This window comes from Melospiza melodia, chromosome 2, assembly GCF_035770615.1.
Source record: "Melospiza melodia melodia isolate bMelMel2 chromosome 2, bMelMel2.pri, whole genome shotgun sequence".
In the NCBI taxonomy this organism is placed as follows: domain Eukaryota; kingdom Metazoa; phylum Chordata; class Aves; order Passeriformes; family Passerellidae; genus Melospiza; species Melospiza melodia.
In genome coordinates, this window is record NC_086195.1 from 76,153,711 (window position 1) to 76,297,889 (window position 144,179).

General features: G+C 38.2%; 1 protein-coding gene across 1 annotated transcript; it reads right to left on the reverse strand.

The window, feature by feature from the left end:
- Positions 1-6,227: 6,227 nt before the first annotated feature.
- Positions 6,228-84,304, reverse strand: TRPC6 (transient receptor potential cation channel subfamily C member 6). The gene is made up of 12 exons (XM_063148902.1): positions 84,162-84,304; positions 36,479-37,253; positions 28,359-28,544; positions 26,313-26,477; positions 24,296-24,509; positions 22,318-22,545; positions 20,327-20,591; positions 19,302-19,497; positions 17,926-18,129; positions 12,288-12,371; positions 9,856-9,931; positions 6,228-9,085 (listed from the first exon to the last, which is right to left on the reverse strand). Exons 1-12 carry the CDS (start codon positions 84,302-84,304, stop codon positions 8,934-8,936), a joined length of 2,688 nt encoding a protein of 895 aa, XP_063004972.1. The 3' UTR covers positions 6,228-8,933.
- Positions 84,305-144,179: the final 59,875 nt, after the last annotated feature.

Sequence of the window (144,179 nt, forward strand, 5' to 3'; positions counted from 1 at the left end):
TTTTGTGTTTCCTCCTGGTTTTGTAGAAAGATTTCTGAAAACCTGATGCAGTAAATTCAATTAGTCATAACTTAATAAATGTACTGCAGAAAGATAGATAGCTTATATTATAATCATTACTGATTGAATTAATCTATTTCCCAATTATTCATTCAAACCTCTGGCCACAGTAGAGAGTTTATGTTTGCCAAGGCACTGCTGTGGGACAGTATTGTTTTCAAGCTCACTTAGAAGTTGTTATTAAGAAAAAGGGTAGAAGGAATGAGGAAATATGGTTGGAAAATAAAATGTTAAAATGTTTGCTTTATTGGAAAGAGGAGGATACTTCATGCATATACATATATATATATATATATATATATATAGCCAGTTAAGACATTTACAGGGATGGACTTAGCAGAAGGCAGAGTTTAATGGGACTGCTGCAGACAGTGAGTGTGCAGCAAGAGGGAATGTAATTCTCATAAACTGAAGAAAATGTGGCTGATATACTTCTGGACTATAGCAAACTTTCTCATTGGTCCACACAGTAGTTACATTTATTTTGCATAGTACTACAAAAAAACAAACAAACAAACAAACAAAAAAACAAAAACAAAAACAAAAAAAACGAAAAACAAAAACAAAAAACCAAAACCAAAAACCAAAACCAAAAACAAAAACAAAAACAAAAAACCAAAAACAAAAACAAAAAAACAAAAACAAAAACAAAAAACTCCCAAAACTAAACAAAAAAAAAAGCATTGTTTCATTGTTTCAACACAGTGGGCAGCTTTTTGTCAAGGAAATAATAATGTGTTCAACTCTCCTGGAATGTCTTGCCTCAGGAGTTGCTAGAAGCTGTTTTTCAGAAAGTCACTGCTACATCAGTTCTATTGGAACTATTCTTAGATTTTGTTTTACAATTTTTGGGCCTAGAAACTATCAATAGTCACTGAACTTTCTCATTAGAGATTCCAGGCAGGTTCTTGCAGGGCTCTAGGAGCCTACCCACAGTCCTGCAGGGACTTCAATCTAACTCAATCCCCATTGTTACAGCTCCCTCTTGCTCCCCCTTACCTACCAAGTCACCTGAACCAAGAAGCACCTGAGGTTTCATTTGCAGACTAACTTCTCCAGGTTGTTTTCACCTTTGCTATTAGACAGAGTTTACTTTAGACAAGAAACTACAGGCCTGTATCATGCAGAAAAGGGTGCATACAAATATTTTTCAGTCCCATTATAAAGTTAATTAAAATTGTTTAGGTGTACAGGAAGGAAAATTCACTCTAAGTCACTGGAATGGATTAATTTGAGAGTCTCTGCAATGTATCTTGTGAATGCAAACACAACTTCCAGGAATTCCAGTTTCTCTTTGCTATAGTCTATTAAAAAAGATGGATATCTAATACCATCTTTCATCTTCTGATCTGCATCCTGGGGTCTGCAGGTACACAGACAACTTTACTTTTTGCTGCATCAACTGATGATCTTCATTATGCATAGAGGAATCCCAGGATGACAAACTCTTGGCTAGGAGCTGTTGGCTATACTAGAACACCACCATGAAATTTATGCACATTGAAAATGATGACTTGAAATACATTTATTGTATTTAAAGTTGAATTCCTGCCTAAAACAACTATGTAAACCAATAAACCTAAAAATAAATGGGTAACCTTAATAATTTACTTTTCAAAATAAGTGTTAGATGAAAGGAAGGGATAAGTAAGCAGAAACAGTTTATTGGGAGGCATGTACATGGTGACCTTGCAGTTCCTAAGACTGCTTCCAAATTTTTCAATTTATTTTTTTTCCCAGAAGAGCTAGAATTATTTGCACCAGAGCTACTGTAGTACAGTGACTGCTGTTCTGCAGCTCAGGTACTCCTCTCTGCATAAAATCAACCAAAAGGAACACATGCATTTGAAGTAATTTCAAGCCTGACAGCTGGAGCATCTGTTAAAATAAATTTCCATTCTTTTCAATTATGTGTAACTTTATTGGCCTATCAAGCTCCTAAGGTAACCCCTAAGGACCATGGCATGCCAGCATCCTATGAGATGATGTTGGAGCAGGGAGATGAGGATACCTCACTGGGAACATCAACATGGATCCTGTTCCCTAAACAATCTCCTTCATATTAAATTTTGGCTGGTGATTGGAAAATTCACCCACATTAGATAAAAATATCTCAGTGTTTGCCTAATGCAACAATTAAATTTCAGGTTTAATGAATAAGAATTTTGCAAGCTGTTAAATCTACTGGAATGACTGCACTTTACAGTCTAAAGACAAGTGTTATGGGGGTTAATTTTTAATATTCACAGATTATTTAAAATCTGAGTTTTACAAAAGTACTCTGTTTGAAGCTGTGAAAACTTCTGCAGAGAAGAGCACTTGGCATATTTTTATGTGCAATTGCCAGCAATTCTTGTTAGCTAAATACTCCATGGAGACCTCGTTGTTGACCCAATAAGGGATTTACATTTTCTCAAGATATTGAACTGCAACAGCTTGGGCCAAGGCTGTGCCTCCATTTAAAGTAAATATGTACCTCTGACACAACATTCAGAGTTTTCAGAGACTAGGAGGGCAGCCTAGATGTCTTACTGCAATGTGTGCTGTGGATGTTGAATCAGAAGGGACAAAATCTGCAGACACATGGAACATTCATGAGTGAATACAGGCTATCTTGCAACATTAGAAGACCCCTAGACACTTTGGGAATGATTTTGTCTTAATTTCTTTCCGGGTAGATTCTGAGAAATATTTCTTGGTATAGCCAGGGCTGTTTTTTAACACTCTTGATGGTACTAGGTCAGTGGCCTTCTGTCGGGTAAGAGAGAAGCCTCTGCTGAAGGATTACAGCCACTGATATTGCTGCACCAGGCCGTTTAGTTTCCTCAAATAAAGTATGATGTCCACTTCAGAGAGAAGCAACTCACAGAATTCTAAAATTATTCTGACAGATTGACGCACAAAGTAATTTCTAGAAGAAACAGTTTCTTTTGAGAAACAAAATGAACATGTCAGGAGAGACCACATGTGCTCTAGCACAGCCACATAAAGTAATCTCTTGAATCTTTTACTGCCAACAGCATTTGATAGCAACCTGATACTGTACCTACCTTACCTTGGGTTCACCAGAAAGATTTGCCCCTGCTGTATGCATTTTAAAAAATTCACTGTGTCACTGATATTTCTGCATTCAAAAGAGGATGTTGTGACCCAGCTGCAGAGCCTCAGTTTACCATTAGGAGATGGGGGGGACTGAATAAATTGGGCTACAGACAGGACAAATTCAGTCTCAATTGGAACTTTTAGAACAGCAGTTCTAAAGAACAAACCCATAGCAGTGCAGTGAAGACATTAATCCATGAAATCTCATGGGTTTTCTCTGCTGAAGTTGATTACATCATTGGAGTTCTGCTAAAGTTACACAAAATCTTCTATGAAAACAATAAAAGTACTCCCTTTGAGAAAGAATGGAAGTTTTCTCTTCAGTTCATGAAATTACTTATTTGAGCATGTTGACATCAATTAGTATCACTTTCTCCCAGCATAAATGAAGAAGCTGAAGAACAGAGACTTGAGCTGGCTTAACAAGGGTCATAGGAAAATACATTTTTTTGTATTTGAGAGTGAGTAGGTTTTGCCTACTAACAAAAAGCTTTTGGACTGTTTGTCACTTTATTTACGCCCTTTTTTCCTTTGCAAACCTACTAGAATATACTTGTTTATAAAGTATAATTAAATATCAGAATGGTATAAAAATGTTCATATATAAAAGGGCATAAACTATTGCTATTAACATTGATAACGATTTATCTGCTACATTTTACTTTGAATGCATTATGAACTGATCTTTTTCAAGTACTTTGATTGGAGTTCCATTGGAGCAAAGTGTAAATGTCAAGGAGCTAAGCACAGAATATTCAAAATCTTAAAACCAAAAACTACGAAAACGCATCTCCTTGGACAGAGAAATCACTGAAAATTTGTACTTTTTGAACCCTACTGCACTGTCATATGGTGACAAGAACAGAAAGAGGAACAGGAAACGTGGCTTCTTGCAAAAATTGAAACAAGAGAATAAATGAAATATTTTGAGGTACTGATGGTAACCAGGGAACAACAGAACAAATGAAACGTTTTGAGGTTACTCATACACAAGGAAAGAACAGTGCATGGGATTCCTTGGCCTTCTAAGAGCATGGAGCTTAAGGTACATACCTCAGCCTCAATTAACTTCTCTTTTGAGATGAGCTTCTGAAGCACAAGTAGTTTTCCAAGCACAAACTTTGTGAATTCTATTTTCCACAAGCCAAAATAAAATTTAAGCAGGAACCTAAGTACTTAGATTATTCACACCAAGCAGCTTCCAACAAATTTTAAAAAGCGTTAAATATTTACATGAAAAACTAGCAATTCACACTGTAAGAACAATTTCTTCTGTTCTGCAAATGAGTACAGTTTCAGATTATGTGGTTTGTAATGTATTAATTACAGTGTTCACATAGAAATTTCAAGCCTGAGGGAAATCTCTAAGAAGCAAATGCAAGATTTTGTTGTACTAAACTGCATTTTGGGACACAGAAGTCATGAGAACATGTTCTTAGTAAATTACAGGATACAGCTGCTATAGCTGAAGTACTGCCAAGATCAAGCTATGGTATTTTAAGCTTTGAAAATATATTATTGAAAATATATGCTCACCCCAATGTACTAGAACATGAGACATAAACTTCTCTTTGTCATAAAGGTCCTGGTTTGGCAGCAAGAACTTAGTTGCCTTGTGCTCTGTAACAGAGTTTTTCTCACATTTGTGATAGATTTGGTTAATGGGTGGTTTTGTTTATGCTGACCCACAGCAACACTAATGAAGAAGGAAAAATGAAAATATTGGTGCAAAGAAGAACCCAACTCACCCATCATCCCTGGGGAATGGGATGGGTTCTCGGGATGGCAAGTTAGATCCTGCCCCTCTCAGTGACTGTCCCCATCAGTTCAAGCCCTTCCAATGAGACGATCATTTGTGATGGCTCGTTGGCCTTGCAGCGTTCACGAGCCGAGTGCTGATTTCTGACAAGCTGGGACTTCTCACACTTTAACAGAAATGTTGCCAACAGCCAGAGTGGCTTCTTCAGAGTAACAGGAGATAAATGGTCACTTCTACTATATGACTTACCTGGAATACTTGTCTACCTTAAGATGACACAAAATCATAACTTTAACCATTTCTATCCACTGAACACAAAGAAAGACTAGACAAGCTCAGTTGCTTGTCTTCATGGCTTTCATCTAAAATCAGATGATGAAATCTGTAGATGCCTCTTCTAAAACCAGCAGCATTCATTGGCTTGTCCTGTCAGTGCTCTAAATATGGTGTAATGCAGCAGATTTTCACCTGGAATGTCAGAACTTTAATTTGAAATCCCATTGCTTTTTCTCAGCATCTATCACTGTAAATCTTGGGTACCTTAGGCTTGTGTTGCACAATTGGTCTCTAATAAAATTTCCATTCCTCTATGACGTATAAAGCTTTCTCTCAGTATTTAGATGTGATTCTGTTTCATCTAGAATAGTGTGAGAAAACCTTGCACAGACATTGATTTGGGGATTTTCTTACTCCATTGCCTTCTCTTCAGAAGTTCCCAAATCCTTCCATACCTTTTAGTGAAATTTGGGTGAAACAGAAAGGAGATTCTCTAAGGGATGATGAAATCTACTCACCACATTTCATAATTGAAGTTTAAGAAATACTCAGGGGGAAAAATGTATATAAAGACAATACTTCATAGCAGGTCTGGTTTTAGCAGGTCTGGTTTAGATGTGGAAGCTGCTGCTAAAGAAAGAGAATTACTGAACTCAAGTAATTAACAAGATTTAAAGATACAATTAAGTAGGCAGCAAGACTATCTTGTTATCCTAATAATTCACAAACAAATATGGAAATACTTTCTGATCAAATTATTGTTTTATTAGAAACCAAAAGGAGAACTATGTAAGGTGAAAATTATGTTACTGCAGATGTTCTGAAACATCTAGCATCAGGCACAGTCAAAGGAGACAAAATATTTGGCCTTGAGTCTAATTAAGTATGAAAATACTTCTTTGAAATGTTTTTTTTTAATATTAGTGTTGTTCGGAAATCCAAGTTTTTTACCGTATCAGTCTTCCAAGCAGGAGCAGCCGAATTTCCAAAGTGAAATACCAAAATGTTCATACAATGGATCACAAAGGCATTTTTAGTTTGGTACATTTAATTTTTTTTTAATCAGCATAATATATTTGGTATTGTGCTCATTTAAAATACTACATTGCTTGTCACACTACATTTGGCAATAGACCTCTTCAAATATATTTAACAAATTGTTCCATGAGTAATAACTACATATAAAATATCTTCAATGATTAAAAAAATCCATATGTATTTTCTTCATGAAATACAATATATACATTATGATCTTATAGTTTTAAGGTACATCAAATTTTGGGTTTAAACAAATTCACAGTGTACATTTTACCTCTGTAATAAAAATCTTCACTTTAAAAGTGCCTGGATCTCAACCTGTGTATATGTATTTCCTCTCTCTGGGTTTATGGAGAGTGAGGGTTTACCATCAATGAGCACTACAGCAGATCCAAATTGTGTATTACAATGACCAAAAATTAAGACTTCTGATTACTGAAAGTGAACGCTGGCTGCCCCTCTTACCTCTGATCCTGACCAACAGATTTTCTGAAGAGCTTTCCTCAGATGGAAGATGTGCTTTGAGCAGCATGGCCTCTAACACAGCCCTTCGGTGGGGCTGAAGGAACTGCCCACTGTTTCAGAAAACCAGGTCCAAAATACTCAGGGGGAACTTCAACTCAGAGGCCAGTCCTGGCCAAGAGAGATGGCCAGGAACCATCCAGGAGCCAGAACACAGTGAAGTTACCATCACACTGCCTTCCAGCCTAAGGTCACACCAGCTGCCTGTTGAATCCTGCCCCTACCTTGGAATCCTCACTTTCCTCCTTCTCCCTCAGATGAAGAAGGCTTAGAAGTTTCCAAACCCTGAGTTCATTGCACCTGAAGCCCACAGGACACACATTGCTCCCCACACACCATTTGTGGCTAAACTTTCCTGCCAAGCTCTTCCTCCAAAGCACGAAACACAGTCACAGGGCAAGCTGACCTCAGTCCCCTACCTCCACCTGATTTCAAAGTCTCCAAGTGATTTCAAAACCCATTCTAGTATGTCTTTTTTCCCTGAAAATACACAGTGATTCCATCAATATTTTTTTAAAAAGAACTATCAATAAAAATTCAGCTGGAAACTAATCTAGACCCCATAAAAATAATCTCCAGCCTGAAAGGGAAAGGCAGAAACATTCTAATACATTCCACAGTAAATAAATTTCACAAAGCTAATTTTAAAGCAATTACTGACAAGCCTTTTTTAGTCTTGTTTCATACAAGTCTTTTACAGGTGTGTTATACACCTGGATGCCATATTATAATTTTTCACAGCCCTTTCACTAATCTCAAAAAAAAAAAAGCTTAAAGAGAAGCAGAGATGCCCAATGTAATGTATGTTTATAACACCTCCATAATTAGTGGCTGTCCAAAGAGAGAAACACAAATTATTATATTAACCAAGGGAAAAATTATGGAATGGAATTTATGCTGTTTCTATCTGGAAAGACAGAAACCATCTGACTGTCCTGCATGGACATTGTTACACAACAAACAGCCAGACAGAGCATGAGATAGCTCATCTGCAGTTTAACAGAAACAGATTTTAACTATTGCAGTGGGCAGGGTGAAAATGTTGGAGCTTTCTTTACCACATGGAGTGAAGATTCTTCATTAAAAGAGTCCTAAAGAATACAGCACAAGAGCTGAGCTGTCACCAGTGGAAAAAAGGACGAGGGATGCAAATCCAGAGAAGAAAAGATTTCATTGTGTTTTGCAACAAGATAGTTTTGTTTGCTATCTATGTCTGCAGAAAATTTAATCATTTAAACAGGTTTAACATAGAGAAAGATGGTCCCCCATGCATGACATTCCCAGAATTCAAAGAGAGGTTTGGACCTAACACTTTGGTATCTTCCACCTCAAATAAAAATGTTGCATTCAAACCCCTAACCTGCAGTTTGGGATGTTCAGTTCAAGACATAAAAGCCAGAGAACTTGGGAATTCTGAAACAGATTGGAACATCATGGGTTAATTATTTTGGGTTAAAGAACGTTTTCTTCTAGCCTCCCAGGCTCAGAAATAGCTTTTCAATAAACTTGGTGAAAAATATTTCTTTCTTAATGCACTAACTCCCACTGGAACCTAGGTATCTCAAAGGATAGCCCAGTGCTGACAGGGATCAGTAGGGGAAAAGACAACACAGTGCTCTGAGTGTCCTGGTATTTACCTCTACATGGAAACATTCATAGGTTTATTTTCATATCCTACATATTCTTAAGAAAGAGAGTTAGCTTTTTTTCCTTTTTTTGCAAGTTGGGAATGCTGGAAAAATTAAACAGCTTTTGATATATGTATATATATATATAAAAGCCTGGATTTTTCTCTTTTGCTTCACTAAAATACATGTAAGAATGGTTACAAAGGGAAATTTGCAAAAAACAAACAGTTAACATAGGAAAAGTTTTGATCTATGCTTTTAATCTTTCGTGACTGAGCTCATCAACACTCCACTGGAATTCTAGACAGTAAATTGAGTACTTAAATTATCTCAGATCAACTACTCTTTAGCAGGTAAAGAATAAATATCTTTACTGAAGTGGTATGGTCTCCCTACTGTAGACCTAGAGGATTTGCAACTGTGTTCTTTCAACAGAATTGGAATGATTTAATTTCTGAATCTTTTTTAGAAATGTGAGCTAGACTTGAGGAAAACAGAAATATGGCTTTAAGTGAATTGTTAACATTCTGTTGCATATCTTATTTTGGTTATCTCTTGCTTTCTTCTTCCTTAGAGTCAAGTGACAGTTTTTCCCCAAGTTTCCTTATAAGTTCTGCCAGATCTTCAGAATTCTGAGATTTTTCCTCAAGGAGTTCATACCGGAGACTTGAGATGTCCTGTTTAATTTCCTTCAATTCACCTGTAACAGATTTTAAAGGATCACAATATTAACAAAAGAAAAAAACAGCATACCCAAATATCTCAAAATTATGTTTTTTTCCTGTATTTCTTTGTTGAAACAGAAGAAGTAGATATTCTGCTGCCCACTGGTGAATCATAGGATATTCTGAGTTGGAGGGGACCCACAATGACCATTGAGTCCAGCTTTAAGTGAATGGTCCAAGTGGGGATTAAACCCAAAATCTTGTTGTTATTAGCACCATGCTCTGACCAGCTGAGCAAACCTCAGTGGAATGGTGTCTTGGAGACAGGAATATGCAGTTCAGGAATCAAACAAATCTGAAGGCAAAAGTGTGAGAGACCGTGAGTTCACAAAACTCACATGATCTATTTGATGGAGGATGCTGTTCTGCTGCAAGAGAGATCACAGAATCACAGTCACAGAATCACTTAGGTTGGAAAAGACCTCTAAAATCACTGAATCCAATCATTAACCCATCACCGCCCAGACCACCAGATCTTTAAAGAACCATATGATCTTGAAGGGCTCTTCTAAACCAAACTATTCTATGATTCTATTATTTCTAAATGTAGCAACACATTTTAACACTTGTCAGATCAGTGACAGTTTCTGATGGGGGAGGAGAGACATAAATCCCATCTCTTCAACAGCATGTTAATTTTACCTCTTGCACTTGTAAAGATGTGAAATGGATTAAGTATTTTGGAAATATATAATCACTTTAGTTTGATTCTCTGATGAAACACACAATTCATCAACATACTCACCTTCATTGACTTCATCACTTTCCTTATCGATCTGAGCTTTCAACACGTATCTTTTAATAAGACGCTTCATTATTTTCTGCAGAGAAGAAACAAAGAAAGGAAAGGGGAGTTTTCTTAGTTGGACTAGTATTGTTATGACTTTTCAAAGTAAGAGCTCTCGTCCTGATTTCAGCTGGGACAGAGTTCATTTTCCTTTTAGCTTGTACAGTGTGAGTTTGGGCTAGTATGAGAATAGTGTTGATAACACACTGGTGTTTTAGTTGTTGCTGAGCAGTGATTACCCAAAGGCAAGGACTCTTCAATGCCTCATGCTCTGTTGCTGAGCAGGGGCACAGGAAGCTGGGAGGGAGAATGGTTGGGACAGCTGAACCAAGCTGGCCAGAGGAATATTTCATACCACAGAGTATCATGCTCAATGTAGACACTGGGGAGGCTTGGCCTTGAGGGGTGATCACTGCTCCTTTATGTCTCCTTCTCATTACTACCAGTACTACTACTTTTTTTTTTCTTTATTTAAATTAGTGAAGTATCATTATCTGAACTCACAGGTTTTACCTTTTATGATTCTCCTCCTCATCGCATGAACTTGGAAGGCGCAGTGTGGGGGCAGTGAGTAAGCAACTGTGTGGTACTTAGTTGACACACAGGTTAAATTATGACACCTCTCTTACCTTCTATTGCATTCTGATACTTCAGTGTAGAACTTGACAAGTTAAAGAAACTTAATGTAAAAAACTTCATGATTCTGCATATATATATATATATATATTTGAAAGTTAGAGAACTAAACATAATCTTATGAATGCTATAATTCATAAGCTTTAACCTACTACTGGAGGCTGTACGAGCTATTAATAGAGTTGCATCTTTGATCTCCAAGTAGATGAAGCCATCTGGCCTTTATTGCCACCCAAAGATGGTAATGACCCTGCTTAGCATTGCTAGTTGTAAATCCTTTAGTTTGTTAGTTTATTTGAACCTATTTTGATATATTTGCTAAGTCATGTTTTCCCAGTGTAGGGCTTGCTTAGAGAAAATGGGATCCAAAATTCTAAGTCATTTAAGTGTCTCAGCTGGGACTCATATAACCAAAGACAGATACTTTCTAAGGTAAATATATGTATTATTTCCTTCTATGGATAAAAGGAGCAAACCTGAGATCACAGCTCATCTGAGACAACTAAAACTGATCAAATAGCTTATATCATGAGAATGACCAACCTCTCTGCTTAATAAGGGGAATCTAGGCCAGCAAATTTATTGTAAATTTTACCTTTCCAGGAAAAAAATTAATTCTGGCCCTGATTCTCCCAACAGTTCAAATTACTTAAAAAAGAACAAGGTATCCAAGTACGTTTTTGGATATGTATTTCTGCCTTTAGGTTTAATATTTTCATAGGGTGTAGTCCATGACAACGTAATACTTTTTCTTTCCCAGCTTAAGATAGAAAACATTCATAGATTTATATTTCTACTTTTGTCTCCACAATAATAGAGCTGGTTTTGAGGTGAGTCATGCCAGATTAGTGGTCCCAGGCCATCACTGTGGTCACGCCTGCAAGGTCAGCAGCTGTACTGTTTATTACAATGATCCAAGAATCTTTCAAATACAAAGCCACACTACATGTTTATGGCATAGATTTTTAATCTTAGTATCTACCCCTGCATCATAATGAAATTGGCTGTGAAAAAGTGAGGGAGTTTTGGAACAGACTCCTGTAGACACTGCATCACATAAAAGTGGAGCTGAGCTAGCCTGCCCAAGGGAAAATCTCTCTTGTGATCAATTAACTATACTCATTTTCTGTACCTTTTTTCATTCAGATTGTATTTTTATATTACCCAGGCAGCTCTTGCTTCTTCCTTTCCACCCACTTTGCAGTATTACAAGAAGGAAAGAAGCAGTCTCTGGACCAGAATAGCTGAGATTTATGAGGACTGTGCTGGGTCTCTTTATACTTAACTGCACAAAGGCTCACTGCAGTTGTTTAGGAGGCAAAGGAAAACCAGACTGCATTGATAGGATAAAGGCTGACAGATACTCGCAGTGCTTGAGGCATTTGTATGTAGAGATGTGCCACAATAAGCTGATCTGCTTCAGCAAATGGAACAGAAAGATTTGGGGTTTATTTTTGGATTTCTCAGTTCACATTGTGCAGTTGAGGACTCAATCTAAAATTAAGAACATTTTTCTAGAACACATAAATAAATTGCACTGTAAGGGTGTCATTTAAGAAACAAAGAGTAGTGAAAAACACCCTCAAAATTTTACTGCAAATACCTAAACCATTTCATTTATTTCTGAAATATACAAGGTTTGTGGATTTATCCTTGACTCATGTTACTTAGCATAAATTCAAAACTGTCCTCATGCCATCAGTCTGCCAGTTCTACTATTTCTTGATTTTATTTAAAAATAAACTGTTTTTTACCTGGTATTGTCTTGGAGGATTGTTTAAACTGTTCAAGTGAATTTCATCTGAGCTTCTTATACTCGATTGCTTCCTTTGATCAAGCTGAAACAGAATCATTATTTATAGTACAAAATAAATAGAAGATCAATATGTATATCTCATGTATATATCCTATGACAGAAAACCTAAGGCATCACAAAATGGTGAACTGGAACTCAAGCTGAACAACTGGGCTGCAGTAACAGTGAACAGAAACTGCAAAACCAAATGGCATTGCTTTAGATAAAAAGCGGGGCCAGGTCAACAAATAGCAGTGCAAGAAATATAAGTCATGGTGGATCTGGATGAGGAATAAGTGGGACTACCACTAAAAATTCAGTCCCCTGAAATTATACATGGTCCAACCAAATTTTTACTCTTTCAAAGGATGGGACCATCAGAGCAGTGTCTCAAATCCCATTAGATGTTTTGTACTTCCATTGAACCTCTCTATGTTGTGCCCTAATATATCAAGCATCTACTGATAAGCAGACTGGGGCACTTTGAATCCTGTTAAAGATCTGTGGGATATGCTGGGATACAATTTGTTGACAAAAATGGGGCAGGATTTGCTGCTTACACAGCTGTACACCGGGAATAATTTAAATACTATTAGATTTTGTTCAGCATTCCATAGAATCACAGAATGGTTTGTGTTGGAAGGGACATCTAAAAACAGGTAGTGCAATGCCCCTGCAGTTGGCAGGGACACCTTCTATTAGATCAGGCTTGCATTTTGATACAAAAATTGATTAAATCTATTGGTAAAATACATTCATTAGCAATCAATATAAAGTGTACACTGAATTTGGGAATTTTTGGTTCTTCAGAAAGATTCACAAATCTATTTGTCCATACTTAAAAAAAAAACATTATTTATCTATTTAGTCTATGTTTACTTGACTAAGCAAAAGTAATTATAAAAGATAAATAATGTAAAACATATAAAACAATTAATATTTCTCTTATATATTAATCTACATGTGCACAGACCTGTATAGAAAGGGCAAGTTATTATTTTTTCATGCTTGAATAAAGCTACTTCAGATATTTTGAATATATCTTAAAAAGTATAATCTTATCAAAATGTTTTAAACCTACCTTAAACTAGGTATCTGATTTATAATAACAAATAATGACTAGTGAGTTTACACAATCACTACAAAATCGCTATGTTTTTCAGGATTTTAGAACTAATTATACTTTCTTGGGCCTCATCTACAATACTGGGTTAAAAGAGAAAAACAATCTTCCTGCTATTCCAGCTCCTGGATTTCTCATGCACCACTTTTTGAAAAAGTGTAAGATCACGCTTCCTCTGCAGCAGTAGAGGGAAGTTGCCTTGGGTATTTACTATGTATTTTATTACATATTTTAAAAGCAAAGTGTCATGCTGGTTACCAGTTTCAAACTTACGTTACATTGTTTCACCTCAAAAGTTAATCTACCTCTCAATTACAATTTGATTTTCACTTGAAATAGCAAAATTGGAAATATGTGATGACATGAGTTATGACACTGCAAACTTGTAAAACCAGGCACACTGTAATGCCTTTATGTTAAACTTCACCCTCCAGCACAGTTTTTAGGATAATAATTTACTTTTAATTAGATCTTATGTGTACCAGCAACAGGACACAAGATCCACTGTAAATTGCTGAATGACCACTTGGTGGCAGAGACAGCCAAGATTTCATTATCACATTTAACATTTTTTAACTCTCTTTAAGCTCTGTTTAAGCTTCCTGCTTAAGGCTTTTTCTTTCTCCAAAATTAGTACTAGAGTGCACTCAACCTGCCACATGGGTGACTGACCTAGAATCCGTATTTTTAAGTTATCATTTATTGAATATGAGTAACCAGAGAGGAAATGATGCAAATTAAATAGAACAATGATATAAATCCCAACCAAAATAACTCTTCTTCTAGAGTGGGGGGTGAAATATGAAATGCAGGATATATGGATCATTGTTCTTTGAAAACATCTTCATCTTTACACTTGCCTCTCATTTCATTATTCTCTTGTATTACGTAAAATTCAATTAGAATAGTAATGAAATTGTTATAGCTGGTTTCTTCAGCACCTCATTAATGTCTTAAATCAGAAACTGCTGTCAACTTGCAATTCCAAAAAATTGTACTTTCTTGGATCAAAAAGGAGGGTTCCCAGAAAGTGACTCAGTTTGTGCTCCTATAAGCAGACATCACTCATGAAAATTTCAGAGATACTGTTTTACACTAGGAAAGTTAAAGTTAACATATTTTTCTTGTTTGAGTGAGGTCTTAAAGCTACTTCAATAAATAGCTGTCCCTTACTACTTTTCTGAAGGGCCATGTTTAATGAACAAAATTTAAATATATTATCTCTCACTGCTGATTTTTAGCTCAGGAAGATGAACAAGTTCTGTGACACTTCAACGATAAATTTTCTCAATCCCAAGGCAATTTTAAATTTAGAACAGTAGTCAAAGTAGGTTTTTTTTAAAAAAATCTCCTTTTCCTTAATTTCTTTTTTCTTTTTTATTGGTTTGAGTTTCTCACTCGATATTTAAAAAGTCTATTCTAGCCTGAAAAAGGAATGTGGATTTTAATCAGCAGCCTGAAAGAAAACATCTTCACAGTCTTTAGTATTGCATTTAGATATGTCTCAGGAAATTAATTTCTGGTGTACTATACTTTGAACACAGCTATGTAAATTACTTGCTGTTTAGCACTGACAGCATCTGGCTTTATTTTCTGCTAGCAATGATCAGGGCAGAGCTGGAGCTAGGAGTAGAATTTCCTTCCCACCCTAATTCTTGTCTTCCCACTCACTCTGAAGCTGCAGCAGCTTTTGCAGAGAGAAGATGCAGGCTCTGCAGCAGAACAACCCACAGGCTGGGTCTGGATCAGTGAACCCCAGCGTGTGTTAACATTCCTGGGCACTGCAGTGCAATGTCTCCCACCAGTAAACTTTCACTGTCCTCCCGAGTAGGACTCACACCAGAGCATCCTTCTGTCTTCCTAGGCACAGTGTGGCAACTGGAATGGCTTGGGGACAAGAGGTTTCCTACTTTGTGAGGAACACTACCTGAATAGGGGCAAGCCATTCCCGAATTGGCCTCCATACCCAGATAAGCTACCCAAGTTATACCAGCACAAACACAGCCCTGAAGTCTTGGGTCTGGTCTTGCCAAATCTTTCCTTATCTTTCCACAGCTTCTTTTATTTATACTATAAATATACCTGCACAGGTAGCTCCTTGCTCAGGAGTCATAGCAGCATCAACCCACTCAGCACTAAGGGAACCAAAAGTCAAAATCCCAAAAGCCTGAGAGTGCCCTTGAGAAGATGCCATGACAGCCTCAACAATAATGAATCGTCAACAGTGGATCAAAAGGTTACACAAAACCACTTTAGCTACTTCTTGGAAGTGCACAGGATGGCAATAGATTCAGATAAATTCAGCATGTAGAACCCCAGAAGGTAAGTGAAAATGCAATCATCTGCCACTATCTGCTGCAAAACCTGAGAAATTAATAAATACAACTCAGACACTTTATGTTTTTCAATGTAAAATTTCAATTTTTTAAAATTTGATTTGCATTTTTATAGATGCTTTGGCAGCAGAGTATGCACATTTCATTTAGGATTAGTTATACTAAAATCTGAGTGTAAAAGCATTAATATTTGAAGACAAAATTAATTCAGGGCTGGGAAAAAATCTGATAAACAATGTTTGCATCCCTACAGCTCTCTTTCAGAGCGACTGCTGTAAAAGCTGACAAATCTGCTACTGTTTTATGTAGAACTGGTTAGTATTACACTATGCACCTTTCTAGAAACATGCTAGAAAACATGAATTGCTAGGTTTGAATGGAGTGATAAAAATACATCTTCTTTCCTTAGTCTGTATAAATGGGACTTATAAGAATACCTGTTTTATGGGAACATAAATTTCATGCTAAAAAGTCATTTACACAAGCTTACAACCTACTTATGTGCTTTTAAAATTCACAGAGTAAGTGAATTAGAAAAGAACCATTTGTTTTTTTCCACCACCACTCATTTTTAAGTTTATATGCATCTCCTCAAATGCACAATATTTTAGTGATGACTTTATCACTCACAGAGGTTTTAAAATCGGGTTGCATCACGCAGCTTGAAGAAAAGTTCTGCAAATGTCAGATTCATTAAAAACCTGAGCAAATGAATGTGTCATTTCTATTAGGTCCTAAATACATTAGGATTAGATTTTCCAAACAAAATGAAGTGAGATCTGTGAAACACTAGAAAAATTACAGGTAATAGAGATGAGACACTTGAACTTAATAGCAATTCTGACTTAGGTAACAGTGTTTGTAATACAATACCTACATTTGTTTTCATAAACTGTATAAACTTACCCAGAGGCACAGGATTTTTCCCTAAAAGTCCATTTTTTTCTTTCTAGGATTGTGAGCTCTTTTTCCTCTTTTACTCTTCAACTACTAAGTGTGAAAAATGTGCTGGTGACATTGGTGACAGAGAACTGACAGATGCACGTAAATTCTTTACTGGTCCCCAGACTAAGGACTAATGGCTCTTGACAACAAATTCAAGAACTTTTAACCTTGAACAGGCCTCTGCTCAGACCACAGCCCATTTTAACAAAGATTCTTCCATACTTAAATTTCCTTTGAAGAAAATTTTGTTTCTCCAACATGACAAATGCATGTGAGGGTGGCATTAGGAAAGACAAAGATTGCCTTAAGCTGACATTTGCAAGAGCAGTAAGAAATACTGCTACAACAGCAACGTAAGGCAGCACAAGGAAAATGCAGGCTTGTTGGCAGTGGGGAAAGGGATTTAAGTGACAGCTGGATGAAGGTAAGAATGAGGGACTTGATGCCTTTTTTGCCTCAGGTTTCATCAACAGTTTCTCAGACCTCTGTGCTCAGTGAAGGAATTTGAGGAGACAGGAAGAACTTGAACCAGGCAAATCCAGAGCGCTACCTCCACAGGTGCATCTGAGAGAGCAGATGCACCCCTTGTAAATATGCTGTAAATATGCTGTAAATATCATCTCTGAAAGACCAAGGGTATTGGGAGAGGTCCCCAAAGGCTGGAGAACAGCAAATGTCAGATCCATCTTCAAAAAAGGTCAAAATTATGATTCGAGCAACCCTGGGCCACTCAGCCTCCCTTCAGTAACTGGCAAAATAATGCAATGAAAAATGAAACTTATTGGAGCACATTCAAGAACAGATGGTGACTGGAAAAACCAGGTGTGTATTTATGAAAAGTAAAATCTGTCTGACCATCTAGATGGTATTCTGAGATAAAGTGACTTGCAGATAAGGGGAAAGCAGGAGATGTCATTGGACCTGAACTTCAGCAGGGATTGTAATTATTCTATTCTATTCTATTCTATTCTATTCTATTCTATTCTATTCTATTCTATTCTATTCTATTCTATTCTATTCTATTCTATTCTATTCTATTCTATTCTGTTCTGCTCTCCCATATTAGTGACTGATTCAGTATTAATTAAGTAGGTTGGGAAATTCATGAATAAAGCAGGGCAATAATAAAAATAAAGTTAAAATTGGCTTTCTCTTCTAAAATTAGCAGTCAGTATATACAAGAAAAAAATTACCTTATTCATCTCTGCATCTTCCTGAAAGCTTTTCTTTTGGCACAAAAATGGTTTAGAAATACATTTTTTTATTCTGATTAGGAGATACAGCAAAGATTTTGGGCTTGGCACTAAGTTGAAGGGTACTGGAAGAGTTCTCCCTTCTTCAAAGTAAGAAAACCAAAGTTTAGCCCTTGCAAATTTCCATTCTACATCAGCATCATCCTGTAAAACAGAAACACAGCAGTTAGGACATGGTTAATACCACTCTGAGTATTGAAGATGCTTTAGCTAAACTGCATGTGTGTTTTAAGTGTAATTGGCTGAAGTAAATCTCAAACAGATCAAGATCTATGAAAACCAAAATTTCAGTGAACGGAACTGTTCTTCTTAATCCATTTAATGAGCTTATGCAATTGAAGAAGAACAGAATGGATTTAATTTAAATGTTGTTTATTCCAGAATAAGTGCTAATAGTCAGTGGTACAGGACCACAATGACAGACTCTATTACTAGTCTGTAGATTCTATTACTTTAAACATGAACTTTAAAAAGATGAGGTGATTCTTACCTAATTCCTTCAATTTTCTGAAATATATGATTAATCTAGATATAGTATCATCACCATGGTTTATGTTTATCATTTATGATCACCAAAACCCTCGCCATATTTCCCCCTGTAAAGTTTAGAAGGGTTTTCTACAGAAAGGACTGACATCAGTTCAAGGTCATGACTCAATATTGCCGTACCTTAGAGGCTGTTTTGTCCAGTCACTGTATTTTTAATGCTCCAAAGCTGATAGATTTGCCCTGTGGCCTCCTGATCCAGAAGAATGTGAACATCCCTAGAGAATGTCTTGCTCTTGCTCTAGCTTGACAATGCTACAGGCCCCAGTCAGAGCCCAGAATGTGGGACCAAAGTGGAGTCAACCCAACCGAGTTTGATGCTTTGGCAAGAGCAACCCCTAGGAAAGTCTGGGATGGCCCAGCTCCTGGAGATCTGCTTACTTTTTTCCTAAACAGTGATAATGATTTAGCCCTCTGCTTTCCATGGAATGCAAAAGGTAATGCTGGATTTTGGCAAGTAATTACAAATGAGGCAAATGAAAGATTCACAAAGTCACACCATGTAGCCCATACTCTTCAGGAACATAACACAATTCACCTGTAGTTTCTTGTTCCAGTCTGGTTCTTACTATTGCAAGCACATGCAGCCAAGTAATTGACAGGTATTTTATAATAAAAAATGAACAGTGGCATTAATATTTTCTTCTGAAATTTTCCAAAAGCTTATGTGGTACTTGTCTTGATGTCGACATAAAAATTTTCCAAGAGCCAGAGACAATCAGTTGCAACAGTAAATAGGGTGATATTTCATCATAAATGGACTTTTTTACCTCAATTTCCTGGAATGAACTGTTGATCATAGCGATAAGCATGTTCAGTAAGACGATGACCATGGTAACATTATAGACTCCATAGAGAACATAGCCAATATTTTCAATAAATTTGTGTTTATAATTGATAACAACTGATTTAACTTCTGAGAGTCCAAATATAGCCCAGAACAATGTTTTGAAGCTTTCTTCAACACTAAAAGGAGAAATTGGACACATGCATACGTTATTTAAGAAAAGCTGTATATTCTTATTGTAGAAATTGCCAGTTATCAATTTTATACAGTGTACAAATTTTTCCATTATCATAATGTTTAACTACATCTATGTACATAAAAGTAGACTGTCTAATTTCATGGCTGTTTCATAACACAAAATTCCTAATAGAACTAAAAATAAAACCATCTGATTCAGATCAGATGGTTTTAGGAATCATATATCCATCCTCAAAAGAATATTACAATGATTCACTTGTTAACTACTTAAATCTGTATACTACAAGCTTGCTGTTAACATGAAAAAAAATTAAAAATAATTTACCTGTAAATACTTTATTTAAATTGCATCATTAGTTCACTTACTGAGAATAATTTCACTGCTAATATGATAAATATTAACATGAAACTAAAGTATATAAACTATGAAGAAGACAGGATATCTGATGGCAAATCTGCAATTTTCAAAAAAATTAGTCTTATGGACCATAATCTTCCAGCTGAGATTTTACTATTCCACAATTCCAGGGTAAAGTCATGGTGTGGAAATAGTGATTTTTTCTTTTTCAGGTTAGTTAATTTAAATGCACGTATCTCCTCCTGATCATTTATAAATAAACGTAAGTCCAAACCTCTGAGGTACTTTTTCCTATTTATCTCCATCTCTTTGAAGACTTATTTTCTCTTGCTTTCATAAAGAGATCTCATTTCCCCACATCCAAAAATACAGTAGCATTGCAAAGAACATTTAGTATTTTACTGGGTTATTGATAAGAAAATAAAGGTTGCAATTTAATCAGTTGTACTTACGTTGTGAACGCTTCATTTTGTTTTGCCCCCAGATAGTAGGAATAGAGATTAAACATGCCTATCATGAAAGCCACAAACACCATGATAAATATCACCATAAACTTGAAGATGTCTTTCACGGTTCTGCCAAGTGATATCTGCAGTGGCCCAAAGCTTTCATTAGCTGGTAAGATGTAGGCTATCCGTGAGAAACTCAACACCACTGCAATTGCATACAGCCCTTCAGAAATGATCTGAGGATCAGACGGATCCCAGTTTATTCTGGCTGGAAAAAAGATGAGAATTCCTGTCAATACATGTGCTTATCTAAGGGAGGCGTTTTTGGACCACCTGCTGCCAATGCTCTGCCTAATGTAGCCCAGGGTACCAGGGGCCTTCTTTGCTGCACAGGCTTGTGTTCAACCTGGTGTCCATCAAGTTATCTTTGCTACCCTATGAAAAAACCTGACATTAAATACTCACTATTAATACCATCCATACCCAGATGCTCTTCAAACAGACTTCAGCGTACATGCATACATGAAAAAAATGCCTCAACTATTGCTTTTAGGACTTACGTGAAATTTATAACTTTCAAGTAAAATTTATAAGACTACAATTTAATGTGTTTCAGAATATATACATTTTAATTGCTCTGCTTTTCTGCAGTCTGGAAACTTTCTGAAACCTTTGCAGAAACAGTATCTGAAGCACAGAATAAAGACAGAAACTGATGCAATTTAGTATCTAGAGAAAAATATCTAATAATGGTAAGAGATGTGGTGGTGTTGAGAGTGAACACAAGTCAGCAGTGCTTAATTTTTAGTCCATTTGGGCAAAATACCTTCTAGGACTTCCCAAATATCCCAAGAAAGTTTCTTAACATTTTTATCTCTTACTGGTAAAGAGCAAGGATTGAAAAATATTAAAGAAATAGAATAGAGTCTCTGAGCAAATAATATATAAAAGATATATTGGTTTTTCTGGCAAAATAGGTTTATGAACTTCCTGCACCTCATTGCTCAGTTCTGTCCCTGCATTACAATACATTCCATTCAAAGCTGTACCACCACAGACTGGTTGGCAGGACAGTATTGTATAATTGAACAGATTAAAGTTATCTAGAAAAGGGGTGGGTGACAGTGAATTTATTTTGATATTAGTTCATTTCAGTGCTGTCTAGAACAGTCTACAAAAAGATGTACCAAGGCAGACAGGGGAGCTATGATCAATAGTGGAATCACAGAAACATAGAATATGCTGAGTCAGAAGGGACCCATCAGGATCATTAAGTCCAACTCCTGGACGTGCACAGCACCATCCCCAGCAGTCACACCATGTGCCTGAGAATGCTGTCCAAATGCTTCTTGGTCTCAGACAGGCCGTGACCACTTCACTGGGGAGCCTGTTCCAGTGCCCAAAAACCCTCTGGATGAAGAACCTTTTCCTGATATCCAGCCCAAACCTCCCCTGACATAACTTCAGGCCATTCCCTCGGGTCCTGTCGCTGGTCACCACAGAGCAGAGCTCAGTGCCTGCCCCTCCTCCTGCCCTCACAAGGAAGCTGTAACAGAAATGAGGTCTCCCTTCAGTTTCCTCCCCTCCATGCTGAACAGACCAAGTGACCTCAGCTGCTTTTCATATGACTTCCCCTTAAGGCCCTTCACCATCATCACTGCCCTCCTTTGGACACTCTCCCATAGTTTAATGGTTTTTTTTATGTGGTGGCACCCAGAACTGCCCCCAGCCCTGGAGGTGAGGCTGCCCCAGCCCAGAGCAGAGCAGGACAATCCCCTCCCTTGCCCAGCTGGCCGTGCTGTGCCCGATGCCCCCAGGACAGGGTTGGCCCTCCTGGCTGCCAGGGCACTGCTGCCTCACGTTCAACTTGCCATAAAGATAAAGAAGAGAAGCAGTGGGAATTTCTTCAGTACTACATTGTGAAACTATGGCATTGGAGACTAATTAAAAGAAAATCAGTTTGTTTTGGCCCAATAATTGTGCCATCAACTCACCCAAGGTGTAGTATTTTATGTTGGGCTCCAGTGTTGGACTTGTCAGATCTTTCATATTTGCATCAACGATGTTCTGGGCTCTGGATGCATGCCAAAACGCCATAAACCTTGCTATAAATGATGCTGCAAAAATTGCTAACATACCAAAATCAAGCATATTCCATAACTCAAACAGGTATTCCTTTGGACCTTGGGACCAAATTTCTTTACATTCAGACCATATCATGCCTGTGTAAGAGAGAACAGAGAAAACAGTGTGTTCTTTATTCCTCATGCTTGTTTAATATTTTTATTATATATAGGACATGCTCTTGGTGGCAGTCAAATTCAAAACTATTTTGATCAGTGGGAGTTCAAACACAAAATTAATCCTTGGACCTCCAAATTTATATACATTCTGAGACTTCTTTCTCATCTAAGTAATAATAACAATTTTTCAGACTGCTTCTTCCTGTAAAACTAAAAAAGCTTTCCAAGAGAGGAATGGGATGTGAGTATTACCATCTGTTACAGACACAGAATGAAATGAGAAGAGCAGAAATGCTCAGGCATGAACATACAATGGTGGCAGAGCTAAAGCATAACTCAAATTTTCTTATTTGCCATTTTCCTGGCTACAATCTCTTTTACACATGTGACAAATGATCATGAAAGTAAGACTCAGACCTAATTCTTCTTCAATAGGACAAAGGTATCTGTCTGATTCCTAACTACTGTCCCTTAGTAATAAAGTGGAAGTACATTATCAGCTTATGACAGCTTTTTTCATTGTGAAAACCCTTTTTTCTTTTCAAGGTAAAAAATATGTAATTATGAAGTAAAATTCTAAAGAGCTAATAACTAAATGGAATAATGTCACTAATTTTCACACTTATTAAATTGAAAGCACTTTTCAGATAAGGACAATAATAATGTCAATTACAGTCAATGTTACATCCTGTATGCATGAATCAATTTTTCATAAACTGTCTTATGCATGACACTGATACAAAAATAGATTAAATTAGCAAAGTAGAACTTCAAATTGAGAATTTATGATTTACTTCTTTATTACCAGATGAAAATATTGACGTTTATAGACTTTGAAAGTCTAAGTGCTATATTATTCCTAAAATAAAAAATTATAATAATTTATAAATAGCTTTACAAATAAATAACTAAATACTGCCAAGGTCTTTTAAAGCTATAATCAGTTGGTATACAAATTTCAATCACAGTGAGATCATAAAAGCAATATACTTTAAATGCATAAGGTCTTGAATGGATAGCTTGAATTTAGCTTTCCCTTTTTATAGGCATAACTAACAACCAGATCCTTAAAATACTTGGACATCTAAACCCTACTGACTAAAAGGTAGTAGACTTGTAAGTAAGAATCTGACAGCTAATATATTTTGGAAGGTCTATGCTCAAGTTCTGATGCTGAAGAGTTCTACGTCACCAAGTTGAATGGGTCTGCTCAGAGTATTGTTCATAGAACTCATTTAATTCCTGTGTCGGGATGGAAAAAATAAACCACTGAATCTTCTGGGATCTATATTCTTCTCTTTTGTCACTAATATATTCAGCTAAACACTATTAGTTCTGCAGGCATGCTTGCAAAATAAGAGATTAAGAGACAATTGGACACAAATTAATCTTGTCTCATCACGTAAAAATCTTTCCTCCTGGAAATTCACACTGAGACTCAACCACCCCAAAAACTGATAGACACTTTGCTTTGATATTCATAAAACTGAATTAATTAATCTTCAGATAATATAGATTTCACCTAAATACTTAGTCTAAGTATTAGTTTGTGATCAACTAGACACCTGAATCCTGCTGACATCTAATAAAAAACAAAAGGCCCACATGGGCATGCAGACAGCTGAATAAACTCCCTTTGTTGCAATTTTTACACAAAATGTTAAAAGGAAAGGGTTCAGTTGGGTTCAGCTTCACTTGTAATCATAGCAACTTAAGCAAAAATTTTTACCTACTACCCAAGAAATAATAAGCATCTCCATCCATGAGAAACATGATGTTTTCATCCTAAAAAGCTGTTTTACGTTGTCTGTTGTTTCATTGGGTCGGAGTTTGGTGCCATCAAACCTGTCAGCTGCATTCATGACAAGCAGACCAAGAAAAATGGTGAAAGAAGCTGCATGGGCTACAAACTTCATGAATGGGCCACGCATTATCCTCCCCAGCTGCAAAAGAGATCAACAAACACAAGGCTATTGCACTGATTGATTCCAAATAAAATGTATATAAAAAGAGCAGTAACACAGATAATCATATATTTCAATAATACAAAGCAACAAATATCTGGAAACGTTTGTATACTGTGATGCCCTGTTCACAGTCATCTTTACAAGTTTCTACTGATTTGCTATTTTCAGAGGAATAATCCATCAGTTTCACTGTTAGGATATCAGCAATAGATTAAAAGTGAAACTGAAATGAAAAATAAAAAATATATATTTTAACTCAGTGACTTGAAATAATACTGTAATTATTTTTTGTCATTATTGTCTATTACAGATAATCAAGAGAAAAATCTATTACAGCTGTTGAATTTTTTAATACTAGCTAGCTTCATTGTAAGGCAAGACAGAAAATAAGATTTTGACACACTTACTAAAAGCATTATCATTATGAGTGAATTATGAAGAAAAGAATTCCCTTTCCTGACTGATGAGATACTCAATTTAGCACAGATATTGTGCAGTTTTCCCAACTTATTTTTTTTTTTTTTAAAAAGTCGTGACATCTCAAAAAGTTGTATTTGTAGATCTGTAGAGTCTTAACTTCCTCCTGATTTGTACAAAGGAAAAGTTCTCAGCTTTGTAATCACTATGAACAACTTAAAAAATAGCTTAGCGCAACACTTTAAAACCTGAAAGCTCCACACAAACTCACATGAGGTTGAACTTTCAGCAATTCTTTATTTTTGAGAGTGCCTGTATTAGTATTAAAAGTCTTAGCTTGTCCACTTAGGTTGGCAGCTCCAGAAAAGTACTTTTTAATTTTAGACTGACCGCATTTGTATATGACAAATAAATCCTTTAAGGAAAATAGCAAGGTAAGTCACTGCTACAGCAAAAATTCAATTACTGAAATGTGTTGTATCTCAAGGCGTTTTAAGAGAAAATTCTTCATAAACCCCGTAGGCATAATACTAAAAAGTGAAAATAATGCAACTCATTTTTATTGTCTAGATTGAAAGACATGAAAAAAATTGGCACAACATAAAAGGCTACAGAGTCCAACCTGCTAGAATTGTGGATCTTGTACTGCAACATGTTGAATAATCCTTATAGGATTTGTCCCTCTAACATACTTTCAAGGGAAATTTTCCATGAGTGTCCACTCAAAAGGGATACTGGCCAACTGAAACAGGGATTCAACAAAAAGCTCAGTGAGGTCAAAAACTGCAACCCATCTTTATCAGAAAGGTTTTCCATACTATATATAAACCAAACCAGATATATTGGTAGCACCTAATCCCAGACAGAGCATTCCAAGTGAATGCAGGGCAGGTTGTACAACTGCTTTGAAGACCTCACAAAATATGATGAATACTAGCACTGTCTTGACTTTTATAGAGCTATTTTTGACAATGAAAAAGAAAATTTCCTTTGAAGCAACTGGAATCAACCCACAGCCTGAGCTTAGCTTACATCTGAATCAATGGAAAATGAGTATCCTCTGAAACGCCTACTAAGGCAAGAATTAAATGAAAAACTGTTTGACTGGTTTATAAAGCAGGATTTCCTCAATGTAACACTTGGTTGACCATTTTAACTTAGTTTCCTTCATACTGCAATTACCACAACACATTTACTTGCCTTAATTACAATTGCCTGAATGTGCAACCTTGCAGCCATTCCACTCTAATCTGGCTATAAAACAACATGTTTCTGAAGTGCTGTGTAACTGTGTCTTTGTCATACAGGAATTTACAGGCTGGGGAGTTCTTAGGAGGCCCTGACAGGGCTTCCCAGGCTGACCTTACTGCAAGGAGCAATCCAATAGGCCATGGAGAGGAAGGGCAGTCCGACCGCAACGGCGAGGACAACCAGAAACTTCACTGCCATCGTCTGCTGCCGCAAACCCGACAGATTCTCGTACCAGATAGAGAGGAGCTGCTGCTGGCAGTTTGGATGTGCTACAAACTAATAAAAATAAAAAAAGAGCACAAAAATGATACTGCTTTCAGAATAACTTCTCTTAAAATACAGCTACAGGAAGCAGATTAAGAATGCTGGAATTGTGAAAATGCAGCTTAAACTCAAAGGAGCATTAACAGGGGCATAAGAAAATCTATTTTGATAAGCTAAATCTCCCAGCAAACATGCATGTTGCCGTCAGCAAGAAATACTTGAACTTAAAAACTTATTTATTAACACTATGTTCCATCACAAACTATTAATTTCATCTAAGGCTGATTTATCTGGGCAAACTCTATAAGTTTCTGACATTTATAATTTTAATTATACTGCTTCAGAAATTCCAACACGTTGAGTCTTCTGTTCTGCAAAAATCGCTACGTAATCTTCACTTAGGAAAGAAATAATACATCCTGTTTTCACATAATTACACAGAAAATACCATTTTTTTTCAGCTGGCATGAGAAAATGGCTATCACATTTGCAGGAAATCAGATGAGGATTACTTATAACTTGGTTCTTGGAACCATTTGGACAAACTGCAAAACTGAGAAGTCTGTCCTATAAGGCTCTTTGTGTCCTCTGGACAGTATAAGAAGCATCTTACAGAGGTAGATGTTAAAAAACTGTAGATTCTTGTGCACTGTACATTTTAAAATCCAAATCTATAAATAAAATAAAAATTTATTTGAATGTAGTATTTTTTTCTAGGTCCTTTCTCTATACTTTAAAGATGACTGGCTGAAGGTACAAGAAATGTCTTTATTGAGATAAGAGAAAGTGTTGAAAGGAAGTTCACATGTGCAGAAGCACTAAGACTCACAGTATGAAGGACCCAAGCTCGATGTAAGCTGTTCTCTTCAACAGCTGCTTCAGATCTCTTTAGTGACTGTAGCTTGGAAGTGTTTTGCAGGTTGTGCTCATATACTGGTTCAGCCAAAAGGGGTTTTGTCTTTCCTTCCCTTCATGAACACATAAATACACCTCTCACATATAAATTTGTGTGTGTCCCCCAGGCATGGGAACTCAATTTCTGTAAAAATTTAGGGTAACATGCTTTTGAAGTACACCTTTTATCTGTGTCTCCTTGATCTTTGGTCGTACAAACTTCACCACACAAATCATTTCTCCCTGGTTGACACAAGTCACCTAGAATTTTACAACCTATATTATCCAAGACAAGTTTCCTGGGAAATTCCAATGTTTATGCAGCTACAAACTCAGCTGGTTTCACTGAGCACCATTCAGATAGAGAGCAGAGTATTAAACTGTCAGTAGAAACGAAAGCAAGCCGAAGAAGGGACAGTAATTCCTGTAGTTGGCACTGCCCAAAGCCTGCTTTCTCCTGAACTCAGAACCACAGTTCTAATATCCCTAGGTTGTTCCTCTGATCCTTCTGTACAGACACAAACAGCTTCTGTGAGACATGTAATTTTTCCAGGTTTTCTCAAATTCCTGAGCAAAGCACAACAGCTTGTCAAAAATCTATATTAATACTCATTATATAGTGCACTAGGTCTGATGTACTGTTTTTAGCTTTTATTAGATCTTACATTTTTCCAGGCTTCAGAAGTAGTGCAAAACTTTTCCATATTTTTTCTTTAGAAAAGAGATTTAAAATAAAAATCCATATCAAAAATTTTTGCATACAGCTACACATTGTTTTAGAGTAATCTGCTCTCATGCTCATTGTGAGCAGTATTCACCTTAAATATCTGCTTCTTGTTTACATTGCAAGCAAGGATTCTTTAGATTATTAAAACCACTGTGCCCAAAGGGCCCAAACATTCATTTCAGTGTCAAAGGCTACCAAAACATAAAATTTAACAAAAGCATAATTTTATACCACCATCATGACACGCCTCTTTGATCAACAGAATTGCTTACTTTTTTAACTTCATACTTGATGGCAAGTTTTAAGCGGCTGAGGCTGGGACGACCATGCTCTCCATTATTATGGCTCATCTCCACATCACCATTCAGAATGGCTTCCACTTCTTCTGTATTTCTGCACAAATCAAGCAGTCCAACTACAAAATCTTTGCATTGCATAGACAGTTTCTTGTAATCATTCTAGAAAAGAGAAGCAGAAAGAAAAAAATCTTGGTGTTTAGATCCAACATGAGAGAAGCCATTCTGCATTCCACCTACACCTCTGTGAATGTGAATAGCTTCTTTGCATCTTGTTATGCTTTTTTTCCCCTAAATGTTCAAGGAATGGAGTTCATTTCACCTTGGTTGTCTTGTACATCTACATTATCAATTTTCACACCTGAGTCACTCGTCTAGACATGCTTTAGAGTAAATTAAAGTAGGAAAAGAAAACCAAAACACTTCCAGCAACATCGTATGACACATTTTAATGACCAGTTCAAGTTGAGATGTATAGCAGAGGGGAAATTTTTCTAACCACTGTTCCAGAAGTTTAGAAAAGATGTAGAAAATTGCACTGTCGAGATTTCAATTGGCCAAGATGAGCATCCTACGCAGAATACATAAAAAGAAATTCCCAACCTTCTTCCGAAATGCATAAATATACTGAAATTTCTAATGCCTAGAATTATTCTTGTAAACTTTGTCTTTCTGCTTTTCCAGCATCTATTCAAGCTTGCAAACACAAGGTTTGATTGCTGTTCTCCACAACACTGCTACCAGTGGTAGAGCTTGTGTGGTGACACCACATCTCTGACTGCAGCCCTGCTCTAGCTCAAGGACCTCTCAGGAGACTTCAGCACAAGGGCCGAAATGTTGCTCTGCAACTGCAGCTTCAGTTGCTTTTTGCTTTAGCTAACAGTGTTGTCCTTGGGCACTGTTTTCCAAAAGACAGAATTCAAAACAGAAAACGGTATTTTGATCATTGCAATCTGCAGTTCATTAACCACTCCTTACATGCAGCTGTGTTTGGATCATAAAAGTTGGACATAGCTGGGAATTAGGTATAGATGTGTGTCTAAAGCTAAAAAAAAATCTCTCAAGAGATTTAGTCACACACGTGTCAAAAACTTCTGCTATTTTTTGATTTCTGCTCATTTTATGTCTCAAAAAGATGAAATTACTGTAGAATTTTTTTCCTAAATGAAAGAATGGAAGACACCTCCCACCACCTCACAGCATGCAGGACTGCTCATGTAGTCTCTGTGGCATGTTCAAAGTAATTTTCTACAAGTGCTTTATTACACAGACACATTTCCCCATCTTCCAGTCTCTTCTTCGGGGTATTTCCCCTTCTTCCACCCTTAGTCTTGGGTTAGCCCCTTCTCTTTAAATACTTCCTTCATACTAACTGCCATCTAATGCATCCAATACTTCATCCTAGAAAAGAATGAGCATACAGGATACCCTAATTTCTTTGCTAAGAGTGTACTTCATGCATCTTCGTGCTTTATTATCCACAACACTACAATAGCAGTTTATTACTTGGATATATTAAAGGATTGCATCCAAGTTTCACACTGCACTTTGCTTAGATGGATGCAAACATTCACAGACAAATATTTACAGACATCTACATAAAACTGCTAGTGATTTATTTTTTTAATAATATGACATAAACGAGGTAACTCAGATCTCTTAGAAGAGCAAAAGGCACTTATATGCCATTTATCTACAAAGACAACAGAAGCTAAATACTAAAAGTAATAACTTCCTGTCATTCTGAATAATTTATTATTGCATTATTTGTTTTCTCTCCATTCATTGAATAACAGGAGATTTTAACCAAAATCCTGACTTCTGACACTACAGAAAGACTTTTTTGAGAGTAATATTTCACCTTCTGTTTGGCTTTCATTTTTCTGCAGAATCTAAGATTCACTATTCTGTATTTTAACACATTAATTTTCTCTTCCAAATGAAAGGAAAATTAGCCATTTCAAATTCACAGACAAAGTAGAAACATAGAGGCAACTACCCACCTGTGATTAGGTACTAACTCTTCCAAACTGATATTTGACCCTTGAGTACCAATATAAAAAACCAAGTAACTTTCAGTAAACATACGAACAGTATAATTTGGCCTTCATAAGAACTTATAAAGCATTGTAATACATTAGTATCTGTATTTTTTCTGGTAGAAGATTGGTACATACCTCCACACTCATACACACTCTCCATAAGTATTTTCCAGCTTAAGTGACTTATACCAGACATGGAGTTTCAAAACTGTACGTGAGGAGACCATTACTCTACAGGGGAATTATCCCTTCTGAATTTAGGTTTGTACACAGTACTACAGTATGTATTAGAATCCTGTAAATTCATCCATAAAATCCACCAGTTTATTTTCTCCTCTGCAAATGCAATAAAACACTTCCCCCTCCCATGAAATACTGCCACAGCTGTGACCAGTGGTGGAAGCCAAGATGAAAAGTTCTCGGCGGTCAGGTTATGGCAAACAACTGCTCAACTGGGAAATTGAGCATTGCCCATCACTGCCTCCTCCTCTGCTGTGTCACAGGCAAAGCCAGCTGAAGGTAGAACAAAAAATGAAATGACAGCAAAAATGATTGATACACTTTTCAATGTGTCTCTGTATACACACAAATAAAGGTCCCCCTCCCCGGGTCCCACATGTCTCCTACCATTTATGTGAGCCAAGGGAGTGGGCAATTTATTTGGCTTAATTTATTTTCAAAAATGGACAAAGGCAGGGATAATGAGTTCTCCTTTACTACATGTTGTAAAAGTAGTGATTTAAAAAAACCCCCATTCCTGAGAAACTTCAGATGGTAGTTAGAAACTAAGTTACAGTTGGAGCCTCTAAAAAGAATCAGCACTGAATTCTTCAGCAAAGCATGTGTGCTTTATTCTATGCATGTGACAACGCTGGCTCAGGGCTCCTCAGCAGTTTAGGAAAAAAATAAATTGTGCCAAATTTCACAAATTTCTTCCCAAGGATGAGGGAGCAGTACCAGCTGCTCCCACCTGCAGAAGGGAGGTGACGCAGCACAGTGGGGGATGAGGAGCTAGGGAACAATGCTGGTGGCAGAGGAGTGTGAGTAGCACTGCTGAGAGGAGTCACCTGCCCTAAACATGCCAGACTGTCCTGGGGTGCCAAGTAAGGGAGCAAGCAGGCTCTTGTCACTCTGAAAACCTCAGCTGACCATGGCCTGCTTTACCTCTGACCATGCACAGGAGAGCACAGCCAGGAGAGCATCACCACAGCTGTATCTCCCAAAGAAAGAGACTTTTTTCACATGGTTCCCTGTGACCAGTCACAGGCTCCTGCTGTCTCCCAGACTGTGCCTGGGATTAGAATGCTCTCAGCATGCAGGACGACAATGAACCACATGGATGGGATGCAGCAGTGCTCCAAACCATGTCCTGGCTCTGCTAAGTGAACTACAGAGGACAAGATCAGAAATATGGATACTGCTATATTAGAACTTAGGATTTCAAAGTGGGATGTCATGTTGAATTTAAGTGTCACAGCAGATACCTAAATACATTACTTCCCTTTCAAAAGTGGCCCTTATGCCTTCAGTGCTTCTCTCCTTCTCTAACAAGTAATGTTACTTTTCTTTAGGAAAGCTGATAACAGCTGTAGTGAAGATGGGGGTCCCATTTCTGTAATGGGGGTTGTATAAATGAAAAAAAAAAAAAAAAAAAAAACAAAAAACAAAAAACACAAAAAAAACCCCAAAAAACAAAAAAACAAAAAAAAAAAAAAAAACCAAAAAAACCCAAAAACAAACAAAAAAAACAAACAAAAAAAACCAAAACAAACAAAAAAAAAAAAACAAACAAAAAAACCCCTAGAAAATTAGATTTTGAGAGGGTTGAACTGAATTTTGCCTCTCATCAGAAAAGCAAATTCGCATGATTTTATTAGGGGGATTACTGTACAGCAAACAGTAATATATCTATGTTTAACTTAAAAACACATTTTCTATTTCATCAGTCAGTTGCCATTATAGTTGCAGTGGATTTTTTAACAAATGCTAATCTTATCTATTTTGAACAGCACTGGGCCACAACTGTCCCTCTCAAAACTCCAGGTCACATCTCTCTGCAAGACAACCTTTGTCATATATCATCTACATCTTTATGTGTATAGTAAATATATTAGCTCTTATGTGGGCAAACCACTGAGATGACACAAAACACGAACACCATCTCCAAAAATAAAAATATTCGCTATAATATCAAACTTTGTAAAGCTGCACACTAAGCCGTGTCCTGCACATGTGCTGAGGCAATCCCAAGTGCAAGCATGGGCTGGGCAGAGAACAGATCAAGAAAAACCATGGGAAGCAGGACTGGGAGTGTTGTGGATGGAAATTTCAACATGAGGCAGCAATGTCAGACTGCAGCCTGAAGAGTCAACTGTGTCCTGGGCTGCATCCAGAGCAGCGTGGGCAGCAGGGCCAGGGAGGGGATTCTGCCCCTCTGCTCTGCTCCGACCCCACCTGCAGGGCTGCATCAGCTCTGGAGTCCCCAACATAAAAAAGAGGTTGACTTGTTGGAGCAGGTCCAGAGGAGGGCAACGAAGACAATCAGAGGGCTGGAGCACCTCTCCCATGCAGACAGGCTGAGAGAGCTGCGGCTGCTAAGCCTGGAGAAGAGGAGGCTCCAGCGTGACCTTCCAGGACCTTCCAGTACCTAAAGGGGCTCCAAGAGAGCTGGAGAGGGACTTCAGAAAAAGGCCTGGCAGGACAGGACCAGCGCCAATGTCCTTAAGCTGAAGGAGCATAGGTTTAGACTACATATTAGGCAAAAAATAGTGGTAAGGCACTGGAATAGGTTGTCCTTAGAGTACTTTGTATCCCTGGAGATGTTCAGGACCAGGTTGGATGGGGGTCTGAGTAACCTGATCTAATGGAAGGTTCCCTGCCCTGGCAGTGGGGTTGGTACTAAATCATCTTTAAAGTCATATATAACCTAAACCATTCTATGGTTCTATAACACAAAACTAAATTAAATGGTCTTCAGAAACACCTGAAGATCTCAGAATTACTTAGGAAGCTTGAATTACCTATTTATTTGGTACAGAAATATTTCTACACTGTGATTTACACATCTGTCCAGTTATTCTGCCTTCAGAAGTAATCTACTTTTTTCTGATTTTATGCCTCATAAAATATTTTTCTCCAAAACACTATTAAATACTGCAACACTTTTAATACCTGCAACAAAATGCAAAATGCATGTACTGCTGGATAACACTACTGCATAGGTTTGTAGAAAGAAAGGGGTTTATTCCAGAGAATAATGGTTTCCCCTGACTGTGGCATTTCCTATTTTGTGTGAATCACAGTTTCATGGCCAGTGTTCTCTCTAATGTTAGAAGAGAGAAGCAGTTTATAGGACAGTCATAAAACAACCAGCATCACAGTTTGGCACTGATCCTTCCGATTGCCTCTGAGAAGACCTGGAAATTATCTGTGTCACTGGCTGCTGTAGGCAACCACTTGAAAGTTTCCCTGCTACAATACCCTATCAGCACTATAAAACAGGTGACCTAAAGTGGCGTGTAACCAGAAAGCTCAGTTTTAATTTAGGTAAGATTTGAAATATTTTACATGGCTCAGGCTAACCCTAGGTGGAGCTAAAGATTTGCCATGTCCAGTGCCATAACCTATGCACTAAAAATATACTTGTTTAGATTACACTAACACACGTTAAGCATTTTTGCCAAACCCACACTTTTACGCAGTGACCACACTCTTCAAATGATTGCAGAAAACTCCTGAAATAAAGCAAGGGTAACATTTTTTTTTAGATCAATTGCTGCAACCAGGGATATAAGCTTGCAGGAGAGCAAACAAGTCCAGACTCATCAGAGCTGACAGCCTCCATTTCTTGTAACTTTTACACACTTGTACTGCCTCCACTGAACTTAAGGCAGGGTATTTTGCAGTCAAATCTCTGGCCTGTCTAGATATTGTAAATATCACTACTTATCAATAGTGTAAATGTCAGCTCTCATAAATTCAGTCATAAATGTACTTCACAGTCTTTAATATTTATCCAGAATCACTACATGGTTTTAGTATCTATAAAAACATTCCCAAAAGACCTCATGTTGCCAGCTGCCAGCTCCTGGTGAAACCTTAAATTATTGGAGAGTTAAATTTCCATGTTGCCTTGTGCTCCTCAGTGTTCCCATTCTACTCCACTCTATCCAAAGAGTATTCATACTCCCAGCAGAGCCTGGATGATTAATGCCCTGCAGCATGGAGCTGCTTTGTCTCTTATCTCCTGTTTTGCTGAGGGACAGTATCCAAAATTCTTTGTACAACATTACACTAGAAGTGAAGCTCTCATTTTACAGAGAGCAACTGAGACAAAAGAGGAACTGGAAAAACAGAAGTCACCAAAGAAGGACCTCCTCATGGCACTTTAGAGCTGGCAGCAGCAGCTTTTTCTGTGACCCAGCCTACTTGGGTTCTCACCTGTGAGCTCCATTCTCTGCCTGGTGGAGCCATGGACAGGTACTGTCCTCCCACTCATCTCACTGATTGTGTTCTCTAGCATACATTGAAGGACACCTCTTTTTGGCTGCACCAGATGATGAGTTTATTTATCTTTATAATAATCTTAGCTTGTGTCACTCCAACTGTGGTAAAGGGATCTATGCAGTTCCTACAAATCAGACATGCTATTTATCTCAACATAGCTGTGAACTTAACAGGCTGCACTTATGGTTTATGAAAAATGGGTTTTAGCTCTGTTCTAAATTTACTCTGCTTTAAGTTAATCAAGTCCTTTTGTTGCCATCAGCAGCTGCTGAAGAGAAAAAAGTATGTGGTTTCAATACTCTTCACTGAACTGCACAGGAAATCAGTGGATGAAATCTCAGCCCACTGAGGTCTTAAAGGTTTCTGCCAGGGACTTCAGGGGGCAGATATTAATTCTCTGCAATAGTCTCAAATGGTCCTCCCAGCATTTTGGTTTTTTCTCCTTCCCTCCAATTTCAGCAGTTCAGGTGCTGTTTTTAAGATCACCTTATACATTCTTCTTCCTCATTTTCCCTCTCCAATAAATATTTCAGCTTCTTATAATAGACTGGTGCCACCTATGAGCACAAGTCCAGGAGAATTCATTCAGAACTGCAGCACCTCAGCTCAGGTTGGCTGAGTAGAGACAGTTCACAATTTTGTGAACTGTACCACTGCCAAGATTATTGCTAAATATTCATCATGATAACTTCAAACACTTGCTAACACAATGTTGGAAATTATTCTGTAACAGTTTTGGAAGGATGTTGATCTCCTGCTAGTGAAGTCTATATATAGAGCTCTGTCACAGGAGCATCTGCTTTTGACAGGGTCCCATGAGGCAAACCCACACTAAATGATTTTAGCTAACCCAGGTCATAAATAACATTGGCAATGTTTGCACAAGGCCTGACTTCGCATTTACTGACAGATAAAACCTTATATTCTTACTCCTTAACTCATGCTTCAAGAGTCTCAACTACTAATAGTTTTTTTCAAAAACATCCATTTATGAAAGAAAAAAATTTCTATTTAACACTGAAAAAGCCTTTTAACTCTACATAGTTTACATATAACTAAGTACAAAAAAGTAAGAAAGAGGAAGAAGTGAACAGAAGTACTAGAATAGCACATTAAAAAAGGAGGACATCTACTTAGAATTCTCCTCATGAAGGAATGCAATACACTGTAAGTATGAAAGCTTCAAGTCCAAATACAAGAAACTAAAGACAATGCATGAGGGTTTGATAGAATCATGCAACTTATCTGACTTAAGTGACTAAAATGTACCACTTTAGACTCCTCTTTCCCCTGCCCTAGACCAGCTTCAGCCATGGGTTTGAAGGGCCTCCTTCACTCTCCTGCCTGGTAGGAAGTAGAAAATTAGTTCATTGGCACATTCTACATAAGCAGCATGAATTACAATCGGCACACGGCAGTAAGACATTCACTAAGATTTAAATCTTCCACTCAGTAAAAAACTGTATAGTTTCCCACATTATATTGCTGATTTATGAAGGATAAAGTTTGCAGTTCCGTGTCTGCCAGAATCAGCGTCCCTCTACTCACCTTGAACTCTTTTTCAATGTTGGCAAGCACGGCCAGCTCATTGCTGAGCTCTAAGGCAGTCATGACCGGGTCCTCACTGGACAAAGACAGGTAGGCAGGGCTGGCCAGACCTTTGTAGGCATTGATCCTGGACCTAGAATGGCTGAAAGAGTCATGCTTCTGTTTCTGGTTGCACTCGCTGCACTTGCAGAAGTAGTCGTGCGGCCTGTCGATGCGCGCTCCCTTGCGCAGCAGGGTGTGCACGATCTCGTACTCGTGGCAGTGAGCCGCCAGGATGATGGGCGTCACGTCGTGCGAGAACCGCGTGCCGTCCTCGTCGTACGCGTAGAAGTCGTCGTGCTGCAGCTCCGACTGGCTGGGACTCAGGGCCAGCCTCTTGCCCTCGGCGAACGCGGGGTGGCTCAGGATGGCCTCCACTATGCGAACGTAGCCCTTGCTAATGGCCAGCAGCAAGGCGTCCCCCACCCGGGCCAGGTTCTCCTTCTTCAGCAGCAGCTCCGTGATCTCCAGGTGCTCGTTGGCCACCGCCAGCTGCAGGGCGTTCTGCCCCATGTAGTCCACGCAGTTGACGTTGAGCGAGGGACATTCCTCCAGCATTTTGCGAACCACCGGGATGTTGCCATACTCGGCGGCGTCCAGGAAGCGCTCCTCCTCCAGGGAAAGGCTGGTGGAGCGGTCATTGAACATGTAGGCCGGCCCCCGGCTGGCCTGCCTCCTGCCCTTCTCCCGCAGGATGGTCTGTCGCCGCAGGGCCAGCCTGTTCTCGTTGCCCCGGCTGTGTGCACACAGAGAAATTAAATTGTTAGTTCTTCTTTATGCAAGGGCATTTTGAATCATAATTAGTAAAAATATTCTGGTTCTTTATCTGCTGTGTATTTTGAATGCAGCAGGGACACCAGAAACCCTGCCTTTGATGCATTTTGTAACCACTGTTACTACAAAACCTGAGAATCAGTAGCCAGCTACATTTTATTTGAACAAGAAGAAAAAGCTGTCATCAATCATCATCTAAAACTACACTTTTTTCCCTTATTTTGTCCTCCCAGCTCAGAGTGAAAATAAGCCACAGTGTGAGAGGAGTCAGCAGTTATGGGATGGGAAATGAGGGATTGCTCAGGATAACAGGGCACACAAAGATGGAAAATGTCTAAACTCCCTTCTGCTTCACAAAAGCAGTCAGGCTGACTTCCCTTGTTCTTACTCTCTCTACTTCAGCAACCATCTAACTTATATTTTGGCTCTGGTTTCTACTCTTCACCCTGCTGATGATTTTCCCACATCTATAATGGAGTGCTCAGGCATTAACTGAATCTGGACAAGATAAAAGCACATTAAATAAATTGTATGGCATCTCTTACATCCCATCTCCACCATTCTTTTCATTATTGCAGTTCATAATCTTGATATGCTATTTATTCCTTCACGCAGGGGCTTGCCAACAAATCCTTCTAATTCTTGATTCATGATAGCCCTGAAATGTTGTCCAGTCTGCTACTACTGAAATCCTCAGCCATTTCCAACCATAATTATTAAATACATCATTAATAATTATTTAGTCATTATTATAAAGTGAACATGGCAAACTTAAGTTTTCTAAGAAATGTTACAAAATATGCTATATTCTTGCTAAAAGAAGGAAATCTAATTCACTAATTCAATCTTATTTTTTCAGCCTATTAAGATTCCAATCTTCAATATAAATTAAATTGCAAATAATTTTCTCTTCTAGAGTTACCTTGCTAAACTACTTTATATTCCCCACAACTTCATCTTTTTTCTTCATTGAATAATAGCTTAATTATTCTTTACATACATATGCTCAAATACACTTTACTACATTTAGTATTTCCCACAAAAAATAACCATAAGCAATATTTTATTCATTAAATGTCAACAAATATGAATTTAAGTTTCAGTAAAAAAATTAGTCCTTTGTGATTCAAAATTTCTTCACAAAAGGTAACATTAAAAGGTATAATTTATTCTAGGTTGTTTAGATTTAGCTTTAGTATAAATTTCCTTTCTGCTTCTTGCCCTCTCTGTTCTAGAGATACAGTCTTCTGCAGCACTGGCAATACTTGGAACTGTGAAAGTCTTAAATATAAAAGGACCATTTTTCTGCATGATAATAATAGGTATGGAATGGAGAATATATCACAACTGACAACAGTAACTATTAACTATAATTATTAGTTTCATTATTTGATATTGTTAATAGTTATTCAGAATTGCTAGTAGGGAAGCACAAAATATTTAAATCAAGCAAAGAAACGTTTACTTTTATGTTTAAATTCATTTCAAAAGCAAACTTTTTCCTAGTGATAAATGTGAATCCCATGAACTAAGAAATGTAGCTCTGAAAAAAAGCTATAGAAACTTTATTTCATATTTATCCTAGTTTTCCTGTGTATATGTTGAAGTTTGTAAGCTTGCTGTATTTTCACAGTGCAGTGTGTTCCTGTGACATCACATCTGTAGAAAGTCTGAAAAGCAGGGCAAAGTTTTCATATACATTTTTTATTGATTTGTTCTTTTGTACCAGAGAAGGTCCTTAGCAGTGTGAGGCATTACCTACATTTAAGGTAAACTGACCTGGGCTTCAATTTAACCAACAAAACACAAAGTCCTGAGACCTGGCATCCAAGGGTGCAGAGGGAGAAATCATGGCAAGGTTGCTCTCTACCTTTTTTTTTAGTGCACCAAGTTTTCCAACTTTCTTAGCTCCACACTGGCTTCTCAGTTTTGAGTAAACTGATTATTTAAATGCAGTAGTTCACTATCTATCTTGAACTGCTTCTTTCTTCGGTGCAGCAATCAATTACTGACAATTTAAATAATTTATACTGAAGTTATTTCACAGAAGGACAGAATCATTTAGGTTGGAATAGACCTCCTAGATCATCAAGTACAACCTTTGACTATCACTACTTTGTCAACCTGACCAAAGCACTAAGCATCAAGCACCAAGTGACTGCACCACCTCCCTGTGCACTCCTTTCCTTAACAACCCTTTCCATGAAGAAATTCTTCCTGATGTCCAACTTAATCCTCCTCTCAACAGATTATAGACAGATAAAAAATCAGCCCATAAAAAAATTGGAACATATTTTTTAAACTTCTTCCAAATAACAAAGACGTGTTCAATAGAGACTAAAATCTTAGTTAAATTGCCAATAACAACATCATTGATATAAAATATGTATCTTTATGTGCCCTGCAAAACTAACCCAGTATAGAATTATTTTGCTAGTATTTAATCCTTGAACAAGGAAATAGACTTTCAGCAGAATCTTGGTCATTATTTTTTCCTGAGGTCCATCAGCTTCAGCAGTCTGGGGTGATTAACTGATCCAATATAATGTTTGTGGGGACAGATCTTAATGTTTAAAACAGGCAAAGGAAGTACTGAGTACCTCAGCCTCACCTGGGTCCTTTGTCACTGGGTCCACCAGCATAATCAGTCTGTGGTGGTGAACTGACACAGCCCACAGCCAAAAACTGCTGTTCATTAAACACTTCCATCTTTCAAATAAGGGAAAGAGGTTCTATTTCTATTCTAGCAATACATTCAGTATGGTTTATCAAAGCACAGGGTAATCATTGCAGTGAAGAATACTTTGAATTAGTGTCTTTGTCTAGTACCACTTCCTCTTTCCTTGCCTGCATTTAGAAGAAAATCATTGCTTAAATGGGATATTAAATACATAAATTCCTTATACAGTAGCTCATCAACTGAATTAGAACCTATTATAGAATGAAATAGAATATATTTTTATTGTTTGCTGGCCTGTACCACATGTCTGATGCAGATCTCTAGAATCTCAATGTAACCAATTTCTCATGCATCAATGCATTTCATATGTATGAAATTATTGTCCTGGTTTGTCCATTTGCAATTACAGTTAATTAAATTTAAGGATCTGTCATTAAAACTGGTTCTTGTAGCACAAGGCTATAAGTATGTTTAATTGCAACACAGAAAGCTGAATTTTCTTTTTTATTATTTCTGCTTGACTAGACAGAGAAGTAAACATTACTTCAGGAGTTTGTTTAGAAAAGTATAAGACTTGATTGCCTCCAAGCACAGGGAAAGGAATTTGGCAATCCAGAAGGGTATGTTCAGTCTTGTTTTAGTCTGATGTTCTTACATTTATTTTACACTCAATAAGTTCATTCCAGTTCATTTTTTCTTAAATAGATGCTTGTGTCATAGTACTGGCCACATAAATCCTAAAGCCACTTGAAACCTCATCCTTCTCAGACTGTGACTGTTGGTTGCAAGATATTTCCCCAATGTACTTTGGAGAAATGCAGTCTAAAGTACCATACTCATTACTCCTTAGAACTGAAGAACCAGTATGATCAAGGCTGGAATACTGTCATCATTTTTGATCTCATATTACAGGAAAGGGGTTCTACAAAATTAGAAATTAAATGCAAGAGAGCAACAAAGGTCACACAGTCTCTACCATATCTTCCACTTGAAGCACAGTAAGATTGATTTTGTGAATTATACAGGATGGTACTCCACTCATTTCACTTCCACCACTGGATCAGTAGAATTCTAGGATAAATTTGTCATTTTTATCTTCTCTGTAGATAAAGGACAGACATTTCTCCTACCTACTCTATAAGTGGAGAACCTACATTTTTCCATTGTTTCAAAGAGAATCCCAGCAGATTAGGTGAGAGGCCTCCTTTAATGCATAGAATTTAACAGGAATATAGACCACAGAAGGATGATGGAGTAAAGTCCCTTACAAGTACAGGTATCACCTCAAACAATTCCCATTAAAATATCAGACTGTCATGAAGGAAATTGCTGTCTTGCTGAAATTTTATTGTCAGTTACTAATCACATGGAATGACTGATCTTGAATTTCCCTGCTGTAGTACTCAGAAACATTGACTTAATTTTCAGCCTAAATTTAAAAATCACCAACTTAGATCTATTTCACTCAAACTAAGTATCACTTTTCCCTACAGTGTCACCTGCAAAACACAAACTCATAGCAATCATATCTCCTCTCAACATTCACCGTGCTGAGTGAAATTAAGCTCCTCTCATTGCCTGCTACATCTATGAGGTTAAGTCTCATAGAACAAAACTCTTCTTGATTACACCTTCCTAAACTTAAAATAGTTTAGGAATCTCTTGTGTCAAGTGTTTGTAGTCAAATGATTAGACACCTTTTTTGGTGCAGTACATCCAAGAAATCATTTAGGCACTATGGATTCTCTCGTGAGGCAGAATTCTGCCTTTGTTGACTTTCCTTAGTCAGGTCTCAGACAATGAGTCTCAGATTTATGAAGTGAAAGAACTATGCAGAAAGATCTGATTTTGACCCTCAACTCCCTTTGAGGATATGAACTGTCATTACAAAGAGTTGTGAAGCTGGGGAAGTTTGGCCATGGGAAACAACTGTGAGTATCCACAGCATAAGAATCCAAAGTAAAATGTTTTGTAAGGAATTCTGCAATATCTGCTAGAAGTTGAACAAGCTGGTATATAGAATTGACAGATTAGAGTCCTCATCTTCCTTTACTCACTTAAAAGAGCTTATAATACTTTAAAATTACCTTATAAGAGTAATCTGTTAATGCATTTAAACTTGAGGCTTGGCTTTCCTTCAGAAGTTTTTAACCTTTAGAAGAAGACTGGCTTTCTCAAGAAATTAGAACAAATTAAACTCAAAAAATCCAACTTTGCTACTATCCTCAGGACCCATGCTTTAGTAAGAGACTGCACTGAAGTCCCTGACCTGCATATATGAATATAAAACCAGACATAAAGCCTGCTGTTCTCATGAGAACAAAATAAATGTGTACTCGTTTACATTGCCAGGAATGCAAATCTACAGGCTGGAAGCACAACAAGGAAAAAAGGAGGCTGACACTACTGGCAGCATCCTAAAGAAAAAAAAAAAAGGCATAGACACAAATGCTCTCAGAGCAAACTAAGTGGAGAAAGTTGTGTTGACACACTGGTTTAATCACAAACTCCTCAGTCTTGTGAAGCTCGAGAATTCTGAAAATTGTCCAATCACTGTGACAATAGTTTCCACTGCTTGTTCAAAGTCAAGTACACAGCTCAAACAAGGTTGAAACCATTAGTAACCATTTCTGAACCAGCTCTGTGGGGAAGCTTCCAGAAAACTTTGAAGGCCGTGAGCTTATTTTTCCAAAGAGAAGAAAAAAGCTAAACTAAATCAGTAATTTTCAAATGTAATTATCTTATGCTATTGGTAAACTGTCATTAATTAGCAATTAGCTAGAAGATCAGACAGGAAGTAATACCAAACAAAATGATCAGCACCAAACACCCAATAATAAATTAGCTTGAAACTATCTAATTATTTGGATTTGGATGTTCTGTTCTTCTGCTTTTTTTCTGTTCTTCTACTTTCTTCTATCGTTTATCATACTTCTATATAAAAAAAATATGTACCATATAACATAATATTATATATAATCTGTCAAATATATTTTATAAACTTATATATTGATATACATAAAATAATAGCAGCATATATAAGATTAAATGATTAAATAATATAAACTCCATCTAACTAGAGATAGGATGGGAGCTTCGATAGACAAAGGGTGTGGACCTCTAAATGATACCATGCTAAAGCACAGAAAATGACAGGTTGTAGAAATTAAGATTAAATTGAAATTCTAAACATAAAGATGGTAAATGTCTCGAAACAAGTATCTGAAAAAACTTGGGTTTTCCATCCAAAGGAAAACCCAAGTTTCCATCCCCAGCATGAGGGTTCAAGGTTCCTCCATAACCCCTGGGAGCTGGTGGTGAATTGTAAGTGAGCTTGGGCTTAAAAACACCTTAAATAACAAGACAAAACCACCTGTGGACATGTACTATAAAGCTTACAAATAATCAGTGACAGTGACTGTCTTAGAAGTAAGAAAACCCCACAATGAACAACCCTAAGTATTTAATTTTGTAGCAAATGAAAGGTACAAGAGTATTTTTACTCTTGTGGGGTTTTTATCAGAAGATGTACATGTAACATACAGTATGAAATAGAAAATCTTTAAGACTTTTATTTGAAATTTTGGTGAAAACTGATTTGCCTTCTGCAACTGTCCCAGAGGTCTTTCTTAGACCTGGACTGTCAAAGCTTTCTTGTTTACAGACTGCTGAGAAGTGTTTTCCCCAAGATGATTGATTATGTTGTGCAAATGCTTTTGTACAGAAGCAGTTAAAAACAATTATGTTTTAGAGTGTGTTTCATCAGTCACAGTTTGTGAACCTGGAAGGGTAACAGTCTGACAAACACTTTCTTCAGGAAATAACAAAAGGTTTTTCTTTCTCTCCTGAAAAGTAGTTTAGTGGCTAATGGCTGATGGAGAGAAAGCACCCAACATAAGGCAAACAACCAGTTCTCAGGCTCCTTATTTCATTTGTCATTCATTAAGCCTAATTTTTACCCTTAGTTGAGTAATAAACCAGTGGTTTATTATTGATGAAGTAGCTTCCAACCACAGAAATGGGAATGACAAGTAAACAGAAGCATTTAGGGAAATGGTTGGGAAAACAATGTCTGAATAAAAACGGCCTAAGGAGAAAAAGTAGCCTGGAAAGCTGTAACCGAGTCAGCTTACAGATTTATCAGCAACAACACACAAAAGGTTATAGCACTCAGATTGCTTGAAGCTTCTAAAGAGGGGTGTGAGATTTAAATTCTTCCCCAAGAGAAAAAAAAAGAGAGTGCTTTACCAGCCCAGAGGCTTTTATACATCACAATTGCAAAGCGAAGCAAACAGATTCACTGAATATTCTGAATTGGAAGGGACCCACGAGGATTACTGAGTCCAGCGCTGATGTAAACAGCCCATATGAGGAATAAATCCATAACCCTGGTATTACTAGCACCATGCTGTGACACTCCAACTGAACTACCCTCAGGGTCAGCCTAGGACAGTAAGGCAAGGCAGATGACATGAAGAAATGGGTTGAGACCGCTAAGTATGGATTGTCAAAAGATATCATCCTTTCCTTTGAGGATTACTATCATTTTAAGGTTTAAAAGACTTCTATGGATCTGGATTGTGCAGGTCTGAAGACTGAGATGCACCTGAGAATAATGATAATTTCATTCTGGCTGCTGAAAATATTTGACAGTAAATGCTAAATACAATTTTTAAAGCCTAATTTTAGTGTCATTACTGAAAAACTGAATTCCTACTTTCCAGTAGCTGATCTTGCTCAAAATGATGTCTAACTACATCTGCAAAACCAGCTCCTCTCTGTGTAACACCTGCTCAAACATTTTTCCTCAACTGTAAAAAAATGTTGAATGCATTCACCCTTTAAAATACAGTTTAATTAAAGTTCAATTGCCTATTTTCACAGCTTATTTGATCAATGTGCAACCTCAGCTCTGAGGTTTTTTTAAGATAGGAAATGTTTCTTTTTCTGCACTGTTTATTGCAGAAGGTGGCAAAGAATACTGGTGTGTGCCCACCAGATGAAACACTTTATTAAGCTTGGCACTTGATAACACCACTGTTCTCCTCTATACCCAGTGTCTAATAAAAAATACAGAATTCCACATTCCTTACATGATTTTCAGGAAGTTCCTCTTGGTGCCTACTCTGTAAGTTAGTTACATCCTCTTGCCCTTCTGGAGACAAGACCATCCAAAGTTCACTTGTTAAAGAATAGTAAAACAAAGATCAAAGAGTCATAACAATTCAAACTGAAGTGTGCATTTTATCCTCTGGACTGGGGATAAAAAGGAAAATTAGAAGACATGAAATATAAAGCATGACTTTAGCATAGTTTTATCAGCTGGCTACTTTGCTAATTTGTGGCTTTTATATGAATACCTGAAGTACATCACAGTCTTCATTGTCATATGTTTATAGAGGTATTTCACTTGCATATGCCAAGGGATATGTTAAATTCTGTATTCCTACAGTCTTAAGCAAATAATTCTAAATTTCTGAAGGTTTCTATATGGCTTTGTATTTGGGGCCTAAACAAAGTATGTAGGTCTATCTGAGCTTGCATGTTTTGTAAAATGCAACGTGCCTTGCTCACTCCCCAGTAACCTGGCCATGCCTAACTTTGTCACTGCAGCTGACAGTCCTTGTTGAGGTTCCTCCTGTTAGCCCTGAAGCCACCTCCCCTTTCAGAAACTCCATTTTCTGCTCAAGTGCCTTCTGTCCATTTCAAGGCACACCTTTTGCAGAGCTATCAGTACTGTACAGTGCAGCTGCCTGCCAGCAGCTCTGGTGAGTTATGGCTTTCATTACTCACCTCACTGAGAGATGACTGGCAGGAAGATCACTGTAGACAACAATTGCCAGGCGCCTGCTTGCCCCAAGCCAGCTTCTCCTCTCCACCAAGAGACATCCTTCTGTCTTAATAAGCCACTGCAGTTAGCAATTTAAGAATTCCAGGTCTGACTTTATCTGACATGGCAATTTAAGAACCATTTGTTTATCTAGATAGGAGCCCCCTGAAAAAGTACATCCAGTTCATATTAGAGTCACCATTGAAGTTTCCATTACTCTCGTATCACTATTAGTATCATAAGACTACTCTGATGATTTGTAGACCAGATCACTGAAGCTAACAGGTCGTGGGTTTTTTTTTTAATGAGGTTAAAACTTCGTTCAGTTAGAAGGATCACTATCAATACAGCAGCTGTAACACAAACACAGCTGTGTGTATATGACAAACATGCCTCTATAAACAGAACATTATTTATTACATTAGCAGTGAAATAGCAGACATGAACACCATAGCCCTTGTTACTTTCAGAGTTCCTCAGGAATGAAGTGAAAAGAAATCAAATTAAAGCAAAATCCACTTCTCTTATATCTCATGGAACATTGTACTTCTGTGTAGCACATGCTTTAGTGCCCTGTCCCACTGGTTATAAATAAAAGTACTCTAAATAGAGTGTGGATACTTGTACCAATGCTAAAACTGGATACAAACAAAGCAAACTTCTATTATATACAAGCAACTTGATGCTGGCCCTCAACTGTTGGAAATGCTGAGATTCTTAAAGAGAAAATATCTTTTAAACAATAAACTAAAGACAAGGTTCAGTGTTTTATTTTATTCTCCAACTCTTTTTACACAAAATGTTGATCCCACAGAGATGGAGGGACAAACTGAATTTCTTTTTTTTTTTTTTTTTTTAATTTCAAAAGGATAAAGCCTAATTTCTATTCAACTAAACAGGTTAATTCCTGTATACTGCCATATTTTATACAGTGCAGCAGTTTTGCTAACTGCTTCATAAATTAGGTCAGGATGCTGTTTCATGTGCATCCTTGCAGAAACACTCCAAACCTTCTGCTCTGCTTCGGCTGCTCATGGTTACTGTTGCAGCATGTCACTCAGTGTCCTGACAGAAGTGCTGGGATATCTCCAGGCTGACCCCAAGCAAGGAGCTATCTAAATTAAAATTAACATTTCTGAAATAAGCAAACTCCTCTTCTCCCCCTACCTCTCCAGAAAAAATGCTTGCTCTAAGCCCAGCTCTCCAAGCCAGATTATCACACAGATGTGAACCCTTGTGCCGTCCCCTGGTAGGAGGCAGAGTGAGGACAGGAATCGCTGGCAGGAAGGGAGGAGAGAAGATTTGATTCTCACACCACTCTGTACCACAAAGATTACTGTCTACAGTAGTCACTTAGACACAACTGTGTATTTTCCCTTGTATTTTCCCTTTGTTGAACCACCCTACTGTGAACTCTTACTCAAAACAATAGGTTATGATGCAAAATAAAGGGGATTTTTTTTTAACCAGCATGTTGTATTCACTCATGAAGTGATCTATGTATGATGATGACAGATGATTTAGAAGACAAGGGAAAAGCAGAATAGACAATTTCATGTGGATTTTCTCTATCAAGCTCTGGGTTGTACTTTCCCATTTCACAACCAGATGAACAGAACCTGGGCATATTAATCATATTTAGACCCGTAATAGTGGACCTTCAGCTGAAAAAATTGGAAAATGCAAACCTGAAAGACACTGCATCTCTAGTTTTAGTGAATCCTAAACAGAGAACAGGTTGAAACATATGAGTCCAGAAGGGCCAGGTTATTTTCTCAGTGTTTAATGCTCTTGTGTCCACTCACAGTTCACAAACAGAATGCCTGCAGCTAGCACCCTGCTCTGACTCCTGCCCCAAGGGCTGCTCACGCACAGCTCTCTTGCTCACATTTCTGAGTCACCACAGAGCCACTAATCAAGAGCTACAGAGGATCCCAGAGGCTGGCTGGGAGCTGATGAAGATCAGAAACCCATTTACACACCCCCCCTCTATCTAGAGAACATGTGCCAGTGCACTGACAGAACAATACATTCAGATCTATCTGGAGACACAACATCACCCTTTTTATAGTGTGCATTTTCCTTCTGCCATGTCTTCTTCAATTTTGACCACAAATAGGCATGTTTTTAAGTAGCACTTGGAGAGAAAGCTGATCACTTATTCTGCCTGTCCTCCTTCCTTTTGTATATTTTTTTTTTCAGGAACAAGTTCTAGCAGAGCCTGTAACTTATCCCTAATAAAGAAACTGAAGAAAAGGGAGCAGGAAGTAAATTAGCAGATTACTGATCCAAAGCAAGGCAAAGGAGGTGCTCTGTCATACTGTGCAGTTAGTATGTGCAATGTGACACACAATGCTACAGGTGATAAAAGCTAACAACAGGCTCAAGGGGCAACTAGGCAAATTCAGCCCACAAAAATCCACTGCTGGGATTGAATTTCCTCTTTTATATATATATATAGTTAGACATAGAATCATATGTATGCCAAATAATACATATAATTGCATATAGCTGCCTACCTGAAAAGGTTTTCTTGAACCATTCTCATGTCTGTAGGTGTTTGCATAGCCTACAGCACATTCCAAAAGCTGCTATTATAATCTATTCCAGTCTCAATAGTTTTAATATTCATATCACATAGATGATGTAAAAATTTAGCTGAATGTTTATGGACATTTTGTTATGTAAACTTCAGTATGGATAAAGATTATTAAATTAGGCAACAGGAAGGTACATCGATATACTAGAGACAAAATTACATTTGTGCTGCTCCTCTGAGTAAAGCCACAATTTATCAGAGAGACATAGAATCTGATTTAGTACAGTGGTAATTTACAGTTAATGGATTCATGTTTATAAAAATCACTTCACGCCTAAGAGAAAAAAATTGTTAATGTAAATAAATTTAAGGAATAGAAACTATCCTGACCGTAGCCTTTCCTGAGAATTTGAAGAACTCGAGCATTCAGACAGCTGATCTTGATTTAAGTTCCTCTACAATAAATATCAATGTCTGAAATTAAACAACAGCTTTAAAAGACATCTGTGCATGATGTACCAGAAAGATGGGGAATCAACCATTAATTGATTAGCTCTGTAGCAGCCCATTCTTCTCAGCCATTCCAGGGCTGAAATGTGAAAGTTAAATGGCACAAGCTCTCAATGCTGCTGCAAAGGCCTAGAAACTCTCCAGCAACACTGGTGGGTGTTCCACTGGTGCCATACACCTTCCTCTAAATCTCACTCCTCTTGCTTTTGCAAAATCTTACTCACCTATGGCTCACAGCTGGAGAACAACACCCATGTAAGCCTCATGGTTCTGATGATCAGCTTGTTCCTACATGAGTAATTAGCTGTAAAAAACGCAGGTGAGGAAAACTTCCCCCAGTGTTCTCCCAACCAAGCTTGAACCTCGAGTTCTTTAAAGTAGCTGGCAGCACAGTCAGAACCTTTTTCTAATAGCTCCCCTCATCTGAACAGTTCACACCATAATGTGTGAAACATACTTTGCATAGTGCCTCTTGACCTTTGGAGGGGAAAAAAAACTAGATGCAAGTACATGGGGTTTCAGTTTAATAGAATTTAATCCCGTTTAATAGTGCTTCACTATTGTAAAGCTTAATACTGCTGGGACCACGGGATTTTGAATTAAAGGCAGGAAACCTCAGATACCTAATTTAGGATAACTGGGCAGTTCATACTTTGTGAAACTATGGTTTCAGACTGTCTGCAGTCAGGGGAGTGACACTATCCACAGTCACTAGCTCATATTCCCAAAGCAAAGAATAATCTCTGGAGAGGTACGGCCCTTAAGCACAGTTACACATTTATGAACTCCAGCAAAATCCCAGCTGTGGAACTGCAGGGGCTGGGACCCCAGATGGCCACAGCTGAACACTGTAGATAGATGCAGCATGTGAAAGACTGCCTAAATCTGTGAGACAATGAGTAAACCTAACCTAGCAGCCTTTATTCTGTTTTGCTTGCTAGAATGGGCAGATCTGTAGGTACTTCACAGAGGTATGAGAAAGATTCTGGTTGAATTTTGTTGACCAAAAAAATGGAAAACAGAAAGACAACTCAAGCAATTCTGGGGAAGGGTATATTTAAGTCATGCCTCAGATATGAAGCGATGCCCTTTTACAGTCCTGAGGCATTAGTCTTCTGGTAGCAGTGGAGTTGCTACCAGAAGATGTTTAAAAATTAATTTCACTTCAGCTCATAATGTTGTCACATTCAGGAAGATATTTTAAAAGCAGAGAAACTCCACACACATGCTAGCACTGTTATTCTTCAGTTTACTTTAACTGTGCCCTTTCACCACAGCCATTTTCATTTTGCTGGGTTTTTTTCATAACTGAATGCTGCTTACTGACATATGTGTTAATTAACCTCATTTGTGAAACGCTTCTCCCCAAACACTTTCTCAACTCCTTCATTTATTTTTAAACAAACACTTATTAGATACAATATTGTCACCAACTTTATCCATATTCAAAACCTGCCAGAGGATATTAATAAATTGCTTGTAAATAATAATATACTATGAAATTAATATACTAGGGAAAAACCTGAAAAACACCACAACATTCTTCTCAATACTCTGGGTTCTAGTTTCATGTGCAAAATTAAAGGTATTTAAGGCACAGATGGGCTGCACTTCACATGGTTTGAACATAGAAAATCCCTATTAATAACAATCAACTAAACCAGATCAGGCAGAAAAGGCATCCTACTTAGAAATTCTTCAGGGAATACATACAGTGAAAATGTTGCACAAACATTTCAGAGGGATACACCAGATTCCAGCAGACAGATAATTACCTACTCAAGTAATCAGGGCTCAAAATCCTTTGCCTTGTAATGGTATAGAATAAATGTAGAGGTTTTGCCCCTAAAATACAACAATCCAAAACAGATTAAATTAAAATTAAAAAAAAAAAAGCTCATCTACCATTTCTATTTCTGATTCTCTAAAATACAGAAGGTATGTTTACTTTTCCAGAAAACATGGTACCGTTTTTTTTCAGGATGTAGGACAGCATTTGTCTCTCCTGTCTGTGCTATTACCAGTCTTCAACTTCCTTTCACCCCTCAGACATAAAGAAGCCCAGCAGTATAATAAAATCTCCCTTGTGACAGAAACAGGCTGCTGGATTACTCTAACCTTAGCTCCCTTCCATTAGGAAAAGATCCATCTATGGCTCTTTCTTGGTTTGTGGAAATTGGCCAATATCCTATTTCATCTTTCACTCAACACCATTTTACTATAGATCATGATCTCCAGAAAGGAATCTTGTCAAGTGATTTTAGAAAACATAAGGCATATCACTTATCTCAAGCAACATTTTTATGGTGCTTAGAAAGGACTTCGGAAAATTAACAAAGGGTGCTCCCTTGTTTTCAAATCCTTCTGCTATTGATGGACAAATCATTTATTTTCAGGGACTCTCCAACTCCAAGAACCATAGAAACTTCTGAGGGTTCATATAACAAACAAGTCATTATTACAGCCATACACAGTGTAGATACCTGCTTTTCCACAAACCATTTTAGAACCCAGAAATAGAATGGAAGACAGTCATTGAAGTACAAGAATTGGAAATAACACAGGAAATAACACAACTATATGTCCTGTCATACACAGCTTGGATTCACTTTCCACTTACCAGAATGCTGAATTTCCATTCACACATTTTACAGTAAACAGTGCTAAATCTACTGCTATAAAGAGCAGGTCATCTCCTAGGGCTACTTATCATTGTTTTAAGTGATAACTTGGGCATTGTATTGAGCCCAGACAGTCATTACTTTTTTGGCAGAGTAAAAAAGGAAATAATTCTTCATTAGGTTCACTAACCACCTGAAGCAATTACTTTCCAAGACTGCTCAATTAAACTTAAGACAACCACTCCCTATTCCTTTTAATGGTATTCCTTACCATTTTCTTGCTCTTTTTTTTTTTTTTTTTTTTGACTGAGCTTTTAGGGATCACTGGTGATGCAGAGGAATCAGAACATGACAGGTCCTTAGTTGGATTGTCCTGATGCAAATTCCTGATTTTATCCAGAATACACTTCACAAACACGCAACTGTTATCAATACAGAGATGAAGCAGATATATGGAAGCTGAAAGGAACCAGACTGAAATTGCCTCTGGAAGGAAAAGGTGTGCTGAAGTACTTCAGGCTGTGTAAGCTCCAACTGTACTTGAGAACAACTGCTGTCTAACTCCAGCTCTGTTCTGCTTAGGAGATTTGCCTTGCATTGCACAAAATATATGTCTCTCAATGCAAACAGTGAATCTACTTAAAATCTATGTAAATCCTGATCTTTCAGGAATAAATAAAAACAGTGAACTTATGCTGTGGCCAGTTTTGATGAAAATAAATTCGCAACTTCTGAAAAAGTGTACCAGACTGGGATGAAGTAAGGTAATTGTGTTCAAGATTTCATTAAATGGGGTTTCAAACATTTGAAAGACCTGTTAAGGAGAGGAGCATTTGTGCAATGCTTTAGTTCCACACTGATAAAGAATATTAGGCAAATGTACTAGACTGTTTTAGATATCCAATCAACCTATTCCCTGCTTATTCAACATTAATCAAGCTGGTAAATAGCCCAGGGTCACTCTGAACTGCTTTTTCTACCAGTGAGCAGAGAAAGTGATGTATCCCAAAGTCTAGTCCTCAGCTCATTATGCCAATAATCAAAATCTCCTCGCAGACAACCTGCACACTGCCCAAAGGAAACCCTTCTACAGAGATGCCTGATATCTCCATATACAAGACAAGCAACAGGAATGATCTCTACTCTGTGAGTAGAGTGAGAGCATTCCAGTGCTTAGTACTAAAGGCAAAACAATAATCAAATTATCTCATCTGCAGAAGCAGAAATAATCCTGAAGCTGTTCAGAATTTAGCTCAAAGAGGTTTTTGGCCGGTGTAACTGTTACCCTTGCCTTGGTTTGCCACAAGTGTCATTGCTGCTCGATTCTAGAGTGGTAGCTTTGGTGGGAAACACAGACAAAACTAGATTTCCTCATTCACATTTCATTTATATTACATTAAATTTCCCACTGTCTTCTTTCTGTGTGACCTAAATAAAAAATTCTTGTAAGTAAAGAATGAGCTTTAACTTTTTTTTCTAAAAATACTTTGCATTTTACCTATAAATAAGTAATAGTGATATGAAGCATCTGGGCCAAGTTCAGTGTAGAAAAATTAGGTCAGCTATCCAAAAAAATGAACAGATTCATTTAATGCTACCTCTAGTTTCAGAATGGATTAATTTCTTACTGAAGCACCTTTTGTGCCTCCTTAAATGCCTGGCACTAGCAGACGTTGAAAATTCTATGAGAAATATGGTGGATTATGTCAGTGTTTCTTTTTGAGATCTGCATTTTGGATATTGTGTTTTCTTTTTCTTAGTCATGAAAAATACTACTGTGGGAAAGGGACAGGCGTTCTGGGAGTCTGAGAAGAATTGTGTAGAAGGGACTTCTCTTACCCATTACAAGAAAATTTAAACCAACACTTAAAGAATTCAGAGCAAATGAAAAATAGCTTCAAAACTGAATAAAACGAAAAGATGAAATAAAGTGGAAACAGATGTAAAGAGGTGACTATTCAATGTTCCTTATAAAAACCACTCAATTTTACCTTTATCCTGATTAAAGCATTTTGGATAAATAACAGTGCCCCAAATTACACACAAATACAAAACCTAATGACTTGTTCTCAGGTTTTCATATGAGTTGTTGTAGTATTTCTTCCTGTCCCCTCTTCATCAGTTTCTACACTGGTCTCTACCTGAGTCTTACAAACCTTCTGAAAATTGGGCCAGAAGTTTTAAAAGAATTTGATTTAGTTCTTTTTAGTTTATTCCACTCTCTAGACAGGTCAGTAATAGCAAAAGTATTTGCTGTGTCAGTCTCATCCTTTCCAAGAAAATCAATGTTTTCATTGCTATGGCAGGGAAAAAATAAATTTAATACATTATGTTCCCATTGTCTGCGTCATCAAACATAACAGTCTATTTATCATGGTCTAGCTCTTCAGTGTCCCTTTGCATAACTTCTCATATATTATGCAATTTCTAGAGCCATCACAACAGCTTTAAAATACTGAACAGAGCAATATTGAGCAATAATGAACTTTCTGAAAGGATGCTAAATTTATTGCAAATTTATTAGAGAAGTAAAACAATACCATGACAGAGAATACATATTTCCTTTAACTTCTGCTGACTCTGGGGCATAATTTCTCAAATTTTTGACTAATTTCCATTACTGAAAGAAGATAAGCAAACATTAAAATACTTTTAGAATAGTTAAAATCAGAAAAAGGCAATAAAAATAAATATTATACAAAAATCAAACAACAGGACTGAAAGTCATCAACAATATGTCTCTCAATGGCACATTTTTTCTTAGAGAAAAGAAAACCTGAATGAAGTCTGAGAAACTTCTGAATAGGATTAACTGAACCAGCTCATAAAAAATTGGTTGAATGACCTAAAAGGGTTGTGTTATCATAACACAGCTCTATCAGGAAGCCCTGCTGACAAGAAAGAATATTATGCAAGAAACCTGACTCATAAACACACTTCTCATGTTGGCACCTGGGTTATTTAAGTCACTTCAAGAAATTAAAATATGGCAGCCAGCTGATCCAAAGGGAAAAATGTTCTTTGAATAGGAAACAGTATGAGAAAATTAAAGGAAAAGTTAAATTCAGGAATTCAGGTCAGGAAATTACTCAGGAACACAAAATCTGTTTCCTGAAACAGAACACTGTTTTGGACATTTCTCGCAATATTAAAATCCATGGGTGTCAGAGGCAACCTGAATTTGGATTACACAAAATCCAGAAAACGTGCTGCCCACCCCTTTCTTTTGCATGTCACCTCTCCTTCTGCATCATAAAATCAGCAGATCCTGGTTGAGGCTTTAGTCTGGCATAACAGGATTACATCAGCTCTACTCCCAGGTGAACTGCTACTATTCAGCATCTGTGTGGCAGGAAAAAAAAAGAACCAACAAAAAAATTAGAAAAACAAACCCAAACCCAAAACCAGTGAAATGGCAGCTGGTGAAGCATTTTGATTACTATTTTCACATGAAATTATGGACAGCATCAATAATGTAATAAAGAAACAATGTGAAAATGTGGCTGTCTTACACTGCCAAAATTCATGTTACCTAGTACCCAGGAAAGGCGTCTTACACTTATTATAAATTCCACAGAAATACTGAAAACCTGCAAGCAGATCTCCCAACTGAGCTTATGTTTCAGGGCAAGTAAAAAGAAAGTAAATTCCAAGTAAGACACTTGCAGATGTCACTACGTGGAACACTGAACATCCATAACCTACTTGGCTTTATATCTGCTGGCTGATTCTGTTTCCCTAAAAAAGGTAACAATTCAAGCCCAGTCCTCCTCCCTTGAAACAGCAGAAACTCAAATTCAAAACCTGATGACAACAAAGGAAAACATTCCCCTAGATGCTAATTCATTTGGAGTAAGACCAAAGGATGAAGCAGCTTATTTTCTAGGGAAACTTGTTTTTTCAGTTGTTCTGAAAATCATTAGTGAGGAAATGAAAGGTTTTAGTGACTTCAGGCATGGAGCAAACCCCAAATATTAACTTGGGATTCTCTGCAGGGCAATCAGTGCAAAGTTTAAAAGAGGCCTCAAGTGCTTTGCTTAATGTCAAAAGGACACGTTTTAATCTTGATCTTCAAGGTCACAAGCTAATTGCTAAATTGTAGGGTTTGTGCCTTAAAAGGAAAAACAACTGCTTATGTCTTATGCGTGGTGTCAGTGGCCCCAAGATGTAACCATTAATTTCTGTCTGCTTTTGCTTCTGGAAAGAATATAATTGTGTCACTAGACCCCTGAGCACTATGGCTTTTTGCAAAACCAACTCTACTAAGAACTGAATAATAAATACCATAGAATAGATCTGGAATAAAACCACACATTTTACAGTAGCCATTGTTATGTCTAGGGTGTTTTTGTGTTGAACGCTGTCAGAAACTAAATAATGCTCCCAAATAACCTGTATTGCTAGGATTAAAGAAGTATGTCCTAAATGATGCCCTTGGTAAAGAACTAATAAATGTCCTGTGTTTCGTAAAACATCACTTTTTGTGTTCTATTTTCTGAGCTTCTGAAATTGCTTTTGTGACAGGGAGCCACAGCTCTTTGCATGAGTTACCCATATCTGGTTATGACTGTGTACATCAAAACAGCCTTTGAGACTATGCCAGAATAAGACCTCACATCCATTTCATGTGTCCAGAATTCAGTGATGTGACAGGAGTTATTTGAAAATATTAGGCAAAACTAAATACATAGCACTCATCTTATAAGAAAGGTTTTGCCCTTATGATTGTTTACTGATGTAGCTCCTAATTCTTCTAATCCCTATTTTTCTGGCTACTCCACAGACACCCAGGAAGCCTCAGAAGAACTTAGAGGAATCTTGAGCTCTACCTTTATGAGCACCATCTGTCATAATAACCTTTTTACAAAGATGGCAACCTGACAATCAAACACAGTAATTAACTATCACAGCTGTCTGTGGGTTCCCTATACATGCCCTGTCACCTCAATCAATTTTATGGCAAAGCTAAATATGTATGAAAATGCAGGGTTCATATGGTCATTAACGACCTTGCCCCTCTGTAGGTTTCATTTGGAGAGATTTCAGAGAACATTCTCTCATAACAATGTTTGGTCATCTCAATTTTCAAAGTAACAAGCCAATTTGTGGCTCAGCTCATAAAGGGACACTTTTAGATAGGTTAAATGAGCAAGGAAGGGATGTGTATGCATTTGTGGATAACAGGGTTTGAAGGAATCAGGATATAATAACTGGTGTTTAAGGAACAATTACTGTAATTGTTCCCAGTGCTGAACTCCAGACACTGGGCAGTGACTTGTAAGAAATATCAAAATATGCCATCAAATTCAAGACACAGATTTAGCAGAGCTTGGTATGGTTAAGTCTATAATGTTATAATTTTAATTTCTAAATCAATGCTTCTATGTTTTACTTTGTTTTTAATCACAACTCAGAGAATGAGAGGTTCCTTACCACCTCTTATTTTGAATTTTACTCCTAAATGCTTCTTTGACAGAGTTAGTAAACAAATCACTTTCCTTTGAATGGCTGCAGAATTTTTTGCAGGACTGCTTGAATGCCAACAACTCTGCCCAGAAGGATCAAATTAGACTGATTCTCGTACTGTTGCACAGAAGATTTCAACACACCTGAGCAGAACACCCTGGGCATTTCCAAATACCCCCTAAAAATGACTCAGAACACCGACTCACTCACATTTCCATCGCTAATGAGATCTGGAGGAACTCTTCTGTCAAGCAGTCACTCTCGTGCTGTGCACAGTTTACCTCAATACACAAGATCTTTCTGACTTTAGCCACACAAGAAACCCACCAGTAAGAAAGACAATGTATGTCAGAATGGTCTGTTTTTCTTTTAAAAAAATTTAAACATGAGTCACTCAGCACAGCAGAAAACAATCTGATGCTTTTAATGGGGTATACTCATGTTGACACTAGAACTGACTTGGGAAATGAGATAATATCTAATCATATCCATTTTGTGTGACACAATCAGACACGATTGATTTGACTAAATATAGATGCACACAATGCAGACATCTGCAACTGAACTCGGCATCCCGAACCCTCCACGCTGCTGATGGACAGAAATAAGCCCTTCCACAGCATGACTCACTGCCCCAAATAAATGTCTAAATTGAACTGCACATTAGAAGTGCCTATTTATCTCCACTTTTTGTAAAAGACCTAAGCACGGCCAGTTGAGATGGAGATACCTACATATACATCACTAAAATTATCTGAGAGGATTACGACTTTTTCATGCTCTGATTCAGGTCTACACTAACTGGTCCAAGAAAGGTATTGCCTTCATCCCAAAACCTTATCTTTCCAACATCCTTAAATCATTCTGACTGTAACAGTGTCTGTAAATTAAAGCATGCCATTTTTTTCCAAACTCTGACACTTTGTAAAGCAGAATGCAGGGAATTTAGCTAGAAGTTGTACCAGAAATCAGATTTAAAGCATAGATCTGAGAGATTTATGTAAGAACAGATGCCCTCTTGAAAACACACTTTTCTGATATTCAATCTAAGCTCTAGCAAAAGGTCAAATAATGCTGTGAAAATTCCCCAGGCAGTTGCATTTTCACCATGGCAGCATAAGCTAGATAAAGCCAAACATCTCCTTGAATCTGATCCAAATGTTACTGACTTCTGTGGGAACTGGTCTGGACCTTTAATGTTCAAAAGGATCAGAAAATTCCTGTAATGAGATGAAATAATGCTATCTCTTTGGAAGAGATGAATCATTATTAAAATATGCCACCATCTTACTTGAGTTAGCACAATGTATGAGAACATCAATCTTTGAAAAACTAAACAAGAGAACAAACATCCACGAAAAATGTACAGGGATAAAACTCTTACTTGATCAAAGACAATATAAAGCTCTGTTGCTCACTTTAATGAGGCTGGGATTTTACTCTATGACTTGGCTGTATGTATATCAAAATGAAACCTCTTAAAAAACGAGTTCTGCTTTGCTGCAGGATGTAGAATATTAGTTAACCTACGTAAATACAAACAAATTTTGCATAACATATTTTCTGTGTGTACTTGAGCTTCAGTCTATAACTAGATATAAATATTCACACATGGAATCCCAAATAGAGAGGATGAAGCTCATTCATTTCCCTGGCTTTCAGCACACCATTCTGTTTTGTTCATTCACTCTTCTTGATCTCATATGCTAAGTGCCATGAGTTGCTGGATCATAGGGAAGGCTAGTGAGCTGCCACTGGCACACTGGGTCCTTGAAGGTTTCACGGTCCTGCAATCCGAATAATTTCCCAAGAAAATATAGACTTTTCCCTTTAATGCAGGAAACGAGTCAAAATAATTGTTCTATGCTCAGAACAGGACACATCATGTATGGTTATAGAGAAAGAGAATTAATTGCAGGTGCTTTCTGCTGCTTTCTCCTTTGTCCTGGTCTGGTCCCCCAGTCGATACTGAAGACCCATCTGGAGCATGCTATGATTACCTTTGAGCCAGTAGCTTAATTTTCTTTCTTTGGAATACTCAAGACATGGGAAGGAAAGCTGAAGAAAATGATGAGTTAGAGTAAATGTGGAACACACATAAGGGAACTGGTATATCTGCACCAAAATGCGAACTGCTGCTGAACAACTCTTGACCCTTTATTAAACCCTGTTATTTACAAAAACACAGTGGCAGCATTCAGACTACCTAATGGAAATTTTCCATGGCCTGGGTTAACTCCTGAGTGGTGCGTGGGAATATTTGGGAATGCTAGTTGGCTTATCCCAAAAACATACCAGGGACCATTCTAATAATTTAGCCATACAGAGCGAGATCTGCTGCCCAGGAACATTCCCTGGCACTTACTCATTTACTAGTACAGACATAGCCTAGGGACTAAAAATTGAGCAGAAACCTGTTGTGTGAGACCAGACACATAAGAAAACAGTACCTTTGTCACCAACAGGTTTACAAGTGACAAAATTACAAGTTTTCAATTCAGTTCCTAGTAGTTACTGATTCCATTTACAGGTGTTGTGTGAAATTGCTGGGCACGTTCAAAAAGTTGGAAATAGCACACTGGGTCCTGAAAGAAAAATGTGTAGAGAGCAAATGCCCAAGAATAACCCTAATAAAGCTCCTGTGTTTCCAAAACAAATAATAAACCTTGAATATCCCAGGAAACATGGCTAGCTGAATTACAAGATTTCCCTTCCCCCACATATTTCCATGGACAGCAGATGTAACAAAACAAAGAGAAGAAAAGAATATTGTGTAGTTATTGACGAATTTAGGGAGGAGAGGGAAGCAAAATTCCTGAGGTCTTGCATCCATTATAAATGTATGATGCTCTTAAAATCAAAAAAGCCCTTTGTACAAGAAGCAGCAGCTTTTATTCCCAGGATCCTCTGGGTCTTTTGAATTCTTCTATGTAGATAAATTGCAATATTTCACCTTTTTGTGAAAGTAAGCACTGAGATAAATGGAGAAACAGAGCAGTGGGAAGAAACGAAGACTTTCAAAGTGTTCTGAAATATGAAATTCAAATAAAACTGAAATAAATATTTGGAAGCAAAACATTGTAATCAATATATTATTGATAAGCAACAGTGTAGTATCTTAATTAAGGCAATGGCAGAAATAGAATAGATAATATACTTGTAATCACTGCAAGATTTTCCTTTTCCCTCATGCAGCAGAAAAGTCAAATGGAAGTTCCTGGGCAAATACACTAAATGGACATAAAAATTACACTCTAACATCTGTAGAATCCCTGCCTGCAGGCAAGGTTTCATTCTGCTGACTTTCTACACTGGCCTGATGTGAACTTCCACCAAGTGCAAAGCTGAGTAATCACAGCTAAGCCACAAGTTCAGCCTGAGCCATCTGCCGGGTGCATAACCCAAATGCTGCACCATACCAATGGCATTTACGAGCTAAGGGCAAGTTCAGGCCAAGCTGGCATCCACCTGTGCAGGACTGTGAATTAATATCCATGTAGAGGTTCTCTGTGGGTACAGCAAGCTATTTATGTAGTCCATATGAAATACCTGATTTTGTAGACAGACAGAAACATTAAGTGCATATATGCTGATAATATATATGGAATTACAATGAGAATGCCAGGTAATTTCTTATGAACAAAGAGCAAAAGGCTACTAATAATTTTGAAGTTGGACTCTTGAAGTTCAATTAGGCATGACATTTTTATTTAGGCAAGGATCTTCCCCTCAGTTATAACAGCACAAAGTGGATTTGAATCTGTTATACACAAGTATAAATTCCTTGTATCCTGTCACCACAGAATCTCATTGGTGTTATGTAATCCAGGAAATGATTTTGAGAAATGCTCAAGAAACCTGTCTTCACTTTTCAGATGTGAAATTATTGGAGGAGTGAAAGATTCCTAATTTTCTCATTGCCTCATTTTCACAATTTATTGGAATGCTGCTTGTTCTTACGTTACCAAGAAACATCGGACATATTTACTCAAATACAGCCTCATGAAACAGAAATTATTTATATGAAAAGAGGAATCTCAAACAACTTTCTAATGAAAATTCTTCATACTTATCTGCTGAAACCAGAGTTCCAAGATAGTCAATCCCAAATATCTATGAAAATTATAAACTAAAAAAAAAAACCCTACTTTTGAAATCTGGGGTTGGAACTAAAGAAAACTATTAATAAATTGACTCTAAGTGTTTAATAAAATATTCAAAAATCTCTTCTACAGGAATTGAAAGAGGAATTTATGTGACTTCTCATGTTGGAGGCAATTTTGATAAAATGTAAGGAGCTTTTAAAGAAACCACTATTCATCTAGCAAGGTTTTCTATGCTTCAGGATGAATTAAGCTTTAGGTTGATGAGTCTTTCTGCTGTAACTATTTGCACACTTTTGCTATGTCCTCTCTCCACCTGTTTTTAATATGGGGAAAGCACATATCAGACACTACAGTAAGAAAACAATCTGTGTTAAACAACAAAAATTCCCATAAGAAAAATGTCCCGTAAGCCCCACACAAAAAACCTTTCATCAGCCTTATATGCATGTGGCTGATACCTCTTTCAATCATGAACTGGCTCCTACTGAAATCCTCAGGAAATCTCATTCCATGATTACTGGCATATAAGCATTTTTACTTTTTGCAAACCAGTATTCCTACATAGTTAGTGCACCCAAACTCTCATTAGCAGTGTATCATCACTCTGGGATTACAAAGATGATGAAGTTGTGACAACATACACACTGGGAGTATGCTGCAGAGGCAGAGCTATTGGAGAGTGTCCAAAGAAGGGCCATGAAGATGATGATGGGACTGATGGTGAAGCCATATGAGAAGCTGCTGAGGTCTGTTCAGCCCGGAGGAGACTGAGGCAAGACCTCATTACTGTTAAAACTTCCTTGTGAGGGGAAGAGGAGGGACAGACACTGATTTCTGCTCTCTGGGGAGCAGTGACAGGACCCAAGGCATGAATCTGCGTCAGGGGAGGTTTAGGTTGGGTATCAGTAAAAAGGTTCTTCACCCAGAGGGTGGCTGGGCACTGGAACGGGCTCCCTAGGGAAGTGGTGACAACACCAGCCTGGCAGAGCTCAGAAAGTGTTTGCACAATGCTCTCAGGCACATGGTGTGACTCCTGGGCATGGTGCTGTGCAGGGCCAGGAGTTGGACTCAATGATCTGTGTGGGGCCCTTCCAACTCAGCATATTCTGTGATTCTGTGAATTTACACTGCACAAAACAGCCTACAGCCACCATGCTGGCAAGAAACTGCAGGTACGGAGTCCATATGACTCCTGCAGTGTCCCATCACTCTGGGATTATGAGGAACAACTGACTGCAGCACTGGAGTACACGTGGGCCAGCAGAGACACAACCCACAGTACCACGTGTCTCCAGCAGCGCTGACTGATGATGAGATGGGAACTCTGCAGGAGACACCTTTGACCTGTCCCAGCTGAAGAGCTCCAGTTCAGTACAAGTCATGACATCTCCATCCAGAAGGAGATGCCCATCACTGCAGAATTAAATCAATACGCAGATTTAAATTCCACCACTACAAACACAAAACCTTCATAAATCAATTCAATAAATTGATAAGAAGTACCATCTAGAGGAGTTCATGGAAGCAAAACACCCAGAAGAAACACTGCAGACAGTAAAAAAAAAAATTAAAAACATTAAAAACCCCAATACACTGTAACTATTCAATTAAATACTATCATACAATAAATTCGTAAGTGTTGCTCTAGCCAATTTCTCCTTTTTGCTACTATGACCCATTTTGATTTTATTAGAAATATTTGAGAACACATTTACACCTCTATTGTATAACTATAAATATACTGCCTTCCAGCATATTGTCAGAGAAGATTCTTTTCAATGATTACATTGTGGCTATAATATGCAGCTAGATTAAACTGTCATAGAAGATTTATTTATTAGGATCAACTCCAAACCCTGCTTTGAAAAATCTGCAGAGTTATACGGCTCCCTCCCAACCTGCATATGAGAGGTTCTTTAGTGGAAAGCGAAATGGAGACAGGCAGGGAGTGGGCAAGATGGAAATGGAGAATGGCTACTGTGATCCTGGAAGCTTCCAGGGTACGTGCCAGGTGCAGGGCTTTGGAAGTGCGCATGGACAGGTTTAATTAAAAAGCATCAGCTACTCCTTCAGGCTTTCCTTCTAGAATCAGCAGGAAGTGAACTTTTAGAGCAAGGAAAACTAATATAGCAGATGGGGGAAGAGGGTGTCTTAAGAGACCACTTGTCTCTTACTATCAGTAAACTCTCTACTTAAAATTTTCCCAGGCTGGGACTGGCTGAGTGCTTGGGAGAACCCATACAGACACACACTTAAATTTCTCTATCATTTCTTCTGCATCTCTCCCCTTTTTAGAGCTAAAGAAAGTGTTTTTTTACAGAACAAAGGAATGTGTTCCTTAAATTGGCACTAGCTGGTACAGCGTTTTTCACAAGTTTAGTCAACTGTTTGCATGGCACGCCTGTGAGGCTAATCCTCATCAACCTCTACACTGGTTCAAATGAATGTTTTACTACAGCCACTCTGTTCAGTTCCAGTAAATTCTCTCACTGTTGAGAACAGGGTGGCTCCATGAAAATGAACATTTGGAAACAGGTCCAGAAACACTCTCAATTCTTAAAACATGAAGGGAATTTTCTGAGACACTGTTATATGGATTATGCAAAAAGCAGGACAAGGAACTTTCCAACTCGTTACACACAAACTAAGAACTGGTATAAGATACAAAGGTCATCAACAGCCTTGTCATCAGGAACTGTGAGGTTGTACAGCTCAAAACCCTGAAAGAAGGCAGCAAGACAAACAACAGAACTAAGAATCTTGGACTTCATGACAGCAAACATGACCTTGTTTCGAAAGCTACTCAACAGCATCCTGTAGGAAGGCAAAAAGTCAAGGAGGACTTGTTGGTTTTCAGGACACTCTCCTCAAAAGTATGGAAAGAGCCCTTTGTGATATATTAAAAATGTATTGAAGGAGGCCAGCATGAATGAACAACAATGTCCTGACTGAGCACAGGTGTAAAAAGGGAGAACAGGGATGGTGGAAAAAGGAGGAAACTATTTGATTCGATACAAAGATACTGTCCAGCCACACAGGGATGGAGCTAGGTAAGCCAAAGTCTGGGTAAAGTTACAATTAGCAAAGGAAAATAAAAGCACCTCTAAAGGTTTTCAGAGAAACCAAATAGTAAAAAAGGAAGGCTGAAGAGAAGACATGTCCATTACTCAATATGGCAGTGAACCTAATGGAATGAGTAAGTCTAAGGAGCTTGGTTTTCTTTGCCTTGACAGGCAAAATTTCTCAAGTCTGTGAGCCAACTATCAGAGTGCAGGGGAGTAAAGCATTGCCTACATTACCAGAATATTAAATTGGACCAACTGGATATACATAAGTACAACTGATCACATCAGACACATGCGAAGTTGCTGAGGGACCTTGCCAATACCATTGCAAGATTGTCATGTACTATCTTTCAAAGGTTTTGGCATTTGAGGAAAGTTCCTGATTCTTGCAGAAAAAGGCAAATGTCACATCCATTTTCAAAAAAAGACTTCCCCAGAGGTAACCAGTGCACAGCTGCAGGTGAATCAGTCCAATCTCAGTATCTCAGGAAGTCTGTGGTAAATTCTCCCAGAAGACATTTCCCACACATGAAGGATAACAAGGTGGAAGAGGCAGCAAATCACACTTGATAACTGGACTTCCTTCCATGACAAGATGTTGGGCTCCCTGCACCAAGCCAGAGCTATGGCATCACTGACCTTGATTTTAGCAAGGCCTTCAATATGACCCCATAGTAGGGCAGACAAATTGATGCAGTATGGTTTGGAGAGGGACAGGATAACGTGAGCACAAAAATGCCAGGCAATTTGGCTCAAAGGGTAGTGACAAACACTACAAAGCCCAGCTACAGCTGGTTACCAGAGCATCCCTCCTGGAATAACACTGGTGTTTAATAGTGTTTAATGTGTGACGTGGATGACAAGGTAGAGCACACCTTTGAGAAGATGGCGGGAGCATCGACACACTGGAAGGTAGGGCTGCTGTTCAAAGGGCAGACCACAGAAATGGGCCAAATGTAGCTTTACAATCTTCATCAAAGGCAGCTGTGAAATCTATATCCAGGACAGATTAAACCAATGCAGCAAGCTGGAGAACAACTGGAGAATACACAGCATTGCACAGAAGATGTGAAGATCCTCAAGTTAAAGAAGACTCAGCAATATACCCCTCTGGCCCGGACAATGAACCCTGTACGGTGCTGTATCAGTAACAGCACTACCAGCAGATCAAGGGAAGTCATCTTTAGCCTTTTCTGAGCACTGCTGAGACTCTGATGGGCACATATGGAGTACTGTACTGTACTGTGTCCAGTTCTGGACTCACACGACAAAAGTAAGACATGAACACAACAGGGCAAGGCCAGCAAGTGCTCAACAGTGCTGGAGCTCAAGAAATGAAAGCAGAGATTGAGGAAACTCTTCTTATCCATCTTGAAGGAAAGAAAGCTGAGGTAAAGATCTTACTGCTTTCTATAAAGACCTGCTGGAAGGGTATGAAAATAACTGAGCCAGACTCATCTCAGTGAAAGGACAAGATGCAAAAAGCAGAAGTTGCAACACAATATATTCCGATTTTATTTAAAGAAAAAATGCTCCCTCGTGGCACAGACTGACAAAATAATTTGTGGAGTCTCCACTGCTGGAGACCGAAATCGTTCAAACTCAACTGAACAATACCATGTGCAACATGAACTAGCTGGATCTTCTCTGAGCAAATAAATAAGTATATTTTGGAAGCAGAGAAACATAAGAAACAGGAACTGTTTCTGAGAGGCAACTATGTTACAAGTGATTGAATATGGACAAAATCATCACCAGCAAGGTGTGGTGTACGGTAATAAATGATAAAAAGTCAAGGGAAGAGCTATTGAAAAAAACTGAAGGAACTGAATTGCTGCTTCTTGATCTGGGAGGACCTTCAGTGCACAAAAAATTTCTAGATACATAATGCTTCAAAGAAAAAAGAAAAAAATATTTCCTTGAACTAGGCAAGGAGTTATATCATGAAAAACTGTAGAAGTTAAACATTTGGAAACCAGAATTCAACTCTTATTTCCTTCCACCAAGCAATTTCTTCAATGACAACAGTATTTCCTAACTTAACAAATAAATTCCTATATGACATTATATCAAATGGATTACTGAGTCCTGCTACATTAACTCTTACTGTCTTTCTTATTAATATACAATTAATCTCACAGTAGCTGGCAATTAGCTACATTTAATTTTGTCATATTATTCCTTTCTTCAATTTTCTGTCTAAAGCTTTGTATTCTGTTCTTAAAATGGAGCTGGTATATCTACCATTCAGTAGTCACAAAATATCACCCCTATCTGATAGAGCTATTAAAAACTGAAATGGCAAAGAAAAGACTGCTTGCCTTTAGAACTGAAAGTTTCTGATAGGCTTTGAAAAAATTATTTTAATATTTTCCATATTCCTTTTATAACATTTTGAATCAACACTACAAACATGAAATTTCATTTTAAGAGACAGACTTCTAATTCTTCCTCTGAGCATCTATCTGACTGAAATGCAGTTTATTTTTTACCAATTGTATTTCATAAATTTCAGTTACTGGCCATCTTTAGGATGCCTAAGCTTGTGTGAAGGTGAAAGGGCTTCTAAATTTTAAGGACTCCAGCTGGTGATCTACACAACCCTCTGACATTTCAATATCCACATGAGAATATGTTACAGAGCCTTTCTATTTTGAATTATTGTGTCAAGTGCAATGATGCCTTCAGGCTCTAAATGGGAATTTTGGTCATTGAAATGTACATTTTAGAGTAAAGAAAGCATAGATAAAAATCTGCTTCACTAAACTTGCCCTACAATATGGAAGCCACAGTATCCATTTGCCCTGAGTTGGAAACCTATCCCTATTGCAAAAATCCAGATCATTACCTCTGTCTGGTTCAGAAAGTCCAAAAATCAAAATCTGATCAATTCACAGTATAGAAGTCCCCAAAGAAAGCTCTCAGCCTGATAGTGTACTATATATATTGAGACGTAACTTTAAAATTGAGACTGTTTCAGTGCTTTTCAGGCTTGAAGGTCACCATTAACTTTCCTTGAAGTTATTACACTTGTAACTGGAAAAATACAGCTAAATGAGTACTAAATAGCTGACTACCTAGTACTTTTTCAGTAGGATAACATTTCAAGGAATGCACATAAAAACATTCTGCCATGATCATACACAGGCAACTTTATCAAACCTTGAAGCTCACACTAGGAAATTCATTTGAAAGTCACAAAATCAGAGATCTTTTAAATCCAGTGCCAGAAAAAATAAACAAAGACATTTATTCTCACAGTAGTTATAGTTGCCCATGCAGTAAGCTCCTCATTCTGTAAGTGGTATTACAATTTGAGCATACAAAATCAGAAAAATTAGTCTTCACTTTCTTAAAATAAATTTACTATTTGGAGGGCTTTGCATGTATGAAAAAATGGCTTTTTAGAGTTCATAATAAGTTAGTCTTCAAATAAAATATATCTCAGTGTTGTCCATCTATATAAACTTTGCACAAACACTGCTCCCTTCCCACAGCCAATGCCATAAATAAGGGTGATCTCAAGATGGTGCAAGCTGTTACAAAACCACTCTGTTTTTCCCAGTTATGCTCTCATGCATAAATGCCCATTACTCCCATTATATTTATCTGTGTCTCAATTGCATTTATAATATCATCTGTACCACGATTCCCAAGAATTGTTTTTGTCAATGATAGGAACTCCAAAGATAAACATAAAGAGGCCTGAACTGACATTAAAGAACATGGATGATAGTGAACTTATTTTTTGTAGTTTTGCAAATTAGAAATCATCCAGTCATCCACTTAAGAACAAAAAATGCAAATTTTTAAGGTTCTCAAATCAAAACATAACACCCCTCACAAGACACAGACAAAAGGCAGTTCAAGCAGCAAGAATGTTAAGTCTTCCAGGTAATTGAGAATGCACACAGCCCTTCAGCCTGCAAAAGGAAAAGTCAACCAGTCAATATCTGGAGAAGTGCAGGAAACAGGGCACAATTTTTATAACTAGAAATGAAAGTGTTACATAAATCCAGTAATACCCAGTCAAATACACTTCACCTTCAATAAACAATCTGCAGAGATGTGAGATGGATAAACAATGCTGAAAATTACAAGGTTCAAGGCTACTGCAGGAGAACTGTACAACAGCACTTGTTCTCCCATCCTGTCATCTGTAAGAATATCTGAAGTTCTGTCAATAGATACTTCAACAATTTGTCTAAAGCCAAGATACAATCTATGTTTTTAATGACTTTCTCAGATATATCCAGGTTTTAGTGTATAAGTACTGCAATTTGCGCTTCAAAATTAATTCAGTGGCTGATTCTTTTTCCTTGTAGTCAGCAGGCCTTATTCTCAATTTCTTGCTCTTCAACCAGACATGAAACATTGTGATTCTCTGCACTGACTCTACTGTGAGTTAACACCACTACTCAAGGCTGACATATTTTAATTGTCAGGCAGCAAGAAGAAAGCATCACTGTTAAATTAATTCTCATTCTAATACTTTACAGTCAATAAAACCTCTTAGGAGATAAAAATCCTACTGTTCATCTACTCCAGATCATTTGTCAATCTTCATTTATGCAAATAATCTTATTTTTAACCCCTTTAAATCTGCAAAACTGATAACCGCATTAATGCCTTATAACATGCTTTATAAAATCCACACACAGAAACAGATTAGCTCAATAAAAGTAAAATAGTTCCATGCCTATCCATCCTTCTGTCAAATCATATAAGCACTGTTAACTAATGTTAAATGCCAGAACTAAATTTTTATGTCTTTTAAAATTTCTCACTCATATTATCAACTCCATTAAATGACTCATTAATATTCAATTAAATACTAGAGAAAATTTAATTTATTGCTTCCAAATGTAATAAACCATAAAAATGATTAAAAACATTTAGAAGCACAGAATGCCAGAATCATGTTTAGGAGTGTGATACAATATGTGCACTAGGAAAATTAAATGAATTGGTTTAGTATATTTAAAAGTCCATTTTTTTAAGGTCAGTAAGATGAATATACTAAATATGTGAAAATAGAAAATTTTTTTTTGTAGAAGCAAAAGAATAGCAAAGTATTAGTGTGGGTTTTTTCCACTTCCTTTTATGTAACTAAAGTCTAAGTTCATAAAAGTAGTTTGTTGCTTTTCACTTTAGTTGCCTTAAAACTATTAAGACTTAATCACAGGGTAAAGTGCTTTCTGAATTGGAGGGGTCTTAAGGTTGAATACACATTCATGGGTAGGCTTAGATAATTGACATTTTTATACTACTTCCACTGCTCCCTACATACTTTTTGTGTACAGATTAATTCAGAAGCTTACAGAACTACAATTTAAGCACAGAGAATCCCATTTGTCACAACAAACTAATAGCTATCAAGTGCCTTGTAGTCCTCTCATTTATAAGCTGCTAACAACGATTCTTTCCTGCATTGCTGGTCATAAGTTAGTAATACTCTGCTTGAATGGAGCCCCTATACTCAGACCCAGCCTCAGAAGCAGCAGCAGCTTCTCTAACACTGCTTGCCTGCTGCCCACGTCTGGGATTTTACCTCCCTGGACACAAAACCAGATAAACAGTTCTGTGTGTGCCAGTGCACCCCACAAGGCTGGCTGCTTCAGACACCCCTTTTATGCACCTGTGGGACCGAGACATGGTCCTGTCTTCTCCCTGACTCTCTCTGCACCTCTGGGTAAGCCTACTGAAGGATATCCAGCCAGAAGGGCCATGCATTTCCTTAGCTCAGAAGGTCCCTTAGGGACCTTAATCCCCTGTGATGAGGATGGAGAAGGAACTCCTGACTGCCTGCCTTTGTGCAACTCATATAATGTAAGGTCCAGAGACCATCCACCCACAGAATTTTCAGCAGGTGAGGATAAACACAATAATACAGTGATAGGATAACACAAGCTTGTGCTGGCAGTGTGAAGAGCTCTGCTGAACTCTCTACTTTGATCATTTAATGATAGGGGTTAATTTCCTCTCATTCCAATCAATGCCATCTATTTTCAAAAGGGAGAACATATATGAGCATGTGCATATGTTACATACATATCTATAAAAGGAAGGAAAACAAACATTTATCACATAGTAGAGATAACAGAGCTCATCCTAGACACTGAATGTATTTAAATCCAATTGCAATACAGCAATCCAGGAACTGCATCAGGGGATACAAGCACAAGTTGAAACACTGAACAGAATTCAGACCAAACTCACAATGTCTTGTTTTACTCCTCTTCCCTGGTCTTCTAGAGGTATGAATTACTTCTGGCATGAGTCAGGCACCATTTTCACCAATAGCTTAGCACAGTTTATTTTACAGCTGTAGATCCAGACAATAGGGTATGGTATCAGCAAAAAATGTCAGAGAAACACAAAAACCATCTTGAACAGGAGGCCTGGAGATGATTAGAAAAAGAATAAATAAAGTAATGCAAAACACCCTAAAAAGACAGCTCTTCAGGTAGCTGCTTCCTCTGTTACTTGGTCAGAGGAATGCTGCAGAAGGTAAGAAGTCTAAATACATCGCTTTCACTTTATTTTTATAAAGGTTTATTAATTTTAGCTAGCCACATTTTTAATTGCTTGTTCTAAACCAAGACTACTGGGCATCCTTTAAGAAAAACATGCACAAGAGCCTCAGTAGGATTGTTCTTATCCTCTGTAAGGATAAGAAAGCCCAGAGTTCACAACAAAACTCCATCAAGCTGCGAAGTACAAATCCTAGACAGGAAACAACATGGTAACTAAGATTACTCCAATATTTCCACATGCAATGCAAGTAAAGATAGAAAAGAATGGAACAAAATAAAAAAAAAATTGCTAACTGAATGAGGGGGGACACACCTACATGGTTTAACCATAAAGCCTACAGTGAATGACACAAAACAGTGAATCTCTAACAGTGCAGATCAACATGCCCTCCAGTCAGCACTGAACTAGCACTCCAACACAGGAATAAACTATGCCTTAATCAGATTAGTCAGCTTCTGGGTTGTAATAAAAAATTGAGTATTTCTTTTACCCTCAGAAGATCTATTCAGTCTGTATTTCTTTCTTGTAGATCTGACTACTAATATCAAACGTAACTGAAATCTGAGGAAAACTGCAAATATGAAATATAACAGCCCTGAGATCTCATCAAATTCCTAGGTAGAGTCTCCACATTCAGAATCTTTCATGGCGAAATACTATTCAGAGTACATTCGGTTTTTTTATTTCAGATGCTACTCCTTTTTATAAATATTATATCTTTCAATATATTCTCCTTTGTGCATCTCCCACTAATCTTGACCTGAAATGGGTGAGGGCTCTGAACTGAAGAAAACTGCCAATAAAATAAGGATGGGAGAAAAATATGGATTTTAACATCATGGATCCTCCAAGCTGAATATATGCCTCATGATTGCAGGAGAACTGGAATAATTTATGAGTGCATGCAATTGTGAATAAAAGGGACTGGACATGAAATGAAAGCTGTGTAAACAACTGATTAGGAAAATGACAAGCAACAACCTCAGGACTACTCAGAGTACAGGAAAAAGTACTAAAGATCTTTTAAACATCTGAACAGAAAAGAGCAATAGGAAAATCCATTGGAATTGGATGAGCCATCAGGGGTTCAGGGACAGAGCTGCTTCCTTCTGCAGAAGCAGCATGCGCATTTTCTGCTTGGCATCTGAGGAAGAAGGAACAGTAAGCTGTCTCTGCTTTGCAAAAAAAGTAGAAGAGAGTATCATTATACTAAAGAGAGCAATTAACTTAGAGATAATGTTTCAAATAACAGAGATATACAATAATATAGCAATTACAAATGAGAAAAGGTAATGATTAGGATTATTCCAGCAGTCACACTGAACTGATTCAGGAACTTCATATGCCTATCCATTTGTTCTTCCATATACTCTGTATAAAATAAAATATGTCCATCATCTAATATGAATCTGGATCTGACCTCGTACCTCTACAAAATTAAAATTTCGCTAAGAAACTGCATTTGTAACTCAACCAACGATAAAAGGCTGACACCAACTTCAGAGAGAACACTAGATCTTCGCAAACTTTTCCTACCTAGAAAAAGTAAAGATTTGCGCAATATACAATGCTCATGTCCAGGAGACCATTTTTTTAACAGCTGTGTTTGAAGGAAAATAATGAAGCGTGTTTATCAATGCTCTTCCTGCATCTCTGTTAGGAATAAGCCATTTTCATCATGTAAATGTGATGTACTTCTAATTAAAGAATCCATGCAGTAGCACTAAATTTACCTTAACACACACGCACACAATAAAAACTGCAGCAGTGCAACTTCAGGATGAATAGGAGTTCCTGCAGAAGATCTTAGTATTTCAATGTGTGCATATGTAAAAGGGAAAGCAGTAGAAAAAAAGGGAGTTACTTCGGTTTACTTATAATGTTTGTAATTACTGTCATGAAAATTAATTACCTTATAAGAATAAAGAAACATTGATGATGTTTATTGTTCCCTGATATGCACAAGTACTTGGTATCACGACCTCAGTGACACTTTTAGAGAAAACAGAATTGGTGGCAAGTCACACACACAATTCCAGCAGGAAAAGATCATTTGGCTTTCTCAAATCTGAGATGTAATGGTGACTGCAGCACAGAGCACAACTCACAAAAGAGCTGTGATCAGATTTGATAGATCAAAGGCGTAGAATGAGACCTTTAACAGCTACCATTACTTTAGAATTGCAGAATATTTTGCAGAATGTGTGACATTTGCAAACATTGTCACTCAGAAGAGATTCCCTGGCCTCCACTGAACAACACCATGTTGCTTTTGATTCCACAGAACAGAAGAAATCCATGAACTAGCTAGCCACATGACAATGTTATTAGCTCTTGTTGCACTCCAGTCAGGTAATAATAATAGAATAGCATGGGGAGGATTTTACAATCACTTGACAAAGACTGTTATTATAGCTAAAATCAAGAAGTTTGCTTTCACAGGGAGAAAATAAAGTTTCAGAATATACAGAGAAAACCTTGAGATCTTTATCTTCAAGAAAAAAACAGAAGGAAGAGAAGCAAGAAGAGTTCTGCCTTGCTAATATTTTTCTGGCAGGTAGCTGTTGTGGATTGAGATTTCTGTTTTTCCTGAGTTGAAACTGGTCTTGCAACTTGGTCTTTGACACCCTACAAACCTACCTTACTGCTAAATAATTCACTACACTGAAATATAGACATGAGTTTTCCTAAGAGGTATTTATTCAAACTGACAGATTGATTCAAACTGTAAGAATTTGGAGCACTTACCTTTGGGTACAATGATAAATACCAATCAGAACCAATTCTCACATGGTACTACTTATTATCAAATTATACTGGATTTGTAACATGCTTCAGAGAAGAACTGTAATTTAATTAAAAACCTTCCTTAGTTAAATACTGTTAAGTGATAAAGAATGATGATTCTAACATCCAGAGAATCCAGTGAATCAAAGCGGAATAACAATGTACACCGTTTTTTAGCATGAAATTGCATGGGCACTAGCAGAGCTAAGACTTATACAGTAGTAGGTTGTTGGCATGGAAGGGAACTCTCCTCCTGGAAAAATAAAGTACATTAGGAGAAATAAGAATCAAAGTGGCCTTTTCATTTATTTGGTGCTGTATATAGGTTCTGAAAAAAAAAACCTCATCAGGAATTCATCTCGCTTGTCTAACTGCCTAACCTCACTTACCAGATTTTAACCAAATACATTAAAATTAAGGGGACAAGGCGAGGCTCCATTACCTGAATCCAAACTTTTACATTGTAGAGGAGAAGAAAGCATTTGTATGGTTGCTTTGTAACTGATCTGGAATGTAGAGCCTTGCATCGTTCCACAGCACAATCAGCTACATTCTCCCACTGAAGGGAGACAGAACTGTAGTTTTGGTCACCATAGCTTTGCCTGGGCTGGTCTCTTGAGAGAACACCATGAGCTGAACACCGACAAGCAGATACACCCTGAGCACTGCCCAGCGACTCAAGTCACATCTGGAGTTTAGCAGAGCTGGAGCTGTGCCCTCTACAGCCATCCTGGGGGGGGATTCAAAAGCAGTTAATATTGGATCAACCCATGCATGATTTATGGTGGCTTCAACAAACCAAATGCAAACATTCTTATTTCAGCCATACTGAAACACTTTTGATCAAAAAGCCAATGGAGAATACTTCTGAGAACAGTGCTGTCAAGACTTATTTGGAAAAAAAGAATGAAAGTGATTTTTTAAACCATGAAAACAGATACTAAACCAGTAACACTCCACATGAGCAGAAGTTTCAGATTTACTCAGCCTTCATTTTTACATAGGACTTGGGAAATGGGAACACAGCCTTCCTCTATATTTTGTATTGGAAAAATGAAATTGTTTTTTTTTTTTTTGGCCAGGGATAAAAGGTGACATCCAAGAAGACGGGAAGGGGAAGGAAATAAACCCAAAAGACAAAATACGCACTTTCAGAGTTTTACTTACAATTTTTATTTACTGAGAAATTGGATAGTTTTCCTCATGATTCTCCTGTAAGTGTTATGCCATGTACTCTCTGGAGCAGCAGTAAGTGCAGCAGCAATAAGTGCAAAAGTGTGAGGAGCAGAGGGCCATGCTCTCATGCAGCAATAATGTCTGGGATATAAAGTTATTCTAGTTGATAGATTATTTCTCTAGATGCTGCACATGAAAAGTGTCATGAAAATAGTTTTACCATCCTTCTCCACCACTCTGCAATGTCCCATTCCTGTACATAAGAACATAAAGCAGCTGCATCTCTCTTTACTGGAAATTACCTTGAATTTCTAGGAAGATGCTAATTGATGACTGGAGACAGGTGGGAAAAAAAGGCAGTCTTATTTTGTACATCCATAACTTTTTTGATTCCTTTTAAACATCTCCTCCAGTTACATAGCTTTTAGCACCTTGCCTTTTTTTTTTTTTTGTAAGATATTTAGCAGTCATAATTTCATATTTACTGCCTCTTATATTCTCAGAAGTAGTACCTTGAAGAATATTGGAATAATACTAGATGTTTTCTTCTAACTTTTGTCTCAATCTTGGGCTCAGGGGCTACTGAGCAGAGCGAGAGGTAAGGTGATCCCATCAATCGCTGACTCTTCAGCCAGGACAGTGACACCTGCTAGCATATCTGAACATACCCCACTAATGACCCATGGCCTGTACTCAGGACAAATGTTATGACTACAGCAACACGAGAAGCAGCCCAAGGAGCATGACAAAAAGCTGTGCTTACCTGAACATCAGGCAGTGTGACACGATCACACAGCTGGAATGATCCTGACTGCTTGCTGTCACACAGCTGGAATGATCCTGACTGCTTGCTATCACAACACAGCAGAGAAGTACAAACCCAGCAGGCAGAGGCAGGATCCCAACCCTGCATCACATGCAAAAAGAGCCACCCCATGCCCCTCACCAGCAGCAGCCTGCTGCTGAGTCTGGATGAGAGCTTGCACAGATGGGCACATTTCCATTTTCAGATGGCACTCAGCACTACTAATCTTGTTCCATATTTCTTACAATAAAGAGCACTCAGCTGACTGTGCCACTGCCAAGGGGCTGTCTGGTCGGAAATCCATATTTGGGGCAACATTCCCCCTCTGCCAATATAATATTGATAGATTCAGAAGAATTATTCCAGACATAGAAATTATTCAGAAATTACATCTCACTCAACAAAAGACACTTTGCCGTTGAATCTGTCATGTAATTCTGATTCCCCAAAAGTGTCCTCAGGCCTCTAAATACATACAGGAACTGGACCACATGCCTCTGCAGTGATTCTACTTCCCCTCCTCCTCAATGTGTACTTCCATGCCTTTTCTGACCCTCTGGAGATATCAAGACCAGTATGCAGTCAGAAACCTTGTCATAGAGTTTGAAAAAGGCACACAGACACCCAGCAGTGCTGCTTCCAGCACCTTCCTCACTGAGCAATGCCCTGCACAAAGCTAGTTAAAACCACAAAGGATGTTCTTTCCCTCTAAGGCATTTTCAATGCTCTCACTGATAACTAGGGAAATTTTTGCTGGTTTACAGATTTGATGTAAAATCAGTAAAATAGAAACATCAGGTCATGAAAGATCCTCAGACAGCTTTGTAAAATGAGAGGCATTAGCCCTGCTACCTCTAAATCCTTGCCTAGGTTATTTTTTTTTTAGTTTCTCTTCCTGTTATGCATTAAATGGTGTTGCTGATTCTAGGATGGAAGTGGCTGTGGGGTAAGAAATCCCAGTGTATATTTTATATATCAACTTGTTAGGTAAGATCATTATTATTTTATCATACAAAGAAGTTCTGAAATTTCACTGTCACACCATTTGCTGTTTACCTACAAATGTGCTCACATCAGATGTTGCTAAATGATTAAATAGCTGTCTAACTTAAACCTCTGAAATTCTTTTCTGAAGAAAAGTAGGAAACATTAACTTCTTCAGCTTTGTACCCTATTCAGCATTCATTTTGCAGACCTGGAGACACTGCTATTGCTGACTTTTTTGTTAGAAGTGCTCTGCAAAATGTTTCAAATAATCGAAACTCTATCTTCAGAAACTTAAGTCCCTCTCCCCTCCTAATTATTGGTGGTTTTATTTGTTGCTTAGATGTCAGTTCAAGATATTGCTAATTTTGCTCCAACATATCTGCCATGTTGTTGCAACTCCTTGGTCTTCCCTGGGCAGCAAGAGCTTGTTACAGACTCCCACTGACAACCAAGAGACTTGAATAGCAATATGGATTACAGCCCAAGCTTTCCAGAGCTTTCGATATTGTGTGGTTGAGTTTGTAAGATCCTGAAGTGAGAACATCTCACGATGAGAAGCCACACCAAATACCCAGTATCCTTGAAAAGCTTCATCCCGTGCTTACTACTTGAAAATGAAGTCATATCAGCTAAGGTTTTTAAGTGCTACTGCACTTCAATTGTACTTTTATCAAGGGCTGTCGCAATTCTTAACTCATATTTCCACACTTAGAAGAGAGAAAACAAATTTTTCTCTTGTATGGGGAGAAATACTATTCTAAAACTCACTTGAGACGCACAAGATTTACTCTAAGACTCACAATAGCAGCAGTCTTCAAAAACTGTCCTGAGTAATTAAGAGGAAACTTGTTCTTAAAGGGAGAGGAATATAAAATCTACAGAGAGGAAGAGTCCCTGCTGCCTTCCCACAACCTGCCGTTTGCCTCTGATTTGTCAGCATAACTAGATAACCCACTCTCCAGTGGAGCAGGGTGATCCTCTGCAGAGCCTGAATGAACCCTGTGAGCAACCACCCTACTCTATGTGCTCCTGCAGGACAGAGGAAAGCCAAAGACAAGCAGTGGACATGGCACAGGCAGATCCCCCAGCATTCAGAATTATCCTTCAGGGCTAAGAGAAGTCTGAGAGTTCTCAGAGCACAGGATTTCTCTTTGAATAAGCACCAGTAGTATAGCACACATGTGACCTTCAAAAACTCCTCTCCCACATATCCCCAAATAAAGCTCTATAACCTTTCAATTACCATTTCAAAAGCTTTTGTGTGTAATATACTTCGATCATTGTGGTTTCACTGGAATTAACTATAAATTAATAAATCCAGATGGAAAAAAACTCCAAGAAACATAACTTCTCAACCTTAGCAAATGAAGATAATAAACTAGAAATTTCTAGCGCATGTTTCTTTCATTAAGACATTTTTTATAATATTTGAAAATTGAAAGTAATTTTAAGTTATCTTAAGGAAGAAAAGCATATAACTAAAGATTAACACAGTGGAATTAAAACTAGTACAGAAAATCAATTACTGCATTGAAAAGCAAAAAAGAAAATTGGTTTATAACTTTCTATCATGAAAAACAGTTGCTTAGGAAAAATTATCATAGAAGTTTACTGTGGGCTATTACTACTTGGTAGGCCTAGTACATGCAGACAGAACAGGACTAACAAAGTTTATCAGTCTGGCCTGGCCAGTTGTTCCAAATAAGGGGGAAAATCATGACTTCAGATTTACTCAGCCTTTACAAAGCTGACACATGTTGATGGCAGGCAAACATCTTACAGAAGGGAAAGAAAACACAAATCACTCCTTAAAGATAAGGGAATTTTCCCCTTTGAAAAGCTGCTAAGCAGTCTGTCATCAGTCCTGAAGTCAGTCAATGTGCACAACAGGAGAAACCCAAGCTGGGCCAGGAGGAAAATCAGCACAGCCAAGTGCTCCTCTGAACTAACCCCAGTGCTGACAGAAGATGACAGGAGGCACCAGACCAGCTCTGAGTCCACCCCTCCAGTCTGCTGGGCCCTCACTCATCTAGCTGCTAGCTAAGCTGATGTGACATGTGCAGACAGGGACAGGACAAGAGGAAAAGGCTTTAATTTAAACTAAAACAGGAGAGAGTTGATTAGCTGTGAGGAAGAAATTCTTTACTCACAGGGTTCTGAGACAATTGGAATAGGTTGCCCAGAGAAGTTGTGGATGTTCCATGCCTGGAAGTGTCCAAGGCCAGGGTGGATGGAGCTCTGAGCAAGCTGATCTAATGGGTGCCATCCCTGCCCATAGCAGGGGGTTGGGATTAGATGACAATCTTTAAGATCTCCCCCATACCAAACCCTTCTAGGGTTTTGTAACACAGCACAAAGCTTTATGGAAATTCTCCAGACTGAATAGTCTGCAAAATTGTTAGTGCTGCAGCAGCAGCAGGCCTTGTGGTCGGCATTGTTTTCTACAGATCAACCATGATCCTTTGGTTTATGATCCTTCTTTCTACCTGCTTGAAAGGCCTCATAGATGCTAAATACTTTGTAAATATCCTCACTTCTCTGTTCTCTTCACTAAGGTAAATACTGACATCAAACCCAGTGTTTAATCAAGTTCTAAGACCAAACTGAACTCCAGTCATGCTCTTCTGAGCTGGCATCACCTGAGCTGACAACCACAATATTGATATTTTATTCATATGAGTAATTTTTTTTAACAAAAAGGAACTACTCTTCAGAAAACAAGTTATCTACTTCCCACAAAGCTTTGAGAAAGCACCTAAAAATGACAATACTTGATAAGCCATTATTTCACTTATTCAGGGTTGCTGTAGTAAATCTCACATTTTATTCTTAATGCCAAAGTTTGCCTTTTGGCTATTTTTTCCAATTTTGACAAAAATGTATTCAAACATATCAGACTAGGGGTTACAATACAGCTGTGCTGACAAATGCACTATTAGTAGAAAAAATATAGTTGGACAGAAATGGATATGGAAGGTAAGCCCAGACCCAGACCTTAGTCAGTCATCTTCACATTATATTCCACACATTTTATTTCACTAAAAATAGTATACTTGATTGTGTATATCAGTGCTAAACAAATAATAAACTTTCTACTTCAAGACAAAAATGTTAATCCATTCCAGAGAACACTGCCTGTCATTTAATTACCATTAAGCTTTTTGTCCACATTCAATTATCCAAACTTAGATTTAAACACTGCTTATCAACGCAAGTCCTTTAAGCCTCCTGTTGAGTGGACTCTGTGTACCAATGGCTACACCTACAAGTAAGTGCACAAACCTGTATATAAAACTCACTGTGGTATGAAAGCCTGAGGTATGAAAGCAAAACAATTTGATGGACACAGTTTAACCAGCAAACTCTTCTTCTGCTTGTGTTTGCAGAGCTGCAAAATCTAACACAGCTTGATGACGCAGACCCACCATGCCATATTGGGGATACCAATACTGGCAAGAATTCTTCAAGTAGCCAGTTATTATAACCTTCAGCTTCTGTGGTGGGAAATGCTGCTGGGACAATGTTTGACAAACAGCATGCTGGTTATTACATTTACATTGAAAAGTATGCCATACACATCCCACACATTTCTGAATCACTACTCCACCTTCCTCATGCAAATTTAACAAATTACTTATATTTTTATGGAAATCTTACAGTTTTATAAAATTATGTCCCCTAGGGAGGCAACTTTCATTTGTTTGGTGACTAAATGAGAGTTAGGGTATAAATAAACTTACAGATATATCGCAGTGGCTCAAGAAAAATTATTATTCATAATCATAGCATAGGAAACTGGGTACTGTAGCTGGCCAAAGAAGCTCCCAGTTAAATTACTGAGTGTACACAGTGAACACAAGAGTGCCTAACAACTAAACCCAAGAAATCCCACAAGCCTGCACCAAAAATGAACACATGTGGGGGAAAAAGTCTACTTAATATGAAATAAATAGGAATATGTGTGATGTGAAAAGTGAAGCATTCTCTTCTACCTGCTTGCAGGATACACAGTGAACTAAAAGTTGGGGGGCTTGATAACAATGTTGTTGTCCTTTTACTCGAGAGCCAAGGGATTACATTCAGTCACCCAGAATATGAGAGATTCAGATATGATTTTTTTTCCAGTGCCCAGTATGAATTAGATCCATCAAACATAAATCACATTATGATCTGTGCATTTGTTCCATACACTAGGCTATAAAAGGAAATGAACCCCCCTCCATACCAACTCTTCTACCTTTTTGATTTCAACGAGACCATTGCAACATATTTTCAGAAGACAAAGCATCTCATCAAAGAGGCTGACAATCGGAAACACAGCTGCCACATTGTACAGTACTCCCTGAAGAGATTATGTCTAATGAAGAGTCTGGAAAATAATTTTACAGGTCATTTCAAGCAAGACAGTTGAGACTAGAGATAAAAATTACATTATGTCAATGGCAGAAACCATTACATTGCAGACAGGAAAGAAATCATTAAACATGTTATTTAACAAAGAATAGGTTTTTAAGAATGTACTAGGTTTGGTAATTTCAAGAAACACTTAGCTGGAAAACCACAAAAGTTGAGGAACAGTCTATGTCTCAAGGCAGTTAGGGACATCAGAACCCTTTTCCCCTGTTTTCATCTGATAACTTGTGTGCCTCATTTACTTTACAACTGACATGTTAATACACAATTATTCCTCCTCACATCTATAAGAAAACATCTATTTTTCACAATGCAAAATATTGTGAAGTATAAATAAGCATTCTAACCAGATGCCTGACTGAATTAGTGTCTTCTCACTAGCTTAGTACACTGACAATCTGTCCTTCACTAACATTTTTCCAGCAGGGAAGTTTACATACAAGTGCTATCACTTCCAAATCCTACTGCACATCAGTGCTCAGACGTGGGGTTAGACATTAAAATGCAGCTTCCATCCTGTTTTAAACCTCAAAACTGGGCTTTTTGCCAATGAAATACTTGCATAGGAGGGACAAATCCCAACATATAAACATTTTTGCATTGCAATAGTCAATCTTCTGACACATATATTGCAGTGTATTTCTTGATACATAAGAGGCAGGACTCAATGACCACATGGAATAGCACTACTAGAAAGAAAATGTTTACTTGCATATAATTTCTAACACATCTTAGAAGTCTAAGTCTTAAAAAGTAAGACTTTGGAGTAAGTAAGTATGTAATCTTTTGGAAATAATTTATTTACACATTCTACAGATTGCCTAAATTTTAGATTTCCCGCTTGAGGTTCTGAATTCAAAAGAACAGCAGAATTTTTCAGCACAAAATTCCATTCAAATTTTGGTTTGCATCATGCCACATATGAAGGTAAAAGCCTTCCATCCATTGCCAAAAGACTGTGTGACCCTACTTGGCACAGCTGATAAACTCAAGGTACCTTCTTGAAATCTTTTTTGCAGTAAAGATACCTTGGATACAGTAAAGCTGTTCTCCAGAAAGAGGAGCTAAAATACAGGAAATACATCTCTGTAAATGGTTTGGGTTATTATTATCATCCAGAAGCTACAGCACTTAACAGCAGTCACAAAACAACACATGAAAAGCATGTGCTACAAACAATGTCCTCAGTAACATCAGCATTAGCACCAAATCACCACTTGAGAAAAACTATTCCTTAGCATCAAGCTACTTTTCAAGCAATAGTCACGTGCCATATTATGCCAGTAAGTGTGTTACCCTCTCAGTAATGTTTAAAAGGAGGTAAAACAGCTTTTTTGGACATCAGCTGTACTGTGCATTACTGATCTCCATTAATCACCATAACAGCATCAGGAAATACCAGTAATTTGAGGATTAAAAAAAAACATAAGTAGAGATAAGTATTCTTACTGCATGTAGATGATAAGGAGTATAAAGATCATATGCTACACATGGCCCAGCTTATTATTTATTAAATTCTTGGCCATATGAAGGCCTCTAGCAAAACCAATGACTTTTGGTTGAAAAGGCATATCTACAAAATGTACCTGAAATGTGATATAGCTGGAAGTTAGGCAGAAAAATTCAAAAACTGCTTGGTAATCACTGTAGCCTAGAGGAGCCTGTTCACTCACTACATTCATTCCTGCCAGCCAAGGAAGTCCTGGCAGTGGCTACATGTAGGCATTTCCTATGGATCTCTGTGAAGTGATTCTTTTCCATATCCAGAGAAACCCCAAAGAACAACTTCTATCCATGCGTAATGTGGATGTGAAAACCAAGCTCTTGATAACTTCCTGTGGTTAGTGCTACCCTGGTTCTGCAAAGCAACTAGATTAGGATGCAGGCTGTCCCTATGGGCACTGTGAGGTGATGAGAGGCAGTCTCCACACTGAGAGAGTGATGGACCAGGAGCTGCAGGCACAGGCACTTCTTTCACTTCATTCTTGAAGGGAAATTATCAGCACCCCACAGACTTGCAGACTTTGTTCGAAGAGATGATTTGAAAGACTTAACGCAAGCTCTATCCTCTCACATCTGCACAACCACTCTGAGTGAGTAGATGGCAAAAGAACTTCAAACTGCCGTATTAGTTCAAAGCTTTAGTCCACTAGTGAGAACCAATCTGAACTAACCATCAGAAAGCTTTTTTTTTCTGAAAGGATTCATTAGGTATTTGCATTAGATACGTGCATTCATACGTGCAGGGTTTAAGTCCAATGTGCAGTAATATATGCTGTTACACATAGCTCCATGAGCATACTGAATTAGTGATCCACAAAGACACTCAAGAATAGCAATACAGCAGTAAATTTTGAAAACTCTGGTTGTTCTTAGCTGAGTTGATAAATATTCAAGCACTCTAAGTGTTCCCAGTTTCACTGTTGTTATTCCTTTCCTATATCCAGGTAGCTGTCAAGTGGCTGGTAGGTGGCTCACAGATAAAACAGCAAATATTAGGAGAGCCTGATAACTGTAATTTACCATTTAAGCAATAAAATATAATTTGTAAAAAAGAAAGTACACATCTTCTGGCAATCATCTGAGATTTTAGGACTCATCTTGCATTGCTTAATACCCATTTTCCCCCTGTTGGGTAGCTTCTCCTCAGAAGCATTAACAAGTGGTAATTACAGTAGTCATGCTGACAGCACATAACCAAAGGGACACTGCCAACACTGAACGCCAATAGACGTGGATGTTAAGTTGTAGTTCCTGGAACCTTTGTAATTTATGTTTACATAATTCAGCTTTTATTGCATATGTTCTTACACTCTGCTTTAAATGATAACTACCTGCCAAAACTCACATAATGAAATTACACAAGGCTACGCGGCCTTAAAGATAATGATAGGAGGATAGGGTTTTTTGTAATTATTTTGCAAAAACGAAAGGAGGATGGTTTTATGCACACACCTTCAATGTGCGCTCTCTCGGTGGGAGCAACCGATCACAGGAATTAACATTTCTGTAATTACATTAAACCCATCAGACACCATCAGTTCTACGTACACCCGACGTCTCCTGCCCTGCTCTCCACAGCTGAGCCCAAGCCACCCTTCGCCTCCCTGCCAGCGGGAAGGCACCACGCCGCGCTCAGAGGAGACCTGCCAGCGCGGGCACGGCGGTGCCAACGCTGCTCCTCCGCCTTGGCAAGCACAGCTGCTGCCCCGGGGAGGCGCGGGAAGCTGCCGGGTCCCCACACGGCTGCCCACCAGCGCCGACCCCCGCCCGCCGCCCCTGTCCCGCCGCCCCTGTCCCGCCACCGCCTCCCCGCGCAGGGACGGAGCCACCCCCGGCGGGACTCACACGGGGTAGAAGGCGTAGGGCGGCAGGGCGCTCTCCTCGCACAGCTCCGCGTCCAGCAGCAGGTAGTCCTGGCTGTCGTTCCGCCGGGCCCCGGGCGCCGGGGAGCTGCCCTTGCGCGGGGCGTAGGGCTGCGCCTGGCTCATGCTGTCCCGCGGCCGAGCTGCGCGGCGGCTCCCTCGGGGCGCGCCGGCAGCGCCGCGGAGGCACCGGCGCTCGGGGCCGCGCTGGGCTCTCGCCGGCAGCGCCGCGGCCCAGCTCGCTCCGCGCCCCGGCAGCGAGGGGCTCCCGGCAGCCGGAGCCGGCAGCGAGGGGCTCCCGGCAGCCGGAGCCGCCGCCCGCCGCGCCGCGGGCGAGGCGCAGCTCGGAGCGGGGGCAGCAAAGTTTGCGGCGCGTCAGGCGGCGCGGCTGTCCCCGGCCGGAGGGAAGGGGCGGGAGGTGGGAGGGCGGCGGGCTCCGCTCGCCTCCCCTGGGGCTCCGATGCCCCCTGCGCGCCTCCCCCGCCGGCGGCACCGGCCCGGCTGCGCTGGGGGGCCCGCAGCGCTGCCCCGGACAGGGGCCATGTCCCCCCGCCGGGACCGAGCCAGCCTCCCGCCGCTTGTGCCGGGCACGGCCCGCGGTGGTCGGCAATGAACCCCGCCGAACGCTCCCTTGGGAGCTCGACAGGACCGGCGGCGCGGCTGGCGGTGGCTCCCCGCGGCTGGGGAACAGAACTCCTGCTTGGATTTACAGTGGCTTGGTAGGACAGCCTGCGCTGCACTTGTCTCCTCGTGTAAGTGTCCGAGGAAGAGCATCAGTGAAAACGAATGCTAGTCAAGTACACCCAGAAAATCTGCAACTTTACGTCTTCCCCAAAAACTGGAAAACTTCATTGAAAATTCTACGTCCTTTTCAGGCTCTTTGCCTCTTTCTTTCATCTCTGAAATATCCTCTCACAAACGCTGTTCACCTGTTTCAGAGAAGAGCTAGTTTTTAATCACCTCTAATAACATCAGTTAAGAGCAGGGGCACAATATCAAATATAATAGTAAAAAAAGCCCCCAAACAACACAATATTTTTGCAGTAATCGCACTTAAGCGAAACTCAGTCCACTTGTATTTCTCAGTTCTGCTTCACTGGTAGCACTTTGTTTGATGATAGTTTGCAAATAAGTAATTACAGACTTTTCTGGGAAAAATGCATGGCACTGAAGAATTAACATCTGACCTTTAGGTATCTTCCACGTTAAACATAGCACTTACTGTTTCATAAGGGGATATTTAGAATTAAATGTTGCAAATGTATAGCTAAAACATAAGTGCATCTAAATAAAATCACTCCTTCATTCCTGGCCATGTTCGCATGTTGAATTGTGTTTGTGACGGAGTAGCACACAGCCCTCTACTCCCTAGGCATGCACACCTTCCCCTGATTTAGTGACGCGCTGAGAAAACAACTGGGCAAGCCCCGGGAGAGTCGTTGGCAGAGCAGGCTGGCGCTGCCCCTGCTCTCCAGCAGCCCCAGCCAGCCCGTGGCTGCAGTGCCTGCCTGGCACTCGGCTCGCCCACTGAAACTGCCGGAGCAGGGGCTGCCTAAAGGAACCTGCTGCTCATTTACGTGGTCTTTAGAGGAGGTGCAGAAATACCTGCAGTCAAATTTCTAAAATTTCTTTTGTCCTAGCTATGGCTCTCAAAATTACACTCTAATGAGTTTTGGAAATCTTCCCTTCTTTGCAAACCATTTTTTTCTGTTAAAAGATATCTTATTTTAAATAGGAAGTTTAGTACCGATGATACCATGTGTATTTTGTAATTCTCATGCTGCTACTTCTTTCATATTACTATAAAAACAGACAACACAAAATTATGTGCAGGCTTTGCATTTGAGAAATATGTTGTTGATAATATCTCACATTTTTAGTGAAAGAAAATTGCTTTCTAGAATACTTTGTGATGGAATCTTGATGTGTTCCACTGCTCTTGTGTGTAACCATTTAATTTAATTTGTTCCACTTTTTTATGAAGAGACAGTACTTCTCCACTTAGTGCTTTTTGTATATTTCCCAAATCTTTGCAGTTACTTTTTATTTCAAGTAGTCTATTTGATATTAGGCTGTTGTTTCAAATGTTTTCTTTTAGGTACCTTTGTTTTTTCCCTTTTCTTCCCTCTGTTCCTTTTTCTTCTCCCCTCTGGTATATTTTCTTCCTTCTCAAAGTGAGTACCATCCTACTTTGTTGACAGGCATTCATATCCCTTGATTATTTTTTTCAGTCTGCATTAGAGCCAAAAGAGCCACTTTCTCTATTTCACTCTGCTGCTTCTTCAGTCTTGTGCCTACTGATTGAATGCCCCTAGATTATTTCCCATCTTCCACATGATACCTGTTCCTCCCTCTCAGCTTCCAGGTGACATTTCTCATTTTCTCAGTTGGTGCTCTTCCTAGATGCCAAGCTTTCCTTGGTCTTCATTCTTATTTCAGCCTCATATGTTCTGGTATTTCCCAAGGCACTCTTACTTTCTCACCAATCCCAAACCTTTCACAAATCCTGAAGCCACACTCAATAGGTGTTATGGATGATACAGCGATGACACAGCTGTGTGATTTTCCAGAAACATTGGACAGATAAATTATAGGAACAAAAAATGTTCAATGCCCTTGAAAGGGAAAAAAAAAAAAAAAGATGCTGAGCTGAAATTCTGAATCTTTTCAGCCTGATTTATATTATAAAAGGCATCTTTCAACATACTTGCCCTGTCTCCATTGCCTGGTTACAGGGTGAAAACACGCAGCACTATAGGAGCGGGCCATACTTCTACTAGAGGTCAGATAAGCACAGATGTTCTGAAATCTGTGGGTTTTCCAAGAATTACAATATGATGGGAACACTGGCTAAAGGTAGTGTGTCCTTTTGATGTGTTTGTGTTGGAATGGTTCAGGATATGGGAGTGGACTTGCATTTTTTTTCTTTTTTTAGGCTAGAGATGATTACCTATTATGTGACTATCTGAAAGCTAGTGAGGTTAAAGAGAATTATTTTGGATGCCAAAATGCTGGAATGAAGAAGCAAGGTGTGGTCCTTTCCTTCTGTGAGAGAGAAGAAAAGAGGTTCTTAGCTGAGAGTTTAACTTTTAACTACTCATTATGCTTTGTGCAAGTCTTTCCTACACCAAATGACATTCATATATTATTCTGGCTTTCCTAATGACTTGGCATTTCTGTTGCAAAGATGAACATATGCCATTTTTTAATGAATTTACCATTACTGATATTTATGCAGTCATCTATTAGACATTTAAATGGCAAATTGAATTACAATGAAATTGCTGTTCTGGAGAAAGTTATCAGATCTTCACTCCATTATTTCCTGTAAATATGTGTATATATCTATATGTAAAATCAGAGTGAATACTGAACTAGAAAACCCAGCTGTTTTTCCTGAGTCTTTATGTGGTTTGTGTGGCATGGTTTTGGTGGGGATGAGTTCTGTGAGAAGCTGCCAGAAGGTTCTCCCATGTCAGATAATGTCAGTGCCAGCCAGCTCCAAGACAGACCCACTGCTGGCCAAGGCTCAGCCATCAGCAATGGTGGGAGCACCTCTGTGACAAGGGATTTAAAAATGGGGGGAAATTTCTGAGCAAGAACATTTGCAGCCAGAGAAAGGAGTGAGAGTATGTGAGAGAAACAGCCCTGCAGAGCCCAGGGTTGGGGCAGAAGGAGGGGCAGGACGTGCTCCAGGTGCCAGAGCAGAGATTCCCATGCAGCCCTTAGTACGCAGACTATGGTGAGGCAGCCCATGGAGGTTCATGGTGGAGCAGAGATCCACCTGCACGTATTAAACTTTCATGCTTTAGAGGTAAAAAATACTTAATCTCGACCAAAAAAGTTTGCAGCATTGACATGCTTAATATTTCCTTTGTGCACCTTTTTTAGTACATTATCAGAAAATACATCTGTCTTCTCAGATAAAAAGAACTGGTGAATTAATGTGAAGTGTAAGTGTAGTTTAGAGTTGGTTTAATTGGTTTTATTACAGACAGCAAGTTACAAACTATTCCATCATCATTCACTCAATCAAGTCTAGTGACTGAGATATTTCACTCACAAAGATGAAAAACAAAAGCTGAAAGCTCCTGGGAGGGGAAAGGATGAGAGATGGAGTGAGCTTGCCTAATGAGTGACAGGCACATTGCTCAGTGCACTACTACAAGTCACTTGGGTGCCATGGCAATGAAAGCTGCAAAAAGATGCCATGCAGAACAGCACAGTACCATGATTCAGCCTCACTGCATAACTTACAAAAATGTTATAGTGGAATATATATAGGTGCAGTTGTATTGCTAACTTGTAGACTAATCTAAACCTCTTCAGGAACAAGAGAAAGTGGCAACATCAACCTCCACTTCCAAGGAAATTTTCAAGGATTCATACAGTGATATTTAATTGCTCACATTTAACCAAAATCTTGTTGTGTAAGCTGGTTGAAAAGCACTAACATAACAAGGGTACTCCAGCACATGCCACAGTCAGTTTCGTGGCTTTCTGTTCTGCCATGGGAATGCTACCAAAACCACAGTTGAATAGACCAGGAAAGGTGCGAGTCAATTCTGCAGTGCAATGGATAAGCAGTGTCACTGCTGTGGGTGTGAGTATCACTTGGAAAGAATAGAAGAATGCTATACAGCCTGGAGTCGGAATTCTCCTCTGCTCTACAGTGCAGAACTCTCGACTTGCTTTTGGAAAACCTGAAAATGGAATCATTACTCCTTAGTAATTTTGTTTTTCTCTGCATAAGATAAATGGAATAACCATTGTCAACTACTGGTTCTAATCTCAGCTGCCTTCTGCCTTTCTTTAAATGTGAATGAGGGCAGAATCATGTTGTGCCAATCAGAAACCCTTCCCCATTTCTAAAATTCTTCCTTTGTACGGTCTCTTCTGGCCCCAATCCAACCTGCTGTTTCACATTCAGGTTAGATATTAGAAAGAAATTCTTCACTCCGAGGATGGAGAGGCCCTGGAATAGGTTGTCTAGAGAGGCTGTGGGTGCCCTATCCCTGGAAGTGTTCAAGGCCAGATAGGATCTGACCTTGAGCAACCTGGTCTAGTGCAAGGTGTCCCTACCCATGCAGGGGGTTTGGAACATCATGATCTTTACGGTTCCTTCCAATCCAAACTGTTCTATGGTTCTGTGACTTGGCTCTCATAGATCACACAGAATGCTGTGTGGGTAAATGTATGAAACTGAAGTGCACATTTTAATCACTCAGTCAGAAATTACAGAGGAAGCTTTTTTTCTTCAAAGGAGAGCTTGATGAGGAGTTAGGCATAGATGGCTGGTGAGCTAGATGAGAGCAGTAGGACTGGATTGCAGAAACACATTCAAAAGCTGTTCAAAATTTCTTGGCTAAAACCACTCTTGGGTGTTCATGGGCCAGAGATACTGAAGGATTTTTGAACTGCAAAAGAGTGGGAAGAGAAGTGGGGTCTACAATGACAAAATTTAAGGATGTCTTCCTACCAGAACTTTTATACCCACAAACTCAGGACTCGAGTTTGTGGGGACCCAGAGATTTCTGGGAGCTTAATTATTGCTGGACTGCTGGGGGTGATCCTACTCCCGTCACATAAACATGTGTACATACACACTGCCCCCTCCCTTAGAAGATCTCACTTAGCCTTTATCTTTTTCAGAAACATACAGCTCTTCTCTATGTGCCTTCACACAAGATCTGTCAGGCTACATTTGCCTTGGTTTACATGGTGTAATTAATGATTGTCAAATAATTTTAAAATTTTGAAACGCACTAACACCCACTTGTGCTATATGCACACTGTGAAAGTCAGTCCAATTGAAATACTGTCACTAAACCCATTGCAGCTTCATTGCATATAATTTTGTGGGCTTTGAATAGATACTGTGTTTCCAACCCAGTAGTCTGAGGCATATTGCTCCAAAATAAAGAACTCTACTAGTCATCAAGCTATTCCCATTACAGATAATAAGATACTCCTCTATTTTAAGTGAGTAGGAGGATATTTGAAGTCAAAACTAGATAGAATTAACTAGAAAATGCCTTTTTATTTTCCAAGGAAGTGGAAAGGTTTTTAACCTTCTAATCAAAGTGTATATGGAAAAAGATCTTGAACCAGAGATCATGTATGTCATGAAATGCGAGATTAATTTGACAGAAATCAATAGACTTAGAGTATAAGTGAGATCAAGATTACATTTTTTCCCTTTTCTACTTTCTTTCATTACAGAAAGAAATAAAGTATTTTCTATTTGTCATTTTAATGACTAACCTAAGAGCTTTTCATCTTCCATTCCATGTTCATGCAAGGCGCTATGTTAACTTCTGTGTCCTGCCTGAGTGGTTCAAAGCATCTCCACTTGTCACCTAAATTTGTCACAACAGCAAAGAATGTAAAGAATGTGATACACTGAAGCCTTCTGTGTACATACTTTGCAGAATCATGTTCTTATCTTGGAGATTTGATACTTAGACCTGCAAATGTGTAAAGAGTAAACAAGTGGCATAAAGAGTGACAAATACATCACAGCTCCAACAATAATAGGCTCTTAGACATTCCAACAACTATTCCTGGTATTTAACTTTTGCCTGAAAAATGTGTTTGAATAACAAGTTGTTTAGCTTGATGCCGTGGTTTGAGTGACTGGAAGTAGTTTTTTTTTGATATGCTGTGGTGACCAATAGGTGTTCAGATTTTAATATTAGCACCTGGTGTAGCCACTGAAGTTTGGACACGCCTCTGAGAACACACAGGGGTTAAAAAGCAAAGCTGCTCCTCTGGGAAGCTGTCTTTGGGACTTCCTTCGGGAAAGGCTTTGGATCTTTCCCCCTGTCCCAGCTGCTGGCTGGGCAGGAGGAGGGGAAAAGCCGCGCGGCCATGAGGTAGGCCCAGCCCAAGGATGGAAGGGAGGAAGAGCCCCAAGAGACATCGGGCAGCCATTCCCCCCACAGGAGGGAGAGAGGGAGAGCCGGCGACAGAATTCGATAGCGGCGCTGGCCCAGGAGGAGAAGTGGGGGAGTGCCCGGCAGGGCAGCATGGGAGTGCGGAGCTCTGGGACAGGCAGAGACTGAAATTTTTAACCCTTTTCCTGCATGATAGAAACCTTGCAAATGCTGACTCCCCTGGAGCTGAATGAGAAGAGAGATAAGAGATGAGATAAGAGGGGATGGGCCACGAGGGAAGTGCAGAAGACTCTTGAGTGGGGGAGAGATGACGGAGTGGCCTTTTGGCTGGACTTTTCTTGTGTGGCCATAGACTGAACCAATTTTTTTTCCCTGTGACACAGAGACTGCATTTAGGGGGAGGCAGTGCCTCACAACCAGGAGGGTTCAGTGTGGGTACCCCTCGGCCCCAGGGGGTGCAAAAATTGGGGGGGGACAGATGTCCCAAAGCAGAGACTGTGCCTTTTTTTGGAGTGAGACAAGGCATCCTTGAAAGACAACCCTAGAAGCAGCTCTGGTCCATGCACAGGGGTGAGAGCACTGGGCATGGAAGGAAGATGTCACCATGGCAAAAGGACTTTCCGGGCGGTGCTGAGTGACATGGAAGCACACGAGGTTTCAGCGTGTTTCCAGGGGAAGCCTATGGTGCAAGAAGGACTCCTCTCCTCTTCGTGAACTGAGGATTGAGTATTCTAAAGGGTGGTGCCAGACTGACAGTTGGTGATTTGGGGGAATGTATTGCATTGGGAAATTTGGGGGGGGGGGGGGGGGGGAGGAGGAAAATGCTTTTGTAAGGTTTCCATTTTCCTTTTTTTTTTTTTTTTTTTTTTCTTGTAGTTTAGTTAATAAAGTTTTCTTTATTTCTAAGCAGGAGCCTGCTTTGCTTATTCCTGGTCACATCTCACAGCAGACACCAGGGAGAGGGTACTGGCATTGTGCCAGGCTCAAACCATGACACTTGACATGATCATATACAGCCACAGCAATGATGTGGTTAATAATTTGAAAAAAATTCTATTTGCTTTTTATTTTAAGTTCTTTATGAGCTGAAGATGTGAAGCTTCTATTAATGAGAAGATAGCAATTTTTTGGTTTGTTTCTTCTTCTGGTGCATACTAGAAATGTCAAGTTAGCATTGTCAACAGTAAGGTTTGTTACTGTGTCGTATTAAAAGATGACATCAGTAGTTACTTTAGTTCTCAAATCACTTATGTTTATTGATGATACTAGAATAAATTTATCAGTTATCTGCCCAGCATAACACTAGGAATTTTCTACCTCCTTTGAGAAACATACAAAACCACAAAAAGTGTGAAAAATATTTTGAAAGGAGACCAACAGATCTGTGAAATTGAAAGCAGAGTAACTGCAGTGAGTACCTCCTAAACATCTCACTGCTATGTCAGCTTTGTCATTTAGGGATCCTGACATGATGGATATTAGTGCCACCATTCTGCCTTCAAGGTGAAATTTATAATTATCAATATGCCATCCTTCTGTATTTAAAATAATTATTCACAACAGTTTATCTTTCAAAAATATATTTTCTAAGTTATGCCCAAATGGTATCTTACTTATGTTTTCTCTGAATTACATAAGTGCATCCTATTCCTTTACAGTAAATCAGTTTCTACCCCAAGTTTCTTTTTAACAAAGCTCTAAGTAATAAAATAATCCTGTCTGGATTTATATTCTATTTTGTATTTATTTTGCTACCTGTATGTGCTATACCATCTTAATCAGTGTCTTCAGCAGTAGAGAGCTTTAATGCTTCTCAGCATTAATATCTTGAAGGGTTCCCACCTTTTAAAGCATAAGACAATGATATTTTTTTTTCCCCTTGTAATTGCAAGGCCTGAGAGCATCAGTCTTACAGAGAAGACATGTATTACATGTATTATCATCTTACAGAGAAAACAGTATTGATTGGCATCAATACTGATCTTTGAACTTAGACACATCCTTTTATTTGTTTCTTGCTGCTATACCTCCGACAGCTATCACAGAGATTTCCCTACTGGCTCCTGCAGGCAGGCCTGTGGTAAACTCTGTAGTTCTGCCACCCTGACTTCTCTGTATTCTTGCTTCTGGCCTGAGTTGTTTTGTTTGGAAATTGGGAAAAAAGTAAGTTGGGAAAAGAACATTGTATTGCTTGAAGGGTTGCAAGTGACCTGTCAAACAACTCCATTATGTGGTGCATGACAGCCTTCCCCTCTGAGTGATTCTCTGGTTTCTCTGCATTCATGCCTACAACATCTGTCATTCATATAGTCTTAGATTAGTAAGGGTTTGTTTGAATAACCGTTTTAAGAGAAAATTCCTCTGTGTAATTATCTTTTACTTATTGTTACTATTTTCCTTTTACGTTTCTTTTTTTTTTTTTAAGATCCACCAAGCATTCATTAAGAGAAAATAATAAAATAAAATGAGGATAATTATTTGCTGATTGTGACCTTTAGGAAAAGCACATAAACAGATTTCCATAGTGAAGTTGTTTATATACATTAATTGTTGAATTCTAGGAACTAAATTGCAAGATATAATCTATAATACATATCATATAAAACACAAGTATACATATATCTTGAGAAAGAAAACACGGCTGATACAGAAAATGTATTACAACTCAGTCTGATACATAGTGATTTTGTTACAAACAATTTCACGAGCTCTACCCAACATTCTTGGTAAGATAAAGTTTTTATAAATATATCCTCCATGTATATGTCCTCTATTCTACAGTTTGAGCTATGGTGGCATCTTTCAGGACCTGTTTTGACAACCAGTTCTACCCATTGTGACTTCAGTCCTGAATGAGCAGTCACTCTGTATCCTGCCACCAGAAGGGACAGTTGGGTATTAATTACCTGGAAATCTTCTATACTCCCTATTGCAGTTCCCACGCTGACACCGGATGCAATTTCAGTTTCATAAACTACAGTAAAGGAAGTTAAATTGCCAACATGCATTGCAAGATGCTTATTCATTGTGTCTGGCTATACCACCACAGTGTCAAAAAATACTTCTTGCTGTTGCTGATTAGACTCTTTTAGTAATTCATAGGTTTCCCAAAGTTGGCTACATCAGATTGCATAACATTTGCCTGCTCCTTTTACGTCATGGCACTTCAGGAATGATGGTCACTGCTTACACAGTTTATGAAATTTCTTTGATCCAGACCATTCTGATAGCATGGAAGGATTTAGCTAACACCATAACATGCAAATAAGAACAAAGAAACAGTCTATGGAAACCTGCAAGTAGTATATTCATTAAACACAGTATCATGTAAGTTGAATCAATTTCAATCTAGAGAAGTTGAAGTATGAAACAAACCCACCTGCAGTTTCTCTAAAGAAAACTTTCCTTCTGATGGACTTTACAAAATGCACTGCAATGTTCATCTGCCTAATTTGCTACCAGATTATCTGCAGAAAAAGCAAAGTGATAGTGGCTGGCAATAAAAGAGGGAAGGTATGTTTGGAGGCAGAGATACATTATCCTTTGGCTTTTAAGAATACCGTATGGGTGTAAGCAATTTTCACTTATCTTTAGATGCTTATAACACAGGCATAGAGCTATTCAGTTTTCTTCTTTGGCTAATTGTCTATCCAATTTTCTCCCAGTGATCATCAGGGAAGCCTAGATAATCACCCCAGTAAATGTCCTTACATTGCAAATGTGCAAAAGCTAAGCAAAATAAATTCTGGTCCACAGTTCAGCATTCACCTGTTACCTTTTAGGCTCCCCTACAATAGTCAACACATAAAACTTAGACCATATTGTAGTAATAGATGCATGGACATCCCATGAAATCATAAGAAACAAAACTGTGAAAAATATTAAACAGGAATATGTTTCCAGACTCCTATTTTGCAAATAGAGGTGATGAGATAGCATCTGCATTTCATGCCATGACCACTTAACCCTCCAAAGAAAAGAAAAACAATTCTAGGATTTAGTAGAGACCTTTGAACATAAAGTTTGTCCACTAAAGGAGTGGAATGAGGTTGGGGCATGGGGACAGATGGGGATGAAGTTAGGGCAAGGGAACAGACAGAACAGCTCTAAGGAATATTATTTTACCCTTCTGATTAAAAATATTTATTGAAAATTTGAGTAAAACTACATCTTTAGAAAGATTTGGTTGGGGTTTTTTCCATTATCATATGACAACTGTTATGTTGTAGGAAATATTTCCAAAATACTGATCTCTTGTATTTGTTAGCCATAAATTGAAGTCTGGTTCTTACTTTTGGTCTTGTAAAGTCCTTGTAAAGTATCTGCATGGCTGTTGTATTTGTAAATAATGCTAGCAAAGAAATCAATTGTGATGATGAAAGCATTGAATCTTTATGCTCATGTCCTTTTCAGTAAATATGCAGGTTGTTCTTTTATCCCCTGAGAGCAGATGTAGCACACATAATAGGATTTGTCAAAGTGTATCAATATGCAAAAATACCTCAAAAGGAATCTGGGTATTCAGTTCATTCCTGGGAAGTAGGATTAATGAGGAATGAATAAATATGAATTTAAAAAGCAAGACATGGTCAATGTTTAAAGATTACTGATGATCAGTACATTGGAGAAATTCTCCCAGAGAAAATTTTTCAGGGGAAAAAAATATTTTGAATATATTTTTGAAGTATATGAAATAATTTTGAATAAAGCAATACTGAGAGTTGAGCTAGAATTATTTACTCAATACTTCCAGGTAAAGTTTAACAGATTTTTGATTGTTTAGACAGCAGGTCTTTGTTTTCTTCACCAAAGTGAAGTTGCTGAATAACTTGCAGTTGCAAAACATGCTTGTCCCAGACTTCAGAGTTCTCAGATTCTCACCAGTCTGCTGATTCCTCAGAGCTTAAGAGAACAGACTGCAAAAGATACCTTGACTGTATGCAAAGTACAGCAGTGATCTGCTGCACACAGGAGTCATGTGGAGCACAGTTTGTTCTGTGCAGTTCACCTTCATTCTGAGATGGCTTTTTGCAGAATTAGATGTTACTGAGATTTTACTCCAAAGGGAGTACATCTGCAGTAAAAACTATGCAAATGTCCTGCACTCATTCCGTTGTAGTCCATGCCATCCACATGGATCCAGAATTGTATGATGTATTTTTAATCTTGTCTGAGTCCTCCAAACTACATCATGGATGAATCTCCTCATAGAAGAGCCCTCCTCACTGATATACAGAGATAAACCACTGTAGTTTTAACTCTTCATGGCATCTTTGCAAATATGACTAAGAGGGCATTCTGCTGGGCTCTACAGGATTATTCTGGTAGATCACATTTATGTGACAAAAAAATTTATAACAAGGACAGAGCAAAAACTTACCCAAAATACATAGTATCTACAAAACTATCCATACTGGGTCACATAGGTCACATCCTTAGTTTTACTTCATAATATTGATTAATAACAACAACAAATTCATAAAAAAAGGGATCATTTTTATTCTGTCAAAGCAATTTGTGTCTTTAGGAAGCAATTCAAAGGAAAAGTCAAAAAAGAAAGGATATTGAAGAATTTAAAAACATGTAAATGCTGAATCCTCTCCAAGATACATGAGCTAACCTGCATCATGTTAATTATATTCTGATTTGATAAATTTTTCAGACAAAACTTGTCTGCAATATTCAGCAGATGCAGTGTCCACAAAATCATCAGTTATTACTTGACAGTAATAACTGATGAAGTTATTTGTTTGTCTTGGAAATAAATTAAATCCCCAAATGATAAGCTGTCATTCTTTGTCACTTCAGAATGTATCACTTGATTTTTTTTGTGATTATTTTATTTTGATTTTATTAATTACATTTGAAAATATAAAACTAGAATTAAGTACTTTAAACACTCTCAAAGTTAAATGGTTCAGGAAGCCAAATAAATTTGTTTTTCCCCCATTAATTAAGCATTGGAACAATTTATCTTTCCAGACAGTTGACAATTGGTACAAACTCTTTGAGTTAATGACAAAGAAAAAAAAAATATTGGTGTCAGCCTCCTCTGTAGATATTGCACCAGAAAACTAACTGTTGAGATGAAATTCTGATCCCTCTGGTATCCAGGAAAGTCATGTCATCAATGGACTACAACAAAACCAAGAGTTTTTCCTGGATATTAGCAGGATTGGTACAGGGTTTAAGCAAATCTCAGCTGTATGGGTGAGCTAGATTAGCATCTTCGTATCATTAATATTTAGTAATAATACCAAAAACTCTCCCAAGAGTCAGCCCAGTGGAATTCCATTTTATTGTTTTGGCCTTGCTTACTGGGAATTGTTGAAAATTACTTCAAAAATTATCATTGCATGAACGGTGTTACCTGTGCTTGCAATTTAATATTCTATAGAGTCATGAATGCTTGATAAATGCTTTTAGAATCATCAGTTATAAACCCAGTTATAGACCAAATTCAGAAGAACTAATGGGTTGCTATACCATGGTATTTTATAGTGAGTAAATCCTGAAATCCTGCAGGATTTTGTAGGTCTCTGTAGGTGTTGGGGTTTAGGAATGGTATACTCAAATTCAGTGCTCCCACTGAGACCACTCCATACCATACTCTGCTCATTCACTCCCTCCCACACCACCCCTTCCCTGTGGTGGGCTGGAGAGGAGAATTGGAGACACAAAAGGCACAGATCATGGGCTGAGACAAGAACAATTTACTGGAAACAGCAAAGAGATAAGAAAAACAACAGTAACAGCAACAGTACTGATGACAGAGGGTACAAGAGGGAGGTAAAAAATTCATATGAAAACCCCCAGAGAATACCTGGCTGCTCCCTCTGCCATCCTCCTACATTGACCCTTAAGGGAGCCCTTATCTCATCCCTGGAAAATGGAAATGGGAGGTGGTATCACACAAGCTTTGGGTCCTGGCCATGCCCCTCCTGCCTGCTGCCAAAATTATCCACATCCCATCTGTAACCAGGACAGTGGGCATCCTTGTCCTCTGTGGTTGCACCATGTACATTTTTGGAGATAAATACATGATCTTTGCAGGACTGGAATTGCTCTTCAAATCCCATCATAATCTTTAGTGTCCACTTTCTGTGCTAAGGTACCTGCAGAGGAAAAATATTAGTAAGTTACTGTGGCTACAAGACTTTTTCTGAAAGTGTTCCACTGGAAAGGAACATGTAAGCTGTGAGACTGAAGGTAAGAAATCTCTGCAAAAATGAATTCTCAGTTTCTGTCCTCTTTGTTGTGTCTTTTCTGAAACACTGGTATTTCTAAGAAGTGCACATGTTTCCAAGGCCACAGTAGCATTCTAAAGAGCATTTTTCAGGCGACAGCTTACTTCAGGCATTCGTTTTTGTTGCAGAAAATAAGTTGTTGTGACTTAACTGATTTATTTAATAAATTCTTGGGGGAAACTCCCATGGAACTGTTTCAGAGCTACAAGACTGCTGTTATTCATCTCTAAGTGTTGTATATTGTAAATAGCTCTTTGGAATCTTGAGTCAAAGGGTCTGCTCGCCTTCTTCACTTATCAGCTCTTGGGACCATGTTACTTGCATGAGGGTTCTCAGTGAAAAAAGCTTCTAGTACTCTGAGTAGCAAAGACAGAAGTGAAAATAATAATCCACTTCACATTCCTCTTGGGAATAATGCTTAAAATAATTCTTAGGCTTTAATGTTAAAATTAATTTTGGCTTCAAGAATAACAGGAATTGGATCCAATTAAAAAGGGGGAAAAAAGCAGTAGACCCAGCAGACCCAGCAGTTTAGATACAGCAGTTTGGGAAGTTCCCTGTGCCTGTATCCTCTTATTATCCACTGTAGCAGCAATGAAGGGGCCTTTCTAAGCCCTTTCAATAGGACTCTGGAAGAAGCTGTTTTTTTTTTTTTCAGGTAGTTTAAAATTAGCACTTAATTTCACTAAGTTATGAAGTGCTTGTGCTCAAAGTGCGAATGCTTCTTCAAAATCATATCTTGCAACTGAGAAGAGCTGAGATGCTCTTTTGTGAGATTTACATCAGAAGAGCTGAATCTCCAGTTGTGGGATTGGGAAGTCTTAAACTTGGCCCTTTGATAATCAGTTATAATAGATTTGGAAAATCTATAACCTTTATCTGTAATGAACACAGTTATACAGTTTCATTTAAAATCATATTTTAAGCAACATCCATTTCTGTCCTGGTGAGAACAGGCAGCAGCTGCTCAAGGACAGAAGTATAAATTTCTAAACACAGAGATATTGCTACATTGCATAGGATGCAAGAGGGAAATATAAGAATATTATACAATGTAATATATATCTCTGACAACTGGGTAGTCCTCAATTTATAGGTTCCAAAATCTACTTTTTAACAAAACTAGTAAATATTTTTTTTCCTGAACTATTGACTTTCTGTCTGATTAAAACAAAACTGTAATAGCTTAGTCCAGAACTACTTTCTGGGGAACTGAGGGTGCAGCAATCTCTTAGAATAACACTTGCTGTTGTTACCAATGCCCTTGTGCCACAGCTAACCCCAACCTCCCAGCCTAAGGCAGTAGAGGACCTGATTTAATGGTGAACGTAGTGGTGGTGCTGAGTTGGTGGTTAGACTTAACCATTCCATGATTCTAATCCTGGTTGAGTTGCTGTGATCCCATAACTCCACTGCAGCACATACATGCTTCAGCAAGGTATTGCATGGAGTCACCTTTCCCTGATTTGTTTTCTCTATATTTTAAACTTAATCCTACTGCCACTGTAGTCACTGTTCCTTTCCCCATCTCCTACTGCTGCAGTTTTGATGTAATATGTTTTTGCTAGGCTTTTGGATGTAACTACTTTTTATAGTAGAGACAGAACCCATCCAACAGTTCACAATGTATTGAATTTAAATTAGGCAATCTAAGTACTTGATTAATTTTCCATTAGCAGTAAGTCACTATTATGCAATCTGTTTCTGAAGATATCACCCAATATTAAGCACTCCTTCTTTATGAGTCTGTTCCAGTGTTTTTTTTCACAGTGACTGAGTGCTGCATCACAGTTTACATATGCAAATTAAAGCTGCCATATTAAACCCTTAATTCTTAATTGCCACTAGGATATTAGAAGAATGGCCTGGCCAAACTTTCATTTCCCAGCCAAATCCTTAGATCTGAGAAGTTTTAAAAACTTTTTTCTCCTCTTTTAATCATCAAGCCCCAAACAGAAGATGTTGATTTTCACCTGAACCATCTTCAACTACTGCAAAATCCTCACAGAATGCTCCAGAATGATCCTTACTCAGCAAAGTTTCCACTAGAAGTTTCCTGTAAGAGTCTGGGCAGAATGAAGGCTGAGCAAAGATCTTTGAGTTTGTCCCAGAGGATTTAGTACCTCCTGTGTAACACACAGGTTTTATTGTGCATAGCTTTGTATTTTTAAACCTGAATAATTCAACCTGTGTTAAATAATTAATTTGGGGGAATTAGCATTTCAGAGATCCTTTGTATTAAAAAAGTCAAATCTAATATGCTGCTATGTTTAAGTTTTATCATGTACAATTGCTCCCTTGATTTTATATCCATGTTTTTATACTTTCCAGTCTCATTCTCAGACAGTATAAATAATAAAACTAGTCACAGCCTTACACTTGTTATTTTGATATCTGATAAAATGCACTATCACTGGACTCCCTCCACAGTTTCTATAGGGTTCAATATGTATTTTTTTTATCATGTCGTGTCACCATTTACACATTACTTTAGCTAAGGACCTTGAATTTTACGTGAACCTTAAGTAATTATTGAAACTTTGAAGCAACTTTGAGAAACAAGAATGAATTATGGGTAAATGAAGACACAGGAGATTTTTGATTTGCTAAATTTCAATACAAGTAAGAAGCAAAATGAAGAACAGAAATGCAGCCCATGAAGGAGGCCATGCCAGAGCAGGTTGATGCCCAAAGGAGGTTGTGACCCTGCCTGAAAATTGTATTGAATTACCCCTTCAAAACCATTCAGACTGTTACACTAAAGCACTTTGCTGGTGCAGTGCAGTCCAGTCCATATGTGTGCATTTAAGTCCTTCTTTAGGCAAGCAATTAAAATATCTGAATAAAACTGCTTGCTTAGAATTAAAACAGCTAAATTCAGGAGACCTACTCTTGTTAGCAATTAATTTCTGTGTGTTTTCCAACTAAAAACCAATGCTCTTAAAACAAAACTAAATAATCAGCCAAAGCCATTCAAAATTAACTCATTTACCAATCAACTCATCAGCATCTCTTTCATCTTGTTAGTGTTGAAGAATAGCACAAATTTAGCTTTGGGAAATGAGACTCCAAGCATATTAGACCCAAATTTGTCCAAATTGATCTAACTAAAATGGTGAAATGTTGAATCCAGTTCTGTGGTTCATATTCAGCTTTATTTTACTATCAGATCACTGTGCAGCAGAAATCCCCTATATGAATAAGGTCTGAAAGAAAGAAGGAATTACAAGCCAACATTTTTATCTTTGCTTCATTTTGACCTCTGCACACACCTGTGTGGACATCCAGGTCCATCACGCATCCAGGACTCTGGGTATTTTGAAGCCATTAATCTACAGAGGGCTTGGAGATGATTCCTCATTCTTGCTCCCCTCACAAAATCTGAGAAAAAAAAACTCAGAAAAGTTGAGCTGCTACCTTCCCTCCCTCAGTGCAGACATGGAGGGAAAACACTTAGAAAATTCATCTTAACAAAATTGTGTGTTTCATTTGTTCCTCTTCTGCATTCCTGCCTAGGAGTGAATAGCAGAAAGACATGAAACTTAGACTATTACTCTTTCAAAATTTTCTCACAGATAGGTATCAGTGTACTCAGTAGCCAGCTTTTTTAAAACAGAAACATGGCTCATCAGATACTCTGTGTGTGATTTGCACTAATGAAACATCTGATTTAGAGAAAAGATAACTTTTCCAGTTGGGCTGTTTGATATTGCAAGATGAATGGTTTGTAAAATCCCTTAGCATTTCAAAATAATACTGTGTAGTTAGAATTCTAAAATCTTATCTTTCTAAATGTTGTTTCTAAAGGCACATAGACTCTTTCAGATTTATCTTTGGAACTATGAAGTCTTACTACTACTAACCATCCACCCTGAGTTCAATATGTTAACAAAAATCATAGAATGGTCTAAGATACATATGGAATGTTGCTCTCTCCAGGCTGAACAACCCCAACTCTCTCAGCCCTTCCTCAGAGCAGAGGTGTTCTACACCTCTGATTATTTTTGTGGCCCTTATCTGCACTCGCTCCAGCAGGTCCCTGTCCTCCCTGTGCTGGTGCCCCAGAGCTGATGCAGCCCTGCAGTGGGCTCTGAGCAGAGCAGAGGGGCAGAATCCCCTCCCTGGCCCTGCTGCCCACCACTGGATGCAGCCCAGGGTACAGGTGGCTTTTCTGAAGCAGAATTATGTTTGAATGCAGCACAATGAGCAGCATTCAGCACCATTGGATGGGATTTTGAGGGGGCTGAAATGGTTTTTAAAGTCCTAGGTGAGTCTCCTACAAGTAATAGATGTCCATATGTGCAGGGTGCTGCTGAGCATGCCTAGGACATTTGCTGTTCAGAACAAAAATGTGACCAAAATTTTTGTGTGTACTGTTTCAGATGCCTGTACAGAGGTCGACTTGAAATTGATTCAAGTCTCCAATCTAGAAATTCTGATTTTTCTACAGTCCATCCCAAGCAGGATAGTAAGCAATTTCAATGTGGACTAGATTCTCACATCCATTGAACAATCCTGATTAATGACACCCCCATCTTTAAAATAAATAAATTAGCTAGTCTAGCTGGTGAAAGAAGAATAAACCAGCAGTTAACTTCAATATTTTGGATACAAAATAATTTTGTTTGAGATGTAACACTGCAGGCAATACTTTTTTTTTGTTTTTTGTTTGTTTCGCTCAGGTATGGTGGGGAGTGGTGCTGAAATACCTCACAGTGTATGTTCTGGTTGTTTTATTTCAAGTATTCATACTATAATTGGATAATAATGACAGTGTGTACTGGGTTTGGCAGTTAATGGTGGACTTAATATTTTTCCTATCAGCCTGAATGGTGCTGAGTTTTGGACTTGTGATTAAAACACTCTTGATAGCACACCAGTGCTTTGCTTATTGCTGAGCAGGGCTTGCACAGCATCAAGACTTCCTTTTTTACCATTCTGCTGCAACAGCTAGTAGGCTGGAAGTGGGCAAGAAGCTGGAAGAGGAGACAGCTGGGACAACGGAGTGCATCTGCCCAAAGAGATATTCCAGGCTATGTACCATGTTCAGCAATAAACCTGGGGGAAGGGGGCTCTGTGTGACCCAAACTCATGGGTCATTGCTCTGCTACTGGTCATCCTGATGCCTACATCACTCAGGTTTTGTTTGTTTGCCTTCTGATTTTCCCATCACTCACTAAACTGTCATTGTCTTGACCCATGAGTTTTTTTGATTTTGCTCTTCCTATTCTCTCTCCTCTCCAGTTAAAGGTGAAGAGTCAGTGAGCAACTGGGTAGGGCTTAGCTGTGCCACAGTGAATCCACCACCCACCAGTACATTATCAGAATCTCACAATGCTGCAGACAGAAGAAATTGATTTCTGAAGATAAAAGATAGGAAAGAAATAATGGAAACATAGTGATCTATCAAAATGTCAGCCCATCTTATCTGTGTAGTCAAAAGGTGCGAGTGTATGTGAACAGGATTTGAAAAATATAAACCAGGTATAAAGATTATATAATACCAGACCAATATGAGACCTAATAATACATAGGTGATAATAACAGTCATAATAGGAGCAAACATTGGTGCATTTTCTCAAGAAGTATTACATTATCTCCTGAAAGAAAAGCAAATATGACACACTTGTGTGAAGTGTGACAATTGACTTGGAGTCAGCAAAGTAGGAAGCTGTAGATTGCAAATATGCTGTATTCTTGAAGTAATGGTGCAAGGTCCGCACACATCCTTCTCCCTCATCTTGCTTTTTTAAAAGAGTATAGGAATTCTCCTAGAACAGGTGAAGCAATGAGGACTTTGCAGAAAACAATGTGCAGTGGGACTTGGTTGCAAAGTAAATATCTGTCCAAAATCTTAGTGCAAGACCTCCTTCAATAAAATCTACAGCAATATCCCTTTCAGGAGAGGTGACCACCTTAGTCTGAATGACCCATTTTTTTATCCTTTTGTAGTCTTCAAAACAGCAGTAGGTATCATTAAAAATAAATTCAAACTCCAGAGCAGAGATCTGATCTCATTACAGTTGCTCAAGTCCATAATGCCTTTGCTCACTAGATGAGATGGTTTTCTTGGAAGGACTCTCCTATTCCAAGTGCACATAGAACATTGCCACCTCTAAAATACTTCTAGATCATTGGCTTCTTTTAAGCAACAAGCAGGTTGAGCAAGTTCTTCTGCACAGCAATGTCCTTTCCCTGTCACACAGAAGGCAATTTGAATGCTGTGCTCTGGGTGTTCTGTACACTTAGCAGCACTGAAAACAGGTCTTCAAACACAAGTTACTTCAGAGATTTCTCAGTTCTGAGTGTGAAGAAATTGAAGGGAGCCTCTGAGTTTTGTCCATGTGTTTATGTGTGTGTCCATGGCACAAGCATTACTAATTCCTTGGTGCTTAGTAGGACACTGTACACTTGTTTATGTTTTATTAAAGGAATTTTAAATGCTCATTTTGCTAAGAAAGAACCTTCCAATAGTGCATATAAAAACTTCATTAAAGTGTTTATGCTTTCTCCTTTGGATGTCCTAGGAGCAGTAGTCAGTGGTTACAGCTGCTCTGCTCCAGTGCTTTTTCATTGCCCTTTTCCTCTCCTGTCTTGATTCTGTTGTTGACACTCAACAACTTGCACAAATCAGATAGATGAAGCTGGATTAAGTGAATCCCAACAAAAGACAGATAATAGCAATATTTGCCTGGCTGGATATCCACTATTAGGTGTAAAACTGCCTTTTAAAAGGGAAATTAAAGAAGGACTCATTTGTCTTCTAGCGGTATATACCTTAATGCTTCCTTATCATCTCTCCCACACCTTCCTCTGGCAAGAAAGGCTGCACAGGGTCTTTACAGGAGCAGAATCAGAGAACTCCCTTGCTTGGCTGAGGCAGCAGCTCTGCCCTGGCTTTTCAGCACACAGACTTGTGAATGATGCACCAACATGACTCCATCAATTCAAGCACTGAGTGATAAGAACACATTTGTTGCCACTGATTTTATGCAACAATTTGGCTTTCTGATGACAAGATTATACAAAAGTCTGATTTAACTAACTATTCGTTATCATTCCTCATTTGCCCAATTGATGAAGCATTCAGTGCCTCAGAACACTTTTCAGCAGATTTCTTGAAACTCTTTCATGCTCTGCAAGTTTTTGCAGATCTGCTACATTTCTAATGTTTGTAGTTCTGCAACGTGGGTGAGCATTTTTGATGTTCTGAAAATCTTGTATTGAGGGGAAAAAAAGTCAGAAATTTACTCTTCATAATTGGTTATTACAAATTTCAATGTTATTTTACACAAGAAAACCATCCTTCAGGATTAGGTGATTCTTGCAGATCATGATATCAATTCAGAGATGCAAAATATGCAATTCATGAAAATCTGATTTTGACTTGTCTTTGGTATTTAAGGGAGAAAAGATTTCTGGTAAGGTCATAGTAAAACTTGTATGTACAATATTGCAGTTATTACTATGAAAAAATAATAAAATTTGAAAAATATTTAATTTTTTTTAAAGAAAAATTTATGTGGAAAATTCATCTGACTTGATCTGTGCTCTACTCAATATCCACTCTGAAGAGAGGGTTACAACAAAATATTACTATGTCGAGTATTTATGAGGTCCAGATTATCTACTGTCTATAACCAAGAATGGAGAAAGAGCAAAGTGCCATGATTTACCCATGATTAAGTAGGAAATGTCTCTGGCAGAGCTACCCCTCATCCTTCTGATTGCATGGTGCCTTGGAGAAGTAACAGGCTATGCTTACATTTCAGTTAATCATGTGGTATTTTTGAAAATCTGAATGTGATATTCTTTTTTTTGAAAATCTGAATGTGATTTTTTTTGCAAAAACCTTACCCAAATGAGAAGTTTCACAATCTGACAGAGGCTTCATTATGCTTGAATTTGTTTTTCTAGTACTTTGTAAAATGTTTTTTCATCTGAAAATTTAAAATACATCCCACAGATAGAACTGTGCAGGCCATAATGCACATGAAGTGAACAGAGACTTTAGTATTCGCCTGTAAAGGAAAAAAAACAGCAACTGAGATATATAAATCAACCTGTTGATCATGGAAATTCTGCAGTGAAAGATAAACCTAACAAGAATAGAGAAATGTGTGAGGCTGCTTCTATGCATCACCAGCCTCTGTTTGCTTGAAAACCTAGATAATGAACCATCTTTTTTTAGAGTAAGATGAAAGGCTGTTATGTTGGGCACTTTATGATCCAAACTAATTAGGCATTTGCTCCAATCCAAATCATGACATTGCAGAGTGCCGTAAAATAAGGAAAATTTATAATATAAAAAATATGGAGGGCATTAGTAAAAATTAGGTGTAAATCAATTGCTGTTTGCTGTTTGTTTTTGGCTGATTTCCCAGAGCCATGCCTCAGAAAAACAAATTTGATAAAGTGCACTTCAAATTTTATCTGCATAAACTTCTGTAATTAGGCTTCCTACAGCAAATGAACACAAATGACTCTGGGCCATGCCAGTCCCCAGAAAAAATGAAGAACCCCATTTGGGCTGTTTCTGTGGCCCACAGGGAGTGTCTTAATTTCCAGGGATTTCAGGAATTGCACCTGCAAACCCAGAGATATTTGTAATACTTTATCCTGGAAATGTAATACCAAAATTCTGGATTATTTTCCTTGACTGGATTTTATGAACAGAGTATGATATAATGTTTAGAAAGGATTAGAGACAGAAGTTTTTATCCTCAGTGTTGGTATGTGCATGTAAAATGTACAAGTCACTTAAAATGTACAGCTGTATGAATAAAGCCTCTTTAGTTCATGTTCAAATGAAGAGAAGAGAAACTGAAAAAAATCCAACAGCTGAAAAAATAAATGGAATGAAGTGGGAATATTTTAACACTATTTTAAAACTCAGAGAAACTTAATTTCAGATTAAACGCAAATGTTTCATTCTTTCAAGAACACATGATTTGTATTCCATTTATTTGAAGAAGTTGCCATACAGAGAGTATGGCAAGCCCCACCCTAGCAGAGAGGGCAAGCTGGGCTGAGAGAGCTGGGAATGCCCACCTTGTGCCTCTGGCAGGGACTCTTCCTTCAGACATCTGGCAAAGACCTAAGGAAGCAGTTGCACAGAGAAAAAATTACTTCAGGCCTGAAACAGAATAATATGACAACAGGACTAGATGACTACTCAGAATTTAATAATTCATGCTTTCCTGATTGTTTGCAAAATCAAATTAAATGATTGTCATTTCTGCCTGGAATTCTTCAGAGCTGAGCCACGAGTCTGCTTCACAGCATCTGCTAGGGTCACTGGACACCACTGAACATTTACAGCAGTTTTGAAACATAAACAACCAAAGGTATAAATCCAGTTGTGAGCATGAGACAACTGTAATATTTTAAAGTTAAATGAAACTGCAAATCATGAGAATGTTTTGCCTAAGCAATTGTGAATATATTACAATGGTAATCATTCTTTCTTGTACACTCAATAATTTAATGTCTTTTAATTCCATAAGAGGAATAATATTATATGCTTTTTATCCATTTTAACAATAGAAGGGAAGTGTTTATTTTTGATTTCCTACCTATGCATGCTTTTTCTATCATGATTGCATATTTGCTGTAGCCTTGCTCTCCTCAAAACAAGAATATTTACTAAAATTGCTGCTATAAACTAAAGAAGTGTTACAGCATCTCAGATAAGATATTCTGAACAAACCTCTGTATTTCCACAGCTCTATTTCAAAAAGCTGGCTGAAGAACAACCAGGAATCTTGATGATAGCACATGATCTGTAGCACCTAGAAACTGCATAAGTATCCCATAAATTACAAGATCTTTTAGGAGACCAATATGAATGAGGATCTCAAATCCCATTTGGACTTTCCATAGGAAAATCACCTGCTCATCAGCTGAATGAATTAGTTCTGGTCTGAGGAGACCCTGCCAGGATCAGCACACAGCTTCCAGCTTCCCACTAATATACTGAGTGTTAGCTCAAGCTGCCTTCTAGCATTGCTATACACAAAGTTTCAAAAGCCCCATTCTAAAGCCTCAGTAAAGATCCACCTACTTTTTGCATTCAGTTGTATTAACACAAAACTGTAGTATTAAAAAGTGGTTTGTGTTCTCCTTTGTCCACAGCCATTTCAAGTGAAGGTAGTTGAAACACCCCAACTCTTGAGTGAGTTTCTGAGAGAAGATAATAAACCTGTGACCGTGAGTGGCATCAGCAGCCACTCAACACTTTCTCAACACACCTTGTGTCTCAAAAAGCAGCTGAGTTGCTGCTGGAGTGATGAGTCCTGTGGCTGAGACACACATTGAGGAGCCAAAGCGAGTCCTGGGTTGTGCTTTTCATGAAGGGGTTAATTTCCACCATCAAAATGGAGATTTGAAATATTTAACTTCAGGCTTTCCATGTAGCTTTTCACTATTTGAGGAATGATCCATTGCAAAATCCTAAAGATTTTGTTATCTCAGGGTATTTGTTCTCATCTATTCCTAACCTTTCTCTCATCAAACAGTGGGAGGAATCTTATGGGATTAAATTCCCTGCTGTTACAGCAAGGGCACTACATTAAAAGGTTGCTAGGGCATCAGCACATGATGATTTGGCCTTTTTGTCATTTCTAATAGGCTTAATGAAAATGGCAGCATTCACCCTCCTTACTTGAGGCATTTAACTTTGTGCCTGAGGTGGGAGCCCATGTGGGAGTGGAGGAGGCTCCCAGCGCGGCTGTTCCCAATTACTCTCCAAAGGCTGCCTTCACTGCAAAGGGGCTCTGAGGTCCCAGCCCGTGCACACAAGTCAAAGGTCTAAAATTATCTCCTGGCTCGGTTATAGCCAATTTTCCTGCACTTCACATGGCCAGGCTGTGTGGGACGCTGTGATTAGAACCACAGCACACAAAGGTGTTCAAAACTGTCACTCACGGAAAATTCTGCTGCCTTGGTAAAATATAATGACCTCTAATGATGTATAATTCAGTTTTGGAGGACTGTAATTAGCGATAAACCAAAGCTGAAAGATTGTGTAGGTGAATTGAAGTTTACAGAATTACAGGGCCCGCTCTTTCTGCCATTTAGTTGTGTAGGCTCTGAGCCATGGAGCAGCTGCAGCTCCACTCCTCACACCCCACTGAGCAGGGCAGAAACTGAAACTTACTCTGTCTCCTATTGGGAATTGCTGCTCAGCAAGTACAAAACCCAGAGAAGTGGAGAATATCATAAGCCAAGAATAACTTAAAGCTAGGATATTTCCAGGGGAAAAAGAGGCCTGAATTCACTTGGATGCAAGAGGGAATTAAATGTGAGGATTCTGAGCAAGTGCTAAGATACTGCTCAAAAACAGCAGCATAAGACTGAAGATTCAGTTTTAAAAGAAGAAACTGTTCCTGCTTCTGCTTTAGAAAGAAAGAAGAGGTACTATCCCTGCTGTAGAGTTCAGAGGTGAGAGTCTCAAGTGGAGAGAAGCACTTATCTGCCACCCTGCATGAAGCATCTCAGCCCTGGAGAGAAATGGCATTCATCATCTACCCTGTTTTCAGTGTTTCTCCACAGCCTGACCTTGGCTGGCTTCCCAGCTAGTGCTCTGCTTTAGCTGCTCTCCTCTTTGGGCACTTTGGGACATCACCCTTCCTTCCCAGGAGCTTGGTGAAGACATCAAGCATATAGGCAGGGACAGAGCATTTCAGTGCAGCAGTGAGGCACACAAACATCTTATTGTACCAGCACCAGAAAAAAAGTTAATTGTCCTACTATTTCTCCACCTCATAAAGGAGAACACCTGTGAGAGACAGTGCATTAAACACTGTGAGATGCTCAGAAACCTTAATAATTAGGGGCTGTGGAAGAGCACCAAGGTATGCTCAGTGGCAGCCCCTCTGATTTAGGAGCATCTGAAGTGGCCTCTGCCAGAAGTTACTGTGGCAGTGACTATCTGTGTCTATGCTTAGCACCCAGGAATTCACATTAAAGTTAAATGAACAGAGAATACCATGGCAGCTTTCTTCTCCTAGATGTTTAATGTTTTTTAATACATGTACATGTTACCCAAAAATGTATGGTTTGTTTTTTTTTTTTTTTTTGATTCATCGATTGTTTTTCACTTGTTCTTAGTTTCATTTACAGCCTTCCAAACATGGTTCTGTGTCATAGCAGTGTTACAAAATGAAAGCAAATGTTTCCCTATTTGGGAAAAAATAGTGTTGTACAACTGACAATTACTTCTCAGGCATAAGGCACAGGGACCTATTAACTTTTTCATTGGAGTTAAAGTGTCCATCATTTTGATGCATAATCAGAGATATGTACTGGGGATCCATGGAGAACATGAATTCCTATTACTGAAACCCTGGCCTTTTCTCAAGCTGTGAAATGCTTTTGTGGAAGAGCACTGTTATTATGAATATATGCACTTGAATTATAAATTCTCAGGGTGTAATCTCAGACTTGGGTATGCATATGTGAGATAGTGATACAAGAATACATATGGCTTCATTGCTTGAATAAACTGATGTTAAAAGTAGTGATTTACTTTTCATGGTGTTTTTGTCTCTTAGCAACCTCAATTGTTTTCATCATAGTGCATTTATGTTTGAGTTATTCATTAACTTAAACTGCTTGAAAGTGGTTATTACTATAATCTTTTGGGTTATGAACTGTTCTTTTAGGCTACAAGCCAATAACAAGAAAGGCAGCCACTTTATCTTTTAAAAGTTGTAAATGTTATCAGATGAAATAATTCTCTTATTGGAGTACTAACAAGGCTACCTGTATTAACAGGATTACCTGAGAGACATCTTTTCTGAATAATTTAGTCTCTGACCTCAAGCATGCATAAATTAAAATATATTCCAAACTTTCACATGTACTTTATGCATAATCTAGGGATCTGAATAACATATTTTGAGCAAATGCATTTCTTCGTTCTATTTATTGGCCAAGGCTACTGATTACTTCTTTGCTTTGGTTTTCTATTAAAGTTCCTTTCACTGAGTGATTTTTATTAACTTACTTCAAGAAGATTAACCTGACATAGCCTAATAGTTGTTACAATTTTTTAGGAAGCTCAGTTATTAAACTTCTTATGTGATGTTACAGTAATCATCTCCATCACAAAAATTGCGAGGGAAGGAAAAAGAAAAGACAGCGCTTGCAAGGATTCAGGTTTACATTGGTGTCCTTTTCAAAGGATGTAGGCTGATGATATCCATGAAAATGTACCAAAATATATGAACTCCTATATACATTTCTCAATATTTATTCTTTCCTTATTTTGAAAACACTTACTACTTTTTATGTGTGTAAATTATTAAAATCATACAGCACTAATATTTCAATATAAGGAAATTATTGTCTTGGAACGAGTATTTCTCTATAGCATCCGAATAATTAATAGAGCAATTAATAAATGTGATCTTTACTGAAGCAGAGGAACTGAAATGAAACTTGACAATTAGGAGAGAGATCTAATTGTCTAAATCAAATAGGGGTAGAAGGTAAGTCACTGGTCTTTATAATCATGACAGAAAAAATTCAGTTCTGGACTGTAGCAGTCAAAGTGTTTCCTCAGAGAAACAGCAGTACCTGATAACTGTGGGCAATAAACTGATGTACCTGAGACTCCTATGTTAGGAAGGTGTATTTGGTAATGAACCATTCCTGACCTCCAAATGGCAATGGGAAGCTCAATAAAACATCATCTCATATTGCACTTGTCACAGATGTTTGGGCCTCTGCAGTGCTCCCTGGGACTTGTACCTGTTTAGGTTCATTGATCGGTAATGAAAAGTGAAGTCCAAGAGAAAAACCTGTTTCTCCAACTTGACATTGAAGAAGCTGTGAAACTGTTCCTTTAGGTCCACAACTTTCCAAGAAGTCCATTCCATTCCCGTGCAACAAGAAATTTTACTTACCTCAAAATAAAACTTTCCTCTAAAAGCAAAGAAACAAAACATTTTTGGCTGCATTTAAATTAAACTACAACTTTTCAGGGGCAACCCCCATGCTATTAGGAAGTGAAAGCATTTAAAGGTCATGATTGCTGCTTTGACGTCTCCTTTAATAAATGGAGATATGCCAACATAACTGATGTATGTCTGTTGCTTCATGAGCTGGTTATAGATACACTGAAAGTTTCACAGAGTTTTGCAAGAGCATGTGGAGCAGAATACAAATCTGAGCTTTCCAACTTAATTTTAGAAATGCCAGTAATGTCCACCACATACACCCATACTCATCCAACACAAACTGACACGTGCACACACAAATGAAGACTGGTCTCATCAGGATATCTGTCTTACCCTTTGTCAAGTCTTTTCACCCAAAAAATATGAAACAAGGTGAATTTACATGGTTATGTTTCGAATATCATTTCTTGGAAGGAGGTTAAAAAAATCCACAGCATAGACTGTTCTACACTTAGATATATTCTGATGTTTGGCATTCCAAATCACTCTCATTTAGGTGTATTCTAGAGGAAGGCCAGCCTGTTTTGGCTATTTTATGCCTTTGATGACACATCTTCCAGGGTCAGAAATACTTTTTGTTGCCAAAGAACCTTATGCTTGCTGTACATAAGGCAGTGATGTGGAAGAAAAAGGCAGGCAGTGCCCATATTCAGTGAGCGTGTTGTTTCATGTATTTGAACGTTGGCTTTGGAACAGCTGCTACATTCCCTCCTGGTTTTCAAATCTAGTAAAGCACCATCCTGCTAAAGGTCACCTGGCTACAGTTAGCCTGTGAAAATTACATTCCTTGTTCTAATATATAAGTAATTCCTCTCCAGTTTTTTTCCCTTGTTTATCCAGAGATAGCCCAAACTTGCATATGACTCCTGCTGCTTCTGGAGAACACATCTTTCTCCCTAAGGAACACTTTATAATTCTGAGAATGTTGAAAATGGAAAATATGGAATACAATATAAAAGTCTGTAAAAGTCTTGTTTGCAAGATGAACCCAATGTCCCAAATTAACAATGAAATTTGGTCACCACAGATTTTACAGAGCTAACACAAACTTCTACTGCTTTAACTTCCAGAAGAAGAGATACACAGTCTGGTGAGAGAAAAAGCACTACAATTCTTTCCACAAACCTAACAGATCTTCATGACTTGGCTGTTGGCTTTTCCTGATTTAATTTGAGTTGCCGTAGATTTTCACTTATTATTAGTGAACCCAGTTTTGTGGTCATACCTAGCAGCAACAAGAATAAAAGCTTACTGTGGTGGAAACTTTATCAAAAGAAAGCCTAGAAGACTATGAAAGGATGCTGAAATCAAGAAGGTGAACAGAAGGGAGGCTGAAGACAGAGATGTTTTGCGGAGAAAAGAAGAAACTTCACAACTTTGTAAAAGTTGTAAAGCCCGGTATGCTTTTATTACAACGCGCCGGACGCAAGTCCCCTAACAAGGCGTGCGTACCTCTGAAGACCTCGGGTCTTCTTTTATCCCCCTTCCAAATGCATATGCATACAGTTTCACAATAAGTTCATACATATTCATTCTGTGTGACATTTAGCACCAGTTCTTCTTTATCAAAGGAATTTCTAAGTCGGGGGCAAATCGACCTTGTGGTCTTTTCTGTTTTTCTTTCTCTGTCTCCTTGCTGTCTCGGCATGCGAGTTCTTCCTTCAGCTTTGGCCTCACAGACTTTTCACCTCTCTTAGACACTTCACCTAATTCAGAATGGATCTTTACTCTGTCTCATTCCCCCCTTTCCTAGGAAATAAGTAAATTCTTTTACTTAATGAAAACGTTCACAACACTAAGTGTCTTTTAGTGCTTGACTATGTACGTTTGACAAAGATGTTAGTACAGCTATTCATTGTAGCATTCTCTAGTTCTAAATTAACAATATAATAGATAATCCTAAGCTTATCCTAACTAATATTAGTAAAACTCCAATGGGGTGGCACAACTTATTAAAGATTCTATTTGCAGTTGGTCACTACTTAAAGATCACATCTCACTAGTGATGATCTATATTTTGTTTTATTCTTTGTAGGACTCTGGTTATCTCTTTTGTATCATGTTGGACAGTAATCAAGGTTTTCTTTCTGCTTCTTTGGATTCTTTTCAAGTTTTCTAATAGGTCTTGGTGCTTAATTAATTGTTTTGCTAATGTAAGGTTCATCTCACTAGGGGTAGGTGGTAGTCTGTGAGACAGTGTGTAATTGGCTTAAATTAGCTGGTGGGATGTTACTGGTACTAAATACGAAAAACTACACTCAATAATCTTAACAAAATTACAAATACAGAGATTAGAATGGTTTCTACTAGACAGAATAACATCATTGCTATCAATTTGTACAGCAGCACAAGCAGTTCTCAAGCATACACTCTTTTCTAGTATATATGAGCACCCCCCCTGACAAGGGGGTACTGCTTGATTCTCACTGGTTGCACCCCCCCCTTGAGTTTGATTACTATGGGAGAGGCATTTTTTGCCCTCTCTGGCACATCAGAGGTCCACACCCTAGGAAATACTTGGCTTAGTATTTCTTCATCAATTTCTTCTTTAATGCCAATAGCTGTCAGAGTTAAACTTAATACTTCTATGTACTTTTGATCATTTACTTCTAGAGTAATTTCTCCATTTTTGAATGTAATGGTTGCTTGTAATTGTTCTAATAAATCTCTCTCTAAGAGTGCTCTTGGTGAATTAGGCATGTACAAGAATTTATGAATACTCTATTGTTTTCTCAATTTATACTTCAAAGGTTTACAAAAATATGCCCTTTCAGACTGGCTAGTTGCCCCTTGCACTACAACATAATCATTTTCTACAGGTACTAAAGCTTTATTTAAAACTGAATATGTAGCTCCTGTGTCAACTAAAAATTTTACTCTTTTCTTTTTTCCTTAAGTAAAAGAATTTACTTATTTCCTAGGAAAGGGGGGAATAAGACAGAGTAGAGATCCATTTTGAATTAAGTGTCAAGAGGGAAAGAAACATTTATTTCTGCAGAAAATCCTCTAAACATTTAAAGGCCTGTTTGGTAGTGTCTGCATCTACTTCTACCAGCTGATGTTACTCGCTGATTTATCTTCACTACAAACCCCCAGTCAGACAAAACCCCAGTTTAAAAAAAACCCAAAAAATAAAACAATGGCCCCCCCTGCCAAAAAATGAGCCACTCCCACAAAAAAAAAAAAAAAACAACAACAACAACAACAAAAAAAACTAAACTAAAACAAAAAACAAACAAAACCCACAAAGAAACTAACAAAATTCCACCACACTCTGGTAGAAGAGAGTGAATGGAGAAAGGATTCCCCAAGCCTGAAAAATTCTCCCTCGTGCAGTCATTTGTTTGAGGAAATATAGAAGTAATTGCATTTTAATTGGACATAATCTTATTGGAACAGGGATTTAGCACATTAAATAAATACAATCAAACTACTTTTTAATTACCTTCTTACAATCTCAGTAAGGAATTTGCAGTTAGATTAGGGTGTTTCAGGCAATTACATTAAAGACTTTCTAATTCAGAAAAGAATCCATCTGGCACTTGAAAAGCAATATTGTCCTTGCAGTGCAAAATGCAACATTCTCCTGGTTTCCTTTAGTCTTTTTTTTATCTGTTCTTTTGGTTTGGTGGGGTTTTTTGGTTTTGTTGTTTGGGTTTTTTGTTGTTTTTGTTGGGGTTTGGTTTGGTTTGGTTTTTTTTAAGACTAATGAAGTTTGGAAGGAAGTGTTAGATCCTAGAGCAGTACATCCTAATGCGTGTTCCAACCCACAGAACACGGCAGAAAAAGTAACTGAACAACACCAGCAGCCATCACTATTGCTGCACCTGCTCCATGTCCTGACAGAAGCTACAGACAGACAGAATATGGTAAAATGCAAGTAAGGTTTTCACACATTAATTTTTCATAATAAAACTACAGCTTAAGGTGGATGGAGTAGAGGGGGAGCATGCCTGATAAATGCCACCTTAAGATACTCAGAACTGGCTAAAGCTGCATCAGAAGAGTGCCTGCCCTGTTTGAGAAGCTGTGGAGATAGATAAAGAAGGCAAATACTGCACCTTTCCTTTAAAAAAAGTCAAGCATTTACAAACTAATCCACTTATTTTACCATAGAAATTCTGCTAAAAATAATTAACTAAGGTCTCAAATAAAGCCATACTAAAACAAACTTGTTATGGACAAATACTCTCAATCCAGCACAGCTTTTTCCATGACTGCATGATGGACAGAAGCCCTTGTTTTGGCACAAGCCATTTGTATGCTTGTCAACTATTGCATAGGATTTGATAGACAAAACAATGGATTAGGCTTCACTTTTCTAAAACAAGATACAACTACCATAGGCTGGATATAGCATTAGTTAGAAAGCCTCATTCAGTGAGAAATCTTTTGTTGATTATCAAAATGGAAAGTTGAACTATTCGCTAGGGATGTAGTGATAGCACAAGGGGTAATGGCTATGAACAAGGAGAGGGTAGGTTTAGGCTCAGAAACAAGAACTGTCTTGGAAACAGAATTGCAATAAAAAAGGAAGTCTTGTGGAGGGTTCTGTAAAACAAGGACAAAATTCAACAGGAATAAGTACTAGGTATTTTTCTCAGGATATTTAATTTTACAAGTGTCTAGGGAAACAATTCATTAGAAATATTTGCCTAGAAACTCTAGGGACACCACGAGCTGGAAATCGGTTATGACCATCTTAACTGTTAAAAATGTGTGTGTGTGTATTAGAATATAGCCTGCAAGACACAAGAAGCAGTCCTTACTCTCTGCACCATACTGGCAAATGTTTTGTCCTAATACTGTGCTCAGCTTCTGCAACTGCACTCTAAGGAAAACCAGTTAAACATTAGGGACAGTTCAGAGAAGAAGCTGATAAGTGGTTGATATAAAAGAAAGGGGGGAAAAATTGCTTTTCATTTTCATGCCCATTGATTCCAGTAGCAGAAGGGTAGAAAAGTTCCATGTTAGATAGTATGAAAACTTTGCTAATTATATGGCTCTAGACATCTACACTGCCTGGGAAATTGGGTTGGAATAACTGATTATGATACAGAGCAGTGCCTCTTTACACACTTCCATGAAACATACTATATTGTAAATTTCGAAGCAAAAAAGTTTTTATACTATTTTAAATCAGATGGCACTAATACCTGGAGAAATTTGCTTTTTAATATATTTGTAATTGTAAATAAATTTGTGATGATCTTACCAGCTGCTGTTCTAGCGTAATAAACTTTCATGACAGCTCTTTTTAGACTTGTAAAGTTCATATTTTGATAACTGTATTTCATAACTATCTAAATTCACTGAAACTGACAAATTCAGTTAATTCCCATCTTGCTCATTACTTATAGCAAATTGTAACTAAGACTAGTTTATAGACTGAATTACAGGAATTAATTGAATGCTGTTCATTTCAGCCATCTGAAGAGCATTGAAAAAACCCAGATTTCCTATCAAAAACTCAAAGTGAGTGAAGTGACATGACAGATTCATGCACTTACTAAGTGCAAAAGACCATATCATGGTATAAAAGGGGTGCTTTAACTGAATGAGTAGCAATAGTGTAGCTTACAACAAATTCTGAAGCACCAGAGAACAATGTATTTCAAAAACGGAGAATTACTACCACTCTGCCATCTCCTATAGGGAAAAGTCTAATTATCATTTTGAGAGCAAGAGAAAAAAAATTGGATTTGAACTTCATTTTTCAGAAGAACAGAGAAAGAACCATAAAGAAAGGCGTGGTTTTAAAAAGTGTAAAAATCATTCTTCCTCCAGTAAACCACTTGAATTTAATTTGCCCATAAGTACAATTTTCTTACATGAAGATCTGAGTAATTTTCATTACTTAAAATGAAAGCACAGATGTTTCACATTAGTTTTTGTGAACTCACAACACTGGGTCTTGCTTTGGAGATTAGGAGAATCTTTTTTAAAGCAACACAGGCAAAACTGTGAAGAAGCCCAGATAGCTCAGCTGAAAATGAGCTTCCTGGATTGGAAATATTTATAATATTTTATACTTAGAGGTCAAGGTCCATGAGATTCTGTTGCATCATCTCTATTCCCAGTACCATTGCTCCTGTGTAGTCCCCTGCATCAGTGAGATGTATGTCTGGGTTCAAAAATATTATCTTGATCAAGATAGTAACTTTTTTTTTTTTATTTAGCACTTTTCACAAACTTTCTGGGACTTTTCATCTTTTCTGGGACTTTTATTGATATTGTTTCATACTTGCTACATTAAAACAATGCCTAGTAGTTTACAATTTATAATTAAAATTGAATCTGTAGTCTGACAGACCAATATTAGCTCTTCAGTAGAAAGATTAGTTTAATTAAAAATTAATGTCCTTCTTTCACTGTGCCAAATTCTCTAAGCTGGTAATTGTTAACAAATGGATTTTTCATTGAAATAACTGCAGGTATGCTATCTAAGCAATGCTAGATATTTTTATCATACGTTAAATTGTGTTTTTAATATGGTATGCTCATTATTTAATCATCCTGATGAAACTGCATTCATCAGCAGAGCATCATTTAAGTACTGCCATGACTTCAGCAAGAGCACATCCATGATGCAGAAGACATCCTTCAGCTGGCATTGACAGGATTTTGTGCCGTGCGCAGCAGTGGCAGCACATTCCCCTTGCTGGGAGGACAGAGCTGTGACATTGGCGATGGACAGTTGTCAATTCAGGGGACAGCCTCAGCCAGGAAATTATGTGCAATGACTCCAATGATTGCAGAAGGCTGAAGAAATGCTTTATTAAGCTATATTACACTACATACTATACTATACTATACTATACTATACTATACTATACTATACTATACTATACTATGCTATACTATACTATACTATAACTAAAACTATGCTATGTCACTGACATCTTTTGTGAAAAATCCTTTCTTTAGGATTTTTCTGCCTTCTGAGAAGCTGTGGCCTCAGCAACAAAATGCAAACAATGGTTATCTGGTAATGCTGTGGAATGCAGCAGGTGCATCCGTGATTGGTCTCCTGTGAATGTTTGGATTTACTGACCACTCACGGCAGAGCTGTTCTTGCTTTCTTCCTGGACACACACCTTTGTTATTCATTCCTTTTCTATTCTTAGCTTAGCTAGCCTTCTGAGAACTTTCTCTCTATTCTTTTTAGTATAGTCATAATGTAATATATATCATAAAATAATAAATCAAGCCTTCTGAACATGAAGTCAACATTCTCGTCTCTCTCTCACCCTGAAGACCCTTGCAAGCCCTGTAACAATGCTGTACTAAAGAAAAAACACGTGATCCTTTCCAGACAGTCACGACACAGCTTTGACCCAACTGGTCAATCAGCCCAAACAACCATCAGCAAAGTCTAATTAACAAATCTCTTTTGGTAAGCAATCTCCGTAACACATTCCACATGTGCCAAACAACAGGAGCAGCAAATAGAGATAAGAATTGTTTTCTCTTCTCTCTCTCTGAGCATCCTCACAATCTTCCCCAGGAAAAATCCTGGGAGAGAGAATTATGTCTCTCTCTGTTCAGAGAATGTGAATACCACAGGCAGTGGTTCCCTCCATGCCAGCCAGTGTCCAGCTGGGCCTCAGGGGCAGCCAGGACCAACCTCTCACTGGGGACAGCTCTGCAGGCACCACTTTGCTCCCCAGCACCGACTCCCTTCTGCCTCCCTCCAACAGAGACCATGTGCTAATTTAGGGGTTGGGGCAAAGAGAGATGCAGAGACAACACGAGGTGAAGAGAGATGGGTAACACGTCTCGCATGTTCCTTCACAGGCAGGGCTCTGTCCAGCTGGTGTGTTTTATGGCATGGCTGCACCAGGAAGCATTAGTCTAGGTTAATTTTTTTAATTTATTTTTGCAAGAGGGTAATCATTCATACAAGTTTCCCCAGCCTCTTTTGCTCCAGTCATCCAGCTTCTGATATATTAGAGGCTCCTGACCACTTCTGTGGCACAGTTGTTTATCTAAGGCAGGACTAAAACATGGGCTTTCTTCACAGAATTTTTAAAATCTGCACAGGACATTTACATATTCTTTTTAAGATGTTAGAGAAAAGTATTAAAGTTCTTTGTCCTGTAGCTCTTAAACACAATACCAGTACTGGCTGACATACCAAGATCAAGTATTTCATTTTGTCTTACTAAGTACCAGAATTTTTCTACGAGGTAGCTAGGGAAACCAGAGCTCCCATTTTGCCCCAAGTTCTTTCCCTAACATTGTGATCTGATGCTAGAGGCAGAAGTAATTTCTCTCACCATGGATACCTAATATCATCTGAGGTGCTCTAGTGATAGCAAATAAATTCCACAGAGGACTGGTACCCACTAGAAATCCATACTTCACTGGTACAGCCAAAGGAAGATCAGCAAAATCAGCCATTGACCTACAATGGCATTAAACATTCACAAATAGGCAAACACGTGCTGCCCAATCTATATCTCCTCTGAGCAGTGGAGACATTCGTGTGAAACATGAAACTGGAGAGGGCTAAGTACTTATATATTAGTAATCAACTTAAATTTTGAATCTCTGTGGGCTCTACTAGAAGTTTGGACAACTGCTTAAGCAAATATTTACTAATCTCTTAAATGAGGTATTTATTTGCATCCTGAATCCCATTCTCCATGGCTTGGGTTTTTCTAGGGCCGTGGCAGCATTTCCAGAGTTTTGACCTTGGGTCATTGAGCTTTTCAGCTTTAGTCTGTACAGGTTTGTGTCCTGTTTGTGGACTGACCTCAGACAGTTTATTGCCCTTCCAGTGGCTGCCCTGTAAACAAAACTAAGAGCTTCACCTTAATTTAACCCACACTTTTCCTCAGCATTGTTACAGAACAGATTCTTTCCCAGCTGGATAATCACATCCTCTATTGTATAATCACATCCTCTGTTGCAAGACCAGTGTCACACAGCCCAGCTTTTAGCTGTTTTACCTCTTTTTTGTACTAATATCATTGTTTCTGACACAGCTTTTGCTTCTTCACCTTTTTTTTTATCCAAATCAAAATTTGCAAATATTGGGTGTGCTTTTGGTCTGCTTGTTTATTTTTTGCCACAGTGTCAGCTTTTGTGTCTAGCCCTAATTCTTTTGAATTAAAGGCACTGCCTCAATCCTCCAGTCTATGCTGTGCACACTGCTGTCATTTGCAAAGCCCAAATAAAATAATCTGTTGCTAATATCATCTTCCCAAAAAATGTTGTTAGTTCTGGAGCTTGGTATGGCAGATATATGCTGGCTCTGAGCCATTTTTCACCTTGGATCATTTTTCTTCTATTTCATGTTGTGCCCCTGTCATGGCTGCAGTGTCAGAGCCCTCTCCATTCTTAATCAGCTTCAGCCTGAATGGAAATGTGGGGGTATCTCAATTTTCTTGGCAAACCCTAATGACTCTGAAGGGTTAACTCTATTTCCTAGTGTAAATCTGCACATCTGCCTCTTCTGCTGGCATCCAAAACAAATCTAATTATGTAACCAGTATAAGTGTTCTGATCACTGAGTGCTGTTAAAAAATAATCATAAAATCCACCACCACAAGCATAGCTGCCCTCAGACTTTGTGCCTTCGTGCTGCAGCCCACCAGTTGCAGATTCAATGGTGTGTGAGTAAATCTCCACATTTCATGAGTGCTAAAGCTAGCAGAGCTCTTATCCTCACCAGTCTCTCTCTCAGGGTGATGTTTTCATCACCATAAAACTGACTCCATATTATTTCTTACTGAGCAATTTCAGACAGGCATTTCACTGCAGGAGCATGATTCATTTCCATCTAAAATAATTTATTCTGTACATATCTCATGATATTTTGTTCCAAAAAATTCCCATGCTGTTGATTTCACAAAGTACAGAAAGAATTGCTTAGAAGTTTTATCATGGGAGGGTTGCCCACCCTGTGAAGTAAAGCACAAGTATCATCCTGATTATATTCCTTTTGAGCTGATATCATAATTTCACCTATCAGTGATTACATATCAGTTAATACAAGATTTTAACCTATTTATTCATTTAAGAGATGTCTTCTGATTAGCATCTGCAAAGGTGTTTGCCACTGTCCTCTGCCAATACACCAAATTCCTAATTTTGATCCCCTGATGAGGGTGTGGTAGAGGATGTGTTGTTCCCTCGTGTCCCCCATTTAGGATGCAAACTCTGCTTTGCAAAAAGCACCTCCACAGTGAGGTATCATGTTGCCAGTTTGTGCAGTGAGTACAGGAGGCAGTAATTTGCCACAAGACGATCCACAGTGAGGTCTCATTAAAATATATTTCTCATATTTATTACATAATATAGTGACAGAGATTAAAAATCCCATTTAAAATGACTTTGGGTATTTTGATTGGTCTAGGGCAGAAGATGCATCTCTAAGATAACTATATTAGTGTTAGAAAAGCAATTCACAGTTATCAAATTCAGTTATTTTCTTTCTTCCTCTGTTATTTACAGAACATTTCACATTTTTGTAGACCTTAATCCAGAGCAAACCAGAAAAACTAGCAAGTTTTTTTTTTTTAAACGTGTGTTGTGAAAATCATGTTCTAGGCACAGCTGCACTATTTTCTAATAGTATTTTAGCAAGAAATGAGGCTGTGATAAGCACCCATTACCCAACCCTTAGCCCAACATTTTTTCCTTTCTTCTTTACTGCAGAATTTCAGGTTTTGCTTGTCCATACAGAAATTTCATTTCCAGCTGAGATACATGACATGGTAACAGCTTCCTTAGGGTTGGTGTCCATTTGAAAGATTAAAAGGCCTCTGGTTCTTCTCTGGGGCATTTTAGAAGTCAGTTCTTAAGAAAAATTACTGTTTCCTATGTGAGAGCAGCATCTCAGTGCTTCAGACATCTGCAGGAAACACTGCTTTGCATCTACTGCACGTGCTTTATGGACCAATCAAGGAATAATTTAGACAAATGTGGAAAAAAAATTACTACAGTCCTATTCAGCATTCAAGTTTGATTTTGGTGCATAACAGCAGATTGAAACATGGCTCTCTGCCCTGAGATGAACCATATATACATTTAAATACAGACATATACAAACTCACAACTTTTCCATGTATATGTTTATAGTTGAGGGCTTCAGAGCATATGCACAAGCAGTTCTTTCCTCCATTCTTGGAAATATTTAGCACCAAACACTTTTAGTGATGCAAGGACAAGGGCTGTTTTTAATTCATCTTCTTTTTCCCCTCAAAACAATCTAAGAAGAAAAAAAGTATCATATCTCTTCAAAACTGAAATATTTATGGTAATTTGGAACAACATATTTTCTCTGACAATTTTTAAGCAACTGCTGTATAAATGATGATACAGATGCTTCACAAATTACGTATTGCTCGCTGTCAATGAAAATTATGTATGACACACTATGGATTTGGTCGATAAAAATTTTTCAGAGAATACCTTTACTTCAAATCATTTGAAGTAGATTTGAAGACCTCCTGAATCATTTAGGCTACAGAATGCACTATGTCAGATAATCCCCATCATAAATTTATTATTGAATTTCACCTAAAAGTAGGTTCATATTTCACTCCTATCCTGACTGCTCCAGAACTACTCTTATGGCCATGTTTAGGGCTTTTATGATTTTTAGCCAAAATTGAATTATTACCACCTTATTTTTATCTGGTTTTATATATCTGTTCAACTTACTCCCTCCCCTTGGAGGTATTTGTAAACAGGGGACACTTTTTCCTGGAGGTTTCCTGTGTAAGGGACCATTTTTCCTTTAATACTCACACAACACGTAGACAAACATGAAATGATTTGCTACTGATTTTCCAACAAGTCTTAGAACTTCTGTGTAAAAAAATCTCAAAGTATCAAATACATTTTGTTACTGACTTTTTGTTTTACAGTTTTGTGTGCTTTCTGCATACCCATGCTGTACTCCACCCCATGTCTGATAACCCTGTAGGTCAATATGGTAATCTTAAGATTTTCTTTATATTCAAAACCAATAGGTGAACATTTCCAAGAAAAAGTAAGCACATCATAAAATTCCCTTAAAACTTTTTTCTTCTCTTCTTGCTGGTTACAAGAACTCCTGAGTAGCTGCTACTGGTTTTCAGTACATGTACTGATTGACAATTTTTGGGATTGTTGGTGGACCTCACTATCATCTGCCTACTTACAGAGAGGCAGTTCAATAAGAAAGAGAGGGAAATTGCAGCAGGCCTGGAAGTCCATCAGTCCAGCTCCCCCAGGACCTGTATATACAGAAGTCTGAAAGCTGGGACCTAAAGCAGTGGCAAGAACACACACCTCCCTCCCATCCCCAGCAGTGAGCCCAGATGGCAGAGAACTCCCCCAAAAGGAGAACTCCATTGTTACCTGATGGATCAAAGGGAAGAGAAGTAAAAGACATTAATGGGCAGAAATGGGAGTAGGAATTGAACTTCTTGCAGTGGAGAGCTGTGGAGAGCTGTGTTTTGTTAGGGCCTGATAGAAGCACAACTGTGATGACCAGGGGTGGTTACAGGGCAAGGAGGAAGAGGCAGCGTGGAGCAAGGGGGTGACACCAGGCAACAGCCAGCGCCACAAGTGGTGGTACAAGATCAGCTGTGAGATCAGAGTCACTTCATTTGTTCGTGTCTTCAGACTTGTCTTCTTCCCTCTAGTAAAAACTATTTGCTAAGCCAACTTTTAGGCTTTACAAGTGAAGAAAACTAGCTCATTTAGTATGAAAATGTTAGTTTAGTTTTCTTCTTTCCCCTTTTACTGGGAGGCACAAATCAGCATGTTGGCACTGTCTCCTTTGTATCTAAACTTGTCCCTTTTTGCTTCTAGTCAGATGCTGACAGAAGCACTGTACAGGGTATAATGAACCATGGCTTTCATGATTAAACACATTTATCTTCAAACAAACTCTTCAAGTCACATTGAACAACAGCCCTCCCTGGAAACTCTCTAACTTCAAGCACACTGACTGATTGTTCAGTCAGCAGTGATTTTTCATTGAAAGTGTTACTGTGTGCTAGCCAGGTTTTCCTAATTTTATTCCAAACCATGTCAAGAAATAGTCTGGGACACAATGTAGCAGCATAAATAAGTCTTTCGGAATATTAATAGCACCCTTCATAGCAACATCCACTATAGATGCCTGTATATTGTCCTAAAGGAGGTTTAACACAGTGTTAACACTGGAGTCCTTGAAGAACCTCTTCAAAAAGCATGGACACAGCACAGCTGTGCTAGAAATATTAGTCACTACAATTAAGGCAAATTTCTATACAGAGATGTCAAGTAGGAGCTGATTTTTCCCTACTGCAGTAATGGATGATTAATTCTTACCCAATTACTTCTTGTAACACATGGATTTCTAAAGTTCAGGGAAAAAATCTGGTATTGCTTTCAACACTGTGGTTCCTAGCCTTTACTGTTACTAGGAACACAATAAAGATGGATAAATTCTCTCATCCATACAAAAGCCTTATAATATTGGTCCCCTTCAGCTTTTATTGACATGGTTTAATGCCTCCCATGGTTAGTCCATTTCACCCTTGCCTCAGAGTTGTCTGCAAGCACCATCTAGTCTGAAATTGTCTTGGAAAACAGCCCCGAACAGCTTGCACCTGGGCATTCTCTAATCTTTTTCCACCACTTCACCAGCAAGTGCACTTTGAATTGCAGCAGCTGGCACAGAGAAGAGTCACCAGAAGCAAAAGATTAACAGCTCATACATTAAATAGTAGCTTAGCCAATAGATGTAAGGAGGATGTTACAGTGATTTACTCTCATTGAATAGAGCCTCTATCTTAGTCCATTTAAACAGATATTTAATGTGGATTCTCTGGAGGCCAATCCCTGGCTGCTCTGTGGTGTCAGGTTTAGCTGAACAAGGGCTTCTGGGTTCAGGCACTCTTTTAGCCCATGGAGTAAAATGGAAATGAAAGTTCTTGTTGCCACACAATTATACAGTGTTTTTGTTTCCTACTACCTCCCAGATTAACATTGTATCTAGTATTTCCAGAAAACCCATGGCCTCCTTGCCGCCAGCAAGTATTTACAAAATTGTCTGAAATGTCCTCAGTCTGCTCCAGAAAGCTGGAGAAATTTAGTGCAGCATGCTATGTTATAACAGCACCTAGATCTGAAGTTATTTTCACAGAGAGAAATATGAAATATTATTGTTGATTCATAAAATGGTTTGGGTTGGAAATATAACCCAGTTCAACTCCCCTGCCATGGGCAGAGATACTTTTCACTAGACCAGGCTGCTGAAAGGCCCATCCAACCTTGAAGACTTCCAATATATACTGATTTTTAAATTCTTTTATGATAAGCTCTATCAGATTTATCATGGGGAAACTTTTCCTTGTGTATTTCCATCCTGTAATTTACTGTGCTGATGCCTATTTCTAGCTGAGAAGCACAAGAAATTTAGAGTCCAGCTTGAGTATCAAATTTTCTGACATTACTCATTCTCTAGAAATGTCATTTATATTCTAATAGAAAGCATCAAGGAATTCCAGATGCTCAGAAATCTGAAATGAAATCCTATAAGACACAACAGATTCTTTATTTGTTTACCTTTCATGCAAAATAGTTTCAAATTATACATTTTATCATTATGTTTATTTACTGTTTACTATTAGTTATGATAATTTACTTTTCACATTAAAAGCTTAGTTTTTCAAGTGTTTGCTTGGAGTTTAATCAGCAAGTAACATTTCCAGAAATAGTTTATGATTTTTATGTCAATGCAAAACAAATTTCACTGCTGTTATGGCAGCATTTTCTGTATTCCTTTTTGCCTGGTGCTAAGCTTAGCTCTATTACTGAAGTACAGAAATTGCACATTACTTGAGGTTTCAGAAATTTCTTTACAGCACCATGAGCAGCTGTTGGAAACTCCTTTAAGAACACACACCTGAGTCACTGAAGTTTCCTCTGCAGCTGTTCACAGCTGGGCTAAGGAAGGATTCAACCTCTTGTCCCAGGGAAGAATTCAGCCTCTTGTCCATCAGCCCTGCTAAATTGGCATCAGATCAGAGGCAGCACTTGAGCTAAGAAATGATTTCTAAAGAAGGTTATAGGTAAGGAATATGCTCTAAAATGAGGGTTTATTATGTCAAATTTTTGGGCAGAGGCTAACACTCAGTTTCATCTCCTAAAAATATTATTTCTTAGCATGTATCATTCTATATCCTAATCTAATGGTGAATTTTGTGGGGTTTTTTGTTTTGTTTTGTTTGTGTTGTCGTTGTTGTAGTTTTGGTTTGGTGTTTGGTTTTTCTTGCAACTCCAAAAGAGAGCAGTATTCTGCATGGATTACAGAATTCCTGTATCCGTCTATTTAGTTTTGTCTATTGGGAAATTGCACACGGCATGCAAGCATACAAAATTCAGACTCTTGACATGAAACGTGACATGTCAAGGATCATCTCTCTAGCAGAGTTACTAACATAACTACAATTTATGTGTGAGCTGAATCTGTCGGCCAAGTGTAGGAACTGGATACAGCCTCCTGAAATAGAGGCACCTCTTCACTCTCTTTCACTAAAAAATAAACATGATAGTCATTGGAGTGACATGCCAAAAGCAAAGCTGCATTTTTCAGAGGTAGACAAGTTTTAGCCAACACATACCCACAGATTTGCAGCTGTGTCATCAATATTGCCCAATGGCTTCAAAACCATTTTAAAGCCTTGAAACTCTCTAGGTGCTTTGTACATGCTACCATCCCAGTTCACATGCTTTATCCAGTCAGAAATTTGACTGAACTCTCTATTCTTCTTTTCTTTTTTTCTTCTTTATTTTTTTCTCTCTCTTCTGTGGGTATTTTGGGGGTTGTTTTGTTGAGGATTTTTTTTTGTTCAGTGTTTCTTAATGAACAGGAACAAATCTCAAAATATCTAGATCTATTAATTTATGAACCTCACAGTTCCAAGAGGTAAATCCATCACTGTTTTCATATATTACTTATGATCCAAGCCCAGGCTGAAGTAACGATGAGCAGCATCACTGCAGTGCACTCTGAACACTAATTCCAAGAAGGAATGAAATTAGCTTTTTGTGATACTATTTGAAAGCAGCCCTCCTGGAGCCTGACTTTCACAGTGCATTTGGATCTCAAATTTACAATTTACACTGTAAATTAAATTTATTTTTATGAGCTTAGTGGAAAAGAAAAAAAAAGAAACAAACATGACAAACAAGGGTTCAACCCTCTTGGTACAGACTAGTCTAACAAGTGACTCACTGGTTCATTGATTAGCTCATGAGGTTTCTAACTCACAAGTTCTCTAATTTACAACTTAGAACTTGTACCTTGTGCACCTATGTGCAAGTTAGTGGCCAACAGCGAGAGAGCTCATCCTCAGTCCTCTGCCACATCACAGTTATGTCCTTTATCACACCAAGCACAAAAGGCTCAGCAGTCCAGCTGCTGTTGGATCTACTTCCAGAGCATTTTGGATAAGGTCACATAACTTTGAGCATAATTACAAAACCAAGGAATTTGGTCTTTCAGGAGACAGCAAGTGCAGGTGGCAGTGGCTACATGATGACCTTTAGCCCTCTCTGGCCATGATGTCCTGCCTAAATGTTGTCCTTGCTTGGACCTGATGGCACTGCTCCCAGCACACACCAAGCTTTAGCATGAGCTGGGTAGTATGCTGAATCTAGCAGAAATTGAGCAGTCCCAGCTAACTCATTTTCCCATTACAAGTACATGAGAGCCTTTGGCTCTTAAATGACTTATTTGATTAAAATTCCTTCCATTTACATGCCAGGTGTGTAGGACATTCTCTTTTCTTTCTCTCATACACTCTTGCATTGCCAAACTCTACATGGAAGTGAGATATTTGATTGCAAATATGGCCTCACATATCTGTTATTGTCTGAGAAGGGACAGAGACGTTATTTGCACACAGAATCTTTTTCAGAATACATTAGATCTCTTACTCATTGAGAGCTGCAGAACACCAAAAGGACTATTTTCTTTCAGTAAGCTCAGGGGAATTACAGAACTGTCACTGTGGCCTCTATATATTCTATAATATCTTCTCTTGCTTCAGATATAAATAATTAATTTACATAATAAATGGGGGAAAACCCAAATGTTTTCATCAAACTGATATAGCAGAATGATACTAAACAGCTTAGTACTTACAGATACTAGAAAGCCAACTGCACCCACAAGAAAATAAAAAAAAAGTTACAGAACTCTATAACCCCTCCCTCAAATTCTTTACAATGAAATGAAATTGAGTTCATGCAAATGGAGACAGACTTTCTAGTCAAGCACAATATACTAGTAAGAATAGAAAGTCAAAGCAAGTTCTGTCCCAGTTCTGTCTCCCACTGAACAGACACATACATGCCTTAGGCTTACATGCCTTGCATCTGCTCACATACACACTTGCTAGAGCTTGGCTCTCATCCTGTACACAAAACAATTCAACATCAGCCTCAGGTTTGTCCCTGTAGCTTTCTGTAAGCACCCTTAACTTTAACTCTTCATGCTACCTTCTGTGCTGTTCCTGTGTCACTTTCCAAATTGCTTCTTCCTTGGAATTTCTTTTCTGTACATATTTTCTACATTTTAAATATATTATTCAAAGTCATATTTTGCCCTGTATAACATGTTCTGCCTTCTTACTGCCTAAACTTGAGGCAAACAGGAGTTCAGTTAGAAGGGATGACAAATGGATGCCCTAATCATCACACATTATGGAAAGGGAATGGTCTAACAGACACCATACTGGGTTTTACAAATGGGTTGAGCAGCTCTAACAGCTATTACCAATATGTAAACCTGCTTCCTCTTCCCTTGCTTTCTCCTCCCTTTCCTATTCAGCACTCCTGATTTCACATCCCAGCCCCTCCCATGAAACCACTGTAGTTGCCATCAGGATGAACCAATTCATCTCACTAAATCTTCAAAGAGAGAGCCCATCAGAAACAAATGTGTCATTTTCTGCCAGTTTAAGGAGCTGAAACAGCTCATCACAAAACCTGGTGTGTGCCAGTCCCAAGCAAGGGAAGTATGGTCAAGAGGAGAAAGTAGTGGGACTGCATCTTTTGTCAGATCCAGGCTGCAAAATCTCTTCTTGTGCTAAAATTGCTTGCTTGAAGTAAGTCTGCATCGGAAGAGGTGTAATCTCAGTTTTAGTTCATTCATCATCTCTAGGCCAGCTTTGCTATCAGCCATAATGTCAGCACTTAAAAAGTAAATAGAAGCACTACTTCAAATACAGTCATTCTCAGTTTTCAACCGTGCAGAAGTTTCCTAGTATCAAAATATCATTCAGTAGTTCCACCAAAACTGGTGCTTAAGAGCTGTTCAGATTTCTCACCAAAGTTAGCGGGAAGCCTGTTTTTCTTTATATAGCTTGATCATACTGGGATGAGTTACAAGATTAAGTTATATGGCTTAGATTTTCTGCTACCTTTGTCAGAAAGTAAATATCTCAACAAGAGTGTCCACTTACTTTGTAGAGGTACAGAAAATCTCTGTCATATGAAGATGAGCAATTACTAAGCCAGAAGATAGTTCTCTGTCACTTGAAGCATAAGCCTCACTACATTACTAGCAAATAAAGTCAATAACTGACATTACCTGCTTCATTTTTATTTAAAAAAAATTATTACTCATTAATCACAGTTACATCCCTTGTTAAAAAACCCTTCATTGTTAACAATGGCTGACAAATATTAAGGTTTTAATATTTAGAGATTAAGCTGATCTGTAAATGAAGAGAAGAATCCACAACCCACCCTTTACCCTTCCAGGTGCCCGGCAGTCACTGTAGGGGGGCTTGCTGCCTGAGTGCTTTCTCCAATCCTGATTTAGAAAGGCAAAAACTCTTACAGTTCTGCAATGATAAGACTGTGATGTAAGTAGAAATAAAATTCGACATGAAAAAAATAAGAGCCATTTTTTCCATGAGGCTGGGCAGCATATCCTCATGGGCTAATGTAGGGTTAGGAATTTTGGCAGTCAGGCTGCCAAGGAGGTTCCATCTGTGTCCTGGTGTGACCCTCTAGAGCTGTGCTCAAGGTGCAGATCACTGAACCTCCAGCTTAAAGCTGGAAATTGCACAGATTTGTGCTGCTGCTGCTACCAAGCATTGGTGCAAGACGGCACAAGGCAGAGGGAATGCAGGAGAAGGGGGAAGCTCGGAAATGGGAAACAAAACTTCTGACCCCTGTTAGATTCCAGCCACTCAGCAATTTATTGTGTGTCATTTCTTACCAAATTTCTTACCAGGATTCTCCCTAAATAAATAGGAAATTATGTTGAAGTTTTTTATATGAACAATTCATCTTGAAAATTGCAAAGTAATATTTTTTTGTAAGACCCTTAGGATCATGAAATGTGTATTGCATTCCCATATAATTTTATCAGACATCTTCAAACACCAGTAAGAATCTTCAGAAAAGTCACATGAAATAAAGATTTGGCTTTTATACTCTCAGGAAGAGAAGAGTATAAAAGTGAGTGGTGTTCTCTCTCATGGAAGTTATTTCAGTATAGCACAGTATAAAATCATAAGTGAAAGAGGTTATTATTTCCTATTGAAAATGTGCTAACTTTTTTTACTGTTGAATAGTTAATAGTTTATTCCAATTGTTTTAGTAGTTGCTAAATTATCTCAGTAACTTACAAAATTTAATTGCAGCTGATTTTTCAGAAAATTACTTTTGAATGAGAAAGTTCTTGACAAACAGGCTTTTGGAGCTATTACAATTTCACCAATGTAGCCTAACATAGAAACTGTAGGTCTCAGTTATGCCAACTATGAAGATAACTGATGAGAAATATCTTTATTCTTGTTAAGAAAAAAATACAAGGTTGTGAGGTACCTTCACATTTTGAAATGGAGGAAAAGGTTACGGAGATATTGACAGATAATTTTTCATAATGAAAAACATAAAACCCAGTAAACATAAAATTCATGACCTAAACTAACCATAAAGCTTATTTCTAGTTGAGTTCTATGTCTTAAAAGAAATTTAGAGAGAAAATTTCAAACTTGGCTGAATATTATAGCTATGTTACGTAAATTTTTAAGCTAAAACTTGGAGGAACTAATCTAAAACTGGAGGAAGTAATGTATTACTTCATCTGTTAGCTTGCAAAAATTGTATTTCAAAATTTTTTATTTTATTAGATATGAGGAAGGGGACAACTGAGCTCAAAGAAAAATTAGATAACTATTAATTGGCAAGATTTTTGACCCATAATGATTGCTTCCATCACAGGTGATACAGCACTATTCTAACCATAAATTAGCACTCTTTCCTAGTAACTGTGTCAATTATTCTTAGGATTTTACTGAAAGTTTCATAAGTTGAGTTTCTAGGTTTTTCCTCAACAGCAGCTACCTTGACAACCTGAGCTCAACTCAGTTACCTAAACACAAGTTCTGTGCTCTTTGAGACACCACAATTTTCTGAGACAGCCTTGCAGAGCAGGCTGGTATTACACAAGCCCTGTCAGAACAGAGTCCTTCAGCAATGGTTTCTGGAGGCCAAGTTTCATCTCAGACACCTCTGGCCAGGTGTTGCAGCCTACAGAGAGCTATGTGCTGCTGAGATTATGCTAGAAAATTTAAGGTTAGGTCAGTCATGTCTGCATCAGAGGCAATCACTAAGAGAATGACAAAACCAGATAAAAGGGGGATCCAGATAACCTGAAATCAGAGTAATGTAGGGAACCACTGAATTTCCTGAAATTTCACAACTAGAGAGGTTGTGCACAAGGAATTCTCACTGATGCAATACAAAAATGATAAACTGTCTTTCCTGGCACAGAGAATGACCAGAAATAGGTCCAGTGATCCATCACCTCTTTTAGCCTTCCTCTAATACTATGTCCTTTAAAGACATTATTTATTGACATATATTGTCCAAGGTTTGTTCTGAATCAATTTCAATAAGCTTTAATTAAAACAGAGCTGATTCCATAAAGGCTGTGGATATTATTAAAGGTTGAAACACTGATTTAGTGAAGCTTATTGATTGCCTTTTGTTGCATAGTTCATGGATTCAAGGAACTGAGGGCAATTCATAAAAATTAATAGGAGTGACCTTGCCTGTAGGCAAGCAATTTGTTATAGAGCTTGTAATAGTTTGAGCTCAAAGGTAACTGCTAGAGAGGTTCTCACACCATCCTTGACATGCTCTTTGTTCTCCACCTTTTAAATGGATGACAGTGATTCATCTTCTTATTTAGCCAGTTGTCAGAAAGCCTTGGAGATACATAATAGTGCCTGTGGAAAGAGCCATATTTGACACTTCCCATTCTGGCGCTAACAGTGCCTAGAGGGTTTAAGAGAGAGTGGATTTTTGTATTTGTTTCCCAAACTGAACACAAGAAAAATATTTAGGGGAGATACTGCAACTCTGGCATCTCTGAGCAGTGCATTATTTCCCTGACAGGGGCCTGGACTTGGCTGTACAACTTGCTTGAAGAAAGTAAATCAACCCAAGGCATGCAGTAGGATTTAGCAGAATAAAACTTTTTTTTTTTTTTAAGACCCTACATGCCTTGATGCAGATGCATTGGGCAGCATTTTTAACCAGTCATTTTTTCCTTACCTCTTCCAAAAAAATATACACCAAGACATTCTATCTACTCACTACCATGAAATTGTCCCCATGCAACACTAATTAAACTTTCCTATACTTCCCAAAGGAGAAATCTTTGAAAGTCTGAACTTCTGCCTTCAAATACTCAAATATCCTTCCATTATCATCTCAAAGAGGTGAGCGTTTGTCCCTCACTGCTGGCAAAGAAGTAGTGCCAGTGTAGGGAGGATGAACAGGAAAGTGTGTTCAAGTCACTCTGCCATTTTCAGCCACACATTAAAGTTTACCCACCTGGTCTGGGAGACCAAGTATTAATAAACCACAGTCATAGCCCACTTTGCTTAAATTCTTCCGTATTTTCTCTAAAAAGAGTGGAAAATTGCTAATTTTTGAACCAGTTTTGCTGGCAGCAAACTGTCATGCTATGAGGAGTATGTGAAATTGCACTTGGGCTTCTAGATATGTCAGTGCTGGGGCTTCCTGCAAAATGAGGGCAATGGGCTTGCTAGGGCTGCTTACTGTCATGTGGAATAAGAACTTTTATTGATATACAGTCTATATATGGGCAATTTATTTGATGGTCAGGAGTTATGGAAACTTTCAGTGCCAATTCCAAAAATGTGTAGGACCAATAAAAGAAATGGTAGCTTTCATTTAATCATTGCTATTTAATTTTGGGGTTTCTTTTATATTCAGTCAGCAGGCGATTTTAATTGAGTCCACGCTTGACAGAGATGTAATTTGTTACATTTCAAAAATCTATTAGTCCAGAATAGAAATGTAATTATTTCACCAATATCTGGAATTTACTGAGCCATCAATTCTGTGCTATTAAGCAAGTTATTCAAGACTCTGGGAATCTATTTGGTATCAGTCCTCATTGGGAGCATCAGAGAAAAGTTAGAAGGTTCTTACATTACCTCTATGAGCCCTTTGATTCTTACTTGAGAATTAGCTCAAAAGAGTGGTAAGTATGTCCAAAGGAGAAGAGAAGCAATATTTTCTGAAAATAGACCTTTGAGATAATCTTCAAGTATTGGATTGAAATTAGTTAATTAATTCAAACAAAATTTAATAGTAGTCAATTTAAATTACTAGGAATCAATTTTTAATAACCTTGAGTAAGCTTACTCTAAAAATTAGTTCAACATGAGATTAAACAAAGGAATCCATAAAGTATTATAATGAAAGATGTATTTCTTTATTTTGTCATCATCTTCCACATTGCTGTCAACTTTGTTTGGTTTAGGTTGAGGCTTTTTTAATTGATTGTGACCAACAGAAGGACAAATATGAAAAAAAATTAGGAGGGAAACTAAACTCTGTCTGCAAATGAAGGTCAAATTAATGACATCTGATCTCAGGAACACAAATTTCCCATTATCTCTCAAATGGAATGCCACAAGCACTTAGGCTATAATACTTGAAATCCATGAACTTATTTAGAAAATACTCAAGTAACTGCTTTTGCTTATGAGAAGGAAATTAATGCCTGTGTAGTGATTAATAAAAGCCCAGGTCTGATGCCAGCCCTGCCCTGCCAACCCGAGGTACCCCAGGCTCCACATCTTCTCCACACCTCAGTTAAAGGCTCTTTAACTGGTTTTTAATTTCAATTAGCACCCAATAGCAATGGCTGCTGAACCGTGTCAGTCACGTAATTTGAAGACAACACAGAACTTAATAAAGAAGATGAGTAACAGCCCAAAAAGAAGAACATCTGCCCCTGATCTTTTCTACAGAATCAAAATGATTTCAGAAAACCACTGCAATTAAGAAATTTAAAAAAAACAATAGTTCCATTCAGCAATAAGCAAAGCAATTGTAACTACCAAATCTGACACAGAGGGAAAGCATCCAAATGAAGCATCACACTGACCTGCCCCAGCACCCAAGTGAGAATGTCCGTCTTGTGTCATCCTGGGTCAGGTCAGAACCAGGTGTAGCCAAGCTGTGGGGCATTTGCAGCAGCAGCAATAGGTCACAAGCAAGACATTCCCAATGGCAGTACTGAGAGAGGCCCTCAGTTTACTTTGTTAAAGATTTGTAAGGAAAATTAATCTTAAAAACAGATTTCAATAAATGTGGGAAGTGAGAGTTTTTTGTATCTACAGGATCTCATTTTTTAGTGACACCCCTATTTAGCCTGGATGTTCTCCCAGTGAAAATTGTGGGGTTTCACTACTGGTATTAGCCTGATTTTGTACCTGTGGTAGACTTCATCAGATTTCAGCACAGGCTAAAATGGAGGTATTTTGTGAATCCTATTTATCTACAAACATTAAAGAGAAGGAAACGGTCTGCAAGAACCCATGGAGACAGAAGCTAACTCGTGTATTATTTTCTAGTGTTCAGATAGAGAATGTAGCACAGGTCAATCCCTGACAACATTTTCAGCTAACTTTAGGGAGAGAAAGGTACCAGTCTTGCAGTCCATGCTGGAACATCCTCAGCATGCTCATGGCTGCAGGGTTTGGGGCTGAGCAAGCCTTTAATTCCAGAGGTATGAGATAATACCTTCCATCAACTTGATGAGCAGAGTTTAGTCTTCAAATCCACAAACTTCAGCAGCAAGTACCACACAAACCTTTGACGTAAATTTGGGCAGCAGGTAGAACTTGCTGCTTTTAATTCTCTTTAATCCTTGCTGAGCTGCTTTTCTTTAAATTGCACTACAGGTACTAAATTTCTCTCTCCAGCATTACAAGTTTGTTGGGTTTTGTGTTTGGGGTTTTTTTTTTTATTTAATTCTTTCTTCTTGCTTGAATGGTGGAAGATAATAGCTATCCTGTGGCTAGCTGGAACTGCCTCCCCAGAACGGATCAGATCTCAGCTTCTGAACAGGTCTCTTTCCTTTAAACTGTTCTGCTGTAGTCTTACAGAGAGCTGAAAATCTTCCAAGCCAGGACTAATGTGCCATGGCTGTGGAGTGAGCAGAGGGCAGAATTAATAACTCAGCATGAGCATAGCTGTAGATTGAAGTATTTGAGTTTCCTGATTGCAGATTACTGTCTTAAGCAGGTTTCAGGTACAGGAGAACAAAGAGAAGGCACTGGGGGAGAGACAGCAAAGGGCTGGAACAAAGTATTTACAGGAACCTGGGGATCCAAAGGCCATAAATGCCTTTGTTTTGCCTCAGTGATCCTGAAAGTGCCAAAACTTGCTGTGTGCCCCTCACTTAATGTTTAGGATCCTAATCTCTTGCTCTATATTAGCACACTCTGAACTAAACTTCTGGACTCTGAACTCCTGCCTGCTGTGGATCATTATCCAAAAACCAGGAGAAATAATGTTGCCTCTTCTGGGACTCATAGCTGGTTCAGGTCCTCAGAAATCTAGTAATTGCTGCTTCTCTAAAAAAAAAAAAAAAATCATAGGATTCATAACCTAATCACAAGTCCTTTCAACAGAGAAAAGGGAACCTTGAGGTTTAGGTCCTGTTTAGCCTAAGGATTTCCACAACTTCAGATTGACATTCTTGGAGAAGAGTGCTAGGGTTGGCCACTACTGATGCTTTGAGCATTTCTTCCTTTTCTCCATTACTCAAAAATATTTTTTCTTCCCTTTCCAAAAGAAAAGATTGTGCCATCTTGTGCTTTGCTCAGCCAGTGAATTTATGGGTTTTGGTTTTGGTCTTTCTTGTTCTTTGCTTGTTTGGTTTTGTTCTTATGGAAGCGAGGGCAGGATTAAAAAATTGTGGAAGAACAGAAGAATATAACAGAGAAGGAGGTAGTATCAGGAACTATGAGTTATGCAGGGACAGTGATTTCTAATTAATACAAATCTTTACAGTTCAGAAAGAAAAGATAAAACAGGAAAATTTAAGCAAAAGAAAAGGTATTTTGCAGTGGAGGCAATCTAATATTATTTCTGTAATTGCTATACTAATATTCATTTTACAGTATTAACTGTAACAGTGACAGAATTACAAAGGGAGATAAACTATGAGAAGAAACTGCCTTTGAGCAGACCACTACGCATAACATATAAACTTTGAATAGCACAGGTTGGTGTCCTGTTACATCTCACACAGTCCTGGCACCTCAACTATGGCAAAATCATCATGGCAACACTAAGGCAAGTCTTGGCCAACAAAAGCAGGGAGCAAAATAAGTCAGTTCATCTTTAAAGAACTTTCAGAATCATGTTTAAAAATGGAGCCTGAGCTCAATAATGAGTTTTAGATGCCTAAAATATAATTTCAATAGAATCAGGTCTTGTCATTCTAACCCTTCAGACTGGGAGTCTGAGTATGCAAGTGTTTTTCACAGGCCAGTTCTAGTGCAGCATCCATCCTGCTTCAAATCTGACACAGAATGGAGAAAGAAATTGTGGATTATTGAAAAGAATGCCTTTGGGATCCAAGCCCTGACTCAGAATATTAGCCTCTCAGGAATGCCTAGAAGCAGGCTGGAATCAGACTCCCTGTGTCTGTTCTTTCTTTGGCCCCATGACTTGGATCCATGAGGAGCTGTAGGAAGAATTCCCGGTTCAACAACAGCAGTGCTGGTGAGGACATTTTCTCAGAGGTGTAACAGTGAGTGGAAACTATAGACAGGGAGTAAGTTTAAGGTGGTAGTGATTGCTTTATCCACTAAACATTAAGTGCAAAAACATATATAAAACCTCTTTTCTTCCAGCAGTTGCACAGACTAGGTGACTGTCTGCCCAAACCTGGATTATGATATAAGTAGAGCCTGCTCATCCTCCTAAGGAATGTTTGCTCCTCTTTGGAACATGTTTGAGCAACCAGTGCAGGATACCTGAAGGTCTTCTTGCAGGCTAGGTAGCTAAGTGCCTACAGGACTAGGCAATATTTGAAAGATGCAAGTCTATGTTGTTCTCTAGGTGAAATGCACACAGCTTTGATTTAGGTGCCTATGTCTCAAATTAGATGAGATTTTGACAGCCTGGCTTCTATCCAGGGTGAGTTAATTTATTTTTTTTGCCACTTGTTGATGTAAAACAAATGATGAAAAATGTTATCAATACAGAATTTCTACAGTAGATTAAAACTAAATTATTTTTTGTATTTTTAGCTAAGCCTAAGATGATAAACAGGAATATACAGGTAAATGATACATTAATGAATCACAGATTCTTAATAATCCTTGGTCTCCTGTGCCCAAAGTATTATAAACTCAGGAACAGTTGTAGGTAAGAGTAAATGAGGAGCCAGCAGACTCACAATTGCATCACAAGACCTGGATTTGTCCTGTCATGCCACACAGGTATAATTGACCTTGTAATTGCTTCTGAGAAATCTGTATGTGCTTAGAGAATTATTCTAAATTACATTTCTAGGACTTCCCAAAGCACCCCACAAATTGTTTCATATTTTAGAATCTAAATTGTGCTTCTGGTTAAGTGTAATGTGTTTATCCTTGAATAAAGGTACGGTAGCTCTGAAAACAGCAATTTATAATTAGAGGTAAATACATGGACATAATGAGCAGGGAAGGAAGAAGTAGCTATTAGAACTAAACCTGTCTTCTCTCCAGACATCTTCACAGGAAATATTAAAGATATTATTTCCAGTCTTGAAGATTTAGATTCCATCTGACATAAACTTGAAATTTCCATTAATGTTAATGAAACTTATGCAGATGCATCAAGTGAAAAATAGTCAGTGAGTAATGAAAGCTTAGTATAGCAAAAACAAATTACTCCATACAGAGATGACTCAGCAAAGCCAATATTTAAATATTCCCAAAAATTACAGTAACCTAATAAATTATAGGGATTCTAGCAACACTATTTACATAAAGATGCAACTGGACACAAATGGTTGGACAGCTGTTTGGTCTGTCCTTTAACACCCATGTTTCCAGCTGTCCCCCTAAAGAAAAAATCTCCTTCTCTGAGTGTATTCATTAACCAGATTCCATAAGAAGAAAGCATCTATAAGACACTATTTCTCCCTTTCCCAAGAAAAACATTCATTACTCTGTGTGAAGATAATTTTTTTATAAATATCTACAGATAAATATGATTTTTATGGTCTATGTCTCTTTGTCTACTTTACATATATATATACAGTGGATTTTTATCTGTTAAAACAAATTTAAAACTTTCAGGTATCTGAAAAGCTGAATTGGTGAACGCTTAATTCAGGGACCCTTTTTGGAGCTTGGTGTCTTAAGTATTAAATTTCCCCAGTTTTTAAGGCTGGATGGATTCTTTCTGAATTATTAGTAATTCAAAGGCCTCAAGATTCCTCTGCATATTTCACAGGGAAGCCAATGACAAATTATACATAAGAAGGAACTATTATGTATTCTGGTTGCTCTTTGTAGCAGCCAAAGTATCTACATCTACCAACACAGTATTTTATTTCTAAGTTAATTTTGCACATTCCCAAATGGGAAGAATGAAACCAAAACCAATCCTGTTTGTATGAACAAGACATACTTGTTTTCTTTCTTTCTGTTTCTTGTTTCAACTTTTCTGAAAAGCTGTGCTGTTCATGATGTTCACTAGTGTTACCTCCTTAGGCTGCAAAGCCATAACACTGAACTGACTAGCCTGGAAGAAACTGATATTTTCCAGAGGAAGGTGAATAAGGAACTGTAAAAATTGTGGTTTTGGGCCTGAGGCATAAGGCTTTAAACTCTAATACAATTAGCAATTAAACTGGTAGAAGACTAAATCTGTGTCCTGGGTCTCCTAATCTCACGTTTCAAAACTTTCTTCTCCCCAAGGGCTGATAGTTTATCTGTGTGGTGAAACAAGTTTGGGCCAGTTTAATTCAGGCAACTTCTTTTTCCCTGATTTCAACATTAGTCTTTACAGATCCATTCAGTCCATGCTTGGGCTATGGACTGAGTCTAAAATATGTTTAATAGAGATGATGATACAAAATAACACAGAGCCCTCTCCCTCCTGTCTGCTGATTCCCACCCTGTGCCTGGAAAGGGCTTTAAGGAAAACCTTGAAAAATATTAAACAAACAAACAAACAAACAAACAAACCACCAAAATAAAACACTAGATTTGTTCAGGGTCTGACTGGCAGACCAGGCATACATACTGGTGTCACACCCCAGGCAGTGACAGCAAGTAGGGAAGGGCAGCAAAAGAGGGTCCAACAAGGGCAGTTGTGATGAACCATTTGTTCTGTAAACAGGGACATGATTTCCACTTCCCACGTACTCATCCAGCCTTTCATAAATTGGCAAGTGACTGCACAAACACTAAACAAAGAAAAGGTATTTGTAGAGGTTTAAATGATCTTTTCGTAGGCAACAGGCAGATGGACTCTGCCTGCCCATGGCAGTGAGTATGTTGGCAATTGCTGAAAACAGCTGGCTGGAAATGCATGTACTTGACTCCTTTCCTGCTCTACACCAGCACAGGCTGCTTGATCACTACATTGACTCTGCAATTTGCAGAGGAACAACAGCTGGCTACCATCAGGTTTTTTTGGGACACTAAGAGTTTCACTGGGTAAAGGATTAGTAGCATTCACAACAAACTGAAATTTCTTCCTTATTTTTTTCCTTTTCTTTTTTTTTTTTTTTTTTTTGCATGCAAATGCTGCCTTGGGTAATACATGTCTGAATTGCCATATAACATTTATCCAGCCATAACCAAACCAACCAAACCTTTTCTGCATGAGGAAAGAAGGTTGACAGAGCAAATGAAGAGTATTTTGAGCTATAGTTAGTTCCTCAACTTCTGGGAAGTTTTTGAGACAATTGCTACAATCTGCAGTGCAAGAGAGTACAGAGCATAATGTAATCACAGATTATTCTTTAATTTACTCAGTGCATAAGAGGATGCACAAGCTGAACATCTGGTTGTAGAAACATCTACCAATGAACTTCGAGCTGCATTTTAACTCGTGCAGCTGTCCTAGCCAGCCAGATTAAACACTTTTGTTACTCTGAATGTCTGCAACACATGTGTAAGGGTCTGTGGGAAAAAAATAAGTCTCACATCATTTGCAAGCTCTTTTTGTGAAGAAAACTCTTCCTCTCATAAAATATGTATTCATTCAGGCTAAAAATAGAGCTTTGTAAGTCATGTTCACATGACCTATGTACTGAGAATGTGCCTATAACATCAAAACAGTAAATGTGCCAGAAGGACTGACAAAACAGCGATACCTGACTGGACTGGCAAAAGGTTTTCATTCCCTCGTGAGTTTTTTCAGTATGTTTCCCAAGGAATCGAAACATCACATATTTCTTTCTATCCCTTGAAAATTTAATGTATTTCAACTTGATCCAGGCTAAGAGCTTCTGGCTGCCCCTCTGCAAGTCAAAGACCTTGCACAGTGGGTATGTCAGCAAATAACTTGGAGAGCAAATATAGTATGACTTAGGCACCTTGGACCTTTGCACTGGTTTTGCACAGAAGGAGAAGTTATGAGAATGTTTGCGCTGGTTTTGCACAGGAGGACAATTATGAGAATGTTTCTTCCCCAGGCAATGGAGGAATGGGTAACACAGCCCTGACTACACTGACCTGAGGAAAATGAGTCTTGCCTGCCACCATGATTTGGGACATTTTGATAGAACCAAATAGTACAGGATGAGTTCTATCTATTGCCTGTGAATGATTTTCCAGGGATGTGTGGCTGAACATCTGGGAAACTATTCCTGAGATTCTTAAAACCTGCTCTAATTTTCTGTCTTTAAATTTTGTCTCTTTAAATTTTGAACAAGAGACATGAACAAACCAGTATTAAAAGTCTGGCATTCTAAATTTTTTTCACCATACCAATATGAAATTTCTTCGAACTGCAGGATGTTTACTCGAGCCTGGCTGCAAATGAGACACTTCATTAGGACACAGACATTTGACTAGACTGTCTTTATTACATTATTTTTATTAGTTATTGAAATTCTGTTTATAAAATCTGCAGTCTCCAAAATTTGTCTGCTGTCCTGAGCTACCTTATTACCAATATATTATTTGTGCTTCAGTGTGCATCAGTGGCTCCACATAATTTGTCGTAATCCTAGAACTGTAGGATTTGTGTAGATCCTTAAAGGCAAAAATGAGTTCTCAAGGTGGGATTCTAAATCTAGAAAAGATCTTAGTAACATACACAGTAACAGGGACCGTCAGGCAAAACATGATGATTGACTGGATGTTCAAAAAATCTTAACAAAGAGCCAGGCAGACACCCTGTCAGCATGCAAACTCTTCACTTCTCCTGAGACACTCCTGCTTGGTTTGGGCTCTTGGTACTCTCACACCACACTGGATGGGGTCTTCAGTAATCAAGCTTTACACCTAAAATTCAAAGAGGCTGGAATTTTACTTAGGACTGGGGTAGGACTGGCATAGTAGTTTGTAAGCCTTGTTTAGTAAATGCCTCTTTTGTGTTTATGTCAGTGTAACTACATAGCAAGAAAATGGAAATTTCCTTTTGTGGGCTACCATTGCTGTGTTAAAGATCCTCCAAAATCAGTATGACTTGTGCTCAGTACGTGCTGTTCTGGACTGCATGAGACTTGTGTTCCTGGGAAGTGGATTTTAATATCAACAAACAGGGAAGTTTCACAAAGGCAAGACTTATGCAGCACGTAGCATCACTTCGGGGAAATTGGTAACATCTGAGAGTTGCTGTATGTAGCTGCCTTGTTATTTGGGTACTAAACAGAGGACAGTGTGTTTAATTCACAAAGGCAATGTTAATTTTCTATTTCCTATTTATTAATAGGCAAGCTATTAATAGGCAAATGCAATTGACAAACACTCATATGATGCTGAAAAACACATCTGGAAGTCCACCAGGATCATTGATGCAAGCAATGCTGTGCATTTTTGTAGTGCCTGTGAAGTGTCAGTCAGATCCATGGGCACTCTCCTGGAAGTGTTTGGTAACCTGAATTCTCTGTGGGCACAAGGATGGCCATCCTGATATCCAGGGCTGCACCCAGTGCCAGAACAGGGGAAGATCTCCTTGGGAGGCTGTATCACCTCTCAGAGGGACAGCTAACATTGTATTTACAGCACAGCTGAGAGCAGGGTTCCAGGATTCCATATTTGAAACATTGCATGGCCTTTTACTACATTTCCTACCAGTTTTTGCTTCAAGACACATTAGACACTGCTGTGAAATATGCTACAAAACAGAAAGTTAAGTCTTTTGAATCAAAGCTATTTATAAGTAGTTACTCTGCTTCTCTGCTTTTTAGGTCTTTCTTGGATTTATTTTTTTTTTGCCAGCTTACCCTGTTTACCATGCATAACTTGATTCCCCGTAATGCTACACTTTTACAAAGCACCATAATAAATATTTTTTGGATCTTGTTTTCTGTCCTTATTGTAAGTTAAATCAGAAACACAGAATTTCACTTTAATCTGAACCACTTATCTGA

What these genes read in the sequence shown, in the direction of transcription:
- TRPC6 (XM_063148902.1), bottom strand. Translation starts at nt 84,304, where the DNA reads ATGAGCCAGGCGCAGCCCTACGCCCCGCGCAAGGGCAGCTCCCCGGCG. An exon ending in CCCTACGCCTTCTACCCCGT is followed by an intron (nt 37,254 to 84,161) that starts GTGAGTCCCGCC and finishes GTGTGCACACAG; the next exon opens with CCGGGGCAACGAGAACAGGC. An exon ending in ATCCTCCAAGACAATACCAG is followed by an intron (nt 9,932 to 12,287) that starts GTAAAAAACAGT and finishes TCTTCTCTGCAG; the next exon opens with AAAATAATGAAGCGTCTTAT.